This window comes from Grus americana, chromosome 2, assembly GCF_028858705.1.
Source record: "Grus americana isolate bGruAme1 chromosome 2, bGruAme1.mat, whole genome shotgun sequence".
Taxonomy (NCBI): domain Eukaryota; kingdom Metazoa; phylum Chordata; class Aves; order Gruiformes; family Gruidae; genus Grus; species Grus americana.
Window position 1 is genome coordinate 162,029,082 of NC_072853.1, and position 144,179 is coordinate 162,173,260.

The window sequence follows — 144,179 nt, forward strand, 5'->3', positions numbered from 1 at the left end:
CGTGGCTTAGACGGGCGTACGCTTTGCTGGGTAAAAAAAACCGGCTGGATGGCCGGGCCCCAACAGTTGTGGTGAATGGAGTTAGATCCAGTTGTCAGCCGGTCACAAGTGGTGTTCCCCAGGGCTCAGAACTGGGGCCAGTTCTTTTTAAAATCTTTATCAATGATCTGACGATGGGATTGAGTGCACCCTCAGTAAGTTTGCAGACAACGCCAAGTGTTGATCTGCCTGAGGGTAGGAAAGCTCTGCAGAGGGATCTGGACAGGCAGGATCAATGGGCCAAGGCCAACTGTATGAGGTTTGACAAGGCTCAGTGCTGGGTCCTGCACTTGGGTTACAACAACCCCATGCAACGCTACAGGCTTGGGGAAGAGTGGCTGGAAAGCTGCCTGGTGGAAAAAGACCTGGAGGTGTTAATCGACAGCTGGCTGAGCATGAGCCACAAGTGTGCCCAGGTGGCCAAGAAGGCCAACAGCATCCTGGCTTGTATCAGAAATAGTGTGGCCAGCAGGACTAGGGCAGTGATCATCCCCCTGTACTTGGCACTGGTAAGGCTGCGGCCTCGAGTACTGTGTTCAGTTTTGGGCCCCTCAGTACAAGAAGGACATTGAGATGCTGGAGCGTGTCCAGAGAAGGGCAACGAAGCTGGTGAAGGGTCTAGAGCACAAGTCTGATGAGGAGCGGCTGAGGGAACTGGGGTTGTTTAGCCTGGAGAAGGGGAGGCTGAAGGGAGACCTTATCACTCTCTACACCTACCTGAAAGGAGGTTAGCCAGGTGGGTGTTCGTCTCCTCTCCCAAGTCACAACCAATAGGACAAGAGGAAATGGTCTCAAGTTGTGCCAGGGGAGGTTTAGATTTGGTATTAGGAAAAATTTCTTCACCAAAAGGGCTGTCAAGCACTGGAACAGGCTGCCCAGGGAAGTGGTTGAGTCACCATCCCTGGAAGTATTTAAGAGATGCGTAGATGTGGTGTGCTGACATGGTTTAGTGGTGGACTTGGTAGTGCTAGGGTAATGGTTGAACTTGATGATCTTAAAGGTCTTTTCCAACCTAAATGATTCTGTGATTCTGCTCCTTTTACTGAGGATGAGTGGAAAGTTCTTCAGGAGTTACTGTGGTGTACTCATAGCTATTGGTAATAGCTTGTGCTTTTCGCACTATCGTAAGGACTGTCACTTCCAGGAGACAAGGTGCCTGCCTCCCTGCTGGTGGTGGCTGGATTGGTGTGGGATGCTACAGAGTTTGGGTCTGAAACTGTTGATTGGCACAGAGGAAATGACATTTGGCCAGAGGGAGTAGAAAAGCACTATATTCCATGGTATTTTGTCTATTTTTGTGGACCTAACAAAGTACTGTGGTGCACTTGCAGCTGTGAATCTCCCGTAACGGAAGAGTAGGCTCTGACAGATCTGTGCAAACATCTCCAGATGTAGTATCCTCCATCAAGCACAACAAAAGTCAGTGGAATTGTATGAAGGATTATTGGTTTGAAGTTGTGTTGGATGCAAAGAAAATGGTACTTTCTCTTAGAAATGGATAACACTGCTATCTCTTTGACAATAGGATTTTATTTGCACGTTGGTATTAACTCTGTTTTCAAGTTATCTTATGAGGGGATGATTTATCTTTCTTGCTGAGAAGAGTTTGTGTCTAGAAGGATGTACACCACAGCTGAGCATCTTTGGCGTTTTTTTCTCACTTTTTGTTGTGTGTGTAGATGGTGTGATTTTGGGACGGCGGTGGTAACTGGGGATGTGTGCTTGCAGAGCGTTTGCAGGGATCATGAAGAGCTTTGTAGGCTGTCCACCTGATCCTCATTGTGCTGTCCTTTCAGAGCTCGGGTAGATATGGAATGGTTCAGAAGAACCAGTGGCTGCCAGGTGTGTAGCTTGAAATTGATGTCATCAAGTCTTCAATTTTTCTGACGCCTACATTTGAGAAAGAGACCTGTCTGAATACTTGCAGCCAGAAGTGGGTGAGACGTAGCTCATATTTTTGTCATTGAAAAGCACCCACAAAAGAGTGTCTACTTCTTCTAAAGATCTTGCAGGAGGGGAGACCAGCAGTAACTTCTAATTTCTTGAAACTTGCACGGGTTTGTGGTGCAGTTGTGCCACAAGAGAAAATGTTACACCCTGCGTATAAAAACCGATTGTACTATTACAGTTGTATTTGTGTAGGTGAAACGGTTGTATCCCCTTTGTGTGCCTACAGTTGTAACAGCAGAAAGATTCATTATACTTCTTCTAGTAAGGAAGATACGTTGATATATAGTATCGAGGAGCGAAGTAATTATTTCAGACTTTTGTTTTCTAATTAAATACTGGGCATAGATGGGAACTAACAATATGTTGTTATAGAATTTATGTATAAGAAAAAGGTGACATTTCCTAAGTCCCATTAAAACAGCATTAGAAATGAGCAGAGGTTTTATTAATTGATTTTAAAAATACACACATCAGAAAGTATCTTGAATCTTTTTTCAAGAAAAGTGAATGATGACATCATATGTTAAGGGTACCAATCACCTTCAATACCATTTCATTTGTTGCTTGTTTATTGTCTAATTAAATACTACCATACTGAAATTTAGCCTAGTTGCTCCATCAGTAGTTCTACCAGTCTTTGCTATAGCTCTTTCAGAGATTTCAGATATTGCTGTGATAAAATCTTAGTTTCTAAAATCAGTAATGTGAAAATAGGGAAAAAAAATAAAATTGTTCTCAATTATATATTCTATCTCAAATAACAGAAGTGAGCATCTGTCATTGCAGCCCAGCATCTTCATGAGAACATCTCATTTTACACTACTGTAAAACAACAGATTATATAGTAAAGATCTTCCTTGGCTAATAAAAAGAGTAGACACTCAGCAGGTCGATCAGTGTAAGTAGGAAGGCTATTTTGCTATTTTAAGTTTTAGTCAAGTTTTTGACTCAGTTTTATGTATTACCGAATGTCTTCATTGTGAGACATATAATCCAAGCCTCCTTGCTGCTTCAGAAATTCTGGGCCCTTTTTTATTAGGGAAAGGGTAAAAGTTCAGTTTATTGCAGGCTGGCATGTGTTTTGTAGAAGAAATATGTTGATGTGTCCAAACTGGTGAAGTGGCTGATATCGGAGACGGCTTTTGACAGGTGCTTGAAATGTTGCTGCCATTCTCTTTAGTGAAACTGTTCAACATGCTTGAACTTCCCGGTTGACTGAGCGTGGATAGTTCACTTGCTCCTTCTAATTCCTTGGCTTGCACTGTGCCATTTTCCTTTGAAATCAGTCTCTGATTATCAAAACTGCATGGTCCATTCTTGCAGTGGGAAAGATCCCAGGTAACTCCTTGACAAGGGGTTTGCACCAGGCGGTGAATTCCCAGGTGGGTATGCCATGGTGAGTTGTCTTGTACGTTGCCACTGCTGGTCATCTCCAGCCTGACCTTTCTGACAGGAACACGTTCTGTAAATGACTTTGATCTTCTAACTTTTTTATTAATTAAAACAGCATTGACCATTGATTCTGGGAGAACCGATTCATGTTCACCTACAAGAGAAATGCACATATGCACATTACTATGATGGCAAAAAATAAGGGTGTAGTTTCTGTGGCATGAACTCAACTGAAGAGCTTTAACAGATGAGTTTATCTGTACTCTTTCTGTCTGCGGCTGGGAGTAGTGCAAGTTCTTTTGATGCCAGGTTATGGAGTAGAAATATTTCATGCTTGGCTCTGCAGTTCTGAGGACACAAATGGTACCCTAGGGTTAGTCAAATGAAAATGGAGATTTATCAAGTCAATATTGATCTAACTGGTACTCTAAGACTCATTAACACCACAGATTGAGAATTGACTTTCAGTAATTATTTGCTTGTAAGCAAAAATTCTTAAGGTGAACAGGGACTTGCTCTGTGTTGGTAGGTGCTGTGATTTGAAAAACAAAAATGTTCTGTTTGATGCTGTTTGAAGTTTGTATTCACAACCTAAAAATACTGTGACTGCTGCTAGATGAAACAAGTTATGAATTTCTTTCTTTTTTTTCTTAATTAGGCATCATTAACATATAGGCTTGTATTTTAATATTTTACTGTAATTTTACTATTGTTGTCAGTATAAATGGTGTAAAGAGCTTATCATGCTAGTGTTGCCTGAATGATTGCTTAGAGGAAAAATCTACTTGCTCCATGAATGGTATAGAGTAGCTGTAACAGTGGGATAGAATCTGATCAGTATGAAAGTTACTGTTAGAAATATATAAGATATTAGGGATAGAAGTGTTAATGCTACTTTAATTACACGTAGCAGCCATCACATTACTGAACATGACTGGCTTTCTGTGCCTTGAAAATGAATAGAAACTGAACCACTACACTAAAGATAAACAGTGCTGTTGACATTGCAAGTACTACTGAAATATATGTCAGTTAGTATAAATAATAGTTTAAAGTTGGAGTTGTGCAGAATGCTGACCTTATTTACAGGGCTGAGTTACAGGAACTGTGTCTGTTGCAGGATGAGTTATGAACCATATTAAAGTGAAAAAAGTAGACGTGGAACAGTGCTGATTATGTTCTGAAACAGAGTATCTGATTAGCCATTTAAAAGAATCGTAACCCTGAATTTGAAATGAAGCTAGTTCGAATAGGATGCTGCCTTTAAAAAAAGGTGTCTTTCATATGTCTTTACAAGGAAATATTTGAAGATGTCAGACCCAGCTGATTTCCTGGTGGTAAATGAACCTGTACAACACAGCTTCGGCTAAGGAGGGACTTTCACTACTGTTTGGCTCCTATGGCTGAAGAAACCCCACCTACACAGATATGTTTTTTTTCTGCTCCCTGGGTTGGCCATGCAGGGTTGATCTGATAAGAGCTGCTTTGCTGCATGGCTCGGAGTGAGAAACGTGTCAGCTCACATCTTCCACTCTTCTGCAGTGTTACCAGGAGAGAGGAGTCTAAAACACAGGCAGACCTTAGAGATATAAGTGTGTTTGTGCATATGTCTATACAATGAAGTATGCTAACAGAATTTCCTAAGATGAAACCATTCATAGAGATAAGAACACAGAGTTCTCTGTCATGGAACAGTGAGAATCAAAGTTAAGACTGGACTTTATCCAGGAAATAAAGCTGAGCTTGGGTGGCTGCAGAAAGCCCACTTGCAAAATAGACCCCTCTGCACAGTATTGCACCAAGGTACAAAAATTAGGGCTTGTTCTGCATGTGAGAGAAAAAGCAAGAGAGAAGGAACTGACCAACTCTGAGGTGATGCAGTTTTGCACGTTCTTGTGGATATAATTGCACTCTTGGCTGAAGAGGCACTGATAGGCAACATCAGGTTTTATCTTGAACCTTATGAACTGGTCATCAGAAGAATTACGATCTGGCTTCAGTTGATCAGAGAGTTCAAAGTAATGCATCAAGTCCAATTTTAATAGTCTGGACTGGTTTCGAGAGTTCAGGTTTGATTTGATTCCTTGGCTACAGGTGTGGCACACAAAATTGAGCAATGACCTCTGATAGAAATGTGAGAGTCCTGAACCACTGTGTGTTGAATTAACACACATTCAGGACTCTGCACTTCTAAACAAAGCTTTAATTAGATCTTTGGTCTGTTCTGTTTTGTTTTTCTTTTAAATTGTGCATAATAGCCTTGTTGCAGGGTTGTCTACCATTTGGCCTTTTTCATATGCTGTCATCATGGATAGATACTTTTCAGGTTCTGGAGTGACAAAAGTTAATCTTCTTTCAAGTTAGCTTGGGAAATTCTTGGAAGAGATTTCTGCCCCAGTGTTTATTCTGTTGTGACTGTGTGCGCTGAATGCTCCCATTTAATTCCTAAAGCAAATACTGGTTTTCAGCTTCTTAGCCAATAAATAATGAATACACTACCGTATGCTAGCTGGTGACTTTCAAATCTTGTCATGCTCTTTGTTCTCAAATAATCAGGAACAGGCAGAAGCACGAACGTGGCTGTGTGTATTGGGGAAGGAACAGAAGAAAGTTGTTTCTAGGTGACTTCTCAGTTACTAACCCACCAGTCAAAAACCTAGAGAAGCTAGAGAATCTTAAGTTCTATTTGAAGGTCCACAATGTCATGACTGGCAAACAGGTAGTGACATACAATGCTAAAAGTCCTCAAGGAAACTTGGAATTATTGTTCCAGCTGTGGTGCAATAAACCTGAAATGCTCAAAATCCCTGTGGTATCATGGAAGGACAGCTGGCCTGTCTGGCAGAAACAATTTAGGGTTTTACTAGTTAGAATAAAGACCTTTGGCAGGGAATTTTGAGACAGTGAGGGACTGATGGTGCTGTCCTTCCATGATGTTTGAATCTCATGAGGTTTTTGTGTCTGACCTCTGAAGTTTGTGTGTACGTGTGGGGTTGTGGTGGTGCTGTCGTCATCCCCTTCCCAGCCCAGCCATAATCTCACCTTCTAGGTAGGGAAACAATTTGCTGCCAGGACAAAATACAGATACATATATGGACTGTCTTTTGGTACTAGCTGGAATTCCTGGATAGTTTAAGCTTGTAACTTAAGGAGTGTAGGGCAGTAGGCTATCTGGATACGGCAGTGTTCATTTCTGCATGACATGCTCTTGGAAACTGATGCATATAACAGGTTCAAAGTGCTGAGCTATGTAATAGGTTTTCCCAGCTTCCAAACCATAGGAATGTATAAGATCAACTTTCAGGGCATTGAGAGCTCAGCATAATAAACCCCCCCACACCCAAACTTCAACTGCTTCTAACAGTAACATTAATCCTTTCCACACAGATTGTTTAAAGATAAAAGTTCAGTGCAGTAGGTTATGTGGTTTTGTGAATGTTTTGGGTTATGTGTATGTATATGAAAATATTTGTATGTGAACTTCCAGTCCTACTAAATTTTAAACTTCCCAGAAACTGTGCAGTCCTACTCTCTTATGTCTTTAATCTTCAAATGATGTCCTTTCAAAAAATCTACTCTGATTACAGTCATTATATCTGAAGCTTCATTTGAATTTAATCTGAATACAGACTTCTGCTTCCTTTCTTTAACTAACTTACATTGTCGCTATAGCTGATTAGATGGGCTGTTTTGTCTTTGAGTTAGTTGCCTTTTCATACCTGATAAAATAAGCTTGTGTGTGTGTATATGTATGTATATCTATCTATCTATCTATCTTCCTCACAGAGATTTAGATTCTTTTAACATAAGACTTTCTAGACATTTGGATGAAAGAATATTGAAGAAGTGAATCTGTTGTGTAGTTCATAATTATGTGGGTTTTTCAATTGTTTTGATGATATAGTCTGACACAGCCAAAACCTAGAACTGCTGAAAAATATAGAGGAAAATGTGAAGAATGAAATAACCCAAGTTCTGCATTTGTAGAGCTAAATACTCATATGAGAAGTGAATGAAGCATGTTTTCATATTGCAGTTATATTCAGAAGACAACTTCGTTAATTGACTTAGTATTCTCAGTATCGCTTTAACTTGGAAAGTAAATGGAAATATATCAGTGTAATATTGTAAGCAGTAGTCTCACTAAAAACTTTAAAATATTTGGAAATTTGTTATATAAAATCTGATGTAGCAGGTAGGTGAATGATACATATTGATATGTTTTTATATTTAGCTACTTTCCAAGCAATATGCAGTGAATACATTTTCAAAATGGGATCTCTTGTTCAAAGCTTGTATCTTAGTTACCCACTATGACTGTTAGTGTAAGTTATTTTTTAACAAAAACCCAACTTGTGCTAGTCACTTGATATTTGCTATTGCTTCCTAAGTCTTGTAGGACACATTTCTTTACACAGATAAAGAAGGGAAAAAGAGACAAAAGACCCAGAATTGCTTATTCTGATGGAAGCATTCAAGAGAGCAGAAATGTTACAAATGTTACAAAACATTGCACAAATACACTGATGATAGCCATGAAGTACCTGGTTCCTGTAAGAGTTACCATTCATGTTTAGAATTTTACTTTGCTGACATAAAACCTGTAAAACCTTATCTCAAATACATTCATGTGTTTCAAATTCATGTTAGTGTTTCACTGCCGTGAAGTTAATTGATATAAACGTCAGACCACCTTTCAGTGAATCAAAAGCTGAGCATAAGAACCCCCCCAAACTAGCAGTTATTCAAGATTGAAAGCAATAGTCTTTACATCTACATTTGCATTGTTTCCTATAAATTTAAGCATACCTGTTTTAAATACAATAATATGTGACTGCAGTTTTTGCTTCTGTTTTATATGGTCATACTGCTCCTCGAGTAAGCTTACATCCATCTTGGTTGGCTGCTTATCATGATCTGAAGCCTGTTGCTCTGAGGTATGAGTCACTGAAAAAATACCAGTCATGTATTTGTAAGCCTTCACCATCTGTTCCAACAAGGAAGAAAAAGTCGTGCAGAAGCAGGACATTTCCTTCATTGTGTTGGCAAAAAAGCAAATCAAGTATGAAGCATCTGAAATCTTCCTAAACGAAGGAGTAACTTTCTTCTAAGTATGGTGATTTCAGAAGTTTTGTAGTCTACTGTGAAGCTGTGGATTTCAGTCAGCTTGTTTTCATGCGGTGCGTCTGGAGCTACTGCATACAGAGTTCATGATTGTAACTGGATAGTTGGATTTAATGTTGACTTAAGGTTGTGAGCATATGAAGCTTTGCCAAAAAAAACAATGAAATACAAAACCTCATTGAACACAGTCAGGTGCACAAAGGTAATGCTGGTTCATGTAGCAATGTTAGTTCTTAAAGAGATGCTGTCATGGTGACTTCCCCAAGACAGTAGTTCCACCATGGAAATCTTTCTTCAGGTTTCTTTCAATTTATTTTGTGTCTTTCCCCCTCTACTCTCCCTTAACTTTCATCCAGTTTCATTCTTTCTGCCGCTTCTTGGGGCAGTGGGATGGGAGGGGAGGATATGTTATACCTGAATAATTTTGTGCTTACTGCTTCCCTTTAAGAATGTGTTAAAAGTATTCCGGTCTGGGTGCAGAGTCAAAACAGTATGTGCCAATGGCACTTGGAATTGGGAGGCTGGGGATAGGAATGCCTTACTCTGACTCATTCAGTTTTTCTGCCTTCCTGTAAAATGAAAGAAACTATAGAAATAATAATTTCCTTACTAAGAATTGAACAAACTCTTAAAATGCCTGGTATGCCACAGTTTAAAACTTAACCTACATGTTACAGTATTATCTAATAATGAGGCAAAAATTTTAAAAATACATGGCTTTTGAGCATGTCAAAGTACGAGACTATGCCCAGACTATGAACTGCAAGTTTCTCCCCGTGAAATAGGTCCATCTGATACTTTTGCAAGGGCCCAAGAGAGTAGTATATAAAAAAAATAATGCAGTTAAACAGTTTTAATAGAACTGTGCATCTGCTAGGTTCCTTGCAGTGAAAAATGTTGCATAAAAAAACATTGTGAAAGGGCAGTGTGCAGAAAGAATGCCAGTATGCTGCATTTTTCCAGTTACTGGCAGAAATTATGTGATGATTTGCATCATAAATGATATACTGAATCAGGCTCAAATCCTGCAGATCTTGGGAATCCCTTTGGAAGCGGTGCATACGCAGGTGACGACTCTAGTTATGCAGTGCATAGAGTTCTGGCAAGGCTCAGCAGGCTCACATGTGTAAGTCTGCTGTAATTCACTTAATAATAACTGTTTTTGCCTTCCCAATATGCCTGTGTCTTGCAAATCATGTTGCCTACTTGAACTGCAGTCTTTTCCTGTCTTAGCCAGGGAAAGAACAGTAAACACAATACTTTGTCAGACACTGTAGATACTCTTCAAGTTAGCTTCCTGCTTGACCCTGGCAACAGCATGTGTCATGTTAGAGTTGATCTGATGCTTTGGTAGATCTACTTTGATACTCAGCCTTCAGTAGTGACAAACACCTAGTGATCCGTAGAAAGGAGTACCTCAGTTGCCTTGTTTGTTCGGTGTTCTGAGTTGTTGGCACATGGAGTCCTCCTTTGGACCTTCAGGCAGTCGGTTTATACATTGGGGCAGGAGATTTAATTAACCTCATTACAGTTTGAGCTGGCATTCAATACAAACATTATTAATGGTCATAAAAGTTACCCAACCTTTTTAAAATTCCAGTCACACTATTTGACTCATTGACCTCCTGTGAAAGTGACTTCTGCATCCTGAGTATGTGCTGCAGAAAGAATTACCAGGATAGCATCCTTGAAAATAAAATGTAGGCTCTGTCTCAAAAGATGTACACTTAACTTCTCATTAGAATGGCATTTAAAGTATAATGAGTTTGTATCTGATCAGAATTTATTATTATTATTAATTATTTATACTGTACCATTCCCTCAGGATCATGGAAAAGCCATCACAGTTATGCAAATGGTTATCCAAGACAGTCTCTTCCCAAACAGTTGCGCAGATAAGCAGCAAAACTAGAAACCAGGAATAGAAACCAGATGCACAATGAAATGAAGTGAATGAGTTCAGGTGGGACAGCAGATTGCTGGAATCAGGAACAGGATTAGCTTTTTGTTTTGCTGAGCCAATCCCATGTACGTTGCAGTTTGCTTCCTTTACAGGGAAAGCTTGTGAACAGGGCATCTCGATTCAGTCTCGAGATGTATATATATATGTGTTTGTGTGTATGTTCTTTGCTATCAAGGTGTGCATGTGTAATACACACATACCTGTGTGTGTGTTTTGTGAATAATTTGCAACCAGGATATGATTCATAAAATGAGTTCCAGATCTGTCACAAAGTACATAGGGTTAATTGTGCATTTGCTGCATAGCGACCTGATGTAACTAATCCTTGTTATGCCACTGACATAAAGCTGGGAATGGATTACCTGTGGGTTCTGTTCTTATACCATAGTGGAACAACTTCCTTTGTACCCCTAGCTTGTTTAGAAATTACTAATTAAAAATAAATACTAAATTTTCGTATTGTCATACATACAAAAATATGACTTCTATTTAAATCATTCAATCATTTGGTCTTCTTTAAATTGAGTTACCTGGATCTGCAGATCACTGTATACTTTTTAAAATACGCAGCAGGTGGCACTGTTGGAGTGGTATGACTATCTGTGCCTTAGTCCTAAAACATTAGAGGCCCTCATTTGGCTTGTAGGTTGCCGAGGAATATAAACAGCCAAGTCATTTCCTAACACTGGCACATGTATTTCCTAACGGTACTATAAGTTCTGAAAATTTATTGTTATGAGTAGGTTTGTGTAAAGACCAGTCTTTCTTTAATTGAACAAACTCCTGTCAAAAACGTCATCTGTGAATGATTTCCATTTGATTAGCCGCTGAAGTCTGAAGTGCCATATTTCCCTTAACTCTGTTCTTCCATCACACAATGGAAGCAATTCTTCATTTCCTTGAGGCAAAAAAAAAAAAAAAAGTGAAAATACTTCATAAACCAAAAGCAATGGTTTTTAGAACTTGAAGTAGATGTTTACTGCCCTTGACCTTGGTTGCAAAATCTCATTTAAAAAGATGCAACTAATTTTATCTCATACTAATTAATTTGTGAGTAGTAAATTAGTTTTTTTTATTAAGAAATTGTTTGGAGGACCTTATAGGAATAATTGTTAATTTAAAGATAATTTAAAATGCTCATAATTGTTAACTGACTGAATGCACTTCCTGTAGCACTGGATTTTACTGCACACCTGAGACCAGAGGTATATATGATTATTCAAGTTGTTCATGTGCGGAATTATAGACCCGTTCATGCAGGTTACAAAGGTAGAATACAAATATCTGTAGATTTTAACTGGCACTGAGAAGAAAACCCAAAGTTACTGTGATAATCCCTTTTCCCTAGCTTTCTGTAGTGTGTGTGGGGTTTATTTTTTTATTTAAATGCAGTCTTGAAGTGCTGGAAAGTGACTATTTTATTGTTAGAAAAGGTAATTAAAAAAAAAAAAAAAAGGTAGAAACAGGATGGCTGCTATTATTTGGGTTCCAGACAATATTAGTAGAATCAATAGTAAGTGTTTACTTTTAAATGAGATTTTTGATAAGAGCACATATATTTCTATTGTTTGAAAGCACAACCTTAAAGCATGCCACAGTTGGGGATTGGTTACATAGTTAGAGCACAGGACGTTCTGATAATGCAAGATTTTTTTTTTGGTGCTCTCTGCATGTCCATACTAATGGGACGAAGGAGCCTACGATGCAAGTTTTCAGTACGATCTCAAGATGTTTCTTCTGATCTGACCTTTCATGTGCTTTCAGACATGAAAGGGTTCAGGTCTGTCAAAGACAGGGTGGCCCAGCTGTCCTTCAAGGCCCTCTGAAGGTTTGAAGTCCACCTTCACATTTCCTTGATAGGATTCTGTCTTCCCCTTTTATCCCTTGGGGTCTTTATGTAAATACAATTAGGTAGTGTGTGTATAGGTAGGTATATATCAATATATATATCAAAAATCAGGAATGTTATTTTGTTAACTGGTTTGAGAAGGTTGCCTGGTTAGTACAGGCTGTGCAATGGCTTGCCAAATTTCCATTCCTTAGATCCCTAAGGTTCCCAAGTGACTGAATCCCGTACCACTGATCCAGCCCTAGTGATCCAGAGGGGTTTTGCAAATCACTGGTGTCCCTAGACTGAGGTAGAAGCTGTAGAAACCTCCAGATTGCTCCAAGTCCAGTGGTGAACTCCAGCATCTCTGATCCTGCCCTCTGCCTGGGTGTCTGTAAAGGCTTAAATCCAGCACAAGAAGTTAGCACAGAGGATTTCATACCACTCATCCTGTGCTTTACCTTTAATACTCACCTATCTGGCTTTGCATGTGTTGGGAACTTGGTGCCATCCAGTTCCTTTTGCAGAACCACATTTTTTTTTCTTTTTGTGCATGGTAAATGTGGTCACGCTGAAGTCACTGGATTCATCTAGGTCAAATTGAGTTGTGCTGGTTGTGAGGAGTTAAATGCAGCAGATGTTGTGTGTGTGATTTTTGTGCTTGGCATAAGCAGCATTTAAACCCCTCTGTTTTTCTGTCCTGACTCTGTTGGTGCTGAGGATTAAATAATCTTCCTTTGGAGTGTTGCTTGCTGTGGGAAGTAAACTAAAATGCTGAAATTTGCTCTGTTAGACGTCTGCTCACTCTGTTGGTTGTCTGCAGTGTTACGACTGGAATCTCTGCCCCCGTGCAAACAATCAGCATCCAAAATTTAGGGTCAGGAGTTGTTAATTTTGTAGTTCTGCTGTCCTTGTCCCCTGGGAACTTCTGAGATTCGTTTTTCGAAATGATAATGTGCAGAGTTGAGTCTAAGAAGAAACTAAAGGTATTTACCAGTCAGAGATTTTAAACAAATGAACCCTGACATCTTCCCTTACAGTTTCCCTGGCTTCCTTCTTAGTTCTTGGGTTTCTTAAATTAGTGTGACAAACAAGATGGTTAGGTTTACTCCATTTTGACCTCATCAAACTGTCCATGAGAACAGGGTGAGAGGGAACTGAATGGCCTTCAGTAGTCCTCTTCAGAGGATTTTGGAAATTCATTGAAGCTTCCTTGATCATACAGATGCCTTAAATTCCAGTTAGTGATAGCAGAGTTCACATTTCTGGTACTGCTACCACTTTTCTATACCAGCTACTTCTCTGACTGTTTCCTACCTGTAAAGTTAGATGGCTACAGCTCTGGGAGGTGGCAGCAGCCTGTGTTTATTTATTCTCCCAACAGATGTAATATGCGTATAGGAACTCTGGGAGAACTTCAGGCAGGGTCTAAAACAAGTTGGATAAGTTATATAAATTTTCTGCCTTGATTTTTTTTCTACCTGTAAACTACATGATTTTGATTCATTCTTGATTGCAAAATGATTTTTGATCCTTGCAGGATGGTGCTGAAAAGTGCAAGGCTTGGCCCTTATTAATTTCCACTTCAGGCATTGTTTGAGTAGGAACGAGTTTATCTTTGATTGTTTTTAATCAATAAAACGTACTTATCTGTAAGTGGAGTTTGATAAGAATCAAGTACAGCATGAAAGAACTGGTTAATCTGTTGTTAATGAAAAGTTTTATCTGGATGACAACATCTTGCTTCTGAGATATTTGCTTTTGAGCATAAGGAAACAAACCACTTCAGTATTCATCTTCAAGGAAATCTGCTGGGTGTATAAGTTAACTTTAATAAGCCTTGCAAATGACTCTAGTTAAGATAGTCCTCCAAAGAGGATGGTTAAGTACTATTACTATTGTCAGAATGAATACGGACTTGAAATCAGTGCAGGGGAGGAAAGTATCCTAAAAATAATTTGCTATTCAGAAACATCCTTCACTTCCATGCAGAGATCTCATGAGGAATTTGTACTGCATTTCATAATCACTAGTAGCCTAATTGAGTCAATGAAATTACATCTGTAAAACTAGAGTATGTAAAACCAGATACAATTCCACAGTGCCTGATTCAGTACCCACTGAAGTCAACACATGTTCTGTTGAATTCGATAGACGTGAAATTGGAGAATTTTATGTACATGATTAAATAAAAGCTGCAAATTGACCAATGCCTATGAAACTGACAGTATAATTGAGATTGTGTGGTTGAGCCATCATTTAAATTCTTTTCTTGTACCCATTGTTCATGTGCACTTACATGCTTTTGTATGGAATCGTGCGCCAATTCTTCATGAGGTCTCTGTAAAGGGCCTTCATTGGTTAATGCAGTACCACACCTGGGATTCTGAATGCACACATGTCAAAATACAATCAACCAATAAGTTTGTGGAATAATTACTATAGCTAAATAAGCTATGTCTTCAGTTTCTATGTAACAACTGTCTTGTGGAACTCATGCATAGGGCTTTTGCTGGATCTTTATACATACTGTCCGGTACAGTACAGCCAGTAAAATTACAGTGGGTAACAGCCACCTCAATCCATTGCTTTTAAACATCAAGTACTTCTTACAGAGTGAGTAATGACACTCTCCACAGCATTAGGAGGTAGGAACAAACGCAATGGTTACCGCGATTTCATGTGCAAAAGTAACTTCAACAGGTGAGCGTGTTATTTAGGGAAAGGAAAACATTTTTGGTGTTACAATGCCATCTCAATAAAAAGAACAGCAACTTCACCTTTTAATATACGGTACTGTGGTATTTTATATTATCTTGGTTTAACTTGGTTAAACATTGCTGGAGGTTTTGTGATAAGAGTACCTGCAATACTAAGTAGAAAGGGAATGACCTTTAGAGCATTGCCATTGTTCAGATATCTTTCCAGTAGGCAGATCTAGTGCTCAAGCTGAGATTTATTTTTTTTTAAGGTGATGTGTTAATGTGTTATTGTTGTGTTACTTGGCGCCTAACATCGTAAACATCTCCCACCTAATTAGCAGCTTGCACGTGACTGTCAGGTTACTCAGCAAACAGGCTGGCATTTATCTGACCCAGCTTAGTATGTTTTAACATTTCTGAGGCTAATTAAAGATTTCTTATTGGGAAAAGGATAATTGTGCCAGCAGGTCTAACAGTGCTAGGTCCAACGTGGGCTGCTGTGGTTGGACTGCATGTGCATACCTGATGTCTGTATGTGCAGTGACTCTTACCTGTCCCATTGTTTCTGCTATGCCAACCTATGCTCATGTACCAATGTGAAATACCTGTTTGGGGCTTAGAAATATTTGGCTGCCGTGCTACTTAAAATAACTAGTTAGATGCCCAAAATCTACTGCTGGGAGTAAAAGGATTGGTAGCTTTGTAGTTGCCCATGGACTTCTGTTACTTTCTGTGAAGGTGTGAGTATTTTCACATCCCATTAAATTATGTAGCCAGTATAAAACAGGATAGCTGGACTGCTGTCAATAAAGTAATCCTAATTTATATCAAAGGTCTGGGCTATCTGTTCTCTAGCTCGTTGGCACGTCTCAGATGATACGGTGATAATGAAGCATGGTAGTTAGGCTGTCACTGGTTTCGAAGGAGTTCACCTGTGTACAGCTGAAGAATGCAGTTAAATCTGAGTTTATGTCAGGGTGCAGCTGAGATCAGAAGCAGATTTTGATACTCAAAGTGAGGATAAAAAGTGAAAAATCTCAGTATGTAGGAATATGGATCTCAGTTAAACTAATTTCTGTTTTGCAATGAATTGAAATGAATGTGCAGTTGAAGTTAACTTGACAGTGGGGGAAGAGGGGAAAAAAAGCATTAATTGACATACTGGTTATAACTTATCAAAACAGCCAAGGGCCTGGGAGAGCATGGAAGTATTGCTTCTCCATCAGGTCAGAAACTAGTTAATAGGAAAAGGGGAATAAACTTGCTTTTCCCTTTACCCTGCTCTCTGTGTCTTCAGTGATTAATCCATGCTCTGCCTCAAGCTGTTAATCTGCAGTGGTGACATTTCAATTATAAACGGCATTTTGTCCATCCCCTCTGGAAATTCCGGATTTGTCAGTGCTAAAGCATCACTAGTACATGACTGCAGCTTCCCTGATAACTGCACAGCTAAACCTTGTTTGCTTTCAAGAAACAATTTTGGAGGTTACAGTAGTATCTGCCAAGCATAAACTTTAATGCAGAAAGCACAGCAGCAACGCACGTTTTCCCTATGCAAACAGCTACATTTGAGAGAACACTGCCTTGATGGAAGGATGGGCATCACAGTGACTGGGTTAGAAAATTGAGAGTGACTAGGTTTTCTCTAGAAAAACATGAAGAGTGAAAGTAGCAACATTAACATTCCCACTCTGTCCTTCAGTGGATGCTCCTACCCCATTGTCTTGCACCCTTGTTCCTAATTTAAGGAGATCTGATAACACAAGGGTGGTTATTCCAGCCCCAACTTTTCTGTGCTATTTACAGCAAAGTATTTCTTGGTATTCAGGACTATTCTTGCAATCTGATTTCTGAAGAATATAATTGATTCTTAGCAGAGGATCAAATAACACGTAGAGACTGCTTTTCCTCTAAGGAAACAGTTCTTGGTAACATTTAAAAAACTTTATTTCCTTTTTTCTTGGTTAAGTGAGACCTTTACTCAGGACAGGTCCATCCAGCACGAGCGCCTTAGGGGCAGGGAAATTGCTCTGCTACCTGGTGGCCATCTGATTTAAAGAAGAAACTACAAACTGGGTGACTACGTACATTTATGTTTAAAGGGACTGGTGCTTCCACTTATTTCACTGGGATGTTTCCTGATTGCAAACTATTTGGATAAATTTGCAGGATTAGACACTAAAATGCAGGCCAACAACACTATGCATTTGAAGGGATTCCCACATTTTAAGCATTTTTCAGACAACTTTAAACTCCACCATTTAAAGATTTTGTGATCACATTTCTAATAAAGGTACTCTCAATACGGAATATTCAGAGGTGATATGATAGAGTAAGATTGGTTTAAAAGTCAGTATATTAGAATGTTTGTTTGCATTGTAGGTTGGGAGTCTTCAGGATGAATCTTTTAAAGGTTCTTCTTTGCAATAATAACTAGAAATCTTAAAAGCATAAACCTACGGGAGCTAGGGCTTTGGGAAATCACTGGGAGTATTTAAACTGCATTTAAAATGTTCAGCATATGACAAAATTTAGTCATATTTTATCATTTAAAGGGCATTTCAAATGAAGTATTTGTACTGTTAAAACAGTTTAAGATCCTGGGCATGCAAAACCTATTTGACTTCATTAAGGCTTTGCTGAGATATCGCCTTGATTGCAGAATGAAAGCATATTTTAGATGAGCCTTCTTTTGATTAAGCAATTCCACTTCGCTTGTCACATGCTATGGCAGGTAATGCAAAACCCTAAAACCTCCCCAAACCCTCCCAACTTGAAAAGCAAACCAGAAGACAAAATGTCAGCCAAAGTAACAGTTCTGCATTTTTTTATGGAATACTGCGTTTGTGCAAACCAGACTGCGATACTGCAGCAGGACTGGTACATATTAATGGCTATTAAAATTTTGTTAATTCCTTTGGCCTGTGGGTTGAATTTGCCTTTTTTTTTTTTTTTTTGGTTTAGTTTCCGTGTGCCGGGCGGTCACTGCACAGCTGCTTTGGTGCTTCCTCACCCACGTGGGCACCGGCGGGCCTGGGGTCCCTGCATTAACCGCAGTTACCGTCCCGGCAGCGAGCAAAAGCCACCGTCAGAGCCTCTCCCTGCCCCGTAGCTCTCGCCCGAAGCCCTCCGTGGGAGGGAGGGATGAGGGGTTAGTCCCGCTCGCCCGGCCCCGTGTGCGCTGAGCACTCATTAACTCCGGTACTCCCGCTCCGCAGGGCTGGCTCCTGACGGGGAGGCCGGGCCTGCAAAGCCACCCCCGGCCGCGGGACAAGGGTGAGGGCCGGGCGGACGCCGCCACGCCATGGCCGCTCCCTGCTACCTGGGCTGGGATTTCAGCACGCAGCAGGTACCGGGGCCGCCTCCTCCCGCTCCTCCTCTCCCCTCCCTCGGCCTGCAGCGCGCAGGACAGCGGGGCGGGGGTCCGGGCCCGGCGGGGCAGCCCCGGGGCCTGCCCGGCGCTTGGCTCGCCTGGCGCCGCCGCAAGCAGCCGTCTCCGGGGGTCTAAAGCGCGGGGGGTGCGGGCGGCTGCAGCCAGCCGGGCCTCGGGGAGCTGCAAGGGGGCGAGGCCCGGGCTGGCCCGCCCGCCATCGCGGCCCGCTGACTTGTCGCTGTGCTGCCCCGCGGCACGGAAGGGGATCAGGCCTTCCTCCTCCTCCTCCTCCTCCTCCTCCTCTCCAGCGGCTTTCATCGCCTCTTTTCCTCCACCCAGCGACGGGTTTGGTTTGCAGGTTTCCTCATTCACAGCAGGGCCAGCCCGGGCCGTGCCTGATGCTGTGCTCGGTGCCGAGGGTTCACCCACGCCAGCACCCCACCACAGCAGATGCAAAGTACTTCCCAGCGCCTCATGTGGTTTAAGGCTTCCGTGGGCCACAGGCACTGCGTGTGCCCAGCTGTGCACGTCTCCTTCCCCTTCATCCCTTTCTCTTGATCCCATCTCTTGTCTGAAGCTGCATGTCCTAACACGTCCTGCTTCCCCATCCTGCTAGGGACGCGTTTAATCCTGGAAAGCAGTGCTCTGGCCCTTCTCTGCATGGAGACCCCTCTGCCTGCGGCATCAGGCAGGCTGGGAGCTGGGATTCGCACCTGAATCCAGCCCTTCCGCTGTCCTCATGTGAATCCAGATTAGTAGGATTGTGAACCTGGACGTTCAGGTTGCTGCTTGAAATTTTGATTTGTTGATACAATCAGGTATTGCTACGCTGTGAATAGAAGCTGCCCAAGTTGTGCGTAGGCCTGAATATATTTAAAATAGGTGTATGAGCATAATTCACTTCATTACGGCTGTGCTAAAGTTTGGGAGCTTGAAAAGACACATCCAGGTTAGGTTGATGGAGTGTTTTTTAAGGGGGCATGCTGCAAGCAGAAAGCCAATTAAGCTGCAGTGGGTCAGAGCCATTTTTAAGCTAGCACAGGGCATCACGTTGGTAATGAGTTGTGCCAGTCCATAAATCATGGCCCTACATTAGTATGGTAAAAATGGGGATGGCCTTGTTATTTGAATACAACTCTTTGAGATAGTCTTTGCAGGGTTTGGGGTTTTTTTTCTTTCTGTTCCTTTAGCAACAGTTTGCACTCTCTCCCTTGTTGAAACGTGCAGAATGTGAGCTACCTTCTCACTTCTAGGCTGTTCATGTTTTAATTCTGTACTAGGTGAACTTGAGTGAAGAGAGAGGAGGAAGGGTTGTGGTACGCTTCTAGCTTGTGCTTACAGGAAAGCTCAGCTATATGAAGTTACCTGTTTGGGAGGTTGCTTTCCAAATGTTGCAGAAGCTCAGAATACACTTGTGTAATGTCCTGTGAGCTTTGCCAGAGTGGTAGTTTGATTTACTCACCATCTGGGGAGCAGGGAAGGTCCTCAAGGTATCCTAAGGGTTGTTAGGTTCCGTGGTAAGATGAGGCAAAAAAAAAAAAAAGCAGAGGGAAAAAACCCCCAAGAAAATAATATGGCATCTTTAACCTAAGATACTGTAGTCTTTGGAGAAATTGGAAAAATTGGTTACCATGATGCCAGCTATGAACTTGGTAATTTGTTTGCTGTTCTTTAGCATATGCCTGCGTCTCGATCTTGTGTGGTTAAGGAGAGAGAAAAAGGGTGGAGGAAATGCAAGCAAACAAGTATACATGTTGCTGAATAGGTGGCATGCTGGAAATTCACCTAATGACTTGTTTAATGTAAAATTGTGCCTATACTTTCAGTGAGTTGTATGGATTGGGGTGATCTTCTTTCCCATTTTGTCTGTGGGAGTTGAATTATTATGAATGAGTTATCGGTGCTATTTAATTCTTGTTAATTTTTGTTAACATCCTGTTTTATATTTTCTAGCTGAAAGTCATTGCTATTGATGAACAGCTGAGAGTCATTTATGAGGATAATGTTCATTTTGATAAAGACCTTCCGGAATTTAAGTAAGGCTTTTTATATTTTACTTGGATAATATAATTTAGAACTTTGGAGATCGGGGGGGCTGTTGCCCTATGTGGTCTCACTGATATGTGTGGAGGCATGGAAAATGTTCATGCCATGTTCATGTTTCTTACTTGGCAAGGGTAGTATATGCTCTTGCCTTCCTTGGTATGTAAATATGGCAAGAACTCCCAACAGGAAATAAATTTTAAAAGTCTACACCAAAGTATTACGTATAAATAAACCAATACTTTTTTCTTTTGGGACTTCAGACTTGTGGACATGCCTGTTTCTTTTTGGGACACAGAAGTAAGCACCACCTTTGTGTCAGGGTGGAATGCTGTGATAACAACAAGTAAATTGCAGGAGGGGGACTTCTAAAAGGCATTTGGAGACAAATTCAGTGATTCCAAATCTCACAATAAGTTGTAGGATGACAGTATTTGTTTACTTCAGTTAATAGACTAGAATTTACAAATGTCATCCTCTGTGTTCACAAGTTTCAATGAAGTACATTTATTTACTTGGTGGTTTAACGGCAAAAATTGAATTTCATCTTCTAAGTTCAAGCCACTAATGGTGACAGTTAGGAAACTTAGAAATAACTATGAATTGCATGGAGCCAATGAGCAGTGTCAGCAGTAGAGTCTGTCACAGATCTTACTTCAGGATCAGAGCCTCTCCTCGCAACTTATTTACTTTGCAATTGGGTCAAACATCTCTTATGTCACCTCCTAGGAGCTGGCTTTTACTTTTTCAGGTTTCAAACACTGATCGTATCCTCGCTTTTAACATAAAAGCATTGCAAACTCTCTTTGGTTATTAATAAACTTGAAGAACTTTACTTGTTGGGGAAAAAATTGCTGAATTTACCAAGAGAAAATACCGTTTTTCTGTAGGACTCAAGGTGGAGTCTATATTCACAGTGACAGACTGACAGTCACTTCTCCTGTGCTAATGTGGGTAAAGGTATGAACAAGCTTTATATAGTTCTACTTCCTTGCTGTTACTGAAATGGAAATGTATTCCAAGCAATAGTGAAACTCATCATTCAAATCAATACAGTCCTTTTGCTTGTATTCTGCTTCTTTTAAGTGTTATTCTGTGTCTTTGGTATGCAAATATTAATGTTATCAACAAACAGAGTGGAAATTGCTAACATTTTGAGGGTTTTTTGTTTGTTTCTTGACTCTTTACTATTATAGCATTGTATGTGTGACAAATCCTTTCCTGACTTTCCCTCATTTGAAAAAGATTATTCTTTTTTCCCTCGTCTTTTTGTTTCATATGCAAAAGGGGCAGCTGTCACTTTGCCTTGCTTAAATCTATGTTTTTGTAGCATCCAGGTTACTTGCACTATTTTTTAGAGTAAGCTTTGCTAACTGATTGATGTTTCAACTGATAAGTGGTTAAAGAGCAATTTATTCAGTGATTCCTGGTCACTTTGACTGCTCTTTATTTTGAAATACGGCATTCTTTTCTATTTTAAAAGAAGGTCTTCCTTGCTTCTGTGCAGATTCTGCAACACTTGCTCTCACATGGTACTATTTAAATTTGTCTTACTAGTGTGATTTGAATAGTTAAGATATTTGAAAGGTCACTGAACTCCCAGCTGGTGATCTGCAGTTGTTGACAAAGGTTTGGTAAATTTGCTTGTCGTTGGTCTTTTGAACAATAATGAACAGGAACAGTTGTAATTATTAAATTAATAATACAATGATATAGGTATATGATGTTTCCTGGGAAACTGTGAAGTCTTGCAGTGGTCCATTTGTCAAGATGGTCTGGGAAATGCTGATCTGAATGAGATTATGTAAAGATAGATTAATTTTTGGGTTTAAACTTCAGCAAAATGTGGCAAGAAAAAAATTAACCTAGGTGCTTGAAGTGCTAAAATTTACTTGAATTAGCCTTATATTACAGAGACCCTGAGTTTTCAGCTGATACTGGGGGCAGTGGTTTTGAGGATATCTAATATCTTGTTGGATGGGGTGCAGGGTGCACCCCATTAAGATTTCATAGATTTCCAAAAGTGAGAACAGAAAAAGGTAATGCTGCTTTGTGTCTGGCACTCTTAAAAGTAGCTTTTTAATAAACCGGAATTCTTTAACTCCTGCCTCTTATTTAGGTTTCAAAGAATGGATCGTTGTGATTCAGCTTGTTTAAAAATCTTTTTTTTCCCCTGTGTGATTCAACTTTTCTTTTATGGACTCTTAGTAAATTAATTTATGCAGCTTCTTGAGAAGTCCGTAGTCATTAGCTAATTTTTCATTATCTGCCAATGAACTCTTATCAGTGATGACATGAATTTACTGTTTAATTCCAGAGATTGTGAGTATGCATAATTTGATAGCTCGTTACAGTCATTCTTGATTCTGTTTGTTCTTTTAGGCTCTGGATATGATTTTGGAAAAGATGAAGTCTTCAGGCTTTAACTTCTCTCAAGTCAGAGCTTTGTCTGGTGCGGGCCAGGTTAGTTTATAAAGAAAAAAAATCGGTCTTACTATATTTTTTCAATAGAGTATAAGGTATAATGATAAATTTTATTTAAAAAGTGTATTGCAGAATACCATACTGACATCAGGTAAGACCAAAGCTTCTATATGTGTCCATTAAAAGTCACATTCCTCAGGGGATCTTAAAACCTGAAGCACACAAAGCAATCACTAGAATGTCGTGGGAGTGGAGGATGAGGTTACAGTGCAGTTGTTTAGATCAGTATAGTGCATAGTTGGTTTCCTGTTGTTTAAATTCTTTGTATATACAGATTCTGAAATGTCTGGGGTCATTCTGAATTTCAGCATATCCAGGTGCTTGTGGAAATGGGGTAGGAAAAATAGCAAGGAGCGCAGTTTGCTAAAGGCATAGTAACATCCTGTTGAGCACGGTTTTTGTTGGCTAGGATAGAGATCTGCCTATGAATGACAAAAGCCAAATGATGATAGTCTTTGATGCAGAAATGACAAAGATGCTGCCATGATTTAGCCTGTAGTGCATAATGCCTTTCTTCTGAGATTTATAAAACCCATCCTGACATTTAGTCAGTTAGCCAGTCTCCTAGTGCTCTGGTGAAACAAGGAAGTCTTTTATAACTTCCACAGATGATATTCAGGGTGAGGACAGCACCAAAGTGATAGCTAATTCTGACACATAATGTTTAGGTTATTCATCTTGATATATCTGGGACTAATTAATCAAAACTCTTGCTTTGATCTCCATGTTTCATTGATTTCAGTTGAAAGTCTGAACAAAGTGTCTGAAAATCATAGCCAGTATCAAGGCTCTGTTTTGAATTCTTCAGTGGAACAGAAGTTGGGGACTGCCAAATAACCCCAGCTTACTCGAGTGAAAAAAGAGAGTGCATTTCCAGATTGCCTGTATTCCCTTTATTTCACTCGTCCTCCAACAAGTTGGGGATATCAACTTGGTGGTATATTCAGATTCTCTCAGATCAAACAGATTTCATTTAGTTGCCCCCTTCCAACCCACATTGTCTCTCTCCCTTTTCTCTTTGAAGTACCTTGTCTTTACGCTGCAGATCACTGCGGAGGTGCACTGATGTGCCAGTGTTTGTCCTAAAGAAGGCACAAGCTTGGTCTCAATTGTCTGCAGAAATGGCAGATAGATGTGAAATACAATCTGGATGACACTGTGGTCAAGTACTCTGTGCCCAGGGGGTTCTGCGTGCACTTGGTGTCATCAAAACTATTGGTGGGTCATAGAATCACAGAATGGTTTGGGTTGGAAGGGACCTCAAAGATCATCTAGTTCCAGTCCCCTGCCATGGGCAGGGACATCCTGCACTAGACCAGGTTGCCCAAAGCCCCATCCAACCTGGCCTTGAACACTTCCAGGGATGGAGCATCCACATTTTCTTAGGGCAGCCTCTTCCAGTGCCTCACCACCCTCACAGGGAAGAATTTCTTCCTAATATCTAATCTAAATCTCCCCTCCTTCAGCTTAAACCCATTCCCCCTTGTCCTATCACTCCATGTCCTTGTAAACAGTCCCTCACCAGCTTTCCTGTAGGCCCCTTCAGGTACTAAAAGGTGCTATAAGGTCTCTTTGGAGCTCTCTCTTCTCCAGGCTGAACAACCCCAACTCTCTCAGCCTGTCCTCATAGCAGAGGTGCTCCAACCCTCTGATCATCTTCGTGGCCTCCTCTGGACTCTCTCCAACAGCTCCATGTCCTTCTTGTACTGGGGCCCCCAGAGCTGGATGCAGTACTGCAGGTGGGGTCTCACAAGAGCCGAGTAGAGGGGCAGAATCCCCTCCCTTGACCTGCTGGTCATGCTGTTTTTGATGCACCCAGGTCACTGGATGGTGCTTTGCAGTTTGCCAGGGGTGTCCTGCAGATGCATAACTAGAGATACCTGGCTTGAGGAGATCACCTGAGAGATGGAGCTTAAATAACCTCAACATTTTGCAGTCTGTTAGAGGTGACTGGGGCAGGCATGTAAGTGAAGAATCTGGGAGCTGTGCTGAAGCAGCACAGAACTAACGGTCTTAACTGTGGAGCCCTGGCTGCAGCTCAAAGAGTCCTCGAAGAAGTGTCTAATGCCATTAGCAGTATAATAATAGTTCCCACTAGAAGTTGCCATAGTTCAAAATCATTGTTGTCTCTTGGCTCCTACATTTTCTGGTTTAGTATATGCTTTGCTCAGTCTTAAAGAGTCTTTTAATGCAGCACTTGGTTTGAAAAAGTGCATTTTTTGCTTCTAGTTTGGAGAGAGTTCTCTGTCCCTTAGAGTTTGAAATTCAGATCAGGATATGAACTTCGTGGCTTAGGAGGACATCTCCAAATTCTCTTTCTGGACTTTCTACAGCAACATGGGAGTGTGTACTGGAAAAAAGGAAGCATCCAAATTTTGAAGAGTGCATCATCCGAACTGCCTTTACATCAATCACTAAAGGTAATGTGTGTAAAAGAGCTCTGAACGGAGAGCTGCACTGTCCTTTTTCTGATCCTTACACATTGCTTTTCTCCTTGCAAACCTTTCCTCTTGTTTGTCTGAGTTGCCCACCCCTGCGGCATAAAGTGAAATGTATTGGTTATTCCATCAGCTCCAGGGCTTTTGACATTTCCTTTCCTCCTGAGTGACAATATATACTGCTTTAAAAGCTTACAGGTGCCAGTGGGCTTCCCGGAGTCTTTCTGTGCCGGAGTAACAGCCTGTTTGTTCTTTTAGGAAACAATGTTTTTGTAAACAACCTGTAAATATTTTGCATTTTTTAATATATTTGTATTAACAAAAAATTGTGGTGAAAAATACTATTGTACCTGAGTTTCTTTGCATTGCTTGCAATTTCATTAGAAAATACTAAAAAAAAAAAAAAGACCAGTTTACACTTATCTCTGAAAGGGCAGAAGTGTAATGCTGTGTGGACACAAACTCCCAGCAACCACATTGTTGAACCTCAACACTGTGTGTGTGTGTGGTTGGTGAGTTTTGAACATAGACTTGACAAACTTTTATTTAAAAAGAAAAATAGGGAGGAATTAACTTTTCTTTTGAAGACCCTTACCTTCCTTACTTCAAGATCGGAAAGGACAGTTGAAAGGAAGACATTTGTGTAACTGATCTGTTAAATGATTAATTTTGGAAATACCTCATCTGTGCAAAGCTCATGGAAATGGAATTAAAATGCTCTCTGGTGATGTACTAAGCCTCAGTTGCATTTCCAAATGGTTATGCCAGTCATTAAAGAGAAATCTGTTGGTAGAGCTGTGGAAAGATAATCTGATTGTTTAGAGAGGAGTTCTAAAAAGTGAGGCTGAACTTGCATAAAAGGGCTCGGGGCTTTGGCTACCAAAGGAGCGTACTGAGACATCGTGCTGCAGGGTGTGTGAAGTACACATCATGCTGCAGGTTATGTCAAGTAACAGCAGAAAAAGCCTGTTGCTTCCCTCTGGTGTGGAGTTTGGGTTAAACTTACCCCACTGACCAACATGCTGCCCAATATCCGTTTTCCTGTAATTATCGAGAGGGGACCAGAAGGCACGCCAGAGAACTGAACCATGAGCTGATATGTAGGTCCGCTGTATTGCTATTACTCTAGCAGGGACTTCTTGGAGATCAGACTTACTAATAAAGGGTATTGTTCATTGCAGACTTGTTTTTCTGTTGGCAACAGCCCCATCTGGATGGATTCTAGCACAGCTTCCCAGTGCAGCGCTCTGGAGAAAGCCATGGGGGGAGCACAGCACCTAGCGAGTATCACTGGTTCTCGAGCCTATGAGGTAAGGAGCAGATGGGCAGAAAGTTCTCAGCGGAGTCTTCTGATAGAAACAATTCTGCCATTAGTGTTACTGCAGCAGATAACAATCAGCTATTAACCATGAAAGAGAGATTTTTTCAAGAAAGTCCAACAATACTGCGCTTTGCAGTAGTCTCACAAAGGAAGATGTGGAAATTTTAAAGGGAAATTAGGCAAACACTGGAAATTTTGCTGCAGGAAGCAGATGGGGTTCTCTCTTGCATTTGGCCAGTGGTTTCCAAAATACAGTGTTTGGTGGACACGTGTACAGTCTCAGAGCTGTTGTCCCCTGGCAGCACCTGTGTGGCCACATTCCCATGGGGATGGCCATCCAGTTTGTGTTACAAATGGCCATTGAGTTTGTGATACGGGTTTACTTGGGGTTATGACAGCCCTGTTTGTGGATCGCTGCTCTAAGTTGTTTCTGCAATTAAAAGGTTGTCCTTTTAACGTTCTCTGAAGGCTAACAAGCAGCTGTTGACCTAAGAGAAGTGCTTCAGAAGTTTGGGATGCTATCAGAGAGTACTCTGTCACTTGTCTCCTGCTCCTGACACTTTGCTCTCCTGTACCTGTGACAATGAGTTATGGCGTGGGAGCAGGGCTGCCCTGCAGGCATCTCAGCACCTGGCTACTCTTCCTGTTGGTTCAACAGAATAAGGCTCTAACCTCCCTAATTGCTGATTCTGTTTTTCAATCATCGCGTGAGGTTTATGGCCGGTGTTGAAATCAAACTTTGCATACCAACAGTTTATTTTTAACTCGCTAAAGGTTAAGGTTTCAGTGTTAGAAGTTTTTTGTTATTTGATATAATACATGGATGAAAAATAATTGTTCTTACAACTATTATTAGCCTGTGCTGGAGTTGCTTCTTTGAGTAGGAGATGTCCTGCTTTCTCCCAATTCACCTGCCTCACGGAGAGGTACATAAGTTGGGTAGCTTAAACCTTTTCAAGGATTTGAAGGCAGCATTTGAATTGTGCTGGTTCCTGTGCACAGAATAAGTGTGATTCATTCCCTTGAACTGTCATTTCTGAAATGTAAATTATGGATAGTAATGGTTTTTCACGTGCTTTTTTTTTTTTTTTTTTTTTAAAAAGGTGAGCAAAATTCTCATAATGAGACTATGCGTTATAGCCTGTTTAGTGCAGATTGCCTGCTGTGCAGTGACTTTCATCATGCATCAGGCAAATTAAATATCCAAAGTGCAATGTACTGAACTCATTACACAGAGTTAATGATTATTGACTCCATTTAGGGTTTGTGTTTCTAAGCATTTGCATTTCTTTCTCAGCGTTTTACAGGAAACCAGATAGCAAAGATTTACAGCCAGAATCCTGAGGTCTACATGCAAACTGAGGTTGGCTCAACTTCAATACACTTATTGGAAAACACAGTTGAAAATCTTTTAAAATTAATTTTGTGGGGATGTCAGACTTTTTTGCTAAAGAATATTTTGATTCTTGTGTTTGGTTTTAAGATTAAAATTTAAAATTTTATTATTTTATTTTATTTTTGGTTTTGTTAATTTATTAGTCATTGGGCAGATAAAAATTGGGCATGGGTTCTATCTTGAATGTTACATTTAACACAGCAGGCTTCATTGGATCTCACCTCTGTGGAAGAAGTTTAAAAAACCACTTGCCTTTGGTTGGTAATAAATTGTATGTACAGCAGTTCGAATGCAAATGGGTAATTAAGCACACAGGTGAAGTTTTCACACTTAGAACTGGCCATTTGCATGCAGAAATGTGATTGCTCTGCCATACAAAGCTGGCATCCATGTGGATGTGGTAGGAAAAAGCCTGCAATCGATTCTAGACTTTTTTCATAGTTTTCCCCTTGAGGAGCTAGTTTGATTCTGTTATTACAAATGAATTACATTGTGTAGTTGGTTTCCTTCTGCTTTTTAATTTTCAGAAATCAGCTTGAAATTCCATTATTGTTCAGTTTGTTGAGTCTGCATCTAGCTGTGACTGAATCACTATGATTTGAAGCAAGGTGAAAACTCTGTGAAAATATGATGTAAGTGAGGGAAGGGCTCCTGTCCTGTGATTAGCATATGCCAAACATCCGGACCAGGGAAGTCAGGCTACTCGTGTTTTTGTATTGCTGCAGTTCTTGATAGTATTGATCATATTTTTTTGTGGCTTTTAAAATTGGACCCCTTGGGGACTTCATGGGGAAATGAGTTGCAAAGTTGACTGTATTTTGTGGGACAATGCTTCTTTTTTCCCCCATTTTTTTTCTTTCTAAGTACACGTTCTGTAACCTTTATGCTAGTAAGCGATGGGGTGAAACAGAACACTAATACATCTGATCATAAGTTTAAGACTAAATTTGGAGAAAGATGCATTAGTGGAAGGGAAGCGGTTCCGTGGAACTGAGAACTAGTCAGACCAAGCTCAGACTTTGAGGGCTGATTGCATTTATGGCACCTTTTAGCAATAAAGCATATGCAAGATACGTTCAAGCAAAAAATACCTCTATGTCAGTTGCTCTTGGGAACCCTCAGGAAGTACTTAGCAGCTCGGCAGTCTCCATGATGTCGAAGGTGGATGTTTTTCCTTCTCTAGGTCAGCTTGCTAAACTGGCTAATTCACAGTTTAACTTCATCCTTTTCCTTCCATTTCAGGCAGCTAGTGCCCGTTGGGGCACCACAGAAGGTAGGCCTTTGTTATCTAAGCACAATGTGAGATATTCTTGGGGAGAGATGCATGAAGAGCAAGTGCATCATTAAGATTCCTGGCCATTATAACCACCTCTTAGAGCTGTGGCTATAGTCCGTCTTTGAATGCTGTGTGAAGTGCTGGTTTTGTGATCATTAATAAAAAACCTGTCACTGCTGGCTCACTCCACCAGTAGAGATTTGATTCTGATTAGTTATTGGGTCACAGTCATATTTCTTCTGAATTAGACAGAGCACACAATAAGGAATTTGTCAGCTTTTATGCCAGCTTCTTGGGAACAGATAATACTTAATCCTGCAGAAAGCGTGGTGGTAGCCGGTTAACTTGTATAGCAGATTTGAAGTGGAAGCGAGTTCGTGTTGGATCAGTGCGTTGTCTCATGTGGCCAGGGCATTTTTGGGCCAGTATTAGAAGCCCTACAGCCAGATTTAATGCATTCTTGGAACATACCCTGAGGCAGAGCTGCAGGTAGTGGTTCAGTTCAAAACTGATTATGACCAGCTCCTGGGAGTAACTCCTGGGAGGTCTGGGATCTCAGCTGGGAAGAAGGCCAAGAGGTGCTAGCAGAGCCTTGCCAGAGCTGGTACAGGGCTTGCAGACCTGTGCTCTGGGTTGCCCAGTGCATGGTTTCTGGGCATTTCCCTGTTGTCAACATACAGGTGGTTTTTTTGTTGGTTTTTTTTTTCTTAGTGTTTTTCTTTAAAATGGGGTTCTGTGTTACACCAAAGTTGTGAATTAATTCGTGATAACATAGAGTATGCTAATATACTAGGTGTATTTTGCATGTTTCAGAATGCAAAGCTATTAATAATGGGGTTACTTTTAGATTGATATCTGCTGTATTACTTAGGCAGCAAGTTAGAACTGAGTAATCCTTCTAGGTGTATTTCTGTGTGCTTTCTGTGCCTAACATTAAGCATCTATTAACATTTGCTGCTTCCAATTACTTAATTATTTACCTTCTTTGAAGTGAATACTGATGGGACTCACTATCTCACACTTTTTCTTGCAGAGAATCTCTTTGGTTAGTAGTTTTGCAGCTTCCCTTTTCCTAGGAGCTTATGCACCCATCGATTACAGTGATGGTAAGTGTGTGGGCTTTTCCCGTAGTAACAATTCAACAAGGAAATTTTCCTTTCCATCGCCACCTTACATAAAAGGGTGACAAGGTCTCTGCTATTTATTTTCAGTCTTTAAACTTTCACAACAAGTATATTAGATTTTAAGTTAAGTTACTCCTTTCAGTTTGTTGCTACTTTTGATACTGCTGTCAGCTGTGCTTATTTATCCCCATCATACTATGATTCCCATTTCTACAAAATGAATCCACAGAAAATATACTTAAATGAAATTGTACCTTTTTATTACTTCATGATGTATAAAGGAATGTTGAAATATCTATTTAAAAGCACAAAAAAGTTGTGGATTTTTTAGCTAGGCTTCATGGTTCTGATATTTCTTCTTTGGTTTTGATGGTTTAGCTCTGAGTTGGACAGGATGTGAGCAAGAGGTATATTGTGATTATTTTCCCCCACCTAACTGGAGTATGGATCTGCAACAGAAATAGCTTTTCAAAATGAACCAAAGAAAAAGCATAAACCAAGCAAAAAAATCCCAAACTCAGTTAAAAAAAAATTAACCTTCCGTATCTCTCTGTTTATCATAACAAAGACAAAAAAGTGACAAGGCTAGTGTGTCTCCTTTCTGTTGTGTGTTATCTCAGTTATCCAGCTTTTAAATGGCAATTTTAAATGGCAATTACAAAGGAAACCATTTTCTTGGGAGCTATGCTGTTATTTCTAAATAGCATTTTTGATTCCTGCTCCGAAACTAAGAGAAGATATATTTCAGAGCTGAAAGGTTAGATAACAAGGCTCTCTAAGGAAATTTTGCATTACAGAGCCATAGTTGACACCCATGTGTTAAGACCAACTCATTTTTTCTCCTTCGTTGTTCCATCAAAGCTCATAGGAAAAGGCGACACCTCAATTTTAGCTAATGGGCAACTTATTCAATATCAGATCTCCCAGTTATACTTGAGGCCTTAAAAATTGCAAGGCAATCCATGCTTATTTTGCAGCAGTTGTGAGATTATTACATCTATCTTCTAGTCCTGTCCTGTATAAGCTGTATATTTTCACAGCTAAATTTTATTTTTTCTGTATTATTGGCAACAGTAACTCTTTGGAGATTTGCGCTTTTCTCCTCAGTAGACTCAAATACTGAGGCCTTCAGCCACTCACCAACCTACAGTACTAGCACAATGTGCTGCGTATCTAAGAGAGATGGTGAGGTCTTCAAGGTACTTTTTCTGATAAAGGAATAAGGTATTTTTTTATTTTTCAGTGAGAGTGAATTGTTAATTTTGAGTCAAATATTTTAAAATATAAGCATTAAAAAACCATTGGTTTGGGGATTGGGTTTTCTTTTTTTTTTCTGGGTAATGCTACCTCTGCCTTTTCCACTTGGAAGCAAGTGGGGGAAATCCATGCTTCTTCCATTTCGGAGCATGCAATTTTCTGTGTTTGGTTGAAAACCAGAACATTTTAAACTGAAGAAAATGAAAATTTGCTTCATTGGAAAATTTTCATAGAAAATGTATTGCACTTTTCAGACAGCTCTAGGAGAGCCTGTTCTGTTACACCTCTGGATATTTATGGAACTTGAATAAATGTTATCTACTGTTCAGAGCATGTAAGATTATTAAATCTTTGTGTGAAAAAAGATAAGAGAACTAAGCAGGATGTTATAGTTCTCTTTACAAGACAAAAGATTTTTCAGCATTGTAAGCTATATTTTGTCTTGTTCGTTCCTTTCTTCTGTTAACATAATGAGAGAGAATTCTAATTCCAGTAATAAAATATAATTATAATGTATGCAGTAGTTATTTGGATCCAGCTGAAAAACTTGTTTTCTTGTCATTTACGATTTCTTGCAATTCACTTGATCTTTTACATTGCACCTGTATATTGTAGTTTAAAATGCATCTCTCAAAATAATGTTCAGATAATAGACCTATTCTTCATTTCTGTAGACTTAACTTCAGGTCATATCGTCTTTAAAAGACCCTGTCAAATTGTTTAGCTCTGCACAATAACTTATCTCTTAAAATTTGCAGGTTATTGTAGGAAATGTGCTATTCAGTTTCAGGATTATTTTATTTTTTTTTTTCCTTTTTAAAGGTCCAATCTCGTAAGGTTCAAATCACTCCTCATGAATGGCTGGGCACCCTGGGTGATTGATTTAAAAAAAATCAAATTACATTCTGGTGGAATGAAGAATGATTTTCATTTATATTGTGCAGATGTTAAAAGTAAGATACATTTGGGACCTAAACAACTTGAACACTTGAGGCATTGTTTCTTTTAGAAGACACCTTAAAGAACAGCTATTCAGCTCTTGACCTAGAGAAGCTTTATCTTTTGAAATGCTTTTCTAAGAGCCTTAGGCAAATCATAGCTTAGCATACTTGTTTTTGTTGTTCTATCAAACCAGGACGCTTTGAACTGAAGCCTTTTCAAAAGGAAGGCAGTGGGCTGCATTTACTCCTAATGTTGCTTGTGTGGTGTCAGCAGTTACACCGCTTATGGTTTTAGCTTGCTGAAAAGGCAATGCAGAGTGCTGTAATACAGATGCATTTAACTGTTTTTAAATGAATGCAAATATCGATCTTTAGTTTGTTGATTAATAAAACCAATTAGTCTGCATTGTTTAGTCTTTGTATTGAGGTTTTTTGATTTGTCCTCCCCTGCAGTGCTGAAGCACTTACTTATACTTTTGTCTATGTAGTAAATATCAGCAAGTTCTGATTGTGCTCCTGGTCATTTTATGTTAAAAGTCAGTGATGCTTACAGTGAAATAATCCTGTTCATCCACGTATTGACCCTTTCCTCAGTCCGTGCTAGACCATGGCCTTGGCTATTGACCTTCACTGCTGATGGGGTATCCATTTGGAGTGACAAGTCAAAGGGCTGCCTTTGATTTTTTTTTTTCCCCCCTTAGTTCTCAGCTTATTACTTATTTTGTATGTTAAACTTAGAATGGTGTGCTTAAGCTGTTTTTACTAACTTTTATTTCTAGAAGCAGCTTAGATCATGACCAGAGGTGCTTGAGTTAGGAACTCACTGTGCATCACTCCCTGTATAATCAAAAGAGAAAGAGAAGCTGTTTCAGGGAGCATTCAGCTCTGGTTCTTATTTTCTACTCACTAGAGATTCTCATCCCAGTGTCCACAGTTGGATAGGATGAATCCAGGCTGGCAGATTAATAGTTCTTGTAAAACAGTTGTTTCACATCTTTTAAATGAGTTTCTGAGGGTGGAGTAAATTAACTCATCTTTTCTCGGGGCATATTAAAGTCTTTGTGCAACTATATCTACCAGTCAATAAACTGAAGTGTTGTTTCTGTGTAATATAAACTTAGACATTTTCAGTTATAAAGGTTAGTATTTTTCCTGTTTTAGGCAGGAAAGATTGGAGGCTGTCCTTATGCCTTGTAAAATTGCATTGGAAGATACTGGTTAAATGTTTCCTGTGGGCTTGTGGGGCAGGGGGGGAAGAATTTTTTTCAAAAAACCACAGACAGCAACAACTAACCTTTGTCTAGTAAAATTCCTCTTTATTTAAAGATTCTGTTGCTCAGTGATCAATTTAGTTTAGCTAAGGGGTTCTTGGCCTTTTAAATTATGGACTTTTCCAGGAAAATGTATAGATTTACATATTTCCTTTTAGAAAGCTGTGTTATGCCTGAGAGCTTAGTATGAGGCTGCTCACGCTCTCTGTCTCCGGAAAGTGCAGACAGAATCACAGAACCATAGAATCTTTAAGGTTGGAAAAGACCTCTAAGATCTCTAAGTCCAACCATTAACCCAACACCGCCGTGTGTACTAAACCATGTCCTGAAGTGCCCCGTGTACATGTTTTTTGAACACCTCCAGGAATGGTGACTCCACCACCTCTCTGGGCAGCCTGTTCCAATGCCTGGCCACTCTTTCAGTGAAGAAATTTTTCCTAATATCCAATCTAAACCTCCCCTGACGCAACTTGAGGCCATTTCCTCTTGTCCTTTCGCTAGTTACTTGGGAGAAGAGACCAATACCACTCTCACTACAGCCTCCTTTCAGGTAGGTGTGGAGGGCGGTCAGGTCTCCCCTCAGCCTCCTCTTCTCCAGGCTAAACAACCCCAGGTCCCTCAGCTGCTCCTCATCAGACTTGTGCTCCAGTCCAATAGGCAGTGATGCTGGACTGAGCTTACACTGGAAGGAGGGGACGGCTAGATTTAAGAGTTGTGTCACCTCAAGAACTGAGAGAAGCTGGAGTAAATCTTGCCGTCTTTCCTTTGCAGGGGGTAGGAGCGATTTTGACAGCAGAAAAGGGAAACGCACCTTTTGCCTGTGGGAGGCGTTTTGCCCTTTCTGCTCTGTCAAATTCCTGCTGTTGCATCATAGGCCAAATAACCAGTACATAATTTGTTAAATGTGTTTAATTTGCCTGAAATGGGATTGATTAAATGTAATATATTTTATTCTATTTTATATGTTACTAAGTATAATCCAAACATCCTACTGTTTGGCTTGGGTTATTCCAGCGTCTCAGCTGGAGTGTGCAGCACTTTCTGTTTACAACACCGTGTGAAGTGCTAGGTCCAGACCTCCTTGATGGTCCTTAGGAAAGGACTACGCGAATAGATACTTTATTTATAAACGTTTTTAAACTACTTATTAAGCCTATGTGAAAAAGGCTGCTGGGAATCGGCAGAGTGGGCTCATTTGTGCATGGGGAAGCAGCAGTAGCGTGTGCGTGCGGAGCGCGTTGCAGGCGTGTGCTCTTCTTCAGAATAAGAGCGCTGCTAGAGCCTTGTGGTGTGCTGGCTGAGATCGGGGTTGCATCCCTTCTCTTCCTTTGCGTCCCAAGCAGTCTTATTCCACAGACACTGCGTGTGGGGTCAGCTTCACCGTCTTTGTATTTTAAAAAGTTTAAACATGTATTGAATCGAAGTAAATTCAGGTTTTCCACTGTGCTCAGCTGAGAACGTGGCTGTGTTTCTGCAATACATAAGTTGTGGGCTAAACGGTCTTTGAAATGAAAATGTTGTTAATCTAGAATAAGACTAATATGTCCCTGAACAGTACTAACCAGAAACACATACAGATTTTCAAGCCTAATGAAATGTGCAATTAAAGGCATCTTAGAAACACAAGCAAGGGATGTGGAGTGCTCTGTGTGTTATGTAGATTCGGCCACTAACCAACTTCAATTGACTTTATAAGCCAGAGCAATGCAAATGTAATAGTGAAGAAAGAGCAATGAGAAACCAAACCAAAAATGCACAGCTGATGTAGTGATAGTTCTGGTGTGGAAATAGGTGGCCAAATCAGTTATCTAGGTTTTTGGCATCCATAGTTCAGTTCATGGAATTGACTTTAGAGGTGTTGCACCCTTGCAGGTGTTGCAGATTTCAGTCGGGCTGTTCAGCATTTCTGAAAGTCATGACTTCGGTATTCAAAGCTGGACTCTCCAAACTAGCCTCAAAATTAGAGGCTACATTTGAAAATTTGACCTCTTGCTGGTTTTTTTTTTTGTTGTGGTTTTTTGTTTGGTTTTTTTTTTTTTTTACTTCTAAGCCTGTATTTTCTCATGTCTGAAGAAGAAAACATTGACATGGAGGAAGATTAATCAGCATGGACTTAGATGCTGATTTGTTACTCAAAGGTAGGAGTAGTGTAGAGCCATACCACCCACGGTGGAATTTCTTCATTGTAAGTCTCCAGTGAGCACAACATAACTTCAAGTGACATTGCTGCATCAGGGAAGTCTTCATCTAAGGTGGAAAGAGTTGATGGGGAGGCATCCCCCTTCTTCTTTTTGCTCTTAATTTGGGAATAACTGAATTGTCTACTGCATTGTGCATCAGAGAAGCCTTTTCTGCTACCTTTACAGGTGAAAGCTATTTAAAGGCCAAATCATCAGTGTCTTTTATGCTTAAAAGAGCTGAAACCATTCTCTTTTAATGTAAAATACGCATCTGTAAATTTTCTGTTACCTGTAACGAGGTGAAATTTTCTGATACAGTATTGTGTTTAATGATATATGCCTCTCTTTTTGATCTGTCCTGTAGGTTCTGGTATGAACTTGCTGCAAATTTGGGAAAAGGTATGGTCTGTGTCCTGCCTTGATGCTTGTGCACCTGGATTAGAGGAGAAACTAGGATGCCCTGTACCATCCCATTCAGTCCTGGTATGTGCCTGTCGAGAAGAGTTGTAAGCAACGAATAGAGCTTTGTGCTGAGAGTTCTGTTAATAGTACTTTCTTGAAGTATATACAGAACCCAACATTTGCATTTCTTGACAGGGACCTTGTTTTAAACTGTTTGTAGAGTTAATGAGGTAATCTTTGTGAATAATTTGGGATATTTAAAGCTCCTCAGTTCATGTAGTGTAATGGTGAAATCACATCGTGCCGCACATCTCTTAGAGTAAATGAATTTAGTCTTACTACCCAGCACAAAAAGAGCTCTTGCTTTAGCTGGTGCGCACATAAGAGACTGTAGATACCCATCACCTGATCCCTCTGAATTAAGTGCTGATCTTCTGTAATGGAGAGAAATATTTTAAAAATCCTTATAGATGTCCTTGTATTTTTTAAGCATAGTTTTCTTCTCCTGTTTTTTTCTCTATAACTATCAAATGTGGCTTAAAAGAATACAGTTCTTGACCCCTAAAATAATAGGGGTCATATTCCAGCATTTGATGTTGTGATGTATATTAATGTTGTGTTTCCTCTTATGTTTGCATTGAGTTTCTAATTTCTATGTATTAATATTCATGTATGTGTGCAAAATAGATGGATATATTTATGTTACTTGATGTGAATAACTGGAGAGAGACCCAAAGCTAAAATGCTACTATTTACTTAACCTATTTCAAAATCTAATCTGAGGGTATTTCTGTGGGGTTCTCAACAAGAAAATATTGGGTTCAAAATCTTTAAAATATTCATTCATACCTTAAATACACAGAAATTATTATTACAACTGCCTTTGGGTTTTTCAGTTCTATTACAACACATTGCGTCCTACGTTGCAAGATTACTTTCCATTTTTTGAGCTTTTTTCCTTCTTTCTTTCTTTCTTTTGTTCCTTAGGGGCCCATTTCTCCATATTATAGTCAACGTTACGGGTTTAGCCCAGACTGTAAAATAGTAGCATTTACAGGAGACAATCCAGGTGAGATGATTAAACGTGTAAGATTCAGTGAATATGATTATGTATGTACTAAAATTCTAAATCAATCTCATTGATTCTCAGATGAAAGAATATTGTGTTTATCAGCATTAATATTTTTTTCCAGTAGCCTTCCATCACTGGTTCTTCTGAGGTATAGAAATCTTGGATAAGCTGACTATGACAAATGAATTATCTTTTGTCTAGTAATTAGAGGTGACTTCATTTGCCTCCTTGTAACTTCAGTTTTGGTTTGCCTGCCCCTAGGAAACTATTCTTACTACGAACTGCTAACATTTTAACCTAGAAAATATGAGTTAAAAAATTGCTGTTGTATCTTTTCAAGCAAAAAGGTGGAGATGGACCTCATAGGCTTTCTCTAAGAATTAGAGCTGTCCTTTTGTCGGTATAAGGGAAAGTGTTAATTTAGGGTCAGTTTTTTTAATCCTGGAGACTGTTTCAGTGTAGAGCAAAGTTGTCTGTGTCTCAAGACTGTGAAAATAAAATGCCTATCTGTATTACAGTAGCATATGCAGGTTTGAATCAAGATGGAGGCCTCATCAGGGTATATTTTACATTCATCTTCTGGGAGATGGTTAAACTCTGCATTTCCCCAAAGTCCAATTTTTCTTAGACATTCAAATCCAGCTTAGTCCAATAAATATGTGAGTGGTCTGATATAAGTGGGAGTGTTTCTCCTTTAAAGTGTGTTGTTAAGTAAGGGTCCACTGTATTTAAAACCTGAGTATATAAACATTAGAGAATCATGCAGTTCCGTAGTCTTTTGTCATGAGCGTTTTGATTTTGTTAAAAATCACTCCCTCGCCCAAATGCTTCACCCATCTTTCACAGCATATAGGCCAAGGCCATCATGAGCGTATTTGCCATTTACATTGTACTGTGAGATGGTGAATGCCATGTATTATGATGTCTCATGCAACATGCTATGTAATTGAGTCAAATGAGTAACTGTTTATCTGGTATTCTGACTGTTTGCTTTCAGCATCGTTGGCAGGGATGAGACTTCAAGAAGGAGATATTGCAGTAAGTCAAAATATACTCCTGTCCATATCACCGAATAAATGAAATACATGAGATGTAAAATAGCTGTAGGTTATCAGTTAAATTTATCTGCTAGTGTTGGTTTTCTGTATATTGGATTCATGGTTGTTTTATTTCTATCAATCTGTAAGCTGCCTGAAAGATTTTAAGTAAACTCTTGTGACTATTTTTAACTAATGCTCCAGACATTAAAACCTGAGTCTCCATCTAGTATGTATTTCACTGGCTTGACAGCCTAAGTCAGAGCTAGCTTTAACACGAATCCAATTGACTTAATGTGTAATTTAAAAACAATTAGTGGTAATAACAAATGGTTTTAATTTAATTTCTCTATTGCTTTCCATGCACATTGTGATAACGCTTCAATTATTTTTTTTTCCCCCCCTCCAGATTAGCCTTGGCACAAGTGACACATTGTTTCTGTGGATCCAAGAACCAACTCCTGCCTTAGAAGGTCATATCCTCTGCAATCCTGTTGATTCTCAAACATATATGGCACTTTTATGGTAATATAATTTATTTTTTATACATCTGGGATCAATAACATATATTTCTTTCTCTGCATTACTGTTTTTTATTTCTTTTGCAAAATGATAATGAATAGAGCATTCAGCATTCTGTATGGTATGTGGCAATCTATCGCTGAAACATTTGCATCAACATTATAGCATTCCTATTGTTTAATTTGAGTAACTGAAACTGCAGACTTGTGGAGGATAAATTCTCTTGGCAATAAAAAGCTGAAATTATTTTTATGTAGACATAGAACCAGTTCACTATGAATCTAAGGTAATACATTTAATGTACAGGAATAACAATCTTCTGAGATATAATACTGTGAAATGTCAGAAGCTTGACCAGGCTGGATAACTTCTGTGCTCTTCTAGTGCTCCAGAGGGGACATAATGGGGCAGGTGAAGATTCCCTTTTCATAGAGGACTATAATCAGTGCTGTTCAGGGACGTATTGTGCTGTGCATGTGGAAAATCCTGAGATCTCAAGAAGCCTAGCTGTGAGAATGATCCTCATGGTAGCTTTTGCCTGGTGTGATTTGGGAATTGTTTGGCCCCTCACTGACCAAGTAGGTGGGAAGGTGGCCTGAAGCTACGGTTTCCCTCATGGAGTAACTATATTCAGGGGAAAAATTTCCAAATGACTCATGGTATTTAGGCAAATATTTACAGGTAATATGTGGATAAATTTTGTGTCTAAGTCCGATGGATTGTAGGTGCTTGTAACTCAAAACTTCAGCAAGGCTCAAATCTGCTCTTTAACTGTAATGTTGAGTCTTACCCATACAGTAATAGGATGCTGTAGATGATGTGGATGATGTCAGAGGGAACAGTGTGAAGCTGAGTTCAAATCATGATGTCAATTGCAAGTTACTGAGTTTCATAGTATGATTTCCCAGCATTTGGTTGGGGTTTTTTTTCAAGTTTTGCATTCAAGTTTCTCATTTTCCCCAACATTCTTCCCACTGTTGCTGTGTGAAAGCACTATATAAACAAACTGTTTGTAATAGAAAAGGAGATGCTGAGGCATTTTTCTGAATAACTGTTATACTGCCATTCTTTTACTGCAGCTTAACATGTGCAGAAAGCCTAACCTGCCTTTCAGAACACAAGATATTTCTGATATTTCTGTAGCCATGCAGATATAAAAAGATCCCCCTGCCTAGCCGTTTCTGCCCTGATGTTGCCCTTTTTGCACCAATGCCCCTTTTTTTAATCAAATAATGGAGTTAACAGGGGACTTACCTGGGTTAGTAGAAAAAGAGTGCCTGAGCTACCAGGCAGAATACTTGTACACAAAACTCAAGTAACTTCAGCTGCTGTTACTGAGTGAGCTCAATAATTTCCTTGCCCTCTTTCTGGATATTTCTGTGCCTTTCCTGCTGCTGAGTTGCTCTGATAACTCTATGCTGGAGAGTATTCAAACTGCTTTTCTTTAGGTTCAAGTCCAATGCTGCAGTATTTTGCCGGAGCGCTATATTCACAGAGGAGGCGAATGCATAAAGGGTGCAAAGACCATTAACACTGAACAGATGTATATTTTACAGCATGGTTTACTGGTTCAACTGTGCAGATGCAGCTGTGGTACTTTCCTTTGCCAGATCCTGGCATGGAGCTAGAACTCATAAGTCTTACTGGACGCAAGCTGGCTCCATACTGGTACCATGCTCCTGAAATCATAAACGCAGTGTGGAGACCCTCTTGCTCCTCCTTGCAGAGTCATCTCAGAGTGAGCTTCTTAGTGCTGTGTCAGAGTACTTCTGACAACATGTAGTAGACCTACCTCTGCACCCGTAGCACAGAACGTTTCTCTCTAAAGTAGTTACTAGGTTCATGTGTAGATAGTCCAAAAGTAGATACTCATCTCAGCTCCTGGGTCCAACCAGACTTGCTGGCACGGGGCAGAAATGCAGCTCCACAGGACCTACCCCGGGGCCAGCATAATCGGAACTCCTGCCGCTGCATCAGTGCGTACGTGTGTTCTACAGTGCTTTGAGCTCCAGGAGGCCATAGTAGGTCAGGCAGTGGGCTGCAACTCCTGTGCATGGAGTTCTGAGGAGATGTTTTAGCTGTTCAGAGGTAGCCTGGGTTTAGCATGACTGGTCCTGCCAGACTACGTCTAAGCTGACTCTGGGGAGGTGTATCCCAGCATCTCTGCACTGCATTTCTCAACACATCCTGTAATATTTGTTTTCCCTTACCTAGTTTTCTCCCTCTCCATCTCTTTCTATAATGAAGAAATGATTGTATCTTTTAGCTTGCCCAACTGTATTCAGCTGATACAATGAAGTCCAATATTGAGTTAAACAACAAATTGCTTTAAAAATCTAGAGCCGAATGTTTTGGATAATGCATATGGTATGTTTCTGTGTTTCAGTTTTAAGAACGGCTCTCTGATGAGAGAGAGGATCAGAGATCACTGTGCTTCAGGCTCCTGGGACAAATTCTCCGAAGCCTTATCATCTACTGTTGCTGGAAACAATGGAAACTTGGGTATGAGCCTTAGCAGGGCTGGGAGTTCCAGGGTTTGCTTAGATACATCATTTTGTGGGAGTTGTACCTGCTTTTTACTTGGGTCGTGATAAAGGCCAAGAATGAAGTTAACTGGAGCAAGGGAAATTCCTAATGTATACTTAGAAATGCTCTGTTGGCAGGCTAAATGTCACAATAGTATTTTTCTTCAGTATTCACTAAATAAGGAAATTGTATTTATGGAGCTCTTTTGATCATTGAAAGGGTGTTAGTAGCATCTTAACCATATGATGTTTCTGATGTAATTTCTGAAGGAGGCTTTCACTAAAGTTTGTTTCTTTTTGCTGAAGACTCAAATGAAGTGGATTAAAAAGCTCCATACTATCTCTTTCTCAATCTTCTGTGGTTTTAGTCTCTAAACGCTACTCTAGAATCTCGTCCAGTGCATGCAAACAAAGGAGTAACATCAAATGGTGCCTAGATTTCCTGCATTTTCCCCAATGTATGTCACAGTCATTTCATCCCTGGTTTTCCCCACATTATGCTAAATGAATGACATCAAAATTAATCTGAATTGATACGAGTAAAATTAATGTAAAAAACTGTAAGTAGGAAAGTTTTTTTTTTTAATGTAGACATTTAAGCTATAGAAGAATTCACTCCTTAGGAAAGTGAATTTAAGATACAGTTTCTTGAGACTGGGAGGTCAGCACTGATTTCATTTTTAGAAGCTCTGTTATGTTGTCTGTCAAATCCAGTCTCTGTAGAGTATTAAAATGACCAGGAATCTCTTTTCACTAGAACACAAATCAATTCAGGTGTTTTAGAAGATGGGAAGAAGTTATTCCAAAACCCACAAGTCACCTGCTTTAGACAGTATTAAAAAAGTTGGAAGTTGATGAAGATATTGTTACTGATTTCAAGGATACCAGGACACTACCTTAAAGTTTTAAGATTTGAATTGTAGTATATTTGCTTGGATCTCTCAGTCCTCTATAAAATGAGTATTTTGTGAAAGTCATCCTCAGAAACCTGTATGCTTGGATAACCTCTGGGTATACATGTAAAAATACAATCATCTGTGTAATCTGAGTTCCTGAGGGAAGCAGAGCAAAGGAGTAACTGGTTAGGCACCCTCCCTTTTCTCACTTGTTCCCTGCTCTCCTTATTGTGTGACAAGTTGCCCCTGCAGAGGTTTGGGGAGAGACAGGGAGAGGCAGCTGCTAGGGTGAGGTTGGGATAATCAGAGTAACAGGGGTAGCAAAGAGGGAAGGAGAAGTGGTGAACAGATCAAGGTCATGTTGCATCTGGGACGTACTCGAGAAGGCTGGTAAACCCAGCGAGTTTACTCGAAGACCTCATCTGCCGGATTCAAGGTGGCAGCAGGGTCAGAAAGTGAATTTTGGGATATACATCCCCTGGCAGGACCTGCAAGGTCTCTAACCCACAGTGTTGCTTACTGGCACCTTTTCAGAATGCTTAACCAAAAACATGATGTGTGCTAAAGCACAGTACTATTTTGTGGGGGTGTGCGTTTTTTGATAATAATCATAGGGCTGCTAGGGCAGCATATTTTTGTTCCAAGGTCTGAACCTTAGAAACTCTCCTTAGCTTCTGAGCTATTCTGTTAAGTTTTTCTGTCCTCATTTCCTTTTTTCATCTCCTTTCTTGACTATCTTTTCTGACCAACCCTTCTTGCCGTCAACACAAAAGAAATCTTTTTCACACTTTTTGTCTAGCTGTCTACAAAGCATTGCTGCATTTCTTCAGATCTCATCAAAACTACTCAGAGCCGAGCTCTGCTTCATGACTTAAAATATCTAATGTTCTCTAATAAGCTCATGAAATTTAATCCAGTGCATGAAGTCTTCCAGTATTCATGTACTCTTCTTACTAACTTACCATTTTTTCTGTTTGTTTTTTCTTCTTTCACCCTTGCACATGACCTGCTGCAAGTCTCCAGGATGTGTTATTTATTATAATGTTCTGGTGGATGTGTGCTGTTTTGTAGGCTGTGTGTTTATTATATTATTTGGATGCCTAGGGCCAGACATGCTTAAGATCCACATTTTTGTAATCTGAAAGTAGTTAAATTTGATAAATGTGTGGACTGAAATTAGTTAAGAAGCAGGCTGTGTGGTGACTCAAATGTCTTTCCTAATACATGATAAACATTTATTATCATTTTAGCTGTGTGTTGAAATAAGATTCCAACTTTGGGCTAGGAGCAAACATGACACACTTTAATGTTCCTTGATGCAGGTTTCTACTTTGATGTGATGGAAATTACTCCTGAAGCAGTTGGAATTCACAGATTCAACAGAGACAACCAAAAGGTAGTAACAATCTAGTTAACGTCTCAAACCTTGAAGGAGTACTGTCAAGGCTTGAAATCTTTGCCATTATCTTTTTTTTTTTTTTTTTTTTTTTTGAGATACTTGCTTTCAAGTTTCATTTATTGATGCAAGTCTCTGGGATGATTTTCATGAAGAAGTATTTGGTCTGTAGCTTGATAGTATCTACAGTGCAAAGTCTGAACTAGAACTTATATGGTATTTTTCTGAGGAAATATTTCCTTTACTGGAAAATGTGGATTTACCGAAACCAACACTGGTTTTGAAACAGGATTAACTTTAAGCTTATTGAGAGCTTAGTACACTTACATGACTTAGTCCACATCTTCTACATTTCAGACACACAGATAAGCATGTGTCGAAACTTTGGGCTATAATATTTTGTGTTTTATCTTGCTCTAAATGTGTATGTAAAGACCTCATTTTGCTGTCCTGCATGTCTTGGAGTAACCTACAAGCTGCATAGTGGTATGTAAGTAAACACAGGCTCAAGTCCAATTGGAATTAAAATAGAAATTATGTTATGGAAAGGAAAGGTCTTTGTATGTTTTCTTCGTTTCTTTTGAGGAATAGATGTTGTTTAAATGTCTGGCTTTCTGGGTGGTACTGAAACTCAAGAGATGTCTTTGATCAATCATGACTCCCAGTCGATTAGACCTCACCTAGGTGAACAGAGATTGATACTATCTTGTGTTTGCAGTGTAGCACTAGTCTTTTAAATGTTTGCTGTTTAAATGAATGCTTAATCACTTCTAGCTGTTACACAAGTTGTAGTCGCTTACTGTAGTGTGTGGAAAACCTCAGCTTTTTCTGAAAGATTCTTTGTATTTGTTTGTAGTTCACTATTTTCCTGCTTCTGTTGCCTTTCACATATTCTGGTTGACGAAAGGACAGAAAAATGCTGTATATAGAAACAAAATAAATAAATGAAAAGATAACATGGTTTCACTTTTGTGCAGGCAGAAATAGATGTAAACTTTTGTGACATTGCTTAATACATCTGAATTTTATCTACTTGCTTTACTTTTATATTTTTGAGATATTGATTCTTAAGCAGCCTGGAAATGCATAGAGAAGAGTTTACAACTTGCAGTAGAACCTCTTCCCATCATGCATTGATTTCAAGTTTGATGGATTTACCAACAGTACCGAGGTTATGGGTTGCGTTCTGTGTCATGAATCTTTAGGTCCATCTGGTGTGTGTGAGTGAAGAACTGGGCCTAGCTGAAAGCAAATTCAGGGTGAAAACAGCGATAATCAACTACAAATGTGTCTTGTGTTTTTAACCAGTCTCCAGCTTGGCATTTTATATTGTGTGAGGTGCTTGTTAACTTAACGCATTCTCTCTTTGATACAGGTTTCAGACTTTCCAAAGGAGGTGGAAATACGAGCGTTGATTGAAGGGCAGTTCATGGCCAAGAGGATTCATGCTGAAAAGCTGGGATATAAAGTCAGTAAGTATGACAAAAAAAGCTGCGGAACTAATGGCACTAGAGATCAAGCAGAGAGATAGGAGTCCCAACAGTAATGTCAGTATTGTGATTCTTGTCCTGCCTGATGGATACAGAAACTGGTATAAATTCTAAATGAGCTTCCTGGAAAAATTTTTGACGCTGTGTTGGGGCAAGTTTTTGCAGATATTAACTTTAGAAGGACCAATGATTTAACTTTAAGATGACTTCTTTTTCAAGTATTCTTGCTGTTTCATTGTTACTGAGCTGCATTGTCAATTTTCAAATAAGACTTTTGGCTTCGATAGCTTGTTAAGTGAAAAGAAGACCAGCTTTCTGCCTAAAGCACAGAAAATCTGAAATCTATGTTCAATTCCTGGATCTGCCATAAGCTGGTCACTTAGCTCTTTACCTCAGCTTTCTGTTAATAAAGATGAAGCCCTTTCCCTGTCTTGTGATTTAGAAAGCTAAAGATCCTGCTCCCTAGAATTTATAATATGAATAGTTTTTAGCACGTTGGAACAACAAAATCAGCGAGTATTTTACCTATAGAATTGGGATCACATCATTACTAGCTGTGCAATTCTATGAAGAGAACACAGGCAAGTTGGTAAAATGTTTTATTGGCATTTTCTGTCAGTGTATCAGCCAGTGGCATCTTAAAAACTACTGCATTAACTCATCTTGAGGGTTTTTAACCAACATTATGTTTTACAATCATATTATATTTATCTACATCCTGACCTCCTTCTTTCCAAGCCAATGTTGACCTCCTCCTTTCCAAGCCATTCTTCGCCTCCTACCTCCAGGCTTTTATCCATAATCACAAAGGACAGTATTTATTTATTTATTTTAAAGAGAGAATTCCAGAAGCTAAAAGTTGAGAAAATATAGAGATTCTGGAACAAATCACAAAGCTTGGCGACACCACCTCATAAATTTATGTTGTAGAGGTTTTCCTGTTATATATTTTTCTTATATACTTGAAACTGTGCTTATTTGGGGAGTTTGTTTATGGAGACAGGCAGAGATCCACATAGATTGTGTTTAAAATACCTCCTTATCCTTCATTCTTAGATTCTGCTGCACCAAAAGCTTTGCTTAAATGGCCTAGAAGGCTCATGGCTGAAGATGATACTTTTGCAGTCTGTAAACGTCAGGGGTTAGACAAACACCAGAGTGCGAGAAGAACTATTTAAGATATCGGACAACTCTGACACAGAAACAAACAGATAGAAATTTTCTGTAAATACATTTAGGCTAAGTAGCACAGCCAGAAACCTAACTAGTTTTAGGATGTGGCTTAATCAGTTTTAAAAACTCTTTTTTTTTGTGTAGATATCTACAGTAAAAAGGAGATGGGTGTGATTGCATTGTGTTCCTGTAGATTCCTTGGAACCTTGTGTGCTTTTGTTTTGTTGCATCCCAAGGGTCTTTTAGTTATTTGGTAACTAACAGATGAGTTGCTTTAAAAAAGAACCGCTGTACGTAGTGTGGGCTGTATGCATCTCCCACTTTTCCTTAGTGGTATTATCTAAATGTCATATTCTGTTATTTGTGTAGTGATGGCAGGCTTACATCTGCATTTGTTGTGTGACAGCTCTGAAAACAGGGTGTGTTCTGAACGTGTTTCAGGGTATGGATGAGCATTGTGGGAATTACTCTGGTATTGCCAGACTTTCTCTTGTTTAATAGCTGCTGTTTTTCAGGCTGCTTCTTTGTTTTTAATGTGATTTAAAAGCTTATTTATCTTTTGGATGAAACATACGGTTGGGACCCTTGTATTTATTCAATTCCTTTTTGGGCCTTGTCGACATGGGGAATTTACTTTGATTTTTCCAGGAATCAAGCTGACTTACATTCAGAAATATAATCACAGCAGTGTGAATCTTGCCTTTTTTTTGTTGTTGTTGTTTACACCAATGGGAGAATACAGTAATAACTGCTCACAAGATCTGGAAAGTTGTATGATGACATCTATTAAATTGATCTGTAACAGAAATTGAAGTGACATGGTCAGTCACAACAAATGCTTTGCTCTGGTGTCCTGAGGTTTGTCTGGTGCCATCTCAGTGGTGCAAATGAGTCAGAAACCTGGCTAAGAATTTCCTTAGCTCTGGCACCAAGGTGCTGGAAAACCGTTTTGGCAGAGTCATGACCCTGCCTCTCTGTTCTTGGGCCAAATGCAGTTTGGCTGACCGAAATCTGAAAAGCAACAGCGTACGTGGATGAGAATTTTGTAAAAATAAATAAATAAAAATCTGTCATGTAGAGTTCTTGGTTATGCACTGTGAACATGACAAACATTAGATAATCCCTTAGAATTTACTTTCAGTTAATGAATATATTATCTTGCTAGGAGCAGTGTTTTGAATTCTCGGTCTGGCTGGCTGTGCAGGCAGAAGTGCAATGATGCTGAAAGAGTGTTTCATGTGTGGGGTTTTGTTCCCAGTTTGATGCGTCTGGTACCTTATAGATCTTATATAAATTACAAATAATAGTTTAAGAAAACCCTTAAAACAGCTCTTTAGGTGCTGTTCGTGCTTGCCTGGGGGCATGTGCACAGGTTTCAGTGCGGCTCGTGTGCCGGTAGAGGGCAGGGGATTCTGGCTCATGATTTTTTCCTTTGAGGCTGGGATATGTGTGTCAGCCTTGTTTTGAAAATGGCACAGAGTCACCAGATGATCCTTAGGAGAAAAGTTAAAGCTTACATTAATCATGATTTAAGGGTTTTAAAAGTGTGTGTCACTTTGTTCTAATTGCTCTAATCTTTCTCAATCAGATTTCAGGGGAAATCATTCAGTAACACCCTGTATCCTGTTTTGCTTATGTGCTTAAGGGGTGGATAGACCGTTGTGATCTAGAAACAAACAAGTGGAGTTTGGTCTGTCCCTGTTGTTTACATCCTCCGATTCAGAGATTCATGTAGATAAGGTGAAGGTTTGCTGTTCTGCCTTTATTTTCCTGGATTTTGATTATATCATAAACACCTTCTGTTTTGTCACTTCCTTTTTCTGCTTGCAGCCGTCCCCTTTTGAAAGCTAAACTCACAACCGGAGTTCAGAGGCTAGTCATACAGACATGCTTCTGCGTGATTTGAGGACTCTCTGAAGTCAAACCCATGGCAACTTTAGAGAGAAATGACAGTGTCTGCAGCTCAGTGACACAGGTGATCACAGCAGCTATAAAGCTGTCAGTGGTTCAGACTGATCTGCCAGTATATACTTTAATAATCTTGATGATCACTTCTGAGTTGCTTCTATTCCTGACCAAGTAATCCTAAAACTCATATTGATGCTGACTGGAGAACGTTGCAATGGTCCTTGCTTGGACCTAGTGAGGCTGTCTGGGTGGAGATCCACAAAACTGATTATTCTCGAGAGCAAAAGCTACGCCCCTGCTCACTGATGGCTGATTGCCATGATGTATGTAATGTATGCTAAAGGAAAACAGCACACAGGATGGGGTTCTGATGTTGGTCACACATGTAGTCAATAAACATTTAGATGATGTGCTGGTCTGCAGTGTGGAAACCTTCATGTCAATGGTCATCTGAGCACTAAATCTGTACATACTGGGTCAGGTGTGTGCTAGAGTTGTGTTAGATAAGCTTTTGTGGGACTGCAGCAGCAATTTATAAATCCTGCCTTGTAGGTAGGCTGATTCTCTGGACTGGGGTCTGTGTTGAAGCTGTTAGCTTTGGACAGGGCTCTCTGCCTTTGCGTTGTTGTGCCTGTCAGTGGGTTCATAGTACTGCAGTTGCCCGATGTGCTGTTCGTGTCACATTTATACCTTTAGGAATCTGATTCTGCCACCTAACTGTCATCAGCAGGGGGAGATGGATAGAAGGTGCCATGTTTTACAAGCACAAGCTTTGTCCATAAAATCCTGTGTCTGTGTTTGTTGTATAATTTACAGTTCCTTACGTACATAAATCTATCACTTGCAAATAATGCTGGTGCCCCGAATTCTACTGACTGTATTCAGTGCTTAGGTACTGGCTGGGGTGACACAGACATGCCCGTGACTTTGCACTGGTGTGAGAATGAGCCAGTTTTTTTTCTTAAGTGCTACTGGTGTTTCAAATGTGTGAAAGTACATCTTTCTGATTGGATATACAACGGGATGCGTTCTTAAACAAAAGAGCAGTCCTGCAGTGCTAGGGAAATAAAGGAAATCAAGCATGCTGGGCCTGACTTCTCGGTGGTTAAGGGAGAACTTGCATTTTCTGAAGAACTCACTCTGAGATTACATGAGGGCAAACTCCAAGGTGCCAAATTTCCTTTTTTTTTCAGGTGGTGTTTACATCCAATGCTCTTTTCAGCAGGTTGAACGTGGTAATAACCTGTGGCTTTTTGTCCGTGGGGAAGGCAGTCTGATGGGGCGAGGGGAGCTCAGAAAACTCCAATCAGTGTAACGTGGAGCGGTTGTGTGTCATCGTTCGTGTTGTCATTCGGAGACACAGAAACCCTGGGGCTGTCACTTCACAGCAAAGTGTTGGTCTGTGGGAGGATGGAGTGGGTCTCCAGTTTGGCAAGGCTAGATAGCACTGGTCCTTGGGATGCTCCAGGGATGGCTTTGTGTCAGGCGATGAGACAGGTTTTTCTGCTGGTGGTTGTCTTTGACTGGCTTCTGTGATAGTGGCCTCCAAAACTCTAATGAATTGTCACGAATGTTGGGGTACTTGTTCCGTCAATCGCCTTTGCCTTCACCACCAAGCATGTTTCTACTCCAGTTGTAGCTGTGTTTTGGCTGAAATGAAGAACACTGTGACTGAGGCCATTTTGTAGTTGCATACAGATTAAATTGATGTTTATGCCCTGCGGGATTTGAATTTCTTAGAGAAATCAATACTAAAATGTTGTGTTGGCTTCGTGCTTGTCTCTTGCTGTTTGCTGCTAAGAGTGCTGATGGTGTTTCAGCAGCACGAGGGTGATGGCCTTGTTAGAGGCCTTGTGCTTCAGCAAGTGAGTGAAAACAGCTTAAAAATAATTAGACGACAGTGCTCTTGATGGGAGGTTGAAGTCCTCTGTTCGAAATAATAGTGAATAGCGCTAAGGTCAGATTGGAACATATATGAATAGGGATGGGGCAGGGCGTACCACTTGGTACACGGTACAAACACCATAAATACCACCCTTACCGTTAGATCTTAGCTTATATTTTTGAAGGAGGAGTGTTGGCTCAAGAAGTACTTTCAAATTCATCAAAGGCAGGATCTTCCTCCCAGATAAGCCAGTGATTCTGCTGCAGAGGATATTTGTGTTTTCTGATGAAACTTCTGGCTGATAAGAGTGCCAGTGTGAGATGGGCAATACCTTGCCAAGTACTTGACTGTATCCCCTTATTTCCCACAGAGCATCCGACTTTTATCACGTAGCAGAGCCTTCTAGGCACGATCAAGCAAGGCTTGGTTTTAAGCCAGTGATCTGGAGTGAAAGGTTGGTTAGCTCATTACCAATTCCCTGACCAAGTATTTTACAAAAAAGGGCTTTTTGTTGTTACTTGGCTCGGGAGAGTACAGTATTAGTTTAATTTTTAAAAGGGTTAGGTAAAATGTCTCTGAAGGAAATGACCTAATGTGCTATAAGGAAGCTGCTTACGTGTTCTAGAATTTTTCATGTAGCAGCTATTGTCTTGCTTTTATTTTGTTTTATTGTTGTTAAACATATACAGGAAACACAATGAAGACAGAAAATCTGAAGAGTTAATAAAAAGATTGGAAGAGGTACTATCTGTCTTTCTTTCCTGACACAATGATAAAATGTTGTCATTGTTTGAACAATCACTTTTAATGTTTGGTCAGCAAAAGACCAAGTATGTAAATGGTTCAATTCCTGTGCCCTGGTGTTAGGAGAGATTGTTTATGACTCTTTCAGTGGATGTGCCGTTCAAGCAGTATTCAGAAAAATAGTCAAGCTGTCAGCTGCTGGTTTTTTTAGAGCTTCGTGGATCCCTGGAAGCTGGGGACGTGGAAATCAGTTGGGTTATCTGATAAATCTCCTTTTATCACTTGTTTTTTGAGGCTGATCTATAGTTTTAAATCCATTTAGATTTGCAAGGAAATGACATGATTACAGTCTCTAAGTACCTTCTTGGGGAAAGGAAACTTGATAGTGTAGGACTCTTGAGCCTTACAGGCAGAAACATTACAGTTCAATAGCTGGAAGGTGAAGGTAGGCAAACCTCAAATGACAAGCAAGGTGCAGATTTTTAACAGAAACCAAAATCAAACACTGCAGCAATTGACAGTGGTGTAGTGAATTCTTTAGCACTGGCAGTTTTAAGAACAAGGTGGTTTTTTTTTTTTTCCCTAAAAACAGGTGATCGGGCCCAAAGAGATCATTTATGTTACAGAAGGGTGAGTTCCAAGGATCAGTGTGGCTCATTCTGTTTCAGGCACATGGGAATCTGTAACCAATGCCATTGCTAGGGAGCTCATCTGATTCACAGCTATTTATACATTGCTTTGTATTAATCATTTATACCAATAGCAGCTGCTGGTATCACTGTAAATGATGCCCTATTTGATGATCATTCTGCTTGTGAAATACTCCATTTACATTAGTTGACAGTCAAATGTTACATATTTATTATTTTAAATCTTTCTTCCTGTGACTTTCTGTATTTTCATTTTTGTTGCTCAAATGTGACAGGCCTGTTAGTGAACTCTAATCAGCTCTCCCAAGATTCCCTAGTCCCTCCAGCTGTCTTTCATTTTCTCTGGTTTAAGGTGATTCAGCTTCTCTTACACATCTCACCTTACACATCAGTTCTGAGCACTAAGTATCTCAGTGCTTTCAGCTGCATCAACCCACACTTGAGGTTTTTCAGTGTTAACGGGGTTCTACTAGATGAGTCACTCTTTGCTGACCTACTCTATTTGCCTGCACATACAGTGATTTTTTGCTGTGATTGTTGGGTGAGATTAGACAAGATAGATTTGCCTTAGTTTAAAAGAATATTGCCTAAGTTTTTAAAACAATTTGAAGTAGCTAAAGCTTCAGTTCCATCCAGGCTTTGATTTCCAGAGGACGACTACTCAGTGCTTATTCAGGTGATCTCAAAAAAACCCAAACACCCTCCACATTTCTTGTTTAAATAAAAAACAAGTAAAAGTTCACACATCTGTGGACAAGTGGAATTTTGCAGTCTACTCGTATATCTTTAATTCTCTTCAGACAGAAAGAATTAATTTGGGCAGCTTTTTTCTTATTTCTGGCCCATGGTTTTCAAGAATGCACAGGAAGAGTATTCTTTTTCCGCCTTTAAACTGTGATGTTATTTAGCCTGTATGTGGTGTGTCTAATTTATGGACTAGCAAAGGTATGCATGCTGCACGTAAAATGACAGATTGCTGCCCCAGGGCTTTCACAATGTCAGCTTAATCCAAGCGTAAAGGGTGACAAAGGATGGGAAGTTCATGAAAAATAAGCTTCAAATGCAGTACGTACTTCTAAAGTTCTCTCTTTGGTTTGAACTTGGAGGCTGAAATTTGGGATCAGTGACAGGACTGACCCGAAGTTGAAAAATCGTATGTGTGGAAGAGTGAGATTAGAGCATCCACAGAATTAAGTCCCTTAATGATATGGTAGGTGACATGAAATTCCTGATCCCAGCTTCTGGACAGTGATATCATTTCTCTCTTTGATGTTCAAAGGCTAGACTTGACAGTCCCTTACAGTGGCCTTCAGCTCATCAGCGTTATACTTTTCCTAGTTGGAAAATCTAAAAAATGGATGAAAGAACACAAAGAAAAAGTTTCCTTGAATCTGAAATTGTCTTTTTCCAACTGCACTTACAGTGATTGTACAGCATCAGACAGACTTAAAGTAAAACTAAACTCAGGAGTATCTGCTGAGCATTGTACATCAATTACTACTCAAGTAGAGAGTGAATTTAAAAATGGCCACTTCTCTGCCACTTCTGTTGGTTTTAAAGTTTTCCATTTGACAATATTTGAAGCTTAATAAGAAATTTCAAGAAATTTCTGAAAACTGGAAATTTGAAATTAAAAATTGCTTGTTTGTATATACATACTTCTAAGGGGTGGGTTTGTGATGGTTTGTGATGTGTCTCGAAATAGTTCTCTAGAGCATACGTCTACTGCAGATAAATGCACTTGTCAATCTTTATCTGAAATGTTACTAAAGTGCGGCTTAATGTTTCACCTCTGGGTGTGCCTATCTTGGTTGATTCTTCTGAAATGCATAATTATTAGAAGTTTTAAGAAGTTCTGGTGGATGAAAGTTCAGTTAGCCCTAGTGTGTAGAAATCAGCTAGCATCTTTCTAAAATACAGATCTGTGTGCTTTTGTATTTCCACTTTTGCAGTAATACCAAAGTGAAAGGAACGACGGTGTAGGAATTTGAACGAGCTGAATGCTCTGTCTGAAAAGCTCCACTAGAAGGTGTTTGATGTGCACAGACACATAATATTGAATTCTTTCTTTTTACAAAGCATCAATATGAACAAAGGTAACAATACTAAACAATGTGTATTCATTATAGAAGTAGCATCAAATGCCAGTATTATTTTGGACAGCAAATGAACTGACTTGGACATACGTTTGATTTCCTTAGCCTAACGTTGGTAGCCAAAGTTTCAGTGTACTTGCCTATCTAGTCAATGTTCTCCCTCATTGATAGCAGCTTTCTTCAGGGTGTTCTCATGTCTTGTTTTCAACAGATTAAGATAATTTTTGTTACATTTCAAATATGGGCTTTGTTCGTAGATGGCTTTGGATCCTAGAGGTATCCGTGTGCTGAAGGAAGGCTTTGAGGGGGGGCTCTATTCCAGCACATCCTTGGCTACCGATTCTGTGTTTCCAGGATTGGGTCATTCAGTTCCTTCCCTCTCCACTGCTGATATCTATATATCATGTCAATATTTATCTGTACATAGCAATTTCCATGTATGCATCTCAAGAAGTAATTATGGAAAGCTGGAGGGCACTCAGCGTTGTTACAAATCAGCAAAGTATTTCAGTCCTTTCTGTGGCCATCTTAAAATGTACAAAACAGCAGAAAAGAATGTCACATATTAGGCTGGGTAGCAGCAGCCCTGTGAGTAGCATTGGAATGAAGGTGGTCACTGGTCACACAGCTGGAGGGATTTTAAAGGATATTTTCAAAGCATTCACCTTCTTCACTCAGGGTGCTCTTGATCTTTTTCCTCTGTGTTTATTCTGGTCAAAAATGAACTTTTTATTGTTTTGAAGTAGTTCTAATTATAATGGTAATACAAATGTACAAGTGGAGAGCTGTTGGAGTAATCTCTTCAAATTAAGTGCACTTCTAGTTAAATGACTTAAGTTTACCTGCAAGTGAACACTTGTGCTGCAAAAAAAGAGATAGAAAGCTTTCGTATTTCATACCTAATTTTGTCTGTGAACATAAAAGCCTGGTACCCACCGAAATGCAGGTGAACAGCTGAAGCCATTGTTTTAAAGTATGACACGTTAGAATAAAACATTTCTGGAATATCTGTTTGAAAAGGCAGAATTGTATTTTTAAGTAAATTGCAAGTACTCAGGACCTAGTGGCTTCTTGTTTATTTTTGTATTTTAAATTCCCTTTTTGCTATTCATTACTTAAAGGTATTAATAAATTCTTTCACCTGCAGTAGCTGCTATGAGCTGTGCCACAGGTCGATGCAAATTTTAGATGTTATCTGGACTGTTACTTGCAAGCGTAATCACTGCAAGGGCATTCCTGTTGATGTCAGTGTTGCCGTTGCATGAATAAGGGTTAATCATGAGGACCAGGAGAGTGCAGGACTATAACCCTAATTTCCAATCCTTGTTGTATGAGCTAGATAGCTCCTCAGAGACCTCACCATTTAACCATTTTTCACTTTAACCAAGGGACTAAACTGATAGAGTGAGCAGTTCCAGTTTAGAGAGGCCTCAGTTTGATGTCTTGTATCTACCTCCTCCATACATCCTTTCTGGCTATACATATATAGTAATGCCCATATCATACAAATAACTTTTCTGTGTCATTTAGAGGATGGGAGGCAAGATCGGAGACTTACGGAAACCTTTTAGTTACAATAACTGCAGTATTTCTGAAATGAAATCTTTTGTCTGAGTAGTCACTCATGTGCAAGTGACTGCTACACGTGGAAATGCAGAAAAATGTCTTGTAAAACTGTTGTGGCTTGGGTAACTCATGCGCCTCTGATGCTTAGGAGCGATACCACAAATGTATGGGAAATGTGATCTAATGGGTAGTGTATACCTAAGAATGCTCAAAGAACAATTATCTAAGTTGAATGCAGTGTTTTAAAAACAGCTTCATCCATTTTCCTGCCAGTTTTTGTGTTTTTCCTCTAAATAACTCTAATGTATATTAATTAATTGCTTGAAATAATACCGATAAATCTAACAAGGTTTGTCTAAAGCTTGACTGCACAGAGGAAACTTCATGTTTGTTTCAGTGGTGAGAGACAAAATCATTTACTGAAAATATTAAGAAAGCTAATATTAATTTAGATGAAACTTAATGAAATCTTTAATGGCTTTTTAAAATTGTTTTATTTTCCTTAGATTTTAATTTGAATTAAATCATTACTATTGTTAAATTAGTTAAACACTAAATTAAGAAATGCAAATGAAGTGAGCCCAAAATCCAATGTGGTTATTGTTTTTATTGATATATGTAGGCTAGTGATGTGGAACAAATTCCAATTATATCTGATCTGTTATTTGCAGTACAAGTTCCTGACTCTTCATTAAGCGAAATACATTAGATTAAATGCTTTGCTCAATAAGAGCTCGGAAAATACCAGTATTACAATAAACCTCTTGCTGCTTTTGCCTCTTTGTTTGGGCTGTTAGCCCTGCGTGTAATGCAGGCTGCAAAGCTTTCTGGTTGAAAGTTTTAAAATCCTGCCAAGCTGGGATCATCAGAGAAAGGTAAATGTAAACTTTAGGTAGCGTAGTCACAGGAGGCCTGGGAGCGAGGGAGAGTTGCTAAAGGCAACTCCATTACATACATGAGTTCACCTGAATAACTGTTCAGTGGCTTCTGCCATGCTAACTTTAATACTAGTAGCTAGCGAGGAAAAAGCTAGTTTCACATCATGTATCTCCCTATATGATTAAAACATCCAAAATAAATGAAGCATGTCTTCAAGTATCAGAAGTAGATTATTCCAAGTTGCATCCTTTGGTTTATATTTTTATAAAATGCTGTATCCCAAACTGTCCGAAGTCAGTAGAACTCTAGGTAGGAAAGAGGGAAAATGTATGTGCCGTTTTGGGCTTATCTGCTTTGTGTGCAGTCAAGGTACTCGTCTGTGTAAAAGCTCCTTTTTCATTTTTAAGCTATTGTTTTCCTTGGAAGCTGTTCAAGAAGGCGAAATCAAGCAAACTAGCCGCCAAAGCTGCTTCTCGCTACCCTGTGACGGTGCCAAGCTGAGAGAGGACACCGTAACCGAGGGTGCGCCTTGCTGCAGGGCTGGGCAGGCCAGGCACATGTGGTGGTTCCACGTTCTTGAGCGGTGGCTGGTTTGTGCCTGTGCACTGCATCCGTCCTGGTGCTGCACAGCTCTGGATAGGATGGTAGGGGTTCTGCAGTGTTCTCCAGAGCTCCTGTTTGAGCTTCTAGAGGAATTGAATCTTTGTATATGGTGGAAGAACTTGCCTGTCCTGTTGATCCCCCATGCAGAAGTGTTCTTAGCTTGCCAGTACAGTAGTATAAAATACTTTCAGCTCAGCGTGCTCCTCACTTCAATTTATTCTAGCGGTGTCAAGGCATGTGTCCAGCACAAGTGGATGAGCTGCCTCTGCTCTGGCTGCACTGCATTTACAGCAGGGTGTAGAGAAAAAACATGAGACCTCATAAGTCTTTTACAACCTTCTGGAAGGCACTGTTGGATTTTGGTGAGGAATCCATGCAAGTGAGATGCTGACAGAGCAGCAGCAACAGCTGATGTTCACAGCAGTTGCTCTGGTTTCACTGTACGGACATACATTTTATTTCTCCCAGTGTATGAGGTAAGCAGCGCTAGTAGCTTCATAATCATTCATGGGAGTAAAACTGATTTGGCTTTAGTCAATGTTTAACCTGTTCCTGGCAGGATAACTGTTGGAGTTGACGTGATGAAGGTTTGTGAGGAGTTACTGTTCTGTTTTATGCTAATATGGTGGGCATAGCTAGTGTGTCCAAAGTGCTAGTTGGCTCTGGGAGATGGGATTCCAGTGCTGGGGTTAAGGTGTTTGTAATTTCTATTTCTATGGGGCAAGCATGTGGCAGAGGTAGGACAAGACGTTGAGCACTGAGCGTGGGTGTCAGCCTTCTCACCCTGTGCCCGGAGAAACTTCTGCCCATTCTATGCCAAATATTGGAAACCCGTTCTTTCCCCCTACTCTCTGTGTCTGTCCTTGTCCTCTCTCAGTTTCTCTGAGTTCTGGATCAACCTGCATTGAGTCACACAAAATGGTTCTGTGAAGGCACTGAAAGAGACCGTAATGTTTTGTTACTGGAATGAATGGAAAAACCCTCTTTTCTGCATCATGATGAGGACCTCATGGTATTTGCCCCATTGCTTTGTTTCATGCATTTCACTGCTCAGCAGCTGCTACCATAAAGTTAGCAAAATGCTTCTTCCCTTTCTTGATGCTTTCCTCCCACGTCCGTCATTTCACAAATCTTTGGAATGTCCCCCTGAAACACTTTTGTCTGTCAGCGTAGTCTATTTGTGCTACTCCATTCCCATGGTCATCAGAATTCCTGTTCTGTGCCTGGACTAAAAGTGAGACCATTCTAGCTCAAAAACCTCCTGTATGTTGTGCTGGGTTTGTTGGGGAGGTTGATGCCAGCAATCAGGTGCCTCCTTGCAGTGGTGGTGTGTAGATGAGGAGTTTCTGGGTTGTAAACAGAGATCTTTACCTTGCAGGAGACTTCTTGTGGTTTTGAGGCTGACATTGCTTGGGCTTCTCTCCTGAAGGTTTTTGAAAATGCTCTTATATCAATGTTTTCAGGTGCTTCTTCCAAACTTATGAGTCTTTTTGCCACACTGTGATCAGAGGATAACTAGACTTTCAGAATAATCCTCTGGCGATCTAGCACCATGTTGCAATGACATAATCTTGTACTTGCTTAACTGAATTGAGTGGTGTGGCACTGCAGCAATGTGCAAAGAACGAGGATCTCCACATCCAGGAAGAGCAAACAGTGGGTTGTTTTCAATGCATACTAGTTAAATGGGAATCAATTATGGAGACCTCCTGGAAGCACTGGCATGGAGAAAAGGTGGATTGGTATTGAACTTCAAGGTTTGACCATGCTGCACAATAGGAGCTCGTATTGCTTCCTCCTGCAAAACAGACTGGTTTCAGGTGGCTGAAGTGGTTTGTGGGCCATGACCCAGCCCAGGCAATCAAGCCCAGAATCAATGAAAGTACAGGTGTTATGGATAGTGAGGATAAGTAGTGCTGGGTTAGAATATAAATCTTAATCAGGATTAAGCCACAGCAATTATGTACCTATGGAGCAGAACATGCTGTATGAATAGGAAACAAGCTAGATAAACAGATTCCATAATTTCAGAGACAGCTGTACTTCAGTCTGTGATTGTGCTCTTCTACACTCCAAGGAGAATTCTTATTGCACTGAGGATGAAGCTTTTCTTTGAAATCAGATTTGTTTGTTGGTCCACAACTGAGAAAAACTTGCTGCAGGATTTGTCCAGGATTCACTCACCCCATCTGAAATTCTGTCAGGGCTGAAATGAAATGTGAGCAAGAGGAAGAACCATGTAATGGTACAGGCTCATTTGTTTTCACATGAATACATTAGAGCAAAATCTTACTTTCATGAATCGGCATTTCCTTTGTCAATAACTTTCAATATTAAACAGTAAGGTGACACCAGGATTGCATAGGAGGAAAAGTAAATTAAACAGCAACAAAAGATTCTAGAGAGACCTCGGGTCTCGATTTGTGGTTCAGCTACGGAACAGGATGGGAATAACTGTTTCCTTCCCACCATGTTTAAAATTGTTTTGTAACTGAGAGATAGAAGGGACATTTCTAGATCCTTAGCGGTTACCAGAGTATCCAACCCCACGCTGTATTGAGAGATGATTCCCTTATTCCCTTTCATGTTTTCTGAAAATTGTAATGCTCAATCAGTTTGCCAAGTTATACAACACAGTGTAGTGCACTTCCCTTGTTGCCTAGAAAGAAAATAGCTGATGTTTTAGTATCCTTATGTGCTGAAATGTCATATTCTTAGCTGCTGAAGTGCAGTGTACCCTCCTCTTCCTTCTTGCCAAATCCATTTTGTGTTTCCACTCATTAACCTCTTCCTGACCTAGTGCCACTCATGCATGAAAAGCCCAAGTGCTTCTAGGTTGCAAGCAAAGCAGTTGTCTAATATGTTAGTCCTGACAAAGATTCAAAGGGAAATACATAAGTTCATGACTGTTATTAGTAATTTTAAGAAATAACCCTGAGGAAGTTACTTTGGAACACTTTCTTTAGTGAAAAGACTGACTTTAAAGCTCCTGAAATTGATGTTTAAATTACGTAAGTGTCTTGCCATTCTGATCTTAGGGGCAGAAATTATTTTACCTTGAGACATGCTTGGTTCATATCTGTAAGTATCCATGGGTTTACATAAATACAAATACATGCACTTCCTTGACTTGTCAGTTTAGTGGCACCTCCTCCCTCACGCTTATCTGTGTGTTCTAGATTCTTTAAAAGTTTCTTTTATTTGTTCACTTGGTATTATCAGTTCAGCCAGCCAGCCTGGAAATACTTTTGTCTGCTTTAAAAGTTCACAGAAAATTTAGAAGGCAAACAAAACCCGAGAGAAAACACATTTTCTGCAGGATCAACGGTGGTGGAAATTGCCATTGCGTCTTTAGTTGCAGAACAGGTTCTGCACAGACAGCGGCAGTGAAAGCTTCCTTACCCTTCAATCCCAGCTTTGATTAAGGAAGCGCCTTTAGAAGAAAATGTATGTATTTTTATAGAAAAGGGCTTTATCTCTAGTCTGACCAAATTTTTTCTGAGTAGATTTAATTACAGACATTGTCATCTCATTGGCTTGTTGATGCCAGTGATGCTACTTGTGTTTAAGCATGCTTTGAAGCGGTCTCCTAAGTTCCTAGCTTTAATTTTTCACAAGCCAGCAAGAAAACTGAGTCGTGTCATTTGTGACCTAGTGTATGCTTAGCAATTCCTGGCAAAAATCCCTTAAAGAGAGACATGTGGCTTGGGCCAAGTTTCTGAGAACGGAGAACTACTAGCAGAGAGACCTTCAGCGTGTTAGTTGCTGTGAATATAAACATTGAGAAAGGTCTTATGATATAATGAGAAAAGGCCAAAGAGGTGAGCTGCGCATCACACTACTTCATCCAATGTACACCTAATCCTGTGTTACACATTCAGCTCTATCTCCGGGTTTATCCTCTGATGTGATGATGAGAAGCTCATGCTTGTGACTTGAATAAATCATGTAACTTGCACGTTAAACAGAGGAACGGTCTGTCGGGAGCCTCATCAAATTCAACAAGGAAAAATGTCAAGTCTTGCACCTGGGGTACATGAGCTCCCTGCATTGATAAGAATCTGGGGAGAAGCTCTCCTGAGAAGGACATGGGAGGACTAGCTAAAAATGAGCCAGCAGTGTGTCCTTGTAGCAAGGAATGCTGGCAGCATACAGGCTGTATCAACAGGAGCACAGCCAGGCGATTGAGGGAAGTGAATTACGGTCCTTTATTCAGCAGCCATTAGATCACATCTGGAGTACTGCGCCTGGTTTGGGGCCCCTTAATGCAAGAAATGCATTGATAAACTGGACCAAGTGCAGTGGAGGGCCACCAAGATGCTTGGGGGCTGGAGGACTTGCCTGGGGCAGAGCAGAGAGTTTGGGGGAGCTGGGCTTGTTCAACTTGGAGAAGAGGAGGCTTCAGGAGGACCTGATGGCAGTCTCCTGAGATGCTCTTTGCTGAGGTGCACGGCAGAAGAATGTGAGACAATGTCCATAAATCAATAGATGAGAGTTTCTAATGGGATATACAAAAGAAAATTTTCACAGGGAGAAGTATAAATATAAAACATTTTATTAGTGGGCTCTTGGTGACTGAAGGTCTTGAAAGCTTGTCTCAGAAATGTAACAAGACAAGGCTAATTTTCTGGTGTTCTCCTTCTGAATAAAGTTGGTATATTGACCTAGTTCTGTCACTCTGCAGCCACGAGCCAATTGGATCCCTCAGCTGCCACCCCATCTCATTTTGCCTTGTTTGGACAGATAGAACTAATTACAGTAGGTACTGTATCCAAATTTTTACAGATTAATTTACAGCATGATGAACAGAGTCAGTGATGGAGATGCAACCAAGGAAGTGAGGGATGCTCTGACCTTGTCACTCAGATGGATGTGGAGACATACTGCTCTTTTCCCAGATGGCTCTTGAGTTTTACAGAAAGTCAGTGACATGTTTAATTACTTCTGACAAATAGAAAATGCTTTCTCTTTTAGCTGTATTGTGTTATGCCCTTCACGACAGTGGAAAAAGGCAAAGCAGCATCTTGACCAGTATAGGATATTATGGACTGAAAGTCTGGGGGTTGAAGGACAGGTTTTCAGCTCCCATTGACTCTTTATGCTGTCAGGATTAGAAATGCCTGATGCAAGTAAGTGCTTAGGTACCTGTGAGGTCAGTGAAACTTAAACGCGTGCCTAAATAATGTTCTGCGAAGAGATGTTTTCTCAGCAATCAAGATGTAGTTTACATGCTACGTGGCATTTGATCACTCTTGTTAAATAGAGAAGATTAATTTGAAATTGCATTAGGATGTGGAAAAAAAGGTCAAGATTGTTGCAATCTCCAGAATTATGATAAATATAATTAAGGTTGTAAGACTTTTGTCTTCTCATAACTTTTAAAGCAAACACATTCAGGGGGAAGATGGCTATGCTTGGAAATTTAGGGCTGGTACAATCAAATATCTGTTTGCAAGATTCGAAGGTGCCTTGTTTGTTGGCTTGATGGTGAGTTTTTTAAACACTCACTGTAAAATACTTTCATGTATTTTGTGATAGGGAAAGGAAAAATGTGCAAGATGTGTCTTCCCCACTGAAAATTCTTTCAGACCACCTCTGGTTTGACCTGATTTTCAGGCTTTCATTCGAAGTGGCAGAGAATTAAGGAGAGACTCTTTCAGGAGTGCTCAAGGCTGGAACAGTTTTGCTGCTGTTGGTGAAGGTAAGAATGGCTCTTCTGAGTCAGGCCAAAGGGCCGGCTAGGCTGGAGCCTTCCTCTGACAGTGGTCAGTCTCTAATACACAAGCAAGGCTTGAACAGCTATTATATCCTCCAGCTTCCACCAGTCTGCAGTTCAGCAGCTTCCTGAGCCTGAGGTTTTTTTATTTAACAGTTGTTGACAGACTTTTTCCCATGAACTTCTCTAATCCTGTTTTAAAAGCGTGTAGGTTTTTGGCACCCGTGGTATCCTGTAGCACTGAGTACTTCAGCCGAGCTGTGCATTGTGTGAGAAGTCCCTATTTTTTGTTTGTGTTGAGCATGTCACCTGATAATTCAATTTACTCCTCGGTAGGTTTTGTGCTACGAGAAACAGTGAATAGTTATTCTGTATGTACCATCTCCTTGACTGCCTGTGCTCTGCTGGCCTCCCTCTGGTATCCCCTAGGCCATTTCTTTTCTTGGCTGAAGAGCTGTAACCAAGGCTTACTCAAGTCTCATTGGAAGCTGCCCCACACCTTTGATCAGCCTTGTTGTCCCTCTCTATATTGCTTCCACTTTTATTATGTTGTTTTTGAGATGTAGTACCGGCACTGCACTGAGTATTCAAACAGAGACTAATCTTTTATTTTAAAGGTGGCATAATACTGTTTCTGGTTTTATTCCTTTTATAAAAAAAAATTAATGTACTTGCTTTTTCAATTTTTGAGTATTCATCTGGTATTTTCATGAAATTATTAAAATTTGCTGTCTTTTACTCAAAAGTAATACTTCAGAGCCTGTTGAGTGTGCAAATTTAGGTCTGTTCTTTCCATGTACATTACTTTGTACTAATCAACATTAAATTTCATCTGCCATTTTGTTTCTTATCCCGTCTCTATCATAAGAAAATTCTGTAACTCCTTGGGGTTGGCTTTGTTGTCTCATTCTTTCCCACATTACTTGTGATCACCTTTCACTAGTGACTGTGAAAACCAATCACTTACTCCTACTGTTTCATGGCTTTTTAAAAAATGGCCATTAGTTCATAAGACTGTTTCCATTCTTGTCCTGCGGCAGCCTTCTTTCTACAAGAAACTTTGGTGAAGGACCTTGTCAAAAAACCTGTTGGAAATCCATGTTTATGTTTGTGTAAAGCAGTAGAGTCAGGGACTCCTTTTGAGATCTGCTTGGCAGGACTTTCCCTTACAAAAGGCACCGAGTCTTCCCCATTAAATCACGTTTGTCGAAGTATCTAATGAATCTGGTTTTGCAGTGCTTCCTACCAGTTAGCTGAGAGTGGATCCCGGTTATTAAAAGCTCCCCAATGTCCAGCCTGGAGCCCATTTTGATAACTGCTGTGACATTTGTCACCAGCGTGCCTCTGATACTCAGGCAGTTTTAAGCAAGAGGTTATATTTTCCACTTTTTAACAATTTGGCACTTGATTCATACACAATTTTTGCATGGATAACATATGATTTGTCCTTAAACATCCCTTGTTGACACCTTAGTCTGAGACAGGTCCTGCAACACAGCCCAAATTAAAAGCTCCTTCATACGTTATGCTTGGAACAGTCTCAGTGTCAGTTAAGAGCATTTTAGGCTTCTCGCTGCTGCCTTTAATTTCTTTTCAATATACTTTCTCCTTTTTAACGTTATTCCACTTTGTTGAATAATATATTTCGCCTGTGGATCACTTATTTATTTATTTATCTTGATGGGCTCTTCATAGACCAAGGTATCTAAATACTTCATAGTAACTTCATAGTAACTATTACAACGTGTTTCTTCAGCAGTAACTTTCTGAACCCACGTGGTTTTTAGCTTAAGATAAGACAGGAGTTGCTTCTTTTCTTCTAGGGTTCTTGAGTAGTTGTAGCATAAAGCATATGCGAGTGCGATGTTTACCCTAACACATACAGGGATAACTGTAGTATCTCATTGTTACTGTCCAGATAGTCTCTCCAATCTCTTTGTATTTGTTTTAGTCATTGTCGTCATTCTGGGCTAGTGGTCTGTTGTATGGTCCCAATATTGATGTGGTATTCAAACCATATGGATTACGTTACAAGTTGGTACAATTAATTTGTTTGTCTGCCCTGACTTCAGGTTTTCATTAATGTCTAGCAACACTCACTGCTGTGGTTTTCCTGTATCTTTGCAATATAATTTGTTCTTTTCTTTCACAGCATGTAATAGTTGTCTGCCTTTCACCCGTGTGCTGTCAATATCCTCATTGAAAACTAGGCATTTTAAGGTTTTCTGTCTTATTTTTTAGTCTTCTGGTATCAGGATAGCACTTCCACACTTGGCTCAGTAGCTTATTTTTTGTGCTATGATTAAAATAGAATTATTTCTTCTTTGTGGTTTCTTGTTGAGATTTATTAATGTCTGCCCTATCTTTTATTTATAGATACAAAGTTTTAATAATATCAGCCCTAGAAAATGTGTCAAGTCCATTTGTGCCAGCCTTAATGCACTTCTTAGTTTAAAGATTCTCCTGTAACGTTATTAATTCTAAATGCCAGTAGTCTGGTACCAGCTTGATTTACATGAAAACCATCTTTCCTGTATAAGTGGCCCTTCTTCCAAAAGCTTCTGCAGTTCCTACTGAATCAAAATTTAATAGTAAAAGCTCACCTTTGTGAGAACAGTTAGTAGAATTTTTTTGAAAACCACAGCCAAAATATTTAATAGACTTTATTGATGGAAAGAGATTTGTTAGAATACATAAAATGTTTGATTTACAGTAAATCTGTGGAAACTGAAAATGCAGAGTAGTCGTTGCCAAAGCAGTAGGCGTTCAGGTATTGGCTGTGACTTTGGAAGGACTAAGCTATAAAAGATCATTTTGTTCTGCTGTTGACTTGGCTCAAGACATTCAGAATCCTCAGCAGAGGGGAGAATCGGGCTAATAAAGGTGGATGCATGGCGTACGGGTAGGATTTGGTTGTAGGAATTTGAAAGTTGAAGACAGTAAGCTAAGCAGCTTAACATCTTCAGAATAAGAGGGAGTGAAGCTTGTAAGTGCGTCAAGCTGTTTGCTTAGATCTAGACTAAGGAGCTTAAGTAGCTTATAACACCACAAGCTCACTAGCTCCCGAGGAAGGGACTTACAAGCTGTGTAACAGCTACACTTCAAAGGCCTTACAAGTACCGCTGATGAAGCCTGCAGGGCTTCTGGAGAGCATGTCAAGTAAATCTGTCCGTCTGTCTGTTTCTCTGCAGTATCCAAGTGCTTCCTTTTGTTTCCTCCTTATAAAGTTATGGGCAACTCTCCTCCCTGCAGTTATCACAATGTTAAATACCAGGCACTTTAAAATCAGGAAGTTCTCAAAATTAATTTAGTCATGTCTTTTATTCTGTCCTCCTTTTCCTCACTGAAAAAGCATACTGTTGTGCATATTAGGATGTACCATTTTTTTCTGATAAAATGTTGTATAAGGAACTTGAAAAGGATGAAGAGTCCCCTGTCTTTATACCAGGGGTAGAAAGTTATCTCAGTTGTATAGCTGTAAATTAACTGTCTTGGGGTCTTCAGCTTTAAATATGTTTGTTTCTCATTGAAGTCTTTGGGACTACGTTGTCACAAGTTGCAAAGTTGCACTGTAGTGCTATGGTCCCATCCAATTCCCTTTGAAATCAGTTGGCTTACTTGGGGTCAAAGGCTCCTGCAAAGCAGAGATGGCTACATTCACAAACTTTTGCTCTGCAAAATAACCGTCACGTCCTCAGGAGTTTCATTACTTACTAGTCAAAAAATTACCTTCATAATGGTGCTTTCTTGAGTAATTTTGTCATCTTGAGCTTTTTCTGTTCTGACTTCATTAAGTCTACTAAGACATACTTTAAATTACAGGCATATGCCCAGTTTGCTCTTTTGCTCTTCCTCCTTGCTCCCTAAGTATTTAGTTTCTATATTTCAAAGTAGATTCTTAGGTGTGGTTAAGTATTTTTGTCTGTACAGACTGGAACATGTGATGATAAAAAAAAAGGATCTTTGTAAATTAATATATCACATATTAATATCTCACACAAAATCAAGCTGATTTTGCAAAGTAGTCTTTCAGGGTTTTTTACACTGTAACATCCTAAGCACAACTACAGGCTGGGCACAGAAGGGATTGAAAGCAGCCCTGCGGAGAAGGACTTGGGGCTGTTGGCTGATGAAAAGCTCAACATGACCCAACAATGTGCACTTGCAGCCCAGAAAGCCAACTGTGTCCTGGGCTGCATCACCAGCAGCGTGACCAGCAGGTCAAGGGAGGTGATTCTGCCCCTCTGCTCCGCTCTTGTGAGACCCCACCTGCAGTACTGCGTCCAGCTCTGGGGGCCTCAGTACAGGAGAGACATGGAGCTGTTGGAGAGAGTCCAAAGGAGGCCACAAAGCTGATCCGAGGGCTGGAGCACCTCTCCTGTGAGGACAGGCTGAGAGAGTTTGGGTTATTCAGCCTGGAGAGGAGAAGGCTCCAGGGAGACCTTAGAGCACCTTCCAGTGCCTAAAGGGGCCTACAGGAAAGCCAGAGAGGGCCTGTTTACAAGGGCATGGAGTGATAGGACAAGGGGTAATGGCTTTGTGCTGAAGGAGGGTAGATTTAGAGTAGATATTAGGAAGAAATTCTTCCCTGTGAGGGTGGTGAGGCACTAGAACCGGTTGCCCAGAGAAGCTGTGGATGCCCCTTCCCTGGAAGTGTTCAAGGCCAGGCTGGATGGGGCTTTGGGCAATGTGGTCTAGTGCAGGGTGTCCCTGCCCATGGCAGGGGGTTGGAACTAGATGACCTTTAAGGTCCTTTCCAACCAATACCATTCTATGATACAGTTACATGTAGTAAGTTATACTAAGAGTAGTTAAAATCATGGTACGGATCAGGATAGAAAGGACCTCTGAAGATAGTGTAGTCAGAGCAGGGCCAGCTGGAGGAGGTAGCCCAGGACTGTGTCCAGTTGGGGTTTTTACTGTCTCCAAGGATGGAGGCTCCACAGCCTCTCTGGGAAACCTGCTGCAATGTTTGATCACCTGTACAGTTTAAAGGAAACAAACAAAAAAAAAAAGTAAAAAAAAAAGTTCATGTTTAAAAGGAATTTTTCGTATTGCAGTTTGTGCCCATTGCCACCTTTTCGGTCACTGGACAGCACTGAGAAGAATCTGGCTTCGTTGTCTTTACCGTCCCTCATCAAGTATTTATGCACAATGCTAAGATCCCCCATGAGCCTTCTCTTCCCCATGTTGAACAGTCCCAGCTCTCTCAGCCTTTCCTCATATGCCGGGTGTTCCAGTCCCTTCATCAACTTCATGGCCCTTCACTGGATGCACGCCAGTATGTCGATGTCTCTCTTGTACTCTCTTGCCCAGAGCTGAACCCACCCCTCCACGTGTGTCTCATCTGTGCTGAGATGCCTCTCACCTCTCTGTGCTCGACCTGCTGCTATCGCTCTTTTTAATGCAACCCAGGATCCTGTTGGCCATTTTTGCTGCAAGGACACGTATCTAGATCATGTTTACCTTGCTGTACACCAGGATCCTCAGGTCTTTTTCTGCTAAGCTGCTTTCCAGCTGATGGCCTCCAGCTAGTTGGACCTCAGCATGTACTGGTACATGGGATGATTCCTCCCCAGGTGCAGGACTTTGCATTTCCAATTGTTGAACTTGATGAGGTTCCTGTTGGTACATTCCTGCAGCCTGTTGAGGTCCTGTTGATAGCAGCACAACCCTCTTGCGTATCAGCACTCTTCTCAGTTTTGTATCATCTGCAAAGTTGCTGAGGATATGCTCTGTCCGTCGTCTAGGTCATTAATGTTGAATGGTATCAGACCAGTATTGACCTTTGGGGTTCATCACTAGTGAGTTGCCTCCAGCTGGACTTTGTACCACCGATCACAACCTTTGAATCCAGCAGTTCAGCCAATTTTCAGTCCAGTTTACTCTCTATGTATCTAATCTGTACTTCATCTGTTTGTCAGTGAGGATATTGTGGGAGACAGTACCAAAAACCTTGCTAAAATTGAGATAAACAACATCCATTGCTTTCTCCTCATCCACCAAACCAGTCCATTTTAGAAGGCTGTGCTGACTGATGCTAATCTCCTTTCTATCCTTTGTACGTTTGAAAATGGTTTCCAGGAGGTTTTGCTCTTTCTTCCCAAGGATCAGGTGAGCCTGACTGGCCTGCAGTTCCTCGTATCCTCCTCCTCGCCCTTGTGGAAGATAGGAGTGGCGTTTGCTTTCTTCCAGTGCTAGGAAGAATTGCCATGACCTTTCAAAGGTAATTGAAAGTGGTCTTATGATGGTATCAGCCACCTCCCTCAGCACTCATGGGTGCATCCCGTGAGGTCCCACGGACTTCTGAACGTCCAATTTATATAAATATTCCTTAACCTGATCTGTTCCATTCAGGGTAAGTCTTCCCTTCTTGGAACTTTCCCTCTGATCTCCAGGACTTGGCATTCCTGAAAGCGAATCTTAGCAGTAAAGACTGAGGCAAAGACGGCATCGAGAACTTTGGTCCTTTATCACCATGTCTCCTTAGTTTGCAGTCATATGCTATACACCTTGGTCTGTATGTGTGAGTGTGTTTACGTGTGGGCTTATTTCCAAACAAACAAGCCTGAGGTTTGTGCTTATTTCCCAGACAAACTCTTCCTGTTCATGGCTCAGGATGTCAGCCAGCTGCCCCAGCGAGCCAGCGATTCAATTGCAGGGGAAGTTCAGTTTGGGTGAAAACAAAGACAGCAGCACACATTTTTCTTTTGGTTTTTAATTGCTTCCGTCTCTGTATCTGAAGCATTTTTCTTAAAAATACTTCACTTTGCAGGTGTAGACTCACAGACTTTCTCTCATCATAGCTTTTCTTATCATTTGTAGCCATTAGAGAGTTCAAAATGCTTTTGGCAGCGGATTTAACACAGGTGCCCTGGAGCAACTCCCCTTGGGATAATTGCATTCTTTTTACTTAAAGTCCCCTTTTTGTAGACCGTTATCTTAGGGTTAATTTCATGTCATGAGTTGTTGTGTTGTACTGTGCTGCGCTGCCTGCCAGAGAGGGTTGTATTTCACTGCGGACTTTTGTAGGGCTGAGACTTTTGTATGCAAAGTAATATATTTTTTTTTTGATACTGGAAGGACAATCCAATAAGCCATTTTCTTTCTCATTGAAAATTGAAATAATGTTGCTTTTTTTGGATGGAAAGAAGTGTACAGGCTGGATTTTGATTCTCATTGATTTTAAAGCAGAGCCTTGTCTGTAGTTCATGATGAAAAGGCGGTGTGCTTTAGGTGCTGCTTTAACACCCAGGAGACTTGGCCTGCAGTCCTAGTTCACCTGGATGAGTATCTTCACGGTATCTTTTTCTCACATCTCAAATCAAGATGATGATAATTCCGATCTGTTAAGGGTGTTCTAAGGATGAATTGACTGTTATTAGACTGGGGTTATAAACTCATTCAGGCATTATATGGGAAATGAGATTCAGGCCCAGATACTTCTTTTTTGTGGTTAATTCTCAGATGAAAGATCTGCTAAGGACTCTGTACGCCAACACGTACAGGGGTCTAGACAACAGTCACCAAAGTTTTCAGGTTCGCAGTGGTTTATTTGTACCTTGGGTGAGATGCTTGTATACAAGTAGAGGAGAATAAACCAGTTTGACGCTCAGTTCTGGAGAGCAGCAATTGTTGCTTCTGCTGAAAACTTTTGTAGCATATGGTTTGGATTTCTGTGTGGTAGGAAAATGGAAGATATGGGGTAGGGCTCCCATTGTTTCTTCTGGGAATTCATGGAAGAAAATAGTAGCTGGTAGGCCACGTAGCCTTTGCATGGCGAGTGTGATGTCTCTGATGTGTCAGATCTCTGACACATGTAGTGCACAGGAGGTCAGAGCACATATGGTAAATCTTGACGCATTTTGTATTCCTCTCTTTTCAGCCAGTCAAAATTTGAGCTCAAAAAAGAAAACATGAAAGCAGAAATCTGAACATATGGCAACCCTAATTAAGGGGGTGATGGTTTTTTTTTCCCCTTCAAACTCATTGCAGTCCTACTGACCTTCGTGCTCTTTCCTTTCCTGTGGTGCATTCCCATGAAAAGTTTGCTTTCCTGAGCAGGGAGACCGAGTAAGCATATGCAATCAAATACCTGTATTTTTGTTTCATAAGAAATTATGTGCTTTCAAAATTTCTTTTCAAACTGTCTCATAATTAAAGTGACATTTCAGGGGACTTTTTTGAAGAAACACGAAGGATGCATGTCCTTTTGAGATCCCTTTTCTGACTGATAACAGAAATGAGTCTTGAACCTAGATTTGACATAAATCAAGCCAGTGTCTTTGCTATTGGGTTTAGAGTCAGTCTGTCTTCTGCTTGGGGCTATTCTGCTTCTTATGAAATATTCACTGGTCCAGAGAGACAGTGTGACTTTGTATAACTTGACGGTGAAGGAAAATTTGTGGGATAAAGCAGACCCTGGTTGAGGTTCTGTCCCTGCTCTAAATCAGATGATTTACATCCTAAGTGAGTCCATAGGCAGCGAGGTGATAGTGTTTATCTGCTCTCTTTCTGATCTTTCTTCTGTTGCGCATTTTCTGTTGTGGCCGTGACAAACTCTTTGATTAGCTGTCGTGGTCCAACAAAAAATATCTTGCACAAAAATTCTTGACCAGTTCTTTCAGAATTACTTAGTAAGTTATGAATTATAGAACAAGGGTGCCAATATGTTCTGGGTAATAGTACATAGAGTTTCCCATTTTATTTAATAAGTCTTTGCTAAAGTCAGCATCTCTATTTAGATCCTTGGCTTGTTTGCAGCTGCTATATTCCTACTTTGCATGTGACAATATAAGAGGCGGCTCTAACACTGTCTTTCTCATGACCAGAGCTTTGTTTTTCCCTTTTCGTGTGATTCTCCATAATTTAGATAGCTTGACAGTGTGTCTTAGTGGATTTTTAATTTTGCAGAACTTGAGTCGATTTGCTTTTGAAAAATTAACCAGTCCGTGCCCTTGAAAAGTCATTGCATCTGTTATTACCTCCACATGTGATAAGTTTAAGAAAATGATTAGCAAAGGTGTCACTCATTTCGGCATGCTGTATATCAGATCGGACTTGCTGTGAAGTAGTGAACCATATTAAAGCTGTGAAATCAGCCCTGCTCTACAGGGACTACAACCAGCTGCACCAATTTTACTACTTTTTTCCCTTGCAGATTCAGGAATGATTGGAATGGAGTTTGACAGTTTATTTACAGATTTGCTGTGACTGACAGGATGCCAGAGGGGAAATGTTTGTACTCCCTGAAGATAGTTTTTGGTAACTAAGGCTAAATATCTGACAGGACTTCTGTTACAAAACAGAGCGTGATCAACAGTTGTGCTACTGCAGAATTCAGTGCATCTTTTCATTTAAAATACAACTAAAAATACAGAACTAAACCCAGCATTTGCCTTGATGTAAAGTGTCCGTATGGAAGAGAAGATGCGCGGCACTGGTGAATTCAAGCCTTTCAGTCCAATTCCGATCTCTCATCCCTATAAGAAATTAGGGAAAGGAGGATGAATACCACTCACATGCCACCTTCTTTCCTCTTAGTCACTGATTTTCAAATGTAAAATTTGTGGGTTCCATGAATTTTTCAGTATGGGACTGGACCTCTTACGTGGTAAATTCAAGTCTCCTTGACAACCGACCTGCTTCTCTTACCTTATGGACTGCAACGACTTCATGGACCACGGATTGAAAACTTAAGTCCATGGGTGTGATGTTAAGGTTCCTTGCAGCTTAACCTTGAAATGAATAAACCAAAATAAATGCTGTTTTCTTCTTACATTCACCCCTTGGCTTTGAAACTAGGGCAAATGGCCTTTTTCATGATCACGTCATTCTGTTTCTGATTGTCAGTGTAAATCTGCAGTAACCTCACTAAAGTATCCTCGTGGTGTTAAAAATCAGTCTTATACAATGATAATTTGAAAACAGAAACCTTCTGGAGGAAGATACATGAGCTGTGTACTGTATTATATGCAATATAAGGGTAGTAATATTATACTCTGTGTTCCCAGAAATAGTATTAAACATTTGATCAGGAAAGTATTTTTTGTTCATTAATAGCTCTTTGTTCATTTAAGAGGCACAGAAGCTTTTGTACATTGAAAAGGTTAATTATACTCAGAGTAAAGGTACTTGAATAAATTGTGTGTTTTATGGGTAGAAGAGGTTGAAGGTGGGCAGATTTGTCTAGCAGAGAGAAAAAATATATTTTTATTAGATTGTTAGGTGTTAAGAAGTGCTGCCAACTACCCAAATGTAATCTGAGTATTCATGAGCAAGAAATGCTGATATATTGCAGGAGACAGAAAATACGCACCCGAGTGCCTGTGTCCTTACTTGCATTTAAGCCAGTCCTACTCATTATGTTCGTTATAGCAGATTTTAGTAGGGTTAATTTTTTTCTTAATTGTTTTGTTGTTGTTGTTGTTCTGGATGGATTGATAGTCTACCGTTGACTGGATTCTTTGCTGTATATATTTGTTATAGTAAGACTATGCATCAAGAAAGAGATCTAGAGCACAATTAGTGAAGAATAAATGAGAAAAGGCAAAATGAGCCTTTCTCAGTCATGATCTTCTAGTGAAGTATGTCCCTTTTGAATACTGATATGCAAGGTATGACTTACAGAAAGACCTGAGTACACCGAGTTGTACCACAACTCTAAGGAAGATTTCTCTGGCTCCCTGGTTATTAGATCATGAGGCCAAGCCCAGCTCCCCAGCAATGGGGTTCTTCTGACGCAATCTTTACTGTGGATACAGCAGGGTTGACAGGAGAATTCTTATTTGCATTTTTTAATTGTTGGGAATAAAAGACATACTTCTGCGAACAGAGAGTGGCATCCAGCTCTGCCCTTTCCCAAGTAAATTTGCTTGTCGTTAGACTGTATGACCGTGGTTATTCTGGACCTGTGGCTCTGGCAGTCCTGGCTGCACGGTAAGTTTGCTGTAATAGAAGAGTGATGGTTGTCTGTGCTCACGCTGTTGTTATCCGTGCAGTCAAGCAGCTCCTCAGGGAATGGGAGTGGTGGCTAAACTATTTCTAAGTCTTGCTATCTTGACTATTAAAAAGCTTTTCTTGCAACATATCTAACTTTGGCATGTCGCAGCTTAATACCGTCAGGCTTTGTTCTGTCTGTCCTGGCTATGGAGAAGAGGGTTTATTCCCTCTCTCCTTGCAGATGCTTTTTTATCATGTTTCCACTAGGTTTAATGTTAATACTGCCTATTTATAAAAGTAGAAGCTCTGCCCTTGAGGGTGAAGGAAGTTTGCCCAAGGTAATGCATGAAATCATTGATGGCGTAAGACAGAAATACAATCCAACAGCCCCGAATCCTACTTTCCAGCAGTAGTTCTAATGCCTTTTAACAGGCAGAAGACAAAAGTAGGTATAATGTACTTTTGTTAGAGTTCAGACTATCCTGAATGTGGATCATAAAATCCTTGGCTTCCAGTTTCTCCCTGTTGCTGTAAGAAGTTGTTAGGTGTCCACCGAGCTGCCGTATTCCTGGCTGATGGCATCATTCTTGCCTCATTTAGTACATCACTCTGCAGTTACTATGGCTCATGCCATAGTGATTCTGTGATGTCAGTGATTCTGTGAGCTCTATTAAAAGATAGTCTCATGCTTTTTAAGACCCAAGAAAAATGACCAAAATAGTTAAAGAACAGTCAGTGGCCAGGGCGCCTAATATTATACTTGAAGTTCTTCAGTAGTTGGATAATGTTATTTAAAAAAGATTAGATGATATAGGAGGAATAGAGTGCTTTGAGATCAGCAACAGAGTTGTGAACTGGAATCACAAGTATTACTGAGACTGTATTCCAATGCCTAAAGACAAAAGCATAATTATGACGAGAAGGTCATTTTTCTAAGCAAAGGACAGTTGTGAACTGCCTTTACCAGGAAAAAATCAGTATTTGTTGCATTGCATCATTGAATTATTCATCAAGATCAGACACTTTCTTGTTCAATTTACTTTGTCATTTTCTTCTAGCTTATTCTCAGCAGTTTGGATGAAAATATAACACAGTAGCACCTGCTTACAAGAGACATTCAATTCACTAGATGTCTTGATTGGAAAGACATTTGCTTTGGTCCAAGCTAAAATTGGATGCTCTTTGTTTTAATGGGATATTCATGTTTTATGGACAAATAACTAGAATTGGTGTTATGATATCTTTCTGTTAACTTGCTCTTATTATTTTAGTGAGTTATTTCAGACTCTTAATTTAGAATAAACAAGATTTACTCATGGATCAGATCCTGCATCTTATCTTCTGTTCTGTATAGCCTCTGTTGAAACAAGTAAGTGTTTTCCCAGCAGTAAGATTTGATTGTCTAGAAAGGTGTAAACATTCCTTTTTCTGAAATTGCTTCATGTATATAGGTGAAAATAACACTCTCTTAGGAAATTCTAGGCATGGTTAGATTGTTTCAAGACTGTAGTCAGAGTACTGAAATGAGTAAATAATAATTTCTCCGTCACTTCACAACCTTTTCTTCTTATACACAAGTATATAGAGAAACTCAAGTACACAAGGAGATCAGAATCTGCCCCCATATGTTCCTCTCACCATGATCCCTTTTTTCTCTTTTGTTGCTTTCCCCCATAATTTACTTCGTTTGCATATTTTAGTGTTTCATACCATGGTGCCTGAGTCAATTTTCTTTTGAATAATTAAACAGGTACATGCCCTTGGAAAGTCATTGCACCCTTTATTGCCACTTAATGTGTTAACTGTGAGGAATTGGGAAAAGATGTTGTGCATTTTTGTTGACTGCTGTTTTATTCAAGGGTTGGATGTAATGTAGTGAATGGCACTCAGAGAATATGCTGTATTTTGGTGGATGTGGTGAATCACATCTCAGATACCCAGCGGATGTACCCAGAATGGAAAACCTTGTCCTTTTGTCATTTCAAAGGAGGACGTGAGCAGCCTCTTACTTAAAAAATAATAATAATAAAATAAAAAAATAATAATTGAATGATAGAGTCAGTGGCTATTCAGTGATGTCCCATACTTAGATGGGGCTGGCATTTCGGTGGCAGAAGGTTTTAGTCTCTGCAGAAGAAAATTTAAAGAAAAGAATTGGTCACAAGTCCTCTGCGTTGTGGGTTTGGGAGAAGGGGAAGAGTTTTGCATCTTTTTAATAAAGGTAGCTGAGACTTTTCTGGAGGGGAGGCAGGGTCAGATGGGGGATTGGGGTGGGTAACGTGCTCCAAGGTGCTCTGGGGATGGCTGGGTTAACAGGAGTTTCTGTAAGCAATGGAGAGCTCCAGGTTGTCATTAAAATCCCCAGCCAGGTGAGCTTGAGCATAGCTGTACTACAGATGCAGCTCTAGTGGTGATATTATAGGGATTTCTTAAAATTGTGCTGGCTTGGATAACTGACTCCCTGTTTCCATTGTAGGAACAAAAAGCGCACTCCAGGGTAGGCCAATGACAAAAGGTGCTTTGCTAAATTGCATTTGATTTTACTATTGTCTGGTATTCATGCTTTACTTTCCTCCCTCCTTTTGCTGGTGAATACTCTTAATTGTAAACATATTTCAGTGTCTTCGGTCACTCTAAATGACATTAAAATGTCGGTTTGCTTTCATTGCTCATTCAAGCCCTACTCTTTGCAATTAGGATGCTACTAGAAATTTATATTGATTTCTAGGTGGGTGTTTTCCTTAGGATAGGACATATCTCTGCTTAAATGTTAGAAAATAAACCAAGGCAGTTTGTGTTCTTTAATGCCAACGAATAGGTTGTTGGGATTGTTTGACTCGTTACTGAGCAGGCAGCGAGTGCTGGGGAGAGATCCCTGCTGATCCCTCCGGCCAAGGCAGCTGCCTGACTCCAGCTCCATGGCAGGGAGGTGAAATCTCTGCTCCAACTGTCGAAGGCAGAGAATTCCTTTAAAAAGCAAAACTTCTGCTCTGTCAAGCTTGAGGAGAAAGTGCAGACTGCAGCTTATGCTTTTGATGTTTGAGTTGATTAATAAATGTGGAAATAGAAGGAAAAAGGTTATGACAGGGTGGGTTTGGATTCAGTGCAATTGATAGTGATTTATTCAGAGAAAAGGGTCTCGACCCATCACCATGGTTCTTTTCTCTTGGCCTTTGGAAGAGCTTACCATAGAATTGCCCAGCTGGGATTCATATTTCCCTGTGCCAGCGTGGCTGGTGTGTTCAGCCAAATGCTAAATGAAATGCGTCCAGTTTTGGGGTTCGTCAGTGGGAGAAAACACAGGGAGTATGACAGCAGTTTATAAAAGAGCAGCCTCTAGAACTGAAGAGATTAACATCTCAGGGAAGGCTACAGGCGCAAAGCATACCTAAATAATGATCATTGGTTAAAAGGCATCAGTGCCTTGGAGATAAAGAACTGTTATAGATTGTAAAAGAGATTATCAAAATCCCTCAAACCAGACAGTGTTAATGATGCAGATCGTGAAATGTGTGGTGACTGAGATTTAAATGTGTGTTTTGATATGGATTGTATGATCGCTCATCAAAAGCTTCAGACCTGTTGTTTTTTTAAAGAGTGTTTTCTTTACTATCTGAATCAAATATGTCAGCTCTGCAATCTGTGGCAGGTTAATTGAAATGCAGCGAGAGTGCAAAATCTGAATCAAGCATGAGGTTGGCAAACTTTGTTCATCCTTTTATTTATGCAGATCTCTAAAAGTAACTGCTTAGCTTGAGAACTGTTGATGAAATTAGTGTGATTTTTCCATCCTTCCTTAGATAGGAAGGATTTGGGGTGTATGGATTCTAAAGGAACAGTTTCAAAGATGTCATATTTGACTGGACTGAGTGAATGCATAGCAGGAGCTTGAGGAACGTCTTATTACAGTGTTATTGCAGTTACTTTTCAGTGTCCAGTGATGGACTTCATCTCACTTGAGTGGAATTCTGCAAGTGGCATGCCGAAAATACCCCAAGGTAATTTTTGCTGTCTCCCTTTTCCTCATAAACTGTTATTTAATTTTATGTGATTGAATTTGGTGACATTTAGTGCCCATTAAAGGGAGGAATTTATAATGCTAGCTAAAGCAAAGGGTGTTTCAGGTTCATTCCTTGTGAGCTGTTCTTGCTGTTCTGCCAAATCCATGTGCACCTCTGCTTGTTAGAAACCTGTGCCACGCCATGCCAGAACTTCTAATTGGGCTCCTGCCTTAAGATGAAATGATATCCTCAGAGACTGTCAGCAGGAGAAAATAACCCCACCAACCATGAATTTGTAAAGGCCTTTGAACTAGAGTGTGAGGGGCTGAAGATGTTCTTTCCTTCTCCTTAGCTGGACCTTTGGTTCCGTTGCAGTGGTCTCTTGGCAGCTTAAACTTCTATTGATTGTACAGGAACATAATGGCAACTAAGGATGGTTCAGGTACGAGGATGATCTACCGGTCCGTGTACCCACACCCCAGCTGGAGGGGACTGTGATAAGGGCAGGCACTAAAAAATACCCCTTTGCCATCAGAAAATCTCCCCACTTTCCAGTGGCATGAAGTTATTGGGGTGTTTGGGAGTGGATGTTTGTACTAAGGGGTTGTATTGTTCAGTACCCAACAGTGCAGCCTTTCGAGGGCTAATATTTCATTTAAAAGCAATTTGCCTGAATAAAATAAAATATGCATGATGGGTGAACACAGATGAGCTCTGTTAATGTATTCTAATTAACTTGCTAAAAATATTTTAAAATCTTAATAAGCTTAAAGAGAATTTCTGATGATCAGATGCAATGTTAATGAGCATGGTATAAAAACATAAGAAGGTAAAGTAGATAGCTGATTGGCAGTTGCAGTGCTGTCTGTAGAGCTAACATTTTTCTTGTGCAAAAGAAAGATCTTTGCCTTAAATTTTAGCTTTTGTCTTGGTAGCTAATTTCTCAAGATCTATTTCTAGAAAGGTTAATGAACAAAACATTAAAAAAAAAAAGAATTTACCTGTTTGATTTGGGGTGGAGTGGGGATTTTATTGCTTAATTATGCCTTAGAAAAACACGCTAAGGACATTTATAATAAAGTATCTGTGTTCTTTGTGTGTGGGAGAATGACTCTTTTCCTTTTATATATGCCATAAATCTCAGATCGTAGTTCTTTTTCTCTCCAGGCTATTAGGTTTCTGCAGACTGTATTTCATTCCTTAGCACCTATAGTTGCTTGGCAACAGCATCCGATTTACATGAACCCAGCCCCATGAATGAATAGTTACCTGGAACCTTTCTGCGCAGAAACCCTGAGAAACGTAGCGGTTCTCCCATTCAGTATGACAATTATTAGGAAATATTAATTGCTTCTCTCTATTCATCTTTCTGTAGCCTTTATTTTTCAGTTAAAGGGGAAAAAACCTGTAGTCTCTGTTTAATTCTAGCCTGCCAGAGGTCACAAAATTCATTTATAAATAATCCACTTGGAAAGCAGGAGGTTTATTAATAACAGAAGACTTCAGTAGAGCTGAGAGCATGAACTGGTACAAGCGGTCCCCAGTGCTGTATGCTGTGTGTACAGACAGAAAGATGTTCGGAGGAGTGAAGTAACCCACCACAGTCACATAGAGAAGGTCAGTGTGGGTTTTTTCTGCTAGTAACTTTGGTATAGTTTTTAGGGAGAAAATAGGAGCAGATGTTTCCTACTTGATGTATTTGCTTCCCTTCTTGGCATATGGAACTTCATTGAACAAACAAAATAAACAGATTTTCTGCTACTTCAGCCTAAGTTTTTGTGAGCAGGTACACCCTCCTATCAATTCATTTTATTCTGGCAAAGCACTTACAACCTGTAGGTTATTTCTATTGAGAGGAGTAGGAGGTACTAAAAAAGAAAAATGAAGAAGAAAAATTCTTCACCAGCACCAAACACAAAACAGTCTTAGAGGACTAGGAGAAGAAGAGCCACAGGCAGTATTTGTGGATGCCAAAATGGTTGTAATCATTCTTGTGAAAAATCTTGTAAAGAAAACACCCAAATTGCCTTGTTTTGTAAGTTCTTTTCTGTTTTTCAGCTGGCTTATCCTTTGCAAAAATAAAATGATACTTGGGCCTTGACTGTCTCCTGTTGCGTTTCTAGAGGCCTTTGTTATCGTTGTTGGTAAGATGCAAAGACTGGTGCTGAGGGAAGCAGAGTAGTCCTGAGATCTGGTCGAGATCTGGTTTGCACATCTAGATCCCAGCCTGATTTTTCCCCAAGTTAGTGGTGGTTTGGGTTTCTCTCAATTCAAAATACCTGGTAGGGTGTTCTTTCCTCTCTTCACTCAAGTGGCATTCAAGGTCAGGTCATCACACCCTGTACCTTTTAATTATATCCTGTGGCTTTAGGTAATGCTGAATTGCAGCTGATTATTATTATATTTTCTCCTGTGGACATGTCTTGCTACTGATGCACAGACTCTGCAGATTAACTAATGCAGAATCGAATGCATTTGTGATCTAAGTAATGAAGAGGCCTTTGTTCTATTCTTGGTTGTTCTACTGATTTTGTGCGACCTTGGGCGGCTCATTTATCTCCTTCCTTGCTTTTCTCATTTTAACCTTCGATGGATGGTGTCATATGTTGATTTGCCAATGTAATTTTCTATTTCCCTTAGAACATTTGCAAGGCTGAATATTGCTATATATGAGGACAAATAGTTTTTAAAACTGAAACAATGATGGTTTTTGTGTTTCTCAGTAACTCAGTAGCAAGCATTATTTACTGATGTGTGATCTGTAAAGCCACATGTGGTAATTACACACATCAGAGTTGTAATAGGCATGGGAAGAGGTATATTTTGCTGAGTTTCAAGTACAAATTTCTCATGTGTCAGAATATTTGGAGCAAATACTGAGCTGTGCTGCAATGCTAGCAACAGAGCATGTTAAAAAAAAATGTCATTTTTAATCAGTGGAAAATGCCTAAGGTAGCAGTGACCTTTTTATTTATTTTTTTTAAAAAGTAATTTCTGGGAGCATCTTGCCCACTCCTGACTTCGGGTGGATATCTCACCTCCAGTCCTGGGAACTGAGCAGCAGGAACTGTAAGTTTGCATTTCCAGGGTTCCCAGGGATGCCATCCAGAGGGACTTTGACAGGCTTGAGAGGTGGGCCCATGCAAACCGCATGAAGTTCAACAAGGCCAAGTGCGAGGTCCTGCACGTGGGTCAGCGCAATCCCAAGCACAACTACAGGCTGGGAGGTGAACGGATTGAGAGCAGCCCTGAAGAGAAGGACTTGGGGGTGTTGGTGTATGAGAAGCTCAACATGAGCCGGCAGTGTGGGCTTGTAGCCCAGAAAGCCAACCGTGTCCTGGGCTGCATGAAAAGCAGTTGTGACCAGCAGGTTGAGGGAGGTGATCCTGCCCCTCTACTCCGCTCTTGTGAGACCCCACCTGCAGTACTGCATCCAGCTCTGGGGGGCCCAGTACAACACAGACATGGAGCTGTTGGAGAGAGTCCAGAGGAGGCCACAAAGCTGATCCGAGGGCTGGAGCACCTCTGCTGTGAAGACATGCTAAGAGAGTTTGGGTTATTCGGCCTGGAGAGGAGAAGGCTCCAGGGAGACCTTAGAGCACCTTCCAGTACCTGAGGGGGCCTACAGGAAAGCCAGAGAGGGCCTGTTTACAAGGGCATGGAGTGATAGGACAAGGGGTAATGGCTTTGTGCTGAAGGAGGGTAGATTTAGAGTAGATATTAGGAAGAAATTCTTCCCTGTGAGGGTGGTGAGGCACTGGCACAGGTTTCCCAGAGAAGCTGTGGAGGCCCCATCCCTGGCAGTGTTCAAGGCCAGGTTGGATGGGGCTTTGGGCAACCTGGTCTAGTGCAGGGTGTCCCTGCCCATGGCAGGGGGTTGGAACTAGGTGATCTTTGAGATCCCTTCCAACCCAAACCAGTCTGTGATTCTGTGATTCCAGAGGCGCTGATGTGTAGCTCGGTGCAGAGCCCTCCTGAACTCTGGGGTTTCCTGCAACAGGGACCATAGGACACCTGACCCCCTACCACAGGACTCAGCAAAGCATGTGTCTGTTGGAGCTACAGACCTTCAAAGCCAGAACACTCTTCCAAGAAGCCAGGCAGTTTTCTAGTGCAAGGTTCTCTGTGATTTATCAGGAGTTTTTATAAATTGGCACTTTCCTATTAAATATGTGGATAGGCAAACTGACAATGTGCAGTGTCAGATACTTCTAGGGTAGGCATTTTTAATGCTCATACGAGACTGCTTTTTTTTCATAGTGGTTTCAGTGCTTGAGACATTTCTGCTAGGCTCTGGTAGTATATCAGCAGCACTAAGCATCAGTGGTTTGTGGTCTTGAAATTATGCCTTTTAATGAGTACCAGAACTTAATATCCTTATCTTATCCAAAAGAAAGACAAGATGCAATTTAATTGCGGTCTGTAAGTGCCAACACATGAAGAGGAAACCCAATTCTATAGTAATGTTTTAACTGGAAGGCTAAAGCCACAAAGATCAAATGACTAGATGTTTAAAGAATAAAAATCTAAATCATGGGAAAAGTGCAAATATTTAAAGGTATTAAACATATGACCAGCCCATAGACACAGTAAATTCTCTGTCACTTTGAGTCCTTCAGCTGAGGTTCTGTGTCATCTTCAGATTACTGTAGTTTGGTGAATACTGGGCTGGATGGTGGGATCACGGTGTGAAAGTTGTGTGATCTTGTTTAAGCAAATGGTCCACTCTGACCTTTTACATTTTTGGAGCTCTCTGTAAGTAGGTTATTAAACAGCTGGATGTGATGGCTAGATTTCAAATGCCCAGTTTGGATCTTCTCTGGGTTTTGGTTTCAGACTAGTACCACCTGCTTCAGAATCTTTTTTGAGAATCAGTTAATTTGTCTCATTGTTTCCAAGTTTCCCATTTATTTGCTGAATGACAGGAATTCTGAAGTGGAAGATGAAGGGAGGAGAGGTGTTGCCAAGAGTCTATGAGTAATTGTGCAAGCATGGGGTAAATCAAAGCAGGTTGTGCTTTGTTATGTTAAGCCTTTAATTGGAACCTTGGCTATTTTCTGGATGTTTGGACAACTGCTGAATAGTTTTTGTGGTGAGTAGTATTTTAAGTTCTTGCCATATCCAAACTTTGGGTAACAAAAGAGGAAAACTTTGAGTGGCCAAAAAATAAAAAAATGAAACCTGATGTGAGCCAGTTCCATTGATACATGAACCCATTTTACTTTACCAATTCATAAATATTTTACTTTTTTTTTAGTTTAAGGAATTAATTCAGAGTGTAGAATTAATACAAGTTAGACACAACAAGGGTTTATTAAATACTTCTAGTAATAATGTTTACAGGAGAGGACTTCTCCCCACATGCGTTTTTCAGTCTTGACCAAACATATTTTAAGTGGTCCTTCTAATTTGTATTCTATCTCTTCCCTTAAAAGCTTCCACAGAAATATTTTTTTCCAAAGTATTCAGCGTATATCTACAAAAAAAGTTGGTCTGAATATGCTACTTTTTCCTTCCCCCTTGCTGTAAACTCTACTGCTGAGTTGTGGATTTATTTTTTTTCTACATTATCATTGGAATTTATCCCAGGCTTCATCAAAATATCCTGTCAAATAGAGAACTGTGTCTCAAAAAAAATAATAAAATCATAGCAAATTGATAAGCAATCGCAGCTCTGCAGTATTTCTACAAGAAGTGCAAATATTTCAGAGGTCTTGTTGCGAGCATGTCAATGTATATGTTATAACAGTTATGACTATTGATCTGCTTGTTCCCAAATAAGTCTTTACTGTTCATGTAGCAAAGTTTTCCTTGCTCTGTAACTCTGCTGAAGTCAATGAAGTTGAATTGTCAGTGGGGTTGTATCTTCAGTAGATTTTGTTTCCTATAGTACATTTTTGGCTGTGTGTATTTTTTGGGTGATCTGCAGTAATTTAAGGTGCTGTTAAGAAAGAAAATATGTACATGTTTTTCTATGTTTATTTATTCTAAAATCCATCAAAAAGGGGAAGGTTTTAAGTCAACACTGAATTTTAAATTCTTGTCGGAAGTGAGCTAGACAAAGAGAATTTTCAGACTTAGGTTATTTGGTATTTTTAAGCTTCAGGTTGTGAAATACAAAGTTTTGTCTTTATTGAAGCAAGGTCTTAGGAAAGCTGACTTTGGCATCCTCATGAAGATTAATTTCTGATATTAGAAGTTTCTTGAGAACAGAAGGTGACCTAGGCTATCAGTAGCATATGACGGGTCTTGACTACGGATACCATTCCTACTCTGGTTGACTTAGGTCTGTGCGCATCTACTCATTTTAGTGGTATTATTCTTGCCTTACAGCAGCGTGAGCAAGAAGAATCATTCCTGTTCTCCCCTACATCATTGTAGAGACTTTATCTATGTAAGTAGCATAAATGTTGAGAATATTAGCCATATTTGTCATTGCCGCTGAGAAAATCGAGGCTTTTTTCCCCTGTTGAATTACAGCTGGTACGATAGTAGCTGTAGCCTTAGAGGCTGATGATCAATTCTATCCTTAAAAGTTGTTTTTCTTCCCCAGGCACTGCATTTAAAAAATAAGAATAAATTCTATGTCTGGAAAATTTCTGACATACATTTGAGCAATTGAAACCCTCAGTGAAATTAAAGCACGTTACGAAATATGAAAACTTCTTTGCTTAGAAGCAAGAAAACAGCCAACCTGTATGGCAAATATGTCTTGCTTTTTTCTGTAATAAATCACCTGATATTTCAAAGTGAAAGTCAGAAACACTTCTAAAAAATAGGTTTTTAATAGCTTTTATGAATTGTTTTCAGAATTGTACAGGTGGCTGAATTTGTTTGGATATTTGGCTTCAAGCTTTCAATTTATTCACTCGGGCAGTTGTATTGGTCTGGATTTTTTTTAAAAAAAGAGTATGTTCCAGTTTTTTTATATTACTTTTGTCTCAATCAGGTAGATATTGTCAAATATGCTGAAGGCTGGTTCATGGCCGTTTTCTTCTCTGTTATGAAATACTTGGAGATGTCAGAAGTGATGCAGCACAACGAGGTAGAGAAGCAAGTGCCTTTGGACCCAGTTCTTGAACTCACAGGGACATAAAGGGTGCTCAGTACCTTGTACATTTTCATATTTAAAAGGGTATAGACAAGAGAAACCTTTTACCATAGCAGGCGTTTAATTTCACACTCTTGATATGAATAAGAAAGATTAGCATGAATTTTGGAAGAGTTAGTATGCAAGGAGGACGATTTTGGAACATTTGTTTTATAAATGGGACAAAATAATCACATATTTTTGTTTTGTTTTTTTTGAACGAAAAGCTAGAATTTCCTTTTTTTGAAATTATAGTGTTTGGAGTTAATCAGAGGAATAAAGGAGGGGCTGGTACTTTTCTTGTTGCTTGCAAATTGTAAATTGCAGTTATTCGCAATCATGCTTATAGCTGGCATGGGTTCATGTGCATAATCAGCTGCTTTTTGAATGCATGTTCTATTGTTCTGTTTTATTTATGGATTCAGTAGTGATGAGAAAGACGTTATGAAGTTGTTTGGATGAAGCCTCGGAAATGTCTTTTAGGAGTTTTGAAAGTCAGCAAGTGCCTGGAGTTTGGGGTACAACACTGGGCTGCCTGTAGCACTGGAAATCTAAATGAAAAAGTTGAAGATTTTTCAGCCTCAAAATGGAAGGTCAAATTCTGCTTTCGGACTTTGCGGCGCATGAGCCAGCAAAATTCTGGACTGACACAGGCACGTTGTTACCGTCCAGTTGAAATACAGCCAGATCCAAACGCCCTGAGGTCAGGAGTCATCCCATCGATTCCCGCATCCGGACCCGTTAGCAGTCTGAGCTGACCCCACTCCTGGTGGAACAGGAGGGCGAATTTCTGCCTCCGGTCTCCTTGCACGAACGGTGCGGCAGCAGGCTTTTGCTGCTAATTATTGGCGCTAACCTTCTGATTGAGTTGGCTTATGTGATTATTTTTCTTAATAGCTACAGTTATGTGCCAAGACCATTAGAGGGGATGTCGGACTGCTCAGGAGAGACTCGCCCTGTGTTACTAGTTCCCTTGTATCACTTGATGAATCCACTTGGGCAATGCTTTTTGAGTCTGTGCTTTCTAAAATCTTTGGTTTTCTTGGTTTTCTTTTTCCACTTTTTTTCATAATCTGCTTAAACTGCTTGCTTTTCTGAGAAGGCATGAGTTCTGTGTTTGTAAATACACAGTAATACAGGACTTCAGTCTTTTTAGAACCACTGACAATGGCTGAGCACAAATAACAGTAATTTATCTCTCTTCTCAGTGACAGATTTTCTTTTTTCCTACATGCCTTTCAATGACAGCAATATTTTGGCTGAAAACAAGAGCGAGGAGATGAACTTTAACATCATTCAATTCTTGCTGGATCTGTGTGAAAGGCAGAATGGGGGTTGTTGTGTGAGTAGTAACATACAGAGAGTGGGCTGACTTCTCAGTCTGGTGTGGGAAAGTGCCTTATGCTCAGTCTTCCTGCGTAAGTGAACTTCTTTACTTGGGTCTTCCCCTCTCCTCCTGTCCAGTGGGAATTGTTATTTTAACTGAATTTCGTTAGATCAGTCACCATGTTCCACAGCAGTAATAGATCTGTAGAAGATGTGCACGTTGCAGGATGACACCATGCCATGTGCAGCTGCAAACGCTTTCTAAACAGGGTTAAAATTCTGTATCAACTCTCTAAAAAATCATTAATTTTTAAATAGGAAGGAAATAAACTGGTTGGTTAGGTGCTATGCAGGGAGCTTTTAATTAAAAGATGGTTAAATCTGATTCAGCTGTCAAAGAATTGAATTAATGAATTATGTTTGCTACAGTTCTTGGGGTTTTGTTGTTTGGTTTTTTTAGTAACACTGTATTTAAGTTTTTTTCTGTGCACTGCTGTAGGGGATAGATGGTAGGTCCTGACAGATTCAAACACAGCTGGCTGAGAACACCGCTAGTGATGGATGAACGATGTCTTTGTTAATGCCCCTGTATACATAAATTATGGGCTTTCTTTATTTATTTATAAGATGTATCCAATTACACCTCTCAGAGCAAATGTCCACCGTTCAGTAAAGCACACAATATTGGCATTAAAAAGACAATGCCTGAAATCAGTGATCAATGCATTTTCCTCCCTCTCCAGAGAGAGATTGAAATAAGAAGTAAACCTAAAATTCAACAAATTCAAGTAAGTTCTTTTGGGACATACTCCTCATCTGCAAGAAGTGACTGAAACTCAAGCAGGGAAGCTGTTGTCTCTGCTCTGGCCGTACGCAGAGCTGCCTCTGGAAACACAGTGCGCTGGCTTCACCTAAGATCGCTCTTCCACATGGTCTGGCTGGACCAGTCCCACCAGTACAGCGGGTCAGATTCTGTTGTCAGACAGTGATGGCTAAGGTTCACTAGGCTGTTACCTACTGGGATACATTTCGGTGAAGCGAGCCATCCTAATTATTTGAAGTGGAGGAGAATGAATGGGTTGGCCCTTCATGTAGCTCCAGCCTAGAGTTTTGGGTCTTTTACTGTGTATCTGTGCGTGTTCATACTCATGAGCTGATCAAATCTAGAACTTGAGATGTCCAACCAACATGAGAAACTTCACAATGTAAATTAAGTTCATTTCTTTTATCAAGTAGATTAGCTATATACTGAAATAATTCTTAGTATTTTGCTACGAAAGAATTAGTCTGGATTAAGATGGGTGTGCAGATAATCAGGGTGTTCAACACTTTTTTAGACCTGAGATCTGTTTGCCCCCTTGGTAGATATCTAGTTCAACTAATAGTAAGGTAAATTCATGCTCGGGAGACGTTTGTATCGAATAGCTAATGCACTGTAAGTTCACCCCTACTTTTCTTATGGTAACTTATTTATATAGATGTATCCTGAATTACAGTTACTATTTAATTGATAAATTTAATTACAGGGGCATTGGAGTCAGCTAGAAGGCACAAATCAGCCCTACCTGGCCTATCAGTTACTGTGCCAGTGAAAGCAGACAGCAATTTATGCTGACGGAGCTCCGAAACGTTTGGAAAGTTGTGGAGCAGAAGCCCTAAGACAGAGAGTGGGCATGCAGATGGAAGTGCAAGAAGCAGTTGAGCTAAGATATGTTTGCAGTTTTCACAGGGGTGGTTGCTGTTTGGCTTCACCACTTTTGTAGTGTCCACCGTTCTTTCCTGATGGCGATAGCCCAGCAGTTTATTAAGCCCCTTTCCAGAGGCAGTGGAGAGCAAGCATGCCTTTTTCTTTGGTTTTAGCTGCTGTGAAGTGAAGCAAACATATTTGTTTCTTATTCTGTCTTGCTGACTGCCTCTGAAATGTCGTGTTTTCACATTGAAGATGGTAGTTCTGCAAGAATTTATATTCGCAACAAGGTTTAGCAAGACAGAATTGCAACTACTAGGCAAATCATTTAGAGTTTGGTTTGGTTTCTAGGAACAGAGGCTTGCTAGTTATTTTTCACTGGTTTCTGTGCTATTATGTTGTTGTGATAATCTTGGCAGGGATCTGTCACTCTGTGTTGGTATAATTGAAACTTGTTTTCCCTGAGGAATCACTCTGCTGTTTGTTTTATTTGTTTACTGACATTGACAGAGATCCTAATGGCTTTTAAAACCCAATTTGTGCATCACTGAATATCCTCCAAAGAGGAAAATAAAATTAAATTTATCAGTAAAATAGGGTCCCCCATGCAATGCTTTGTCTGGGTCTTAAACTCCACCTGAGCACCCAGCTGTGGGTCTAGAAATGGCGTGGTGAGCTGCATCTTCTCTTTATTTCTAATTCTATCATCATGGCTTTTGTCAGTAAGATACTTGATAACTGACAATAAGTTATTCAGGGCATCAATAGAAGTTGGCCAGCTTGGCCTTGTGAGAAATAAATTACCTTTAGCTTGTATTAAAAAGGAGGTTAAGATAACAAAACAATAACCACAGTAAAATTCCTCTTTTGGGAAAGTATACATGATGGTATCACTTATTATTATCATAAATTAGGGTAATTAAGTGTTTAGATTTTTTAAATATAGGATATCAAAGTATTTATGCATTTATTTTGTTCTAAGCCTTTGAAGAATTTCAGTGACATCTTTTGGACTACTTGCGTTCGTACTGCCTTGCTGAATGGTGGTTATGAATAGATGTTGAATGGTGGTTATGGATAGATGCATGCCATGCTCCAGAGAAGCATGCACACAAATAAATGATGAAGCACAGGACAGACATTCAGGAATGTGAGAAGGAAGAATGTGTTTCTTTAAGGACTAACAAATGCAGGATAATTTTTTCAACACCCCCAAAGCTGTGGGTTTGTGTTGGATGAAGATTCAGATATTTTTTATTTTACTGAAGTGACTTAGACCGTCTCTAATTACCTTTTGACACACTTCCTTGTCATTCAACCATATAGGGATTGCCCAGGTTTCAGTGAACTCTGACTGTGAATGTTACAAGGAGATAGGTTTGGAAAATACTGCTGATTTTAAAGGTTATCTGTCAGTTTGTATATATACAGCTATGAGCCAGACCAATCTGACCTCAAACCAGAGCTGTAGTATAATAACCCTCTGCCTTACTTATTGTATATCTCTTTTGCAAATCTCCCTGACTTTGATAGCACTATAATAATAATAGATCTGCAATATTTATGTTGCCTCTTCTAAGGAAGTGTTCTAATGTGCCTTGGAAAGGTGGGTAATTAGTCTTATCTCCTTTTTTACAGCAGGTAAATTAGAGAGAGAGCCCAGACCATCTGACTCCCACCTCCTTGTTCTCATTGCTTGGCTCAGTAGTGCAAATCTCAACAATGTGCACTTTATGTCTGATCTATATGTTGTATTGCATTGCAGTGCCCAGAACAAGGATTTTGGCTACTGGTGGTGCATCCCACAATAAAAAGATCTTACAGGTAAGTAGAAAAGTAAATCCTTTGAACTGAACTTTTAGTTATGTCTGCATTTTTATTTTGATGTACTGAATCCAAATCACTGCAGCGGCACAGGAAGGTGTGGATATGGGATTGTGAATCTGCTGCAGGTCTTTGGGGCTTTTCTTCAGGTTCAGTGTGGAAACCGTTAGCCCAATGCTAATTTTGTATTGAACTTTAAAGGTTTTTTTACACTTGACTCATTTTATGAATGTGTATCTGAAGCACTGGTGATTTCCAGGTCTCATCACTTAAATCAAATCAATCAGCAAAGAAATCAAGAAGAGACTTGATACGATACCTGAGATTTTTGTAGTTTTTGTCATTCGGATCAAAGTTGGACCATGGATTTAAACTAGAGGGGAATTTTACTGGTGCTGAGCACTCAAACACACGCACCCCAAACAAACAAAAACCCCCCAAACCAACCCCCAAACCCTGCCCTTGTTGTTCTGAGTTACTTATTAGCATTGTGTCACATATTGAGGGGAAGATGCTTCTGTATAGTCTGTCCTCCCTCTTCCCACCTTCCTCTTCTGCTGCTGTTCTGCACACGCAGCCCTGGTTAAGATCCTTCCTCTGCCTCCTTGAGAACGGAGTTCTCTGTTCTTCCCGCTGAGATACGGCAAAGCCTTGCTTACACATGGCGAGAGGCCTCTCGCCTGGCTTTTGCTGTCACAAAACTAAACATCTGGGTTGGGATTCATCTTGCCTGAATCCAGTCATCTGCGGTGTGATGTCTGTATACCATCTGTCAATCCGGCAATAGTCAGGGGACATCCAGTCAGTTACAGCGCAAAGGAAACCGGATGGTGTTTTAACTTATCAGACGTGGATGTCTCCCTCCGGGTGAGCCAAAGAGCTTTCTGTTCTCCACCGAGTGCCTTGACAAGCTCCCCTTTGACTAGAGGTGCAGACACTGAGCCTGGAGGTAGATGTTTACACCAAAAGGCATCTGTCTTCATCTTGGGCTAAGTCCTGGCACTGAAGTTAGTCAATACAGAGGGAATTGTTTTCTGGAAATACCAATCCCTTTCCATCAGCCAGAGAGAGTCTAGAGGCCAGCCTCGACTATGCACCGTACTCTTTGACACCTGCAATCGTCTGAAAGGAAGCTCGTCTGCTCTGCAAAACCAGAGCTGGAATAAATGGAGGTTGAAGAGCAAAGAGCTCTCTCTCTCGTAAGGCATCTAAACCACATGTTTGTATAACCATTGGTTGTACGGCTGATTGGAACACAACAAATTTGGCATGTTTTGCCTGTAGATGTCACTTCTCTTCATCTGCTTTGGTTATTTTGCTTAGGAACTTGACGTTGGAAAATTAACTGATATGTTAATTGCTTAAAACATTGGTCCCTACTGGAGTAATTCTGCTAAGAATATGTCAGGAAAGAGATTGGATTAATGGATGAGTTTGTTTTTAAAGCTGTATTTCTAATTTAGGTGCCAGGAGGATTTCCTTGCTGTGGAATGAAGACAGAGAACTGAATGTTCTTATAACATGTAATTCTGCAACATCCACAGCTGAAAGAGAGCGGTGGCTGTGGTGCTTGCTCTTCATCTGTAACAATACAGCTGCTTTTAAAACTCATTAGAAGTGTCTTAAAATAATATGATCAATACAGTGTCATCCACTTAATTCAATCACTGGTTAATTGGATCCTCCTTTTTAATTTAATCAAAACCTCAGAAACCATATCAGTTGCATGAAGAATAACAGCTTCCACCCTTATCATGGTCAATTTTGGATAATTTGTTTCAGGGCTACAAAAGACTATCATTTAATTAATCAACATTCAGTAACTCCTATATTTTATACCACAAAGGATGCAACTTAAGAAAATCTGGTTTTTATATATAGTATATATATAGTAGGGCAGTTTTCTCCATGGTTCTGGGAAGCTTTTTATAACATATGTGGTGCTTGATTAATGACCACATGAAACACAGTGAAATATTTTTAACAGTAAAACCTCTAACAGTTTCTTTTACAATTATTCATGAGAGAAACCACAATTTCAAATGACTTACTAAATATATGAACTTTGAATAATTTTAATTTTATAATCAGGTGGCACAAAAGGTAGTTATTATTTGTAGTATTACAGCACTTATTAGCATTCAGCATAGAGCTGCATTGTATAAGGCTCTGCGGAGATTAAAAAAAAAAAAAAACCCTCCGTTGTCCGAAGGAATGTACAATTCAGGCTTAAGACAAGAAATACCTATTAGAGATGAGATGAAGAAACAGTTGGGGAATGTGCTGAAACAATACAGTAGTATTGGCTGGCAGGATGGGCAGTGGAACCAGCACTCTGTGACCTTATCCTTTCCAGAGGGCTTTTTAATAGATACCATGATTAATTTTCCATTTGTCCTCTAGCATTGAAGCTCCTGTGTTGCTCAGTGCTTGCTTGCAAGTGAAGTTAGGCAATACTGACTTGTCTATCTTACCAGAAGAGAGTGTTTTAAGTGTATAAGCTCAGGCTGTCATTGGATTCTAGTTAGCAGCCAGCCACTTTTGTTTAAAATTATTAAAATTGGTGATTTTCAAAGGTTTTGATTTGTGGATTCCCCACAAACTCTCAGAGAAAGAGGCAAAATCCTTTAGAAATGTCACATAATATTTTTTTTCTATAGCATATATGGATTGAATTTCTTAGTCGTCTTTTATGAAGCCCTGGGGCGCGTGATCAGTAGGGCTGTAAATTCCTGGATCGGGGTTGCAGATCACTAATCAAAATGGTTTGGATTCCTGGACACTCTGGCCTTACTGTAGACTCGATTGTATGGATGTAAATTGGATGATACACCGTCCCCTTTGGCAAAAGTAATAAAACCAGCACAAGTTAAAGCTGAATTGTTACCTGCTTCTTGTGTTGCTCAGCCTGAGGGGTATCTGCAATCCTAGAGGTGGTGAAACCAAAATGGAAAGAGTTTGTTGACAATGTTTTTTGGAAAAGAGTAATTGAACCTTCTGTGTCCCTATCCAAATACGTCTTCATTTTCCCCCTTCTGTATCTGTTTTCCTAAACCTACGCTGTGGGGAAGAGCACACGTACTCAGTGAATGCAAGATGCCTGGTGTTGATTTCAGTGCAGAACAATGTGTGGTCGAATAACTTTTTTGGGTACCGTAACAAATTCTTTGCCTGTAAAATTTTCTTTCTGTTGCTCAAGCCAATTTAAAAGTGTCTTGGTATATCGTCATAGCTAAGGATCCCTCGAATACAGGAAAATTCCTGATAAATGTAGAGACTGTGTAATCAACTCCTGTGTCATTCTTCCTGCCAACCCTAATATGATGGGAATGATGAAGGTGAAGAAGACAGACTTAGCAGTCCTTCATACTGCTGGAGCTTTCGTTTTATCAAAGTTGAGAACTGAGGAGCTGTGACTTGTTCCTCTCTCCTTCCTTCCCACTTCTATCAGCCGTAAACGCAATGGAAGAAAACAGGCACCATTTGTGGGTTCCTGAGCACATCTCCTTGCCCTGATGTAAGCCTTTGTTATGGACTAACTGTGTGGGCTTATGAGGGAGACGATGCTTGAATCCAGACTCCTCTGAACTTGCAGTAGAGAGATCTGGAGAGAAATAGGACTTTGTTTCCTGGCTGCAGTTCCATCTCTAGCTCAGATTTACCAATACCCTGTTGTGTGACAAGTTCAGGACTCACCGTTGCCTGCGGTGCTTCTTTCCGTGGGTACCCAAATGCTTGGCTGGGTTGTACGGTAGTTATTTGTTTTCCTAAGGAGTGGTAGGGAATTGCTTATGCCTTGTCTTTCATGGACATGCGTAACCGATGCTTTGATACTTCTCAGGTCCTGTCTGACGTGTTCAATGCACCGGTGTACACTATCGATACCACCAGCTCTGCTTGTTTAGGAAGTGCTTACAGAGCAATTCACGGTAAGACTGTAAGGAGATACTTCTGAGCAGTCTGGGCATTTAATTTCAGTTGGTTAATACTTGGGATTAACATTGCTGAAAATGAGGGGAGAATAAAGCTGTGTGGATCTGACTGAAAGGTCACTCAGGTCAAAGGTGGCTTTTTGCTCTTGGTACGCTTGGATCAGGCCCAAGAATAACATTTGCATTATAATTCAAGCCTGGTGGCTGCTTCTCAACGAAGGGATAGGGCCTGGAAACTTGATACTGGCAGGGGAAGGTCTAGGACCTAAATGTGTTGAGTTGCTACCTCCATGGCCACTCTTGGCAGAATACAGCCAACTGAAGGTGCTGGTGCAGCCTGCTGCCCGGGGCTGGACCAGGCTGTAAACTGGATTGCTGAAATGGTAAAACCAAAAAATCAATCCTAGCAAAGAAGATCAGAGAAGGCAGGGATGACAGGACCAGTAATACTGCTGGCCAAGTAATTGTTATGAAACCTATATGTATCTTTCAGCTTTTAAACATCAAAACGAAGGATATGCAAGGTGTGCTGGGCTCCATGCTTGAGTATGTGCTTTCTCTTGTAAAAACATAAATCTTGGGATACTCTTATGTTGACCAGTCATTTTGCTTGCTGTACTACATCACTCCCTGTAATGCAACAGTCCAAGTCCTGGATTTAAAGTGTTAATTAACTTATATCTATTAATGCATGCAGGTGTGTGTTAAGGGTGGGCCATCAGCCTTTCAAGAGTTGCATCCCAGGCAAGAAATGTTATTCATGTATTTTAAAACTGTTTCTAATATCTTACAGCTAAACAAATCAAGGAATGTGTATTGAAGACCAGGTTGGATGGGGCTTTGGGCAACCTGGTCTAGTGAAGAGTGTCCCTGCCCATGGCAGGGGGGTTGGAACTAGATGACCTTTGAGATCCCTTCCAACCCAAACCATTCTATGATTCTATTGAGTTCTGAAGTCCTTATTTAGGCCAACTTTTGTTAGCCTCAGTTTTTCTGATTAGAAGTTTTAGGATTTGGACCTTAAGGCATGGATAGCTTCTGTAGAAGTTCATGTAAGATCATGGGATTGCAACAAGCATGGAAAAGATAACATCAGCCATCAGAAGAAATCAGCCAAGTTTTAATTTTAGAAGCAAATTCTGCTGTCACATTAAAGCATCTGAAGACTACATGCTCTCTTGCATTTGAAAACAGCACAGAAAATTGCACAGCCAAAACTCGAGTCGATGTGTTTAATGCACACAGCATGTTCTCCTCTTTATTTCCAGAAAAGACACAAGGCTTCTGTCAGGCAAAGTACACTTTTGCAGGACAGTGCAAACAGTACTCTTAGATTATCGGTATGTGTGAAGCCACAGTGGGACCATTTTTCCACCTTGGGGGCCAAGTTTCCAAACTGTTTTTCTCTGTACTGAAACTTTGCCTACTGCTTCAGAAGCCACCAGAAGCTTCCCAGCACCTAACGCTGCAGGCAAATTCCTTGTCCATGAATGCATGTGAAACGTGAAGCCGTCATTAAAGTTTGTGCAGTTATTTCGTACATATGGAAGATGTGTATTCCCTGTGCCAGTTTGGCATGTGAAATCTTGAGGCTTGGTTGATGGAGCGGTTGAGTGAAGATTTCAGATGCCATGCTGATGGAAGGACTCCTTAGCTCAGGTACTTTGCCAGCCAAGCCCCAGGGGCTTGCTGTGTGTGTTTTCTAAATGGCATTTTTGATTGATGCCTTCAGCTGACTCACTCTTGGCCGGGCAAAGGAATTGAGTAAAAGTGAAGACTTGCTAATATAAATGAAATATTGATGGCAAGGGCTCCTTAATAATAGTACAGTGTACATCTACAAGTAGGGTGTTCCGCAGTTAGCCTGGGGTTCTTAGCAGGTATAACAAGGAGCTCCTGAAATGCTGTGATTCACTCGCAAAGCAAAATGCTGTAGTAGCAGAACTCCCCTATTATTCTGCTTCCTTATATATAAATATATTTAATAATTTGTAGCATATTTTCTTCACAGTGTTTTCATTTCTCTTCCTTTTTAATTTAGTCACATTTTGTCCTTGAATCCCTCGCTTCCACATATTTTCCTTGCTGTTTACTGTATTGTTGTAACCATAAATAATTACTGATATTGTTGAGTAGCATTTCTGCTGCTTACTATTCTCCAGGGTACGAACTGAGTGATTGGCAAAAACTCAATCACAGAGTCCTCACTTCCCGGGCTAGTGTGTAGGAATGTAAGATCTTCTGCCATTTATCCTTCAATCCTGAATGCTGACCTGACCAGGGAAGATCAATATAATGTATTAATTTGCCAGGGAGTCAGGGCACATCCCTCATCGTGCTTTTTGCATTGATCAGGATTGTGATTCTCATTGCAGGCCTTGTAGCTGAGACGAATGTGTCCTTGGCTGATGTCGTGAAATTAGCACCGGAGCCTAGATTGGCTGTTACACCAACCGCCGGGGCTGAGGAGGTGAGCAAGCTTGGGAATACCATTTTCCTTTTCATTTCCTCTCTGCTTCAAAATGTAGTGGCTTATTAATTCTTCTAGTAGAATAGATTAATTTAAGAAACATTTGGTTACACAATTCTTGCTCCTTGTTGTAAAGATAGATTTGATTTTAGGAGATCTTTAGTGTTGTAATGATGCAATAATCTGATTTACTCCAACCAGGTCTGTGAGAGTGATTTTTCCTAACTGAGTGTGATCAGAGAGCAATGTCTTTTCCTTAAGGGACAGAAAAAGTTATCAAATAGGTTGAATTTGGATCCAGGTTCTGTCAGGTTGTAGCTTATAATATTGACAAAATAGTCTTGACTTGTTTGAAGCAAGCAGCATGGAAAAAGGTGTGGTGACGGTGCTTTCTGGCCTCTTGCAAAACATCCTCAAAAATCCTTCCTCTCAGCAGTTGTATACCTTCACTTGTAGCTCCCAGCTGGAAAGCGTGCCAACTGGGAGGATTCAGTAGGTGCAGGTCTTCGGTACTGTGCCCATCCTGGGAATTTTGGCGCATCTGAAGGTGAAGCTTGTGCTTTATGGGGCCACATAGATAAAGCAAAAGAAATTGTTGTTGTTGGTAACTATGTGGTGCCAGCCTCTGTAAAACCAGGGAAGGAATCGTTGTCTCGGGCTCTCCAGTGCAACCCTGCACCTCTCGCTATCAGGTGCTAAAGGCCTTAGTTTACAACAGCTTTTGAAATATAATGTCCGGTAATAAAAAACAAATACAATATAGCAAAATTCCTAGAGAACACAAGTTTAAATAACCAAAGGTGAATCTAACTCTGTCTTCAGCTGTGCACAAACTTCTTTGACATCAACACAGCCTTACACTCTCCATTTATGAGATTTGGATGTGCCCTAACTACAGGCAACAAGGTTTTAAAGCTTTTATTTAAACTGGGAAATTAATGATCTGCCAAAACTACTAACTCCCAGCTACATGTGTAGTGGAGCACCAGATATCATCATGAGTAATAATAGAAATGATCACGCTGCATTGTGCCTGCCAGCGTATTATTTAATTATTAACTGAGATGGAGGAGCTCAGTAATCGAATAGAAGTCCCCTTCAGAAATATTAAGACATTGAATAATTTAAACTTGATTGATCTGACCTCATTTACTCAACCTTCCCCCCTCATTTTAAAAGATAAAATAATTAACAGCAATGCCCTGTATCGTGCGTGTTGCAGCCGAACAGGCTGCAGGGAACAGACTTCAGGAGCAGATCCCCGGTGTCCGATTCAACCTCACGTTGTTGCCCTGTTCCCCCCAAAAAATGCTGTCTGCTGAAAAGCTGCCAGGCTGGCTTGTGTGGAGGTGGCGAGTGCTCCGAGACCTGCTTTTGACCCCCGATGCTGCTTCAGCTATAAAACTCAAGGGCAGGGAATACAGCTGTCACTCACAGGGGCCTTGCAAGAGCAGCAAGCACCTTGTACCCCTGCGGGGGCCCAGCTAACCTAACTGGAAAGATCAGTGGGGAATTCATTTGCCTCTTTGTATTTTACTGTCTGCACAAAGTGGCCTGGAAGCTAAAAGAGTTAATTATCTCCCTCTCGATACTTTTCTTCTCCTTTTCCACTTGGTTAGACCTGGCTCTCATAGCACATCTTTTTATTGGTTTTAAATGATGTACAGCAGTGAATTATTGCCTCACTAGATAGGAGTGAATGATAGAGAAGCTAGTGGCCAAACAGCATGTGAAGGAATAACCATTCCTGCGCTTTAGCTTAGCTTGCCAGCTTCATTCCATTAAAAGCAGCTTCTTGCAATTACGTATTCCACACCATTTTTTTTTCCCCTGTCCTGTCTTATAATTTTGCTGTTGATGGTGGATTCTCTGGCTAGTTTCATGGCTGTGAAACTGCAGAAAGCCAGAGGGCCTGTCAGTAATACAGAGTGTTAGCATGAACAGTGCACTAAAAATTCATAATGTGATGAGTCAGTTTGATTCTGTTTTTTACAGAGCTGCATCTCCCTGTCCATCCAATTTCATTCCGTTGAGGTTAGAGGCTTTCACTTAAATGACGGTTCTTTTTATAAACTTCAAAGTCATCCTGAGGTTAAGTTCTGTCTCACTGAGGAGCTCTTCTGAAATAGTCTGGCTAACCAATGTGAAATTCCCCAGACCGCTTCCCTACATTTTTTGGACGACTACAGCTAAATCTTGGCAGGGTGGGAAAAAAACAGGTCATAGCACAGTAATCTGCTCTGCTTTCATCCTCTCTTCCTGGTGTAGGTCAGAGGCAACATATGTTAGATCGTTGGAGGGAGGAAAACCTCTTACAGACAGAGGTCAAACAACAGTTTGATGTAGCTTCATTGCCAAGGCTTATGCACGCAGTCGGGCTTTCTAGGAACCAAAAATGCGAAAAGTGTTTCTTTGGTTCCTGAAGGATCATTCGTGATAATGAATGTGATTTCAAAAAGGAAAAGCTTTTCTGGTTCAGTTAAGCTGATGGGCAGGTAAAATAGAGTATGGTCACAAGATGGGAGAAGTAGAGCTTGTGATGGGTGATGAGTTAATAGCTAGTGGAAACTGAGGTCCCACAAGTTCCGACTTGCCTGGCAAAAAAGTGATTTTATCCTGTAGCAGACCATCTTGATTTCACAGTATATTTGTAGAATGTGGAGGCTCACCCAACTTAAGCTTCCTTCTAATTCTGTCAATACCCAAACATGTCATAAGGTATTCTGGTGGTAAGCATCAAGGTTATAGTCTCTGGTCACTTACTCAACCAGGCTAACTGAAGTCAGTCATCTGTGGGTTGACCTAATGAATTCTTCTCCCCTGTTTTCAGAACAGCAAAAATTAGAGAGTCATCTCACCTTTTTGGAGCCTCCTTACACCCTCTCCCCCGCAAAGGAAAAAGATTAATCAGAACCACAAAGCATGACAGAAATAACCAGGAGATTCTAGACCAATAAATATATATTAACAGATAGAATCTATTATTCTGGCATTAGAATTCAGCTCTATTTTAGTAATCTATTAAAACAGAGATGGTTGGCTAGTTGGTTAATTAAGCAAAAAAGCATGAGAGGGAACATGATTATCTGGAGTTGATCACTTGTGTTTGTACAAGCTGTGTGCTTATGACATAGTGTCAGATTTATTGTAATACTGTCCTGTAGGGTTTTGTAGGGAGTAGGTGTAGTGCAGTTCACTACCTCTGGATGTGTAATTTTTGATTGCATTATTGACTCTACTGAGATGTATTAATCCTGCAAAAATTCAAGAAGGAAAATGTAGACCTAACAGGTTTTCTTGACGTTGGTGAATTGCCTTGTAAGTAGGTGGATTTATAGAAGTGACCCTATTACCCAGAAGGTTATAATGACCTATTTATTGATTTAAAATAATGATATTTTTGTTGAGTTAGATTTTGGAGGAGAGAGGTTGTTTTCTAGAATTGGTTTAGGTTGGTAATTTCGTGCAAAGTAGGTAATAATAATACAACGACAAAAATATGATAATAGATATTGATGGGAGATTGATTAAGGCGATTTGTGAAGCCGATATTTATATTTTTTTTAACCTATTAAACTGATTAAGATAGGCTTACAGAATGAATATCCAAAGTAAATAAAGTGTAACTGTTTGAGGTGGGTTCCTTGGGGGAGTCTTCAGAGTATTTCTGGACACTGTTATATTCTTTCTGCTTTAAGTGTATTCTTTCTGTTTCAAGAAAGGTGAACAACCGCTATGATATAAAAAATAGATAATTTTTTCTTAACTAAATCTCTTCACATAATTTGAGTTTGGTTTAAAAGAAAAAAGGAACCTATCAAAAGTAGCAAGTGTTTGCGAAGGACTGATTAATTTTAATCTATTCAGGGTAGATTAAACGTCAGTATCATCTTTGTAATTTGTAAATTTTGAATTGCTCCAATCAATTGGCTGACATGGCATTGCAGGAGATAGCAGGATCCATGTTGATTGTCACTTGTAGTAATAATTTGTAGCTGGTTTTGCCTTTAAGGAGTGGAAGGAACAATGTCCCTTTGTCACAGATATCGTACGAAGAAACAGTGAAAGCCCTGTTGAGTTCATAGGCTCGTACTATGGTGAGATATGGTATGAGGATGAGGTATTTGATTTGGACTAGAGAGCAAGGTAATGTTTATTTGAATCCATTTTCCAGGGAGGGCAGGTTAAGTTATTCTCTGTTATAATGCAGTTTTTGTCAGCATTTTCTTAGTTATTTGTGGGACTGTCGGAGTGTGGCCAAATTGTCCCAGGAGAGAAGTGGAGGGTTTGTAAATGTCATGGAGTAGGCTACAGAGATAAGCAGGAGAAAAGGCTGTAATATAGCAAGGACAATAATTAAATTATGGACAACAATAAGGTTCACGTTGCGATACATGTAATTACTTTTGTTAAATATCATGGTTTGATATATTAGGTTTGAGGCTATGACGGAGAGGAAAATGATGTTCTTGAGTTTTTATGCATCATTGAGAGTTCTTTATTCCCTTTGGACCTCAATTATAAAATTAAATCCATATAAGTGCCTCAGGAAAAAGGCTCCTGGAATCGCTTAGGAGGAGTTGCCCGAGGTTCTGCAGTGGCAGTTCAGTCACGGCAGACGTGGAGAAGCATCTTTCACAGACACTACTGTGTGTGCTCAGGCCATGTTCTCAGTTGGTGCGGTTTGTCTTTTCTTCTCCGTACTTCATGGGAGTTGCACTGCTTTGGTCCCAAACTTCAGCTGGTGTCAAGCTGGCACGTAAAACACTGCTCGTGAAAAGCTTGCTGCGCTTATCAGCCATGATGTACTGGTGGTATTACAGCCAAATTCCCTGAGGAAGAGGAATTTAAGACTTTGGCTTAGCCCTCTGAACTGCGCTGCTTTTTACCCCATGTGAACAAGAATAGAGTACAAGGAATATTCTTAATTTTTTGTTTGCATTTTTTTTCAGATGGTCCATACTGCAGCATTCGTTTACACTAATGGCTGGGAAGCTTATTGCAAATGCCTGAATTTTCTCAATTAGCAAGCTAAGTGCTTAAGTCAAATAAACAGGAAAAGAAACTGTATCAGTAAATGTGGTTCATTTATTTTGACACATTTTAATTTAGAGTGATGTATGAACAATAATACTTCCCAGCCTTCTAGTAAATGCACTGTTGTGTATTTTGTAAAAATACTGCTGGGTAAGTAATATGGAACCTGCTTTCTCAGTGCCTGAGCTCGCTTACCAGTGCAGCTTTGTTGTGCTGAATCTTTGTTGAGAAGCGCCTAGGGTTTATCAAATTTACAGAATAGCAAAGTAAGAAATAGCGAGGCTTGATTATAGATGCTTCAGTGAATAAAGGAGCCGTTTTTGTTTGACATACTGATACTCCCAGTATAGCCATAGTTGCCGGTTCAATATTTTGTTTATTCTGATGTGCATATTTAGTAGAAATGGGAGCAATAACATTCTTTGGGAACATGAAAAGAATGTATATATGCACTTCACTGAGCCCCAAGGCCCTCATGTACTTAGTTAAAAATACCATGCTGAGTCATGTGCCATTTCATAATAGTGGTGCATTTTCTTTTCTAACCCCATAAATCTGCATAAATCCTCATGGATCTCAGTATCGCTGTCCTGTGGAGAAGAGGAGTTGGGGCACGTACATGTTAAATGACTTGCCCGGACTCACTGAATGAGTCTGTTGCAGAAGTAGGAGTGAGTAGGTTTCTCTGTTTTAATGAGTGTAAGTTTAAGACACAGTAAGACTCAGTTAGTCACTGTGAGATGGGTTTTAAAGCTGTCCTGATCAGGCCTTGGCTAGCGAACGGTGTCTCTTTCCATTTGCTGTAGGTGTTCCTTCTCTTCTTCCTCTTGATATACTTAATCTGCTGAAGAAATGTACTTCAACTTCTGTAACATCCGATTGGTGAGGGAGAAGTTGATGAAAACAGGCTGCTGTGGCAGAATTTGTCCATTAAGCCACTCTCCCCTGCCATTGTGGAAGGTGGAAGTGGGAATGAAGAGATAAAAAGTGTCATTCAGGAAGAGGGAAACACAGAAACTGGATATTTTGCCATCAACTGAAACACAAGAACAAAAGATGCTAATTCTTTATTTCCTAAATAAGAAAACTGTGTGATGGGTTTTTTTCTTTCATCTGAGAAAGCGTGACTGTTTATAGACACTGAGGCTACTGCAGGACCGGGCATAAAACTGCGCAAGAACAACCCCGTCTCTTCCTATGGCCTCATAGTTTACACTTGAAACATATTCCTCTTGAATTTTTTGTGCATATACAGTTGTCGGCTGTGGCTCTTATCTGGAAAAGGATAAAATGCATTTAAATGCTGGATCTCACTTATTCATGGGAGCAGTAATTCAGTTTACTGGGTATGATTCATTATGGCTCTATAACCTCTCTGAACCTGGAGCCAGGAGCGAGACTGCCCTGATTATGAATAACATCAGTGCAGAGGGCTCGTAGACGAGACTGGCGGCCCCTGGAATTCATTGCGGCAGGGATGTGACCTTATGGCATCCTTCTAAGGACTGCTCGAGCCTGTACCAGACCCCGTACTGGCTCCTGGCAGTCCCTTCTTTGTGCTCGAGCCAGCAAATGAGTGAAGCTGTACTGGTACGGCTTGTCAAACTGCTGATTTTATTAGATGGAGAGTTAAAACCAGAAAGAGGAGATAAGGAAGAAAGTGTATCTCCGAGATCTAGATGAAGTACAGTTTGGGGTTGGAGCCAGCAGTGGGGCTAGGCTCTATTAGAGTTTCTGCTGTGTACCCTAGTCACATACAAGCAGCTCATCTTCTGTGATATGTCCTGTGATGACTTTGAAGTGGAAGGGGAAGGTAAAGAATGAAACAAATCCCAACATGGATCTTGCCCATATCCAAAAGCATAGGGTGTGTTTGAATCTGGGGTTTTGCATACGTTTGAGTCTTGATTCTTCTTTTTATGGTTGTAACAATTGTGGATCTAAAAATTCATGGAGAATTCTAGCTAGGGAAGTACAAAAAGCTACTCAGATACTTTGTGTAGTTGTGGAAAGAACTTGGATCTCCATTTGTCTCCTTGGGCCTGGGACCAGGGAATGAGGAGCCTGGCCATGAAGTAGCTCATAGTTGGGCAAAGTCATGGCTCTGAAAGATGCGAAGGAGAGAAGAAGCTGAAATAGATACTGGAGTATGAGGGGGGCGGGAGAGGGAGTGTGAAGTGTATTTTAGAAGGCCGTGATCATCATATTGGCCAAGGAGGACCTTTCTGACAGTGGTGCTTGACTGTGCTGGGGGGTGGCAGTGTGCTTATTAGCAAGGCAGAGGAGGAGGGGACAGAGGCAGTGATCCATCCTGAGGTAGCGGAGGGAGGCAAGGACAGGAGTTCTGCCTGGGTGATCAGGACAGCTATTACCGAGGGGGCATGTCGGACTGGGAGAGGTGACTTTAGCAGAGTTGCTTCCTCTGGCAGTAATGACTTCTGCTTATAGCGAGAACGCAGCCACAATAAGAACGACCTGTGCATGTCATAAAATTAAGCTGTAAAGGAGATGGTAAAAAGGACTGTGACATTTGAAAAAGGAAGACTCTGCAGCATTTTCTTGAGCAAATTGGGGGAAAACCCCCAAGCCTTCAGGTACCTACAAAGATGCTGCATTTTTCAGGTCTGAAGATGGTTTTTAGCTGCAGCATGAGTTAAAAATCTAATTTTTCAACCTAGACATAATTATTTCTTTTTTGTTTTTAGCTCTATCGTCCACTTCTGAAAAGATACGCTGAGCTTGAACAGAAGGTTATCTACAACCCGACCTCTTCTTGTCTTGCGAAATAGAAGCAAACAAAATTTATAAGTCAGCTGAAGAGTGGACTCCCAAAGAGAAGATCAGAAAAGATTTGCTCAGAATTTACTGGAGTTGTTTAAATCCTTTTGTTCCTCTTTGTAGACAAATAATTTTAAATGTCTGTGTCTGAGTGTGTTGGTTTTAAAAATTACATTGTGATTGAAAAACTGATTAAAAAATGCATCATGTTGCTCTGTGTGACTTCAGTTTTTCTTGGGTGCTTTTCAGATCGTGCTCTCTGTTTTGGAATAGCTGGATGACAAAGTCAAGTCCATTGTGTATCTGAATCACTCTACCCATCTCCATCAGCTTTGATTCCATATGTTTAGCATGCCAGCCTCTCCGCATACCTGTCTAGCACAGTATCTTAATTCCACAACTTCTCCTGCTTTTGAAACTATCTTTCTGTACATCTGTAACTTGTCCATGTTTATATCTTTGCCTACATGAAACCAACAGAAAGTGTAAGCGCACTGACTTAATCCCATCTTTCTTTAATATGTGGAGATTTGTGGTGCAAAGGCTGATTGTCCTGGGCTGCATCAAAAGAAGCATGACCAGCAGGTCGAGGGAGGGGATTCTGCCCCTCTACTCCGCTCTTGTGAGACCCCACCTGCAGTACTGCATCCAGCTCTGGGGGCCCCAGTACAACACAGACATGGAGCTGTTGGAGAGAGTCGAGAGGAGGCCACAAAGATGATCTGAGGGCTGGAGCACCTCTGCTATGAGGACAGGCTGAGAGAATTGGGATTGTTCAGCCTGGAGAAGAGAAGGCTTCGGGGGAGATCTAATTGTGGCTTACCAGTACCTGAAGGGGCCTACAGGAAAGCTGGTGAGGGACTGTTTATCAGGGAGTGTAGTGACAGGACAAGAGGGAATGGGTTTAAGCTGAAGGAGGGTCGATTTAGATTAGATGTTAGAAAGAAATTCTTCCCTGTGAGGGTGGTGAGGTACTGAAAGAGGTTGCCCAGAGAAGCTGTGGATGCCCTGTCCCTGGAAATGTTCAAGGCCAGGTTGGATGGGGCTTTGGGCAACGTGGTCTAGTGGAGGGTGTCCCTGCCCATGGCAGGGGGGTTGGAACTAGATGATCTTTGAGGTCCCTTCCAACCCAAACCATTCTGTGATTCTATGATTAGAGTCTTTAAATTCTCCCTGGGATCCTCAGAGAAGGGGAATTCTTGTTACATGACACTATGGAAAGTCTGTTGTGTGATAGAATGTGATGTGGTTGGATTTTATAAATTGTGGAAAGCACAAAGACCTTATGTGATACAGACGCCATTGCACGATGTTTTGCTTGACATCTGTTTTGTAAAAATAAAATAATAAGGGAAGAAACGCGGGAAGTCTTACACATTTCCTTTCTGTTTCAAAAAGCAGAGTCAGTTTATCTGCACGCTGTTTTGGGGTTATACTGTTTTCCTTCCCTCCTTCAGGTGTCGTGGCTGTGAAATTCTTTGTGTTGTGCTGAGAGCGACTGCAGAAGTAGGGCTCTGCTCCCAGTAAGGCTTGAAGGTCACTCGGGTTTTATACCACCAATATCCCATTTCTTTCTTGGAGATCCTGAGAGGAACTGATCTTGCTCTGTTGCTACTCTTGCACTTCAAATGTTTTAGTCCAGATTAAGTAGACTGTGGCTGAGAAAATCTTAGAGAAAAAACAAGCCAGGAGATCTTTCTACAGAGATGCGTGGAAGTCGCAGAATTTGAATGAACATCCTAAATCACCCTGTGCAAGTGGGAACACTTTACTGCACCATTCTGCAGTGCCGGTATGCTTCCCTTAGGATAAGATTTCTTTGGGGAATAAAGCAGACTTTCGTTTAATGAAAGTGACTGAAATGAAAGTTCTTCCTTTCTTGTAGAAGTTGTAATGTGCCTAGGGAGTAAGTCAGGGAATTGTAGGGAGTAGAGGATCTGTCTGCTGCGTATTTGAGAGCTGGATTATGTTCCTGCTGGAGGTGGGTGACTGAATTCGTATTCTTCACGTTACAGTGGTGTAGGAGCACTCCCCTGTCCCCACTGCACATCGGTAGTGAGAGTGGGAACCCCTTGCCGTGACTCACCTCCGGAGTGGCAGGGGAGTGGGCACGTTCCTCCTTTGCTCTCCCTTTTATATTTAAGTGCTTCATTTGCAAGTACGTACAGTGCCTTTTTTTTTTTTTTTTTGTTCACAACTGAATAATTATAACTTCTCTTGATATTAGCATGATTACTCAGGAAGGTCAAGAATTACATTTCTGAGTTTCTAAAGCAGGCTTCTTTTAAGCAATTGCTTTAAAAGGTGGCATTACAAATACACATCTATCTCTTTTATGTGCTTATTATTCAGAGTCCCAAGGTACAGTGCTAAAACGTATAATATTTCTCACAGGCTTCCACCGTCAGCAGTCATTGAGCAAGGCTGTAGAGAGGTACAGAAGGATTCATTAATGTTAAACAATGCCTACTAGTTTAAGCAGCATTACCATCATCATTAGTCTTTAGTTCTGCCTGGTTACTGGTTTGTCATGAAGGTTAAACCGCCCAGGGAAGAGATTCAGAGAGGTGGTTTAGTTTTGTGCAGTTTTGGTGACAATTTCTTGAGTAGCTCAGTTGGGTTATCAGAGTGAGAAGACTGATGTCTCTTGCAGCTCTGCGGCTTTATTTGCCTGCGAAATGGGAAACTCAGGGTCAATTCCTTACTCAGCTGAAGAAGGTTGAAGCTCATGTTCCATGATGGAACGTTTCTAGATAATGTATTGGCTCCTCACAAAGTGCTATGTGGTGCTAGTAGCGTATCATCTAGGTGGTTTAACTGCTTTCTGGGCCTCAGCTCTTCTCTGGGTAGGGAGAAGGAAACCCTTCTCTGTTGGGGCTTGCTGATGTGTCCCACATTAGCATTAAAACAGCGATTCCTCAGGGTAGCTGACGCACTGTGTGCTTGCTGCAGGAGTCCCTGAGAAGACACTCAGATGCAAGGCTCTGAAGGGCCAGGAGTTGAGCACCACTGAATTATAGTATTGCTGTGGTGATGGGTTTATTAGGGCTGGCCTCTGAGGAATGGTGTCTGGAGTATAAGAATTTATAGACAAGCTCTTTTATTTTTTTTCCAGCTCACCAAAGTTGCACATGTTCACTGACTAGTGTCAGATAGAATAAGACTCAATAAATCTCACCCTAGAAAGGACCTTTGAAGAAATGCTGCTGTGAGACTTCTACCACTCTTTCCTTTTTGTCTTTCCAGGAATGCACATTAGCTTGCCAAGGAACCACAAGCTTCTTGCTCTCACATGCACAGGGAAGGATCTGGTGCCCTTCGGTTTCCAAAATCATGTGGTTTTTTGCCAGCTTGTCTACCTTATGTTATTGTGGTAGAGAGGTTACTAACTTAATTAACATCTTAGCTAACAGAAATCTAAAGGCAAGCCAATGTCTTCTACCTCAACATATTTGATGGAGGTGGATTCCCTCCCCAAAAGTGACCTTACTGTCCTTCAAGGTGTGCAACATGGCATCCCCATCTTGTCTAGACGAAAGGTTAACTTCGGTGTTTAAAGACCTGCTGAGCTATTCCCAGTCTAGACTAATTTGCTGGAAAATTGATCTCATCTCCTGGAAGAAAACCCCTTCATTGCCGCAAGGAGATTGTTCATCATTGTCTGACCTGCAGCTCCTGTCCTGCACAAGTAAAGCCATTCTAGGTTGGAGGTGGATCATGGAGTTACATGGGAAAATCCAAGCAGCTTCCTTAGCTCGATGGCCCTGTGCCCTCACCAGTCAATCAGAGCTGCACTGGATTCACCCACAAGCTCTTGGTGTACCGTGACCCAAAGACAAACAGTTTTCTTTGCAGCCTGAAGTCTTTAAAGTCTTTTGTGATGCAGCTGGAAACAAACAGGGAAAGATGTTTGCTTTTTCTTAAGGGATCAGTCTGAGAGAGCTGGAGCTCTGATTGAATAAGTAATGTACTGAAAAAAAGTCTATGCTCTGCAGGTGCTTTAATAAGTAATTTGAGCTGAATACCGCCACGTGCGATCCCAGTGGGACCTTTTTTGTTTTTCAGCTTGCTTTTCCTTTGGAGTTGCAGGTACCACGACAGATCACAGAGCAGTGCAGTGAAGGATGTGTATCTCGAGCCAAAGCAGAACTTTCAACAAATCATTTGTTTTATCCGTATTTCTGTTACCTTGGTCCCCAGACTGCTGCGTGCAGGTTAGAGGGTAGCTGAAGAAAAGCTTAACATTTTAGAGAACTAAACTGCCGGCTATTGGTGCTTGTCATGAATACGGATCCAAGTTATAACCCCTTCCCTAGCAGAAAGGTGCTAATTCGGATTTTTCTTCTCCCTAGCCACTGACTTTTCATGTAAGCTTTAGGATTTTGATTTTGGTGAGATCTCTACCCTCAGTTAAGATTGGGTTGATACTGGCAAACAAGTTAAAAATACGGCTAAGGAGGATAAGCAGGTGGATGGACGTTCGCTCAGATATCAGGGATCACTATCCCGTGAGGAGTGTTTCCTTAAGAAGCTTTTCTGAAGGTTACTGTAGTCCCAATTCCACGTGGCTTGAAAATTTAGTACGGTGTTTTACGCTTGTGCAAATGGGGTAAAAGATCGTATCTGCACCAAAGGCTCTTACCTTGTTATCACTTTACACTCATTTTGTGCAGGTCAAAATCACAATGTGATGTGCAAGGCAAAAGAACTCTGCATGATTTTTTTTTGGTAACCAGCTTTTTTCTGAATGTGTTTCCAAAGAGTGTGAGAAGGGTATCTGTGACTGGGATATTCAGGGTAGTTACAGCCCCTGCTCCCTGTTTTGATACAGTCTAGATCAAGCCTTGTTGGTTAGCCATTCCAAGTGGGTTAGTTTTCAGTCATCAAAGCTTATATTACCAGAATGCAAGATTTTTAGATTGATTTTTTTCCGCTAGAACCTTTTTTTCATCTCCTGCAGCAGATACAACCTTTTCTTGTACATGGTTTGTCTTGTTAGCTGTTTCCACTTCTCCAGGATGCTAAGAACTTCTCTTACGTGCCACTTTCCTGAATGAACTTGTCTCCTGCTGAGATCCAGCCCCAAGACTCATTTTGCTTTACTTGTTCTTCTGCTCTTCTGTTGCTTCTTAAAGTTGGCCTTGACAAACAGAACGATGTTTCTGTGGTGATCCCAGGCTTACGGGAATGTCTCAACCATTGTGGGAACTCAATGATTTAGTTCAGTGTTCTTGAAGCACATACCCTGAAGGTAAGGGTGAAGGAGCAGCTATCACTGCTTATTGAAACTGCTATGATCTTTGATTTCAGTCCTTCACTATGTTCCCTCATCCATTGATACACCAGCCCATTGAAACAACTAGGGATTTTATTAATTGCACACAATGTTTCTTGCTCTAAGATCGTTAGATGACAGGTATTTGTGATATGTCCTTTGTTAAGATACTGTGATTAGCTCTGGTTTTATTTGGTATATTGTACCTTAGTAGTCTGTGATGCATTCATCGGGTTGTCGTTTCTCTTTCAGCATCTCATCAGCCAAACGGAAGTCTTTGGTCACTCAGGTGTGGTATTCATCTGACCAGTGTAGACATCTCTGTCTGCTATCATATGGGCTCCCTTTATAGTCAAAGGAGAGGATCACAAGGGAGAGGAAATTCTGGCTGTTGTTCATCTTATCTGATGGCAGATGTCTACAACAGATCAGTCTCCTGAGTGGGCCGTTTCTCCCTGCTGAGTAGAAAGGCAGTGGTGTGGAGAAGAGGACAGAAAAAGCCAAAACTCCTGAAGACGTGATTGAAAGCTGATCTCAACTTCGGAGACAAGATTTGTCCCAAGTTACCATTGTATAACTAGAAAGCTTTCTTGTTCTAGGACTGCTCTGTTGTTACTGTCAAATCCATGAGATTGACCTCCCCAGCTCCCTTCAGACAGTCCTCTCCGTACACCTGCGTGGAGATATCCAGCAGACATAGGTCGGGAGCTTGGTTACTTACATTCTTGCTTTTTGTTCTTCTGTTGCCCTTGCTTGTGTTTATCCCTTCAAGCTGGACTCTTTCAGGCATTTGTGTTATGCCTGCAAGCTCAGTACCCTGGTTCGGTGAAAGACGGCTCCCTTAAGACTTAGACAAGCGTTGCCCAGGAAAACAAAGGTCTGTTCAACTTGCTGTTCAGAGACAATATTTACTCTCTGACTGACATGTATGCACTACCCTCCTGAAGTCTCAACTCTGTTCCAGATCTGATAAATACTGGTGTATTGGAAGATGGAATTCTCCTTGAAAAATAGTCTAAGTCATGTTGTATGAGAGAAGGGCTTTAGACAGAGAAACAGAGCAGAAATGGAGCTGCTTCTTAGCTGCGGACTTTTATCTTAAAATAAAACGTTGCAGAAAACAAGTAAGAAGTAAAAGTTTCTCACACAACTTTGATGTCACAGCTTATGCCTCCTGAGAGCATCTCTTCACACTGCTGCCATAGCTTGTTAGGTTAGGATGGGATATTCCCCTGTCACTCCTGGTATCATTTTTTGCTAGATTCCTGCCCTACTTGAGGACAGTTGCATATAGCAGAAATACCCTTTTGATCCAGAAAGATGTTGTTGAAAGGCGACAATACGTGTTCCCAATTTCCATTTCTCAGCCTAATTATTCTGGTCCCTGCCATTGTTGTCCCTTAGAAGAAATGCCTACTCAAGCAGAGGGAAGAGAAGACATTAAATGCAGCTAATCCAATATGTGATTTAGTCAGACAGTTCAACTGAACGAACAAGCAAATAAGCTGCATTTAAAGACCTGCCTTGCTGTGAAAGTGGGGTTTTTTTCCTCAGAGTGACTCTTGGCTCAGAAGATATGGCTGCAGTGTTCCGTTTGATTCCATCTCGCCATGTTTGCAGTATGGCAGACTCTCCCAAAAGCCTTTCAGCAGAGACTCATTTTGCTGTTTGCCCAGTGAATACGGATTTTTCATTTTGATCTGTGTTGCGTGTGGGTTTGGCATGCTTTGTAAATAGACTGGTTAAACAAGCGTTGCTAACAAGTGCCCCTGCCTGTTGGCAGTCAACCCTCATTGCTCATGGGCTTCTGTAGCAAAAGAGATGAGGCACCATGGGGCAACTGCCTCCTGTAAAGGCGAGAGTAAATGTCAAGAAATTCTTTCCCTTCTCTTTTGGCCTTGACCGGCAGGTCGAGGGAGGTGATTCTGCACCTCTACTCCGCTCTCGTGAGACCCCACCTGCAGTACTGCATCCAGCTCTGGAGGCCCCAGTACAAGAAGGACATGGAGCTGTTGGAGCAAGTCCAGAGGAGGCCACGAAGCTGATCAGAGGGCTGGAGCACCTCTGCTATGAGGACAGGCTGAGAGAGTTGGGATTGTTCAGCCTGGAGAAGAGAAGGCTCTGGGGAGATCTAATTGCGGCCTTCCAGTACCTGAAGGGGCCTACAGGAAAGCTGGTGAGGGACTGTTTATCAGGGAGTGTAGTGATAGGACAAGGGGGAATGGGTTTAAGCTGAAGGAAGGGAGATTTAGATGAGATATAAGGAAGAAATTCTTCCCTGTGAGGGTGGTGAGGAACTGGAGCAGGTTGCCCAGAGAAGCTGTGGATGCCCCCTCCCTGGAAGTGTTCAAGGCCAGGTTGGATGGGGCCAGATTGTGTAGGTGAGAAATCACTGAGGTGAGACTAGACAGGTAATTTATATCAAGTTCTGCATTTTGTAATGTATACTCTGAATTTTTAAATGACAAAGTAAATTAACTTTCTCAGATGAGTGAGAATCATGTGTTTAGAGGGGGAGGGAGAACACATCTGACCTCGGGAATTGCTTGGTGAGGGGACCCAGGTACTCAGGCTCCTCTTCTTCTGGCGTGATGCATCTTGCTTTTTTCCTCTACAACAGCCCAGGATCATGCGAGACACGGAAACTGCTCCCTCCCTGAGCTTGCTCCAGCCTACCACCACTGGCCTGCAAACTGGGAACTGGGGTCAAACCCACTAGGCAGAGGGAGCACCCAGAGCTCCCTGCTCCCAATGATGTGCTCTTGTCCTGAGGCTGTTGGCCAAAAAGCTGGCTGCTTCGCCCCCATCACTTTTAGTTGAACATGAGGCTGTCTTTGGGGCTGAGTTGTGGTGCCTTTTGGACCTGGATTGGACTGGGAGCTCAACCTTCAGCAGGAGTACAGGAAGGAAAGATTTCAACATACCAGTTTTTTACATGGCGACTGGAAACTGCGAGTATGACCCGGCCATGAAGAAGGTAAATATTACCTTGAGCTTACCAGTGTGCCTTTCCAGGTGAGATGGGAGCATTACCTCCTGCAAGGCTCTGGTGAGACCCGATCTGGGAGGGCATTTGAAAACCTGCTCTCCTGTGTTCAAGAAAGAAGAATTAAAATGAACAGATGAGGAAGAGGGCTGATATGTTGGTTGGGGGAAGGGAAAGGCTGTCCTAGGAGAGGAACTAAAAGCATAGCTTGCTTCACCTAGCAAGTGGAAGCTGAGAGGCGATACTGACGTTCAGTATAAATCCTTCAGGTTGGGGGTAAAGAGCAGGGGAAAAGCGTTCAAGCCAAAGAACAATGTTGGCACACGAACAAGTGGCACGTACTGACTGGGAATAAATTTGAACTGGGAATTAGGATTGAGGTGGGGGCGAGGTGCTGAAGGACCTCTTGTACTCTGTGTGTGGTGCCAGGAATACAGAGCCCCATACCTGCAGCATGACATTTTGCAGGGCTATGACACGGTGTCAGAAATCCTGTGCTGAAAACTGCATTTGGTTTGGACTAGAAGTGACCTTTAGAGAAACTGTTGTTTGCCACGTGGACAGAGCGGGGTTTCACAATTGACCTCTTTTGAATTTCCTTCTTGACTGTGTTTGGTTTGTGGGGAGGAACTAGTATGAAAGGGACAAATAAATGGAAAGCTTCCAACTCTACTTCTTAAGCTTAGGACATGTAATAGCCAAGTTTGCTATTGGTTTGCTGGGCTAGTCCTCTACAAACACGAGGAATTTACCCCACGGCAATCTTTCTTCACTAGAACCCTGCACATGGAAGTGAGGTTTAATTAGCATTTTAAAGTGGACAGCCTTGAAGTTAATGATATTCAATAAAGAAAAATTGTTTTAACCTTATTTGCACTTTTCAATTTACTTATTAGAGGCCATCTGTTATATTTTAAGCAAGAGCACTGGGAGCTAAACTCTCAGATTGTCAAATGAGGTTTTAACTGGCTAAGCAGAAGGGAAAGAACAGGCTGCCTTAAATGAGCAATTAGACTGTTTTTCTTCAATTTCTCACTTTTGTGTCAAAAAGCAAATGGTCACCATTTCAAGCAACAGTTGAGTTGCGACAATGACATCTGTTTTTACAGGTGCTGATGAGTCCTGGGAAATGTCACTTGTCCTCAGATCTTAGATATGGTCCAACATGGATGAAATTTAAAAAGCCAAAAGTGAGATGAAACTGGTGAAGGGGTGTGAATGGCAAGAATAAGGATTTCTGTAGGTAAATCACCAGAAAAAGGAAAACTGGGGAACGTATTGATTTGCTGCTGAATGATGAGTTGGCCAACCTAGTGACAAAGGGCATGGAAAAAGCTGAGGTCCTCTTTGCCTTTGTCATTACTGGCATGGTCTGCTGTCGAGCTTCTTTACCTCTGTGCCCCGTGGCAGAACTTAGGCGAGATAGGTGCTACCTATGGTAGGGGAGGAACAATTTAGGGACTGCTGAAGCAAAACAGGCATACGTGGGTGCATGGGACAAGATGGGATGTGTTTAAGGGTGCTGAGGAAGCTGGTTGATGTCATTGTGAGACTGCTCTCTGTCACCTCTGAGAGGTGATGACGATCATGGAAGGTCCTCAGTGATTGGGAAGAGGCTAATGTTAGGTTCATCCTCAAAGAGAGTGAGGAGGATCCAAGAAAACTGCAAACTGGTCAGCTTCACCTCTGTCTCCAGGAAAGTTACAGAGCAAATCTTCCTGGAGGCCATTTCCAGGCACATGAAGGAAAAGAAGTCATCACTGAATGCAGGGACCAGATCTCCATTGACTCTCATGGGAATTTGACTCCTAAACTTAGATGTCTTGAGCTTGAGCAGATTCCCACCATACCTCTGAGAAGCTGGGTGTTTTTCTGTGTCCCCGGGCAAAGTGAGAGCTTTTGGCAGGACAAGAGCCAAACCTTGGTCTACCAGGTCTCATGAGAATAATTTAAATACTGGGCCACCCATAATTCCCCCTGCAAGGATGGGAAAAGAAAGAAAAAGGTCTTCTTGAAATCTACTTAAAAACATGTGGGAGCCAGCACGGCTGGTGCTGTGCATCTGGATTTGGGACTGTACATTCATGTAGGGATGATAGCAATCCCTCTGGATTTAATAATAGATGTACTGCTGTTCAGCTGAGCAGAGGCTCTGAATCCAGGTCTCTGGGGGATTTGGCTGCAGTGGCTGTAAGGTAACCATGTCCAGAGCAGGGGTGGAATAATCCCTTTTGCAAACAAGTGCAGAATGTGATCAATGGCACGGGCTGGTGCCCTGTTCCCCAGGAGCAGCAACTTAAATTGCTGCAGCCTGAATCCCTTCGACCTGGAAGTTTGAAGACTGATCCCACAATTGTTTGAAAATTTACATCTTAGTTTCACTCCCGTGGGTTGTCCCACTGAAGTTAGGCTGTATGGGAGGTCCTGTGGCTATCCCAGATTTTCTAGGGGCTGAACCCACCAGCTCCTGTTGATGCCAGACTTGCTCTGCAGCCAGCTGCGTTTCTGTCCTCTATGGAGAGTTATGGTGACAGAAGGAAGGAGAAATGATCCAAACAAAAGAAACAGGGCAGAAACGTAAACTAGATCACGTTGATTCACAACAGCACTTCATCATTAGTAAGAAAACCCCTACTAAACCAAACGAACTATGAAGTATCTGTAGCAGTGAAATCCAGCTGCCAACAATGTTACTGTAAAAAATGGCCGTGGGCACTGTTAGTTTGCTGTAAGCGCTAAAGCTGAATGTGTGTGCAATAAAATAGCTTTTATAAACCTTGCTTTTGTGTCATTCCAAGCTTAAAATGCTATTTTGTGTTCAGATCTATACAGAAAAAAAAAAACCCACAACTTGAGGTGACTTTTGTTTTAAGACTGTTTTAAATTTATAACTGAGCTGGCTAAAATGCTTTTCATCAAAGTACAAAAGTTTCATGCTGTAATTAATGGCAAGTGATATCTAACGCAATAAAACACCATCATTTGAGTGTTCTTACAAGACTATTTATGACTGGATATTGAAACTGATAATGATTCTGCCATTTGTCCTCATAATTTATTATTCCAAGGAGAGGCAAGTGGTGTTAAGGGTTCACGATCTGTTTTATGGAAAGAGTGCTGAATTCAGCTTTTTATGGGTGTAAATGACAATGTTTGGCGCTCTGTGGAAAATGCGCATGGTGACGGCGAGTGCAGACGCTACTGAGGGGTCGACATGGGGGGTGTTTAATGCTCTCTCCTAGCGAGGGGAAGCCCCTGGCTGTGTGATCCAGTTCCAGGTAGCCTTACTGGGGCCAGTGCAATCACTCAGTCATGGTCACAGCAGGATCCCGTGGAAGACCAGGGGTAGAAGTTTTCTGGAAACTTTCTACCTGGTTTCTGAGCTAGATAGTCTCATGAAGTAACGCTTTGGGCAGCCAAAGCTGAGTTCACTGTAAGTAACCCAAGATAATGGAAAGAATTACTGGCTCTGGCAAGTCTTGTGTCAGGCCAAAACAAAAGCTCGATTCCGGAGGAGACTTCCCTTGGTCTTGCAAAGCGCCAGCCAGACTGCATCCCTCTGAGCATGGTCCTTTCATATCGCTCTGGGCTGAGGCTGATTTACTGAACACTCAGGCTCTGATCGTCACCTTATTCGGGCTCATGGAAACCTGGAGGAATTTCTTTAAACCCAGTGTTGATGCAACTAATGGAAAATCTGAGTGAAGTCAGACCTTAGGGGTTTTTTTTGACTGAGATCTGAAAACCAGAGATGATACTTCAGTCTGCCGGACTCCCGGACCCAAGACCACAGCTTTCTGGTTTTCCCCAGCCTGCTGTTCATTTGCTGTGGAATAAGGTATTGTAGGTAAAGATTTGCATTTCCATCAATAGCCCTAGCAGCAGTCTAATGAGTTTCTTGCTGCTTTGCAAATAGCTTGGAGTGAATCTGATGCCACAGAAGCAGAGCGGAGGATGTGACCCGTTTTCTTTGCTTTTCAAGAGCTATGGTCCCCTTTCTCTTCCCTTCCGCCTCCCCTCGTTTATTCTAATCAGCATGTCAAAAGGGAAGTCGCTCCTTTATTGGAGGTTATCCATGTCAAGGGAAGTTATGTTTCCATCACTACCTGGGGGCCCATCAGCAGATGAAGATGGAGAGCAGTGACTCAGAATGACTTTGAAGCAACACCCAGCAGCAACTGAAGACAAGAACATAACCTTAGCTGACATTTAAAATAACCCGATACACAAATAAAACCATTCTGCTAAATTATGCATCTTTTTACTCTTGGCTGTTCTTAAAGGAAAGGAACTGGGTGAGTGTTTTCTGCGTGTGCTTCTTCCTTTTCCCATGCTGGGAGCTGAGTGACAGATGCACACTGATGGAGCATAGTGCATCGATTTTTGCGGCTGCAGTACTTTATGCTGAAAAGAAATACAGCTTTTCAAACGATGGAAGGCCCCTATTCAGAGGGGGGGGAAAAAAAAGGTGAGGCATATGGGTGAGTTTCGCTGAATGCACCTTAGTTATGTGCTTTGAGTTAAGCACATGGCTAAATGCTTTGTTGACCAGCATTGATGGGAGCACATTTAGCAGTAAGTTTGAGTTTAACTAAGCGATGACTAAAGAACAAGCAAGAAAAATAAGGTAATAGGGATATTGAGAAAAATCTATCTCTGTTTCGCTAATCATTAGAAACCAAGAAATAATGTGTTAACTGTAAAGCTTTTCCCCTAATGGCACAAACTGCTCCCGCACTCCTCTCTTGTCCCAGCTGAGAAGTAGGGACAGGGAGTTGATAGTTGGTTTCAGCTCCTCAGTTTTGCAACAGCTCAGGCTCTTTCTCTTGTTGTTACTGATTTCACTCCGCTCTCACCAGCACAGCTCCTGTCGAAACCTTCCCGAGACCCTGTGGCCGAGCCCTCAACAGATGCAACTTCACTGACCATGGGGGAGATGCATCGATTGACCTTGAGCAATGACCTGCCCTCCAGCTTTCATTTAATGGTTCTTATTCAAAACTTTTAGGGAGGGTAGGAGGAAGATGAAAGATGTCTCATTTGATTTGGGTATTATTGTATTAGTTTTCCTACTGCAGTAGCACTTAACAGCTATGGCCATGGACAAGCGTGACGTTGCACTGTCGTACAAATGTAGATCAAGTATCGTGCTTGGGCCCTTGTTTCTCTTCCTTTTGTGTCTTCTCTAAGTGCCTAACTAGGAAAGGCAACCCAATTTTATACGCTCAGAGATGTTTTTTTTTTTTAATTCTTCCCTAGGCACCTGCGTTGGCAGGCGGGATACAGAGCAGCATCAACCTGGTTTGCAGCGGGGAGGGCAGTAGTTATCCTCATTGCATTTTCCCAAGACCTGTTTTTAAAGTGATGTCCTATGAAGCACTGCTCCTGTAATGTTTTTATGGCAAGGCTGTCTCTTTCTGTGGTTTTCCAAAAAGATTCAAGCATCGCACGTGTCGAGGAAGCTGCGGTTTGCAAGTGGAAAGGTCAGTGTAAGGGAGTTGCTTTAATGTATATCCTCCTGCTCTGCCTCAAAAAAAATTGCTGCTTCTGATGGGGCCTGGTGATCTGCTTATAACTCTAATGTCTTAAACATGGCTTGAGTCACCTCTCTGATAGCTTTAGCTTGCTGAATTCAGTATACTCAATTTTGGTGAGTCTATGGTTTGAAAATATAAGTTGATTTTAAGATGGAATCTTACATCTTTAAGGGAGAAAAATCACACTTTTTAGAATATGTATATGATTTGAGAGCAATCTGTCTCATGGATGGTCTCAGCTTAGTCTTTGAACATGTGTCCACATCACAAAAAGACCATGCGATTTAGCATGACAGGCAAGAAGCATTTTAAAGGTCATTAAGGGGATACACTGGCTGATCTGCCTGCAAAAGCTTGCGTAGATCCTGGCTCAGCCTGTGTTTTTGTGTTTCCCCCTCTCTTACACTAACTAGCAATAAAAATCTAAGTTGTGTAGCAAAAATCCTTTTGTTTCAGGGGCCAGGCAAACATCCCAGGTTTTGTGTTTATTTATAGGATATGAACTTGCTTGCGAGATGAGTTTTGTAAAATTGGATCCAGCTTTTAACCAGAGCTGAGCCAGATCCATGGCTTGCGTTACTGGCAGCTGGTTTTCATGGGAAATATCTAGCTGATGCAGAGGAGCACAGGACCAGGAGGGGGGTGTTGGGTGATGTAAGAGGTGATGCAGGAGACATTTGGCCCCAGGTTTCCCCCTACCTGAGCAGGGTCCTTTGGATGAGGAAGAGCAAGAGGGATGAGGATAGAGGTGATAAGCTTGCCCTAAACCAAGCACAAAACTCTGTGCAGATCATAGAAACATCCGACATGTAAAAATGCCAGCAATGATGTGATGAGAAGGGGTGACCTTCAGTGGCATGAAGGCTGGTTAGATGCCAGCTCGCCAGGGTCGACAGGGGTGCTCACGTTAATGTGTTTGCAGTACCAGTCGCAATATTTCCCATGGGCATTTGGGGCTTGGCCCTGTCCTGTCTCTGATGGCTGGCAGAGGCAGCAGTTGCTGCTGGGACAGCCATCCCACCTACACCATCCCAGGCGCTGAAGGTCAGGCCACCAACTGCTGTCCCACGGCTGCACGGTCTGACCCCAGAACCCTTTTGTTTGCAAAGCCCTGAGAAAGGAGGACGTTTTGTTCAGTAGCATTTGTGGAAGTGGTCCCAGTCCCTGGGAAGGGATGGTGCTCTCTGGCTTGGGGGTATTTTATTTCCTCCTGCCTGTGCTCTGCATTGGCTCCTCGGGTTCAATGATAATGTGAACTGTCATCCTGAGAAATATACGGCCTCCTGTTTACCATTTGCAGAGCGGTGCTGCTCTGATGACACAGCATACATTACCCCAAAGTTCACTGGAGGATGGTGAAGGTGATTAGGAAGGGAAGAAAGTTGTTTTTCTTCCAATGGCTTGAGAGCCAAGTCTTAAAAGGCAACGTTCTCGGGCAGCTGTAGCTGTGCCTGCTCTGCTGGGGACAGGCTGGGCTGGGAGACCCTGGCCAGTTCTTGGGTTTTTTTGTGTAATTCAGGCTCTCTTAATACAAATGTCCCACTCCAGATGTCATGCTGTCACCCAAATCTGCTCTCTCCTGACTTAGTGCTGACAGACAGCGACGTATCTCATTGCCCAGCATGTGCCCTGGGACATATCTGCCTTCATGCTCAACACCACACACATGGTGCTGCATGTGATGGTGGCCCCGGTGTCCTGGCATTGGCATTTTATCAGTCTCAGCCACACCAGGTCCCTAAAACTTAGAAAATCTCTTTCAAAGCCTTACTGGGCAGCGCATCTCCTGCAGATCAGGCTTGTGCCTGCTGAAAGTCTTGGGAGGCAAATGGCCCGACGGGCTCATCATGACGCGTTGCTGCTCACGCTAATGAGTTTTGTATCTTGCTACAGTGGATGGCAATTAAAGGGGGCTGACGAGACTGACGGCCTGTGCGGTTGCAAAGAAAGACGTGGCTGAGGTACCGCAAAAGGCGCGGGAGGGACGAGCTTTTCTCAGAGCATCACACTAGAGGGTGCCAGATTGCTTTCCTCCACGCCGCTGCTTTCTCTTGCACAGGTTTGGACAGATTTGGCTTTGTACATCTTGATGGCTCCTTCCACCCCTTTAAATGCTCATTGTACATGCACAGCCTTCTGCTAACTTGACGGCAGGGCACCGACCACCCCAAAAATCGTGCCATGGGTGTTTGGCGTCCTCCTTTGCACAAGCTGGCTTAGTCCCAAAGCTGGAGCTGCTTCTTGAAACTCAGCAGTGGCCAAACAGCAAATTGGGTTGATCATGAGATGTGCCTTGATCTGGTAGCAGGAAGTGTCCCTGGCCTTGGGTAGAGAGCCCAGAGGCTGGGATGAGGGCAGCTGCCCTCAGACCCCGCAGTGGGAACGTTGGGGATTATCCCCCCACGTGCTGTGGCAGGTTCATGTGCCTCCTATGTCTCCCTTCCAGTCAGCACATCCCAGAAGGCAACTTTGATGGGACATCGCTGTCATTACTGGCTTTTTGTGGCCCTTTTGCCTGCTCCCCAGACTATAAACCAGCATCTCTTGTTGTGCTTGTGCTCTGGAGATGTCCTTCCTGAGGGCAGGAGGCTGAACTCGCCTCTCTGGATTTCCTTCTTGCTGCTTTCAGACAGTCGCATTTCAGGTCATGGTCCATCTGAATGCTGCTCCTCTCCTCTTGAGCACTCATGCCCCTTTTGGGCCTGGTCCCACCATGCATTTCACAAGCATGTTCTCTACCCTTCATCAAAGGCATCGATCAAGATCTTGGCCAGACCCAGATCTGAGGCAAGCCTCTGCAGGTTTGGGAGTGAGCCATCACTAACCACTTTGCATGCTGTCTTTCAGCCAATTGTGCCCTTTCCTCCTTAGCTTTTCCTACAGCCTGGGGCTATCAGCTGGGCTTTCTGGGCCCAAAGCACCCATAGTGTGACTTCACCAAGATCCATGGACCTGCCCATGGACACTATTGTACAGTCCCAGCCCTGTGAGGGCATTCCCATCCCGGCAGGGGTCTAGACCGACCTTTCTGAAGTAATTATAATTCATTAGGACAAGAGCTTTTGCTTCCAAACTGGTTGACGGATGTATCCAGTGTACCTGACTCTCATCCGCAGTAACTGAAAGCCCCTTGGAAGTATCTCTCCTCCCCAGAAAGGTGGGGCTGGCACCACCGATCCCTGTAGGTTTCAAATTGTCTCCTAATGTGAGACACGAAGAGTCTGTAAGAGAAGGGGGAGTATACAAGACAGATGGGAGAAAATAATTATAAACTCCAAATCCCCCAAACTGTAATCCTGCCCATGCATAAACACACTCTCCCTCACATACCAAGCAGAGTTTTTACCCCTAAAATGCCTACAGGGACTCCCACTCCATAAAATCCGTAGTAATAGTAGAAACTGGATATTGCAGGGGTGGATAGCAATCTATCAGGTAGGTAAAACTGCATAATGGTAAATTAGAAACAACCTGATTCCTGAATACCAGCAGGGTAAATGTTTCTTCAGTGGGGGAAACGCCTCCAGCACCACCCTGGCCATCATGCACAGGCCCAGGGATGGGTTTCCTTCTTCCTCCCACTGCCATCACCCTTGGAGCCAGACCTCAATCTGTGTGTCACTTCTTTCTCGCCCCATGTGGGTAAATTAGAGCAGAAGTGATGTGAGGCATAATCAAAACTATCAATTAGAGTTACATTCAGTTATACATAATGAGCCAAATTAGCACCCAGCGTCAATCTGCTGTAACTCAATGAATTTGCACCATGGAAGGATTTGGCCCAGTGTTTTCATGCCATTTGCACGTGTATGTAAATGGCTACTATGGGACAACCTGGTGGCATCATAGGCCAATCCAGGAAGAGGAGATGTGTCCTCTAATCCATCCTGGCTGCTTGGTTCTTCATCCAGCCTTTTGCATTCATAGTTGCCCACTTCTATTTTAGAGTCTGGATTTCATCAGGAATGACTGGCTCATCTAAACACCATCCCATTTCGTTTTCCTAGAGATGTTAGTAGTACTCTGTTTTATCACTCTCTGAGCTTTAGAGGGGCAAGAAAGAAGCAGAACTTTCCCCCAGTTGCACAAAAAGCCCTGCCCCATATTTGTTGCTACTTACAACAAGCCAAACTCAGAGGGGTTTCGGAACCAGCCGTGGGTCCTGCTCCTCACTGCTGCAAAGCACTGTATTGTGGCAATTCAACCTTTCTGGAAGAGAATCTTTCAGACCGGTGCTCCACATAAGCAGCACCTTTCTTCCCAGGTTGTCCTGGTGGTGTTAGTTGAGGTGTTTGATGAGTAACTTGTGGTTTGGTTGGCAGCAACAGGACGTAGCCACTCATGACGTCCTGCGCTCTGTTCTCTCCATCAGACTCAGCTTGGATCCTGACCCATCCCCCTTGTCCCTGCACAGGTCAGGGTGGCAGTGTCCCATCTGAATGAGGGCAAAGCACCTGGGAAGAGACTTGGGGCCAGTGGCTGATGAAGGGCCTGGGTTTAGCTGCTGGGTACCACATCCATGCTTTGCTCTCTAATTTAGCATAATTTCCTTGATTTTCCTCATTATTGTACTAGGAAATTAAAATTCAAGGTGTTCTCCTCCTCCTCCTTCATGAACTGAGATCTCACTTCTTTGAAAAAAACAGTGCCACTTCTCTTTTGCATCCTTCCCTCTAATCCTAACAAAGTTTGCAAGCTTTAAATGTTCACGCTTAATATGCAAATGAGGGCAAAAGGGGAGTGTGCCCTTATTTCGAGCACCGTTGCGTGCCAACCTTTCTGCTGTTAATGACCAGGGATGTTTTCTTAGGTTACAGTGGTAGAGCAAGTAGATGTCCAATGCTCCACGCCTGACTCTGCAGAGTGCAAACTGTTGTGCGGCCGAGGCTTTGAAATAAGTTATTCTTATTGTGATTCTTGTTTATAACACCAGATTCATTGTTTGCAATTTTGTTCAGTGGCGTCCAATCAATAGCAGACAATAAAATATTATTTCGAGTGGTGTAGACATTCCACGAGAATGTGATTGATTGCTTTAATTTCTGCCTTCCTCAGTGTTTTTACTAAGCCCTGACTTGATTTCTTTCATTCTGCCTAGTTCTCTTCAGCATCAGTTGTTAAATAAAGTGACATATTTATTATATCAGCTTTATTTGACAGATTGCAGGGCGACATATTTTAGATTAATTTTTTCATTTATAGACATATGTATATGTGCGTGTGAAATTATACATATATATATACACACACACACACACTGTATAAAATCAATGTGTGTATGAACATACTTAAGACCAAAATTTCCAAGCACAACTAGAGATTTTAGGTGCTGTTTTTAGGTGCCTAACTTGACACCTCTTTAACTAGCCCAAACTCAATTGCCAATATATGTATGCTCATGCAACTTAAGTGACCAGGTTAGTGTGTGTTATATGAAGTTCCCACCGGTCAGATGAAGTTTATCATCTCCTCCCACGGCTCAATTACAGACCACACGAGCACTCTTGGGTTCCCATGTCTGACAGGTTAGCTTAACAGACCACCACTGAGAATAGTTGCATTAAAACAAGCCCTAGACGGAGGCTTTAATGTGTGCTTTACAGAAATATTTCAGAAATGTCTGGAAAAGGTCTTTTTGTTAAAAAAATAAGGGAGTTGGTTGGACCTATTTCTGGTAACCTTCAATCCCTTATGGAGCACCTTTGTTCCCATAAGTCTGGTGTGCGCAGGGTGTGGAGGTTAAAATCAAGCTTTTTGGGTAGTGTATATTGACTTAATCCATTTATTCCCTGTAAGGATATGGGCCATGAGATTTAGTGCCCCTCCTAAATTATGGCCTAAATGAGCTCTTTCTCCCCATAAATATTGCATGACTTTAAGTTAGATGCCCCAGGACCTTAACAGTCAATCCCAGAAATCCAATGTCGTGGGGAACATGGCAACTGCTTCCAGCTTTAGTTGGTCAAGATATTGGGCTGTAAATCCTAGTCTTGGTGGAGGACTGAAGATCGCTTCATAACATGCCCAGTGTGCTTTGGGTGAGAAGTTTCATAGCTGGAGAACAGCTGGGCGCTGTTAAACATCCGTTCTTGATCCCTAGATGACTCCTTCTTTTTTGTGCTAATCTGAGTTTTTCATTTAAAATGGCAATTGTCTGAACTTGCTTAGCAATTTAGGATGTTCTCATAGCAGGGAAGCATTAAAGACTACACAGACTCTGAACTGCATATTGAAAATGGAGTACATTCATGTTTATTTTCTAATCCTTTCAAAATGTTGTTGGAGTAGGGTTTAAGCCCAGCCATCCCCCTTTTCATGAACATAGTTTGTTGTCTCTGAGCTGAAAAAAAAACCACAAGCACAAATAAATCCTATTACTCCAGAATATGATTAGTGTTCTGGTTTGAGTTATAAATCACCTTCATTTAAAATGCACTGTTGCTACAAGTTAGGATTTGAAAGTACAATCATGCAAATGCCATTTGCAATGTTTTCACTCTAGTAACCTTGGCAATACTGCAAACACCTCTCCTGTTTGATACACACAGTTTGGGAATCTCAATTGTAAAGCAGAGAGGGGGAAGCTTCCAATTTGTGCCAATCCTGGGGGGTGAAGAAATTGTTTCTGGGGTAAAATTTGGCCGCTGCAGGAACTGTGCCTTTTTAGTCCACCTCTTTCTGGATACTAGTGCTTTGTTTTATGTTATTTTACGCTGGTTATATCCAGCTTTACAATATTTAAGCCCCTTGTATAAATCAAAATCACGGAGCATAAATATTTATCAGCAAAAGAAATACACTGCACAGGAGACAAGCTCGGGAACGGAATAAGCCAAGTATTGCTTATAAAGGCAAAACCAGCGAGTTATGTTTTTATCCTGTCCAGAGTCAGTGTGTAAAGCAGTCACAGACCCAAGCACCTTAATTCCATCTCCGTTTGATAATAAACATCCCAGACCAGCATGGATATTCACGCTGTGGTCACCTGTTCCTCAGGGCTGGTGGAGTAGAGCAGTGGTGGGGCTTCCCTTGGGCACGTCTCCTTCCTGAACAACAGACCCACCCCTCCTGCAGGCACAGAGCCCTGAAAATGGGCCCACACAAATCCGACACTGCTTGACCTGCCCATGATGGCCGGCGGTTGCTTTTCAGTGGACCTGGAGTAGTTGGTTGGACCTGACCACTGTTGTGTTGCTACCTGGTGGAGCGTGGAGGATGCGTTGCAAGAGATGTCTTGTCATGAATGTGGGAGAGCCAGAATTTCTGCTTGTGGGTGAAAAAAAGCCCCTATAAGACGTAGGAAGAAACTTGCCTTTGTCAGCCGTTGCCCTCTGACTGACGAGCTGGTCTGACATTTTCCCACCCAGGAGGCTCCTTTACTGACGTTGATTTTCTGACAGCAGCCACTCTTGGAAATTCCTGGACCCACCTTCCTCAGGCCACAGCTTGCTGCTCTTGGATGTCAGCCCTGCTCATCTTTGAGCCTGGGACACTGAAACCTGCCGTACTTTGGAGGGTGGGTGAGAGGATAGCAGTGCATCAGCTCCTGCTGCTTTCCTGTTAGGTCCCAAAATGTTGGAAGTCACTTGCAGCTCTGCCTCTGCTGCTGGAGGTGCAGGGATCAGCCCCGTGAGATATTACTCTTGAGGTCTCCCAAAGCCTTTCTGCAAGATGTTCTGGCAGTTCTGATCATAAAAAGCAAGCAGAAAAGAACTTTTAAAAAAGGTATGAATAGAGTTTTAAGGAAAAAAGTGTGTCAAATCTAATCTTAGAGATGCTCATAGCTGCTTGAACCTCAGCTGATTTCTAGTGTTGAATTTATTAGCAAAAACATGTGAGTTAAAACTTAGTCTTCTCTAATCCAGTTCACACGATAATCTCATTAGGTCTAGAAAACTCATCCAGCAGTGTAGAAGAATGTAAGTTGCCTAAGTTGAATGTACCTGCAGAAATGGAGAACTACAGTTAGCAATAGCTTGGCTGGGTTCAGGCTGCAGCTGCGCGGCCGGTTGCTCTGGTCCCCACATGCTCCCCACCTCCACGCGACCAGGATGGGAGGGATCCCCCAGGCTGAGCCTGTTGGGGTTCGTGCACGGGTGAAGAGTGCCTTGAGGGCAGAAAGCAGGACCTGGGGAGTACTGCTGATTTGCAAGAGCAAATGGCTCTTGTCATTCCTGTAAAAGGGGAACACCATGGTGTGCCCTGCCTTTCTGCAGCGCGCGCTTGGTGCGGAAAGATTTTACTTTGAAACAAAACACCTTTCCTGCGCCTTTTCAGCATGGGTAGCTAGCATGAGCATGAAAGCGCCTGGCGGCTGGGCAGGGGGCCTGTATGGGGGCCCTTCCCGCCTTGGCAAGGGCTCTTTGTGTGACCGCGTTGTTTTGCATCGCCTTTCAGGCAGGCATTTTGCAGCCTTTAGCATTGTTCGGGTTCTATAGCAGAGTCAAATGTTAATCGGTTTGTTGTAGTAAAATGTTTTATGGGACAATTTAGCTTTAGCGTTACCCTCCCCCTTCTTCCCCTGCCTTGTTTTTCTTCAAAAAGGGAAAGGACCTGCGTGGTGCTGTTTGCCAGGGCGTGAGAGGTCTCCTGACCACACTTGCTGTCCTTTCCCGCTCAAGCGGGGAGTGCACTTGGGTAATAATGTCATGTACATTATGGTGTTTCTTCCATCCATGGTCCGCAGATGATCCTGTCTTTGTTGGCTTTGAGAGGGATTCATCCCACACCACACAGATACCCAACTGATGCGCACCCCCAGGGATGAGGGCTGTGCTCAGGGAGCTTGTTGTCCACAGGAGGGCTCACGTTTTCCACCAGCCTCCTTCAGACAACCTATCCCATGTCAAGCCTTCCAGTCCTCCCATCACCACCTGTAGCACAGCTAGGCTCAAAGTGCGGGATATGTTCCTTTGTGTTGGCAGCAGTCTTTGCAGGTTTGAGGGGCAATTCAGGAAATAACGTGTGTTTCTAGTGCAAAACCATTATTTGCAAAATGATCATTTATCGTTTCAGAAAACCATGTTTGGAGCAGGGGAGGGATAAGGTGCTGAACCAAGCTTATCATACGTCAGGCTGCTTAATATCTGTTCTCCAGCAGCTTCCCCAGGATTAGAGTCCTCCTGGTAAGGTCTCAGCTGTGCATGGAGGCTGGTTCTGGGATGGAGATGCTTCAGGATCTGTGGCCATGTTGTCTGTGCCTAGCTGGCTTCTGGTTAAAAAGCCACCTGGAAGCCAGCACAAGTGCTTTATGGACACCCTGAAATCCTCACTTAAAACTTGTCAGATCAGTATTATTCAAGAGGAAAGGCTTTGGAGTAGGACATTTGGAAGCAGACATCTTCCAAGTGCCATAGCCGCAGAGGAGAAGCATGCAGCCAAGTGAGGAGCCAGGAGGCAGAAGAGGGCGAGCAAAGAGAATGTAACCAGACCTGCTGTTATCCAAGTGAGCACACACATGGGGAAAGCAAACATCTGCATCACAAAGAAGAAACTGTCATGTCCATGGCTACTCTGGACAAGTGTGTTCAAACAAGAATGACTCAAGCCAGAGGCAAAGATGGTGCTGGCACTCAGCTGACCTCACCAGCCATCTGAAAACCCCACCACAGGTGCAAAAAGACACACCTGGAAAACAAGACACTATTTGGATGCTCTCCTGTTTAGGGAAATTCCATAAAATTCAATGGCAATAGGAGTAAGAGCGTTTTATAAGCATCGACTATGACTATGGATTTTTTTCTGTATCCTGTAGAATTTAATACAGATCAAGATCACTTCTATGAGTGTCTTTAACAATTTATTTTCTATTCAGTTCTGTAGGCAGAATATGAAACAGAAAACACACAGTTGCTATTACAACGTGTAGAGCATCCTCCTAAGGATTTTTGCCTCTGAGATCCATAAAAGAAGTGTGTTCCCCATCAGTTAAGGCTATCCGTTTGTCAGCGTTTCCATTTTCCCCTAATCCCTCTCACTGTCAGAGGTCTTCAGTCAGCTGCAAAGAAAATCCCTAGGATCCAAAATTCACCTAGGATCCAAAATTCACCCTCTAAACAAAATTACCCAGACATGATTTAGTGCTTTGGAGGGTCATTGCGGTGTTGAAACAAGAATGTGCAAATGCATCTTGTCTTGTGCTTGTATTGTGGAGGAATCCCAAATCATGAACTTTTGCAGTAAAAAGGGCTGGAGGGAAAATTTCCATGCATGCTGGCAAGGCAACAGGCATGCTAATTAGCTGGGCTGTTTGCTACTCTGGGTCTCAAAGGACCCGGGTCTGTTCAGGGATTTCTTAATTCTTTCCCTCATTTCCCACTTGTTTAGTTGTTTTGCTTTCTTCTTTTGGCCTTTACCTGTTTGATCTTGTGGGAACAGCTATTAAAGACTCTGAGGAGGCCTGTCAGTGAGTAATTGCGAGCACCCAGTAATTAGTTGAACTAATCAGAGGTGGTTAATTGTGATGGGATAATAAATGTAGCAGCCCACCACTGTGGTTTGCAGAGTGGAGATGAAGTTGGAGCTGTTGAGGTGATGTTGCTAATGCTTGTGAGTAGGCAACAAATGAGAGGTACAGAGGCCTAGTAAGGGTCACCTAAACTTGGCTGTGTGTCCTCATGCAAGGAATTAGGTGGCTCTTGGTCTTGGTAGCCTGATGTCCAGGTACCTCCAGCCCCTGCATGACTTCCAGGTTTCATTATGTCAGCATGACTTGTCATGCCTTATGCCAACTTGGAGTTTCAGTCCAGAGGGTTGCAATGCCCCTTGGATGGAAAAGCTCTGTTACTGTCTTTTCTTGCCCCTTGTTTATAGGGGTAGCTCTGATCTGGAATGAGAACTTTGAAATCACTACCCAGGATTTTGATGAGGATCTCTACAACCTGGGTCCTTCTCTGTTTGGAGAACTCTAAAACCCGAGTACTTTGCACTGCTATTTTCCTGCCCTCTGGCTTGCTCTGGTAAAGGTTTTGTGATCCTTATCTGTGTGAGATAGTAGGCTTTGGCACATTGCACCATCTGAGACACCAATCTATTGGATCAAAGCTCCTGCATCAGGCAGTGACTGCTGTTTCATACCTAAGAGGCAAGTGCAGACACTACACAGGGGCTGGCTGAGGTGGGCAGAACCCTTCAACAGAGAATGTCAAAATGTTGTACTGTTGTCTTTTTCTTCCCTTGTATTTTAGACAGTCCTCCTATCATCCTGCTATTTCGTGCCTCTCTGAACAAGCATGTCTTGGTCTTCACTTGGAGAGTCTCCCTAATTGTGTTCTCCTTGGTTATGTGCCTCAACTAGTAGAGATAATTGTTTTTACCACTCCTTACATTAATAAAACTCTAGACCATGGCTTGGATGGGCCCTTTGTGCCAGATTTTATCATCTGTTGGCAAGAGGCTTGGTTTACTTTTCCTTTTTGTAAACAATGACTGAATGAAGTGCTGGATCTAAAGCAATGACATGGGAACCAAACCACCCCTCTACCACCATCCTGAGGATGGACCTCCTTTGAATGGGGGCTCCTGTTGCTGTCCTGTATAGAGCTTGTGTAGAAGTTTCTGACAGGATGGTAGAAAGTAGTTCATGGAAGCTGAAACTTTATGTTGGAAGGGTAAAATTTCTGGCCAGAGAGAAATATCCTCATCTAAAGTACCTGAAGATGGGATGAGTTTGATGGTGATCCCAGAAGGGAGAAACTGAAGTTCGTGGCACTACCATGGCTTGAAACTCACTCTGCTGTGTCCCATATGTATTGCCCTGCTCACAGTTTATTGGCTATTGCAGGTGGGCTGTCTTTCTCCTCTTGGACTTTTCCACTTCATATGGGTAGTTCAACATCTATTGGGGTGGGAGAAGGTAGGAAACAGATTTCCTTCCTTTCATCCCTCCTTTCCTCTCCCCTTTGAATGTCTGCAAGACTGTAAGATTGCTGCTTTGCAGAACCAGATTTAAAAATGCCCTGTAATGATCAACATTTCCTACCCAGACCTAGCCCTCCTGGGAGGTCTCGATGCTGCCGCCGGGGAGGTGAGGGGTGTCAGTACGTCTGTGTGTCCAAATGCCTGTTTCCCACAAAGGAACACTTCAATCATTCTGACATTCTGGGGGTTTTTTGGTCATAGTATTCATTTTTCATTTTTTAAAGACCATTGATACACTCTCTCCAAATATTAACCTGCCATTCCTCTCCTGTGATGTGTAGGAGACCCTTTGGGGGCAGCTATGAGCACAATAAATTATCTTCAGAGAAACTGGGTTTTTCCTGTTTTACCTGCTTCCATCACTCATTCTTCAACCTGGAAAAAAAAAACCCAAAACAACCCCATGTGCAGGAACCCAGACAGACTGGATTGTACCAACAGGATAAGACACAAACTGTACCTCACACCACCAAGCCCACAAAGCCCAAATCCATTCCAGTTGTAATTGTTTTTAGACACCTAGATGGCCTGTTTGGCTTACAGGAAAATCTCATTTGCCTTGTCTGCACATCTCGTTTGTTGTTTCCCTTTCTCTTGCTGTCTGTCTTTGGCAAGAGGGAAGCTGCCACTTCTTGGCCATTAGAGGAAACCTTCTCATGCTGTAGGCTTATAAATACTAATAGAAATCTGTAACTGTTCCTATGGTAAATGCAAGTTAAGCACCGTCTGTATCTGGAAGAAGTATTCATATTTTATGAGAAACTGCACAGCCAGCTAGGCACACACAATACTGAGGTGTCCTGAACAGGTGAAAAATAGCAATCTAGGCTATAAATTGCATTTCCTCACCAGGAGTAGGGACCTGTTTGTTTTCCTGAATGGCTCCTGCTTTCTCACACAGAGTATGGCAGGGGGTTCAGAGAGGCGCGTGCATGAGCGTGGGGTCATCTTATGTTCTTCTCACTGAATCTTAACATAGATATTTTCACCACAAACACTACAAACAATCAACAGATGATAAAAGCATGTTGTATTAATGACCTATTTCATATTCAAGTTCAGTTCCAGAATTACCTTCTCAGCCACTAATTTGCATAACGTTTTATTCACGCTTGTTAACCGTCAGGAGACTCTCTAACTTGGCAAGATTGGATATTCATCAATTTCCCTTTGATAATGAATTGATATGGCACCAAAAACCATTGTAAGCCTTCCTGTACCTGCTGCGGTACCTGGAAAGAGTGTGCGTGTAGCCCAGTCGGTTCATATCTGACAAGGATGCCTTGGGGGAATTCTTGTGTTTGATTTCAGTGGAATAAATGAGCCCTGAAGAGAGGCAGTAAAAAATATGAGACCGTGAGTGCATGCTAATGAACCCAGGTCTGCCTAACTGTGAAGATTTCCAAAACCTGCCGAAAATGCTGCCTGAAGTCCAGGAATCTCTTCCAGTTAGTTGCTGAAGCCTTCAAAACTGCAGGAGTGTTACCATGAGGGAAAGAGAGGCAGAGGAGGAACCAGCATGACCAACAATCAAAAATCGATCCTAAATCTATTTGATCGACCAGCTTGCATCCCTCCTGCCACTGACCTAGACCGTGTCAAACTGCATCAGGTCTTCACATAAGAGCAGCTGTCACCTATCACATGAATGGAAAGCAAACGACAGCCCAATGTGCAAGTGTGGAGAAGACCAGAAAATTTTTAATCACCAAAGGCTGTTGAGTAGTCTGGATTCTCCCCCCCCCCCCCCCTCCCCTTTTTAATCTGCTGGAAGACTTGGTGCTTGGGACACACTGAGTTTGTTTTCAGAGCTCAAGAGAGTTGTCTTGATGTCAATGAAATTTGTAATGGTAATGGCACAGAGGAACCCAGCAAAAATAAGTTTAGTGTGGCACATCATTAAGGAGGGGATACTCAAACGTGAAGATTAATTTGGAATTACTTGTTTCTACGTGGTCCAACTAGATATGGAGAAGCTTCAAATTCTGGTGTTTATTTTTGAAATATGCAAAATATGAAATATGTGTGTATGGATGTGCATGCCTTTGTGTATATGTACTCTGGGGACTGAATTAGAAGGCTTTCCAATATTTGGTCCAAATGCATCAGCAATGGACAGAAATACAGACCTTTTTGGGGGTGATTCATCTGATTCAACTTACCCATTTCTTTTCGAATAGGATGCCTTGTGCCCTCTGTTTCATGGCTGTTTGAGTGGCTGAGCTATAGAAGTCTTTGTTGCTGTTCGTGTTTATCCAGATGACAGCCCAGGCCACGCCAAGCACAACAAGCCTTGTTTGCCTTCAACTGTCCAGCAAGACAAATACCTCCTAAGGAAGTCAAAACCCACCAGTGACCTGGGTGAACCTATAGCAGGTTTTGTCCCTGATCAGCGAACAAGGACCATACCCAGCCCAGCAGCTCTTTTTAGTAACTTTGCTAATGGAGGGGTAAAAAAAATAAAAGAGGGCTAGAAAAAATTTCAAATGCCAGTCAGAACTAGGACAGGGTGGATTTGTCTCTGCATGGAGGAAGAAGGTGTTGGGGAGGGGGCTTCTCAGCCCCCTCTGCTCTGGATCCGGAGGGACTCTGCATCTTACAGCCTCAAGTTGTGATTTGAAGTAATTCTAAGACAAAGCCAAGGCTCAGTTAATAATGTAAGACAATTCTGGGAGTGGGGGTAGAGGATAGCCTGCTGTTCCTTGTATTGATCAGGAATTAATGTCTAACCTTTAAAAATGCAGTGGAGAAGCTCAGTGCGATTGTGAAACCCTACTTTGTGCTGTGATCAGTTACCTCTGGGGACCTGCGCAGCTCAGGCTGCTGATTACAGATGCATTTGAAAAAACCTGAATTTTCAATTTTTCACACGAATCTCATAAAGCGAAACGGACTCCTGCTGGGATTTATGAAAACTGGTTTACTCTCCACTGCACTCAATACATCTACTCCTTAGCTAAGTTGGGAGAGTGCTCTGACCGGAGAGGCACTGCAAGAATTATTCCACCCTCAGCAAGTTAATTGCTGCATCGTCAAGTAGCATAGTTATCCATCCTGTCCCTTCTGCTTTCTTTCTCTTTTTTCCCCCCTCTTCCTCTCCAAGAGCTGACGTGTGATGTCTTTTATTTTTTTCTCCTCCTTGCCATCTGTTTCATGTTTGTAACTTGGGGAGGGTGGGTGTGTGGTAGTGGAGCTTGTGATGAAGTTTGCTGGTGGAGGCATTTCTTTCACTCTGTTAATTAGATTTGTGTTTTTGTTACTCCCAGTTCTAAGGGCCATGCAAATAAGATTAAATTATGCATTAGTGATATGCCCCAGTGTTTAAAACATTCTTATTGTTGGGGGACACTGGCTCTATCCCGTATTCCTCCCTTTCATGGAATTCAATTATATTTAAACTATTAACAGGGAAAGTCTAAAAATTCTATTAAAATGTCAGTTTAATAAATCTTCCTAGGTTTAATCTTTCATTTCTAGACCGGGGGAAGGGGAGGATGAATTATGACAGTTTTAAGTTTTCCCAGAGCAGCCCCTGCGTGTTAAATTGTCTGTAACTCTCCAAGTGTTTCTGAACTTATCTCTATTTGTAAAACAATTTGAGGCAATAGGAGGGTGCCCGGGGTATTTACTGGAATCAGGCACTTCAGGTCCGGCTCTGAAACATGCCACGGTTGGGGGAATTTGGGCCCGTTCCTTTGGTTCAAACCGTTACAGAGAAAGAAGGGATATGGCGTGCTTCGTGCCTGGTCTCTCAAAGATGGGTTTGGGTTTATCTGGCTTTAGACCTCTGATTTGGACCCAGAGCTATTTAAAACCGATTAGATTGCTGTTGCTTTTCATTTCCCTCTTCCTCCCTGTGCCACTTCAGGAATATCAAGGGACCTGCCATCGTTCTGGTTGGTACCCTGTTGTGCTGAGCACCATGTGAACATCTCCTGTTAGTGATGCTCTCTTCTTCTCCTCTCTGCGCGCTGTATTTTGACCCTTAGTAAATGCCAAAATCGTGTCTCCTCTGTTTGCTTCAGCTAACTCCTGATTTGAAGCCATTCCAGTGTCTAATGCACAGGGAGTTTTCTGCTATCTCCTCTCAGCATTCCTGTGCTTGAAATCAGGGCTCACATATGACCATATAAAGAGATTGCAATGTTTTAGCCCAAATAAAGAAAATCCAGCTCTTGGTCCTGCACATTTATGACTGTAACAAAGAGGATGCAGGTGAGGTGGTTGTTTTGCAACCTGGGACATGAACGGAGTATCCGGGAGTGCCTTGTGACAGAAGTGCTCCTACCAGGTGAAAATTCAAGAGCTAAACATCCCTTTGTGTGGGGTTTTGTGGGCACCATCTGAGAGGGCACAGAAGATCCTGGTGGTTATTTGACCCAAGTGACTCTGCTTACACCTGAAGTCCTCCTGGGCCTGTGTGGAGACAATGATGAGGACAGTGTTGTGGGTGATGCTTTTATAGAGGGATTGGTAGTCCTGCTCTGCCCATTCCATAAAAATGTGGAGCTTTGCTGGTCTTTAGACAGTGATGGCTGCAGAGAGCTACAAGTGGCAGTTCTGGCTTTGCCTGAAGGGGCTCAGCTGGGGTTCCTCTGGAGGTGCCTGTGAACGGTGGGGGATCGTGATTTGTGCTGGCTTTGCAGGCATTGCTCATGTGTCAGGGCAGATCCAGGACTGGGAGCAAATCCAACAAGTGTGGGCTCTTCAGAGGATGGATGCTGAGAAGAAAAATCCAGCTGCCCTGCCATGATGTGGACTGATGCTGGAGTCGATGCATGTGAGGATCTATATTGAGATGGTAGATAGTTTCATTAGTTTCTTGGCTTTGCTGGGGAATCTGTGTGTGCTCTCAGCGAACTGCCTGCACAGCAGGAAAATGTGGTTGGCATGGGCTCTGCCATAAGTAATGAAGTCTCTCTGACAGGAGATACTTCCGTGTGGGAAATGCTGCTGTGGGTGTTGGTGACATCGCACTGAATGAGAAACGAATCCCCCAACAACCCTGCTGACCAGTGACCCATACAATAACCTAGGGAGATCAGCATTTTGCAGGGTGCCTGGCATTGCTTCTCCAAAACAGAAATGGGTGCAGCTGGGCACAGCCCACCAAAAAAACCCCAAAAGTCAAACTCCTCTTCTTGCCTCCCTCTTGCAACCACATTTTCAACTTCTCCCAAATGTTTAAGCTCAGTAGGGTTGAATTGCCCTTTTCCAGCCCTGGAAATGGAGAAAGCCAGTGACCAGCAAGAAGGGTCAAAACATTCTCAGTAGCTTCTGGGGAGAAAGAGGTGATAAATGATACTGATCTAATGCCTTGGTCAGCCAGGCTGTGGCAAGTAGCTAATGCCAGGCTGCAGGGAGAGCATGCGGGGTGCGGTGCTTTGTTTGGGTGAATAAACCATGCATGTTCATGGAATATTAATTAATAATAAATGAACATGCATGAATTATTCATGCTCATAAAAGCAAATTTGCCCTGAAGGCATAACACAAGATAGGTTTTAAGAAGGTTTTTTTTTTTTTAATAATTATTTTTTTTTTTAACTAAGGGATGGATTTGTATAGGGCATAACTGATTGGTGGTAATTTGAATCCAAATGTAGTGTGACTGCCACAGCCGCAATCGAGCCAGTGTATCTCAGCATACTGAACAGGCACTCCTGCTTCCACTAATGCTATTTTAGTCATTCATTTGTCTTCCAAGATGCATATAGGGACCTACTTGCTCTGAATCCCATTTGACTCTAGCGGGCCAAAAACGGTCCCCTGAGTTAACACCATTGCTGTTGCAACAGGGATGGATTTGTCCCTGCACATTCGTTCTACTGACAGATTTGTTCCACCAGCGTGTAGCACAGATGTCTCATACATGATGCAAGATGTCAGGTAAGATTTGAAGCAGTGAGCCGACGTAGGAAATACTGCCTCTATGTTTTAACTCTAGATTATGCTAAACAGGCCAGCAGAACCTTTTGCAGTGTTCTTCTAGCTGAGAAAATAAATCCCTGTAAGAAAAACAATCAAATAAAATAATGTCTTTGTGTCTTGGTGATGTGCCACCATTCCACCAGAAGCTGCAAATTGTCCATGATTTAGGGGGTATCTTGACTTAGCTTTGGGTTGACTTCACCAAGGCAAAAATGGGTTGCTGCAAGAGCTACGTCTAGGACAGGTGCCACTGCGGGACTGTCATGTTGTTCACTGTGCTCTGTAAATGTTGACCTTGTAGGGACCAGGGGCCTAATGTGTTGTAGCTATGCAAATTCTCCCTCCCAAACCTCCTTCCACACTCCCAGCCATCTCCTTTTTGCACATCTGATCAAAAATTGCAGCTAGCTTCCAAGGTGGGCTGAGGAAACATGTCCCTGCTCCACAAAGACACCACAGTTTGGCCAAAGTGTTGTCTCTGGGCAGGGAAATGTGGCTCGTAAGAATAGCCATGGTGTGTCATCTACTGCTGTGGTGACCAGCTGGGGAGAGGGCCGCCCACATCTCTGGAAAGTGGATCAGGACCCACGAAAGTGGAGGATGGTTTGGGCATTTGCCGAGTGCTGCTGGAGGGATCTCGTGGGCTGTCGGGGTGGTGGATGCACGGCAAAGGATGTAGAGCGGCGCGGGAGAAATGTGGTGCTCATCAGCCTCCCAGACATCATTTCATGGGAAAACATCAGGGAACGTTAGAAATAGAGGTGAGATCCCCAGATGCAACTCAGGTCTGCTATGAATCTGGCCTCAAACCTTTAAAATGATCTTAAACTCCTTTTTATTTCCTTTCCTATTTTTTTTTCCCCAGAAGCCTGCGTTGACTTCCTCAGCTAATAAAGAGTGGGGCCATAAACTCTGCTGCCTTTCCCCAGCAAGGCCATTCCCTTTGGTAAGCTGCTTCCTCCTGTCTTCATCTTCCTGTTATTACATTTTTAGTTTCTGCTTTTCCAGCAATCCTTCACTGCTGAGCTGCTGCAGTTTGATCCCTTCTTTTTCTGATTCCATAACAAACATGTTTTAAAGCCTTTGCTGCTGGTCTGCAGACAGTTTTTCCAGGAAAAGTGCTTCATGTATTACAACTTAAAACATGGGTGGATTTATTAGGATTTAATGTATTGGGAGCTAAGCCTGTGGTCTCCTCTTTCATATGGCTGTGGAGGCAGACAGATGGGAGCGATTTGAGTAATTTATATGTTAAGAAGTAATAATCTTTGCAACCATTTTATCCATCCAAATGCTTTTAACTTTGATCTTTCTGTTTTCTAGCAACACCTAGTGTTTTTTTCAGACTTCTTTACCTTTCAGAGATAACCATCCCTGATGACTCCTTTGAGCACTTCCCTCAGCTAAAGAGAAGCGATGTCTGATTGCCACCGCGCCATCCAAATATCTCCACAATTAGCTGCAATAGTTTTTGGTGTTTGGGGTAGGGCAGCAGAGGGAAAATCCTGTCTAGATCTTGAAAGCTGCTTTGTCCTTGCACAACAGTCATCTGAAGACCTCGGTCTTGCTGTGTTTAGAAGTCAGTATATTTACTAATTAACGTTCTTCACTCAATTAAAAAGCCCTTGATCTGAGCCTGTCAATAGATTTTTTGGTATCTATAGAAATCTTTGCCTTGTGTTGAAAGATTTAGCGATTTCTTTCCTTCCTTTCAGGCTAAGGCTCGGTAGGGATGAGACACCCCTTGGCAAAACGAGCTTCATCGCTCTGCTGGGCTGCGTCACGGTGGTAGGAGCCCCGTCGGGAGGCTGTCCTCGGCTGCAGCTGGGCAGTGGGCTTAATTGCAGTAATTTACTGGGCTGGGTAATTATCGGATTAAGGGTCAGTGTTGCAGCACTGAGGGGCGGCATTGACGGAAGATGAGGTCTTGTCAGAAGAAACTTGTAGGGCTGGTGTAAAAGCGGCAAAGGCACCTGTGATACCTGTCTCTGAAAGGTCCCACAGCTTAGGGAACAAGGCAGCTACAGCTGAGATTTATTTTACTCTACTTAGGATATATCCAAGGAGGATAAGAAGAGGAATATTTTTATTTCACCTTGTAACAGGGTAGAAACAGTCAGTGCTACGTTGTCTCTCTTTCACCTCTTGCTATAAATACCTGCTTGTGAGAAGGATCTTCTCAGCCCACTTGGTTTGCATTTTAATTATTTTCTCTGTCTGGCACTTTTAATCGGTTGAGTCGTGTATTGTTGTTGTTGTTTTGCAATGGTAAATTCAAGTTGAGCATCACCATGAACTGGGCATCCTGTTTAATGTGAGAAAATGCATATAAAGTTTTCTCCGTAAAAGAAAATGCTGAAGTGGAAGACCGGATGCAGACAGTTTTTCCAAAGACCATTAGCACAACATGATGCACTGTCTTGAATTGACACACGGCTGGCGCTTTACAGTATTCAGGCCTATTTCAGTGACTTTCCGAAGAGGTTTAGGCACAGGTACCCTCCAGTTAAAATCTTTGTTCTCTTGCAAGATTCATTACTTTGCTGAAGTCATAAGCCTTAATAAAATCTCTGATCATGCTCCTTTTTTTAGAAACGCTTTCATCATCGGTTGTCTCATTATACCACCTTCCTCCCTTCTTTGCAGCATGGAAACCCCTTATTAGTCCCGTGTGTGCAGCGTGTCTAAGTTTTGGATGCATTGGGTGGTGGCAATAGTAAGGTATGGGTCATTGATAGGTGTCGTGAAGAAGCTGATTCCTAAAGCCTGTCCTCACTTGGCAGTGCCGTGTCAGAGCTCACCAGATAACCTGCCGTGTGCTTGCAACTGTCCTAGCTTGGGATGGGCAGGAGCTTGAGGTGAAGGACCAGACAGGGGCAGGGAATGAACCTCTGTCTTGAAGGGAAGGCAAAGCTCATGATCTGTCATTTCTCAGCTCTCACATTGAAAGTGAAGGGGCAGGCGAGGTGCAAGAGGCACAAGTCTCTGCAACACACTCCCCCTTCTGCTCTCTCAACAGCTGAGCTCTAAAGCCAGAGAAGTCATCAGCCCTGGGAGGCTATGTGGGTTTCACATCCAAAAATGCAGTTCAGATACAATTCCCTCTTTCCCTTGCCATGTGGTTGTCTGCTTTTCCTAAACCCTCAAGTCTCTCGGTCGGAGCGGATGGGACTCGTCTCATCAAATTGGCATCCGCAGTGTAGATGCTGACTTCAGCAGTACTCACCCGGGGCTCCCAAAGGGTCTGCGGAGATTGAGCCAAGGCAGTCGAAGGAGTCCAGGGCATGATTCATCTCTTCTTAAACTAGACGTCTAAAATAGGTCTGGAAAGTTGTGCTCAGAAAGTGCCGATTTCTCTCGGCTGGCTGTGAAAGGAGCTGACGGTGATTAGCTCAGCGTCCCTGTTGTGGATGTCTGCATCGAGTCGGATGAATCCTACCCAGATGGCTTTTGGCTGTGTTTGTATACAGAGCTCAGCACGGGGGGGGGGCATATCCTCAGTCGCTGTAGATGTTACCGTAATATAAATAATACCACTAGCATGACTGAGGACACGTACTGTACGTCCCTTGTTATTCCGGCTCCACAAACATGCGTCTTACCATTTGCTATGTATTTGTTAATATAATAAGAAAGGGGGGCAGGCGTGGGTGGGTGAGCGAGTGTACGGTGTCCAGTATGAATAGGTTGAGATAGGCTGATATCATCAGACAGCATTTCTGCATCCTGATTGATTGAGGTGCTCTGTTTCCACATTAACTTGCAATAAAGTGCTCTCTGATGCCGATACGCATTCATCATGTGCAATTGTGGAGACTGTTTATAACTTAATTTACTCCAAGGTAATGATGATTATATCTAAATATTTATGGAGAGGTCAGTGCAAGTAAATTTCTCCGTAATTTTGTTTTGCTTTTCTTTTCTTTCTCTTTTCTTCAGCCAGCCAAATTATCTCAATGCTCCCTACAGACCTTCTGCTAATTCCTTTGTTTGCAGTGACAGTTAGTGGAGAAAGAAGGCTGATTAACTGCAGGCTGCCTCTGCGCTGAGCCAGCCAACAGTCTAACCAGAGGTGCATGCCGCGTCTCTGCCTTTTATTTTAATTTTGACCTGCAGGAATGTCATGGGCTAGAGCTGTCTATTAGAATATATCTAAATTGTGCGTGTGTTTGTGTGAGTTAGCAACGCAAGCTTCCCACTAACGCTGTTAAAATTGATACTCTCTGCAGATGTGAAAGCGGGTGGCGTCAGTGTGGCACTGGTCGTTTCTTCATCTGATGATGATTTGTTCAGCGCATTTTTAGGGTGGGCTTGGTCAGGAAATTAAGTTATTTTTGGCACCTTGAGGTGCTTGTTACTTTTGGGGGGTGGGCATATTTCCGCATTTCTTCTCTTTGCTCTTTGTGCTCTTTATCTCACATGACATGCTCCACCGAGGGGTTCCCATCTTTTCTAACGGGATTTAGCCCAGTGGGGCTGTGGTCTGTAGACTCTTCCCAGCCTGTCTGCAAATATTTAGGACTGACTGGAGCTGGAATTTTTCACCCAGGAATTTTCTGAGGCAGTGTGGAAAATGGACCATTTTTTTATCCCTGAGGGAACAGGAATTTCATGATATTGATAGGAAACAGCTGAGAGGACATTTCATTTTGATGTCTTTGGAAAAACATCTGTGGATCTCCCTGCTTCTTGGCTCTCCCTGCTCCATAGGCAGAGCTTCAATACATCACATTATTCTCTTCCTTCTTCTCCTGCATTAGCCATGTTTTTGTACTTGTGTGACCCTGAGGGCTGTGCTTTGTGCAGGACTTGTTGCCTTTGCATGCATTAGGCAAGCACTAAACATGGAGTGTGTCCCCTGGGGGACTCGGGTGATGGGATGCCTGGCTCCTGGATGAGTGATGAACTTGGGAGGGAGATGGACACTTATATCCTCAATCCCATGAAGGTGATGATGAGTAAGATGGGTCTGTAGGATCTGATTGTAGCTGGATGTCTCTTGCTCTTTTGGATATCAGCATCAACGCAGGACAATCCACTTCTGCTCAAGAGGTGCGACTGCAAGACACAAACCAACCACCTGGCAATGGCAGGTTCTTGTCGGCTTTGGGGGTTGGTAGTGGTTGTGAGATGTGGCAACTTTGGACCTAAATGGTGTGCAGAAAGATGCCTGGTGCCTGTGGTCTTCCCTTGAGTTTGGCCCCCACCAGTACTCTTATTACTGCATTCTAGCACAGTGGTCCATGTTGCCTTTAGAACTTATCCTCATCCTACCTTAAGTGCTGCTTTCCTTCCATCCCTGATGTTAACTCTTAAAATATTTTCTGTTTTTCCCTTTCCCAGTTATATTTGCCCTGGAGGAGCAGTAGAAGCCCAGCAGCCATGTCTTCCTGTGCGTGGGCCACTGCCCTTCATCCTCACTCCGTGCTATGCCATGGCAGAGAGATGCCCAAACTCCGTGACTGGTGATAAGTGATTGCTCCATGTATCTATGTATCAGTGATTTGGTGGTGAGGATGTATTTTTAGATGTGTCTCAAAACATTTGAGTATCCAGCTGTGGCTCTTAGCTGCCTGGATCCAGCTAGAAAATGGACCAGTGCTTTCCTGTGGTTCAGTCTTTATGGCGTGGAGGAAGGCAATTCTATAAATGCTCTGACAGCCTGAATCAAATGCTGGAAGAGAGAAAAGTTATTGAAGTATATTGAACCACAGAGGAAAAAAATTATAAGTGCAATCTGCTCCATTAAAAATTTCATAGGCCGTTACTTTTACAGTGCAATTAGCTTCGTGATTTCGATGCTATTGGAAGCCCAGTGCAGTGGATAATCAGAGGCAGAAATGCCTGTGCAGGTACATTTGCAGAAAACCTTTAGGTTTTAGCTGCTTTTCACATGTTCCGGAGCACGCTCGTAAGTCAACGACTGTTGATCCCTTCCCTTCAGCTTCACTTTTCTCCTTTGCTTGTGTTTCCTTCCACAACTTCAACAAGCCCCAGCGCCTTGATGTCTTTGTTCGTTGTGCAGCTGCTTTGGGAGGGAGGCACAATGGGGCCTGTCAGCAGTGGGGAACGGGACGGTGGTGGGCGAGGGGCTGCTGGGGGGAGGTGGGGGCTGCTGGGGGGAGGTGGGGGGGGCTTTTGTCGGGAGGGAGTGTTTGCTACCTTTGATGCCAATCATCTTGGAAGAGTTAATGCTGACACAGAAAGCAGCGAGAAGGCTTTTCATGTGAATTCTGATGAAAAGAAAGGGATCCCGAGAGCAACATAAGCATGTTTCCATGGCTGAATGCTTCATACGAAGTTTGCGGTTTCTTTTTAATGCAAACTGATGGCCATTTTTTTACTGCAAGACATGGGGAAAACTGCCCATTTCTTTGATAAAGGGCCTGATTCCGGTCTTGCTTGCAAGAGCTGGCATCAGGGGATAGGCTATGCCTAACTCCAGAACTACAGCGGGGCTTTTCTTGGGCAGCGAAATGTTCTGGGTTTATTTTTCGCATGACCTAATGCATTCCATTGTGAGGACTCAGCCACGAGACTTGCACCAAAGCAGTAAGAAGGTTTTTACCACTTAGTGTTTGAAACTGTTGAGCACCTTGGGTGGGTGCTCGCGTCCAAAGGCTCAGCAGAAATTTGCAGTGGGTGGGGGGATAACCTCACTTATTGAAAGCTGCAGACAAATAGGAAGGCAGACCCTGATTTTTCACATATGCTCTGTGTGTGCTTGCAGCTGGGTGGATGCTCTTGGCTCATGTAGCCACGCAGCATGGGAGGTGAACTCTGTGAGTGGACACGCGTACGTGGTGGGAGCACGAGTCAGGCGTGCATTTATATGCATGCCGATGACCAGCCATTTCATTGATTAATTTGACAGTGAGCCCCGTGAAAGTCGCTGGGAGCTTTCTTCCCCCACCCCAAAGCCTGGAGTTTAGCATCATGCAACTGCACAAGAGTCACTAACAAGGGCAAAAAAAAGGAGTTATTCCTTCTGGCTGAAAAAGATAAATTTCCTTAAAAGCCCAGACCCTGACATTTCAGAGAACTGGAGCTGAATACAAAGAATGTGTATTGTTTCTAAACAGATGCAAAAATAATAATAAAAAAATAATCTTTTGCTTTTCAAGCCAATCTCATGATTTCCAAACCTGGCTTATGGTTTTTGTCATGCTTCATGGTGACAATGCCAAGCCTCAGTTGTCAGACTGCTAAAAAAGGTCATTTGGTTTCATCCAAATACCAAAAAAATGAGCAAAATCAGATTGGTCTCCAAAGTTTGGACAGGGGTTATGTCTCTTGTTACAATGCTGTGCCTTAGAAGAAGAAATAGGGGCAGGAGGCTGAGCTGCAACACCGAGAGGTCCTCCCGCTGTCTCAATTCTGTGGCCGTGTACAGAGCTTGGTTATCTTTCCTCTCTCCTAAAGTATCTCCTCACAACCTACTGCTTACAAAAACCAATTCATAATTTAAGATAATTCATTTCTCAGTGTGACGCCGCATTGCAAAATAGACTGCCATGATGTTATTGGTTCTGTACAAGAGCCCTACCCTGCGGTTTTCCAATATGTCCCATCGCTGCTGGGGTTTCTGTTCCCTGGACACTTCCTCAGCATTTCAAAACGGCAGTTTCTCTCCTTTCCCCTAGGAAAGGTGACTTCCAGCATCCAGGTTTGCTTCCAACTCTTTTGTGTGAAAGATCTTGTGTGAAAGGTAAGTTTTGGACTAATTTTTGGAAATGTGCCGGACTCCCCAGAATACGAGAGGTGTGTTTTCTTTCTAGGCTATTTCACCATCTCAGCTCACAAATCCTTGGCTGTTTGGGTGCCCTTTGCTGTGTGGGATCAGACAACCAGCCAGGGCTCCCAGAAACGGCCTGGACAGAGCCTGGGGTGAAAGTAGGATCCCAAATCCCATACTGGAAGGGAACCAGTAACCCTGCTAAGTTGTCAGCACTCAAAGGGTTGCAGAGGGAAGAAGGAAACCTAGGTCAGTGGTTTATTGCATTGCAGTCAGGGTACGAGTGGCTGTTACTATATCAGCTATGGACTAATACTAGAAAATCTGGGCACATGCACCTGGTAGGTGGGAGCGGGCTGAACTCCTGCAGTCCCCTGCACCTTGAGGTCCCGATGTGCACAAAATACTCATTGTGGTGGTTTTTTATTCCCCTACATACAGGAACTGTTGTGCTCCATGCACGCTGTTTGCAGAAGATTCTGGTAACCAGAGGTTTAGGATAAATCAGGTTTTTTGTTGTTGTTGCTATCACCACGGGCAGCCTGGTACTGCTGAACTGTGGCCAGGGTCTCCAGTCCAGCACATGCATATTCTGCTGCCTTCTCCTGCTCTGCTGGAAGTCATCTCGCTAGGCTGTCAGGCCAGATGTTTAGCAACCAGCTTTTTCTAGTAGGAAATTAGTCCCCATCAGGTAGCAGGTGGCGTTTTCTTTCCTTGCTGTACAGTCAAAGGCTTTGGGGAGCGAATATCCTCAGCCTCTCCCGCCTGCAGCTATTTCCAATGGGCAGCAGTATGGAACCGGCACCGGCAAAGCCTATTACTTGGAAGAAGAGAGAGGAAATGAGGGTAAGAAAAATAAGTGTCTCTAATGGACCCAGACCAACAGCAGAACATCCACGTAACTGTAATTTACAGAGACTTTCACTGTCATAAATACACTCTCAAACAATGAGGGGTATCTTTTTTCTGTTGAAGGCACCGGAGCATCTCTCTAATGTCAGCAAGAGCTGTGCACACCTGGAGAGAGGGATATAAGGGCAAATGTGTC

General features: G+C 41.7%; 2 protein-coding genes across 5 annotated transcripts; one reads left to right on the forward strand and one right to left on the reverse strand.

The window, feature by feature from the left end:
• Positions 1 to 1,344: 1,344 nt before the first annotated feature.
• Positions 1,345 to 8,569, reverse strand: C2H9orf152 (chromosome 2 C9orf152 homolog). The gene is given in 3 exon segments (XM_054818490.1): positions 1,345 to 3,025; positions 3,027 to 3,535; positions 8,191 to 8,569. Coding segments are annotated over 3 exon segments (813 nt in total). The 5' UTR covers positions 8,420 to 8,569; the 3' UTR covers positions 1,345 to 2,950.
• A 182-nt stretch (positions 8,570 to 8,751) lies between these two features.
• XYLB (xylulokinase) lies at positions 8,752 to 103,959 on the forward strand. Of its 4 annotated transcripts, none has more exons than XM_054817450.1 (19): positions 8,752 to 8,803; positions 20,325 to 20,407; positions 21,305 to 21,374; positions 22,797 to 22,877; positions 25,232 to 25,318; positions 26,518 to 26,646; positions 27,955 to 28,020; positions 30,363 to 30,435; positions 36,467 to 36,585; positions 37,492 to 37,573; positions 38,574 to 38,614; positions 39,023 to 39,138; positions 41,522 to 41,637; positions 43,879 to 43,952; positions 45,328 to 45,424; positions 89,473 to 89,531; positions 93,373 to 93,460; positions 95,839 to 95,933; positions 103,676 to 103,959. In XM_054817450.1, exons 1-19 carry the CDS (start codon positions 8,786 to 8,788, stop codon positions 103,757 to 103,759), a joined length of 1,578 nt encoding a protein of 525 aa, XP_054673425.1. In that variant the 5' UTR covers positions 8,752 to 8,785; the 3' UTR covers positions 103,760 to 103,959. The 4 variants fall into 4 exon arrangements, 3 of the variants coding, with proteins under 3 accessions (XP_054673425.1, XP_054673424.1, XP_054673426.1); XM_054817449.1 differs by lacking the exon at positions 8,752 to 8,803 and adding an exon at positions 18,038 to 18,347; XM_054817451.1 differs by lacking the exon at positions 8,752 to 8,803 and adding an exon at positions 18,434 to 18,828.
• Positions 103,960 to 144,179: the final 40,220 nt, after the last annotated feature.

Excerpts from the sequence above, each read along its gene's own strand:
- XYLB (XM_054817449.1), top strand. The coding sequence starts at position 18,303 with ATGGCCGCTCCCTGCTACCTGGGCTGGGATTTCAGCACGCAGCAG. Across the intron at positions 38,615-39,022 it reads TTCAAGAAGGAGATATTGCA|ATTAGCCTTGGCACAAGTGA; the intron begins GTAAGTCAAAAT and ends CCCCCCCTCCAG. Across the intron at positions 43,953-45,327 it reads TCAACAGAGACAACCAAAAG|GTTTCAGACTTTCCAAAGGA; the intron begins GTAGTAACAATC and ends TCTTTGATACAG.